This window comes from Chiroxiphia lanceolata, chromosome 8, assembly GCF_009829145.1.
Source record: "Chiroxiphia lanceolata isolate bChiLan1 chromosome 8, bChiLan1.pri, whole genome shotgun sequence".
Lineage (NCBI taxonomy): Eukaryota > Metazoa > Chordata > Aves > Passeriformes > Pipridae > Chiroxiphia > Chiroxiphia lanceolata.
In genome coordinates, this window is record NC_045644.1 from 3,263,473 (window position 1) to 3,399,155 (window position 135,683).

The 135,683-nt window shown below is 41.0% G+C and overlaps 1 protein-coding gene across 1 annotated transcript; it reads right to left on the reverse strand.

The window, feature by feature from the left end:
- Nucleotides 1–15,659: 15,659 nt before the first annotated feature.
- CPXM2 (carboxypeptidase X, M14 family member 2) lies at nt 15,660–92,215 on the reverse strand. Its single transcript, XM_032695224.1, has 13 exons — nt 91,495–92,215; nt 67,388–67,497; nt 60,751–60,890; nt 45,912–45,996; nt 45,308–45,458; nt 36,673–36,761; nt 31,064–31,187; nt 30,011–30,207; nt 28,993–29,172; nt 27,506–27,803; nt 24,392–24,531; nt 23,781–23,880; nt 15,660–18,490 (listed from the first exon to the last, which is right to left on the reverse strand). Exons 1-13 carry the CDS (start codon nt 92,024–92,026, stop codon nt 18,237–18,239), a joined length of 2,400 nt encoding a protein of 799 aa, XP_032551115.1. The 5' UTR covers nt 92,027–92,215; the 3' UTR covers nt 15,660–18,236.
- Nucleotides 92,216–135,683: the final 43,468 nt, after the last annotated feature.

The window sequence follows — 135,683 nt, forward strand, 5'->3', positions numbered from 1 at the left end:
GTTGTAATATATTTTTATTACATAGAGTTAATGGTTCATACAAAGTGACATATATAAATAAGTACATATTATAAATGTATATTGTGATTTTGTTAATTCTACTGTTAATGAAATGTGATTATGATAAATGAATTGGTGTGAGCTATTTTTTCATATAAAATCAATGTTTCAAAAAGTCTGTTTCAGTTCATTGTTGCAAAAGTCAAGGCTGGTGTGTCATTGCAATGATGTGACCTGATCAATCCTGCCCGTTTTTGGGAAACAGCTACAAAGTCAATTGTAACAAAATATAATTTCATTGCAATATGAGCAACACAAGTGAAATAGTTGGAGAATCTGAATACCTGATGCATATGTCTAGTTGTAATATATATCCTTAATCTTAGTACACATGATGCTACTTAGTTGTTCCTTAACATATTGAGCAGGATTTTGGAGTTGGTGTGAAATCAAGAGTGGAGGGGAGGGGTGGGGGATCTCTCCTGCTTCCTGTACATCCTTCCCCATTTGGAGTTCTCACAAAAAGGTCTTGGGTTGAATGAAGATTGTTCCTAAATTCCACCCAAGCGGCAAATCCTGCAGAGGGAATAACTCCTGGTCCTCACAGAGCAGAAGTCTTTTATTGTCTATGTGAAGTCCAAACTCTTGGTCCCCAAATGAGTTTTTCTGCCGACCTACAGGATTTAATCATTAGTACTAGAATCATTAATAATGAATGGTGTGGGCTGGAAGGGACCTTAAAGATCATCCAGTCCCACCCCCTGCCATGGGCAGGGACACCTCCCACTATCCCAGGTTGCTCCAAGCCCCGTCCAACCTGGCCTTGGACACTTCCAGGGATGGGGCAGCCACAGCTTCTCTGGGCAACCTGTGCCAGGGCCTCACCACCCTCACAGCCAACAATTTCTTCCCAATATCCCATCTAGCCCTACCCTCTGTTAGCTTGAAGTCATTCCCCCTCTTCCTGTCGTTGGCAACCATCAAAACTTTCATTCTCAGGTGTGGGGAAGAACTCACTGAAACCAACAGCAACATCTCCAAGTGTTCTCCCTGGGGTCTCTAGACAGAGATTTGAGTTGAAGATTAAATTCCAGTCCAGTGCACAGATGAGGCCTCTTAAGGGCTCTTCTGCTTCCCATACAGGTGTTAAATCTCCACTGTAGCAGAAAAGACCCCAGAAGAGCTCAAAATTCTCAGACATCAAATAATTTCTGATTTAGCCAACACAATTACTTTGTGCTGTATTTTTTTATTCTCATTTCCCCCTGTTATTTTAAATTGCTCAGCATAGTTATATGTATAACTACATATCTATTTTCCCCATCTTTCTCTGTGCATGCCCTCCCTCCTAGCTGGGCACACACACACAAATTAACGTGTGTCTCTCCAGATAACCACCCTGCTCTCAGAAAGCCAGGCAGTGCTGGATGAGGTAAATCATTTATTCATGTTCAGCCTGTAGCCACTTTGAATTTGTACAGAGAGCAAGGCACAAATTAGGCTCCAAATGCAAAGCTTTCACTGTTGTCTTTGAAAGAAGAAGCTGAAGACATGCTGGCTCTGCAAACCCTCAGTGCTACAAGAATGTTCCCACATGGGGGGAAGGCATTCCCCAGAATCACAGATCCATCCTGGGCTCCAGGGGCTCAAACAAATAGTTAAAGAAAACCTGCTAACACGATGTGAGAGATTCTGGGAGGCCGTTCCCTCGGAATCTGTGGGAGGTTTTATTTTGCTCTGGTCTCCATTACAACTTTTTTTCCTCCCTCAGGAAGGACCTAAATATTGTCTTTCACAGTACAAAGGCAAAGGAATATTAATTCCTGGATAGTTCTGCCTGGAGATTTAGCAGAGGCAGAATAATAATCCTGGAAAATGTAGGGAAGTGTAATTTCAAAGGACTTGCCATCCACATGGTTATATAAATTTCTTCTTTTGCCAACATCATGCTAGAACCAAGTTAAGAGCTTCATACCAACTTCTGCCACCCTGACTTTGGAAGAAAACAAGCTGCAATGCCAGTAATACAGTGGACATGTTCCCAGCATGGCATCCTCAAATAATACAATTATGTATTTAATCTTTTACACTCAGTAGCATGTACAAGGTAGAAAAGGGGCCCAGACAGAGCTGTAGGAGTCCCAACACAAAATAAATAGAGGCATGTGTGTCCCTAGAGGTGCAGCCCATCCCTGAGTCAGTCTGGTCCCTGATGCTGGAGCAGCACATGGGAAGGTAAATCTCAGCACATCACCAGGGGACCAAGAAGGCTCTGAAGGGGAAAGGCTGTGAGCCATCTGGTGGTTTCTGGGCCATCAGATAACAACAAGCTGACATTGTTATTATCCCCTTGTGTGGTTATGTGGGTTGTTTTCCAATGGGTGTGCCCAGATACGCTGTGCAAACACTGGAGAAATATCCATACCCATCAGAGGGCTGGAGCCCCTCTGCTCTGGAGCCAGGCTGGGAGAGCTGGGGGTGTCCTCCTGGAGAAGAGGAGGCTCCAGGGAGACCTGAGAGCCCCTTCCAGTGCCTAAAGGGGCTTCAGGAGATCTGGAAAGGGACTTTGGATAAGGGTCTGGAAGGACAGAACAAGGGGGAATGGCTTCAAACTGACAGAAGGCAGGGTGAGATGGGATATTGAGAAGGAATTCTTGGCTGTGAGGCTGGTGAGGCCCTGGCACAGGTTGCCCAGGGAATCTGTGGCTGCCTCACCCCTGGAAGTGTTCCAGGCCAGGTTGGATGGGGCTTGGAGCAATCTGGGATAGTGTCCCTGCCAATGGCAGAAGGGTTGGAATGAGATGAGTTTTCAGGTCCCTTTCTGAAAGGGAAAAGGCCGCACAAACCATTCTGTGATTCCACAATATCAGAATTATTAAGTCAAATTATTCATGTTGGTGTCCAGCTCAGAGTATTCCCAATGCATTTATTGACAGAAAGGTTCTAACGAAAGATAAAATTAAAGAAAACAAACCAAGCACAAATATCTGGCAGCAAAGAAGTGGCTGTTCATTTTTAGTGTTGTGTCAACAGAAAGCAAAAGCATTCCAGAGGAAGAGAAGATCAAACACCTACACTTCAATATAGGAAAAGTGCCTTTGGAAGAAGACAGAGCCCTGGAGATGCTTTTCCAGTTAAGTAAGAGAAAGCAAGCAGCAGCTCTAACCATTACTGCCCTGCCCATACCCTCTCTGAGCCACGTGTAGCACTGGAGAACTCATCCTTTTTTTTCCCTTAATTAAACATTTTCAGATCATTGCAGGACAGTATTTGCCAAGCAATTACTTTAAGCCCCATATCTGAATATGCATATGCTGAACCATTATATTTGGTGAGTTGGATCAATTAACTTTGTTGTTTTGAAAATACACAGAGACTTCAGCAGAAAAAAACACCAGGAGAAAACACTGCATGATATTCTGAGCTTAAGCAGTCTAAACTTTCCAGCTGAGCTTGGTCAGAGCTAATGCTATTTTCAGCTTGCCTTTGGGATTTGCTAAGGAGTTTTATCACTTAAAACTGCAAATATTTCTATTTAGATTTCTTCTTCTTTTCAGCACTTCCTGTAAGTGCTTTAGAGAATCTATTTCCAAGACGACAAGTGAGGTTCTGACATCTTTCCTGATGGTTTCATTATATACAACTGACTTAATTTAAAAATTAATACAGCATCTTTGCTGTCCAGATATTACATTTAATTCCCATTTTACCAACTGCAACTACATAGCATTTTCCTGCATCTGCCTATACAATATGTCACTTCTGCTTTCATTAGTTTCCAAGCTTCTTAAACTGTAAAATAAATTATTATGCACCTTTTTTACAGAGCAGTAATTGCTATTGCTATGTACTAAATATCCTGACTCTCATGATATATGTGGAGAAACAGTGTTGGATTGATTTATTCTGTTTAACTCTGCTTCTGACATAGTGTGCTTGGACTTAATATTCACAAAATCTAAAATGTACCATTTGTCCAAGTTGACCATCCAAGATCACAGAATCACAGACTGGTTTGGGTTGGAAGGGACCTCAAAGCTCATCTCATTCCAACCCCCTGCCATTGGCAGGGACACCTTTCACTAGACCAGGTTGCTCCAAGCCCTGTCCAACCTGGCCTTGGACACTTCCAGGGAATGAAATGAATTCAAGACTTCACTCGTATCTTGGAATAAACCTCTCATTCTGTTAATGTTTGAGGAAAGGACTCACGAGGGCAGAACCCTGTCAAAAATGTTTTTATTTTTTTTTATTATCCTTCCTATTTCTTTTTCTTGTAAACCTTCTACTTCCCAAAGGCAAACTGACAAAATCAGATTGTTCATTCAAGATCAGGTTCCTCTGGAATCCATACAGCTTTATACTGCTCCTAGAAATAAATGTTCAAGTGGACATGAGAAAGGACAAAGTGTGTTAAATGCATTTTCTTCTTCATATTCAGCCTAAGAGTGTCCAATAACCATAAACAGATATCTTTGGGAAGTCCAGCGCCTCAATAATTTAGGAAGCAGATTTTCCTTCTACCTTTAGAAAATGTACCTTCTACCTTTAGAAAATACTTTTCTATAAAAAGATGTAATCTGGTCTACTAATCATGAACTTGCATGACAGTCTAAACTACTGTTTGGAACAGTTTATGCTGTAAACTGGTGTTCAGCAGAGAGCTTTGCTTCTCTGACTTTGCCTCTCATCCAGGGAGATTTTCATGCCAGCTGATATGGTGATCCATCTTGCCTAGTGCCTAGAATTGCTTTTCCAATCAATTCAGACAGGCATTTCCAGAGGGTAATTCATAAACCCCATGTTGCACAGAGTAAGATGCCTAAGGAAGGTGACATGGCCTGCCATGGAAATGTCTAGCCTTTCTTCCAATAAATTTGCTGAAAATGTTTTATCTGAAATTTGTTTATAATCGCTAACTCACAAAAATCCTGCTATACAATCCTACTATACACTTCTTTTTAAATTTCTATTGTAACACTTACTAATACCAAGCAGCTAAAATCCTTATAAACCCCTAAGGAAGTATTTAAAATGCTACAGCATGTGACAGCAGGAATTTCTTAAGAGATACCCTGGAGGGACCCGATGGACAGGATGTTGTAGAGATTTTCCATGGAGTTCCGGGGGGCCTTGGAGTAAAGGCCCTGGTCTGAAAGAGTTTGATTACCAAATTCTCTATTTGCAATCAAGAAGGCATAAACACCAGATTTACAATGACAGCTACTCTGTGGTGTTTACACTGACAGAATCACTCCCAGCTGCAATGCTTTGGGGTGCAGCATAATAAAATAATTGCTAAAGAAAATATTACAGTGAGTAACTGTCCAGAGAAGTTACTGACACTCCATTCCTGGAAGTGTCCAAGGCCAGAGCTGGGGGCTTGGAGCAACCTGGGCTAGTGGAAGGTGTCCCTGCCCATGGCAGGGGGTTGGAACTGGGTGATCTTTAAGGTCCCTTCCAACCCAAACTCTTTTGTGATCCTGTGAATCTCACATTTGAGGCTCCTTGTCCCCAGGTGGGCTCAGTTATGACTAATTCCCCTCCAGCATAGGCAGACTAGTTTATAAAACTTCAGTGCTGGTTTTTCCACAAATCTTCTCTACTCTCCAAATTATTTCCAAGTCTTACTCTTCCTGCAGCTAGGTTACTGTCTAAAATGTCTAACCTTGATGCAAATTGTACATCTCTGAAGCCCTTTTATTCAAATGCATCTACAGGAGGAAACATTTTAATAAGTGAGAATTTTAAGAGTTAAAGCTCTATTGGAAAAAAAAAAAATGTAAAAGAATCTTTCAGGAAAAACCCCATAAATTTATTTGGCCTTTTTCTCCCTCAAACCACTTTGAAGTGGATAAACAGTTGCATAACAAGACTCTCCATGCAGATGTGTGGGATAATGGCACAGTTCAATTGCATCATTTCCAAGCTGCTAATGAGTCAACAGGAACAGAGTCACACAACATTTTTGAACACACTTCAGGACATTAAGGAATTGAAAAAAAAAATCCTCAACAACCAACGTCTCACATTTTCAAAATTTGGATTACAAAAGACTTAGAAAAAAATCTTAGATTTTCCTCCCTCATCGCCCTATAGATGAAAGGCTTCGATGGTATTTTAAAAATAAAATATACACAACCTAAAACATTTATGTTCTATGTAAACCCTGGTGAGACACAAACAGGGGCAGCATGTGTGGGCTCCTCCTTGTCTCCCTCTATGGTGGAATGCCTCAGTGTTTGACCTCACACACATGAACCCACTCCAAAATGAGGTAGCCAGGAGCTAAATATCCCCCCTGACACCAGCAGAGAGCTCCTCTGCAGCTCCAGAGTTCACATCCTACAGCCTGTGCAAGCTACCAGGGCTGCCAGGCTAATCCTGAAATGCTGAAGTATGTTTTTGTAATCAATACCCATTAATTTCCCTGAATGCCATGTTGCTCTGAGGTGGGCGATCTTGTCTAAGTGGAATGAATGCCCCATAAAAACATGGAATGGTTTGGGTTGGAAGGGACCTTAAAGATCATACAGCAAAGATTCTTGGCTAACTAAAGGGAACTAATTAATTTTGAAATTATAAAGCCTAAATACCGGGATTTAGTACAAGAGACACTGCAAACATTGAAGGATTCTACGTATTATTCTGGATAAACAGAAGCTTAAAGCTCAGATGGCAAAACAAATTTTTCCTTGTAGAGGGCACTGCCTGAAAAAATACTGCAAAGGAAAGCCTCCTCTGGGATATGTAACTACTGCACAGATATTTTCCCAGGGAGATGATAAGACAGATTGAAAGTCCTCTGGCATCTTTCCCCATGAGCCTTAACTCCAGAGTCCAGTGGAAGGGACACCTTCCACTAGCCCTGGTTGCTCCAAGCCCTGTCCAGCCTGGCCTTGGACACTTCCAGGGATGAGGCAGCCACAGCTTCTCTGGGCAACCTGTGCCAGGGCCTCACCACCCTCATAGCCATGAATTTCTTTCTGATATCCCATCTAACCCTGCCCTCTGGCACATATAAATATTCCCTCCCACTCCTATTTATAAGTCCCTTTAAGGTACCAAATAAACCAGAAACAAATAGCAAACCTGGCAGGACTCTGAGGCTCAGACTTGACCCAAGTTAAGCCTTTTTTGAACTTGGACAGAAGAGTAAGAGCCAGGGTGGCACCTTCCTACACTAATGCTTTCAAAAGTCTACACTTTCTCAGGATGCAAATTATTGTTTTACCACTGTGGGAAAAAAATCCCAAGAGTTAGGCTTTATATGCAAAGTCATGATATGTTACACTTAGAAGGTTGCTTTTTCCTTCCATTTTTCTGATACAAAGATTGCTCTCAGCACTTTATCATCTGTCCTCATTTAATCCACTGCAGAATTATCCTTGCAGCATGAAACATTCCCGTTGATCTCATTAAGTGACTTTTAATAATTGCAGGTTTTAAGGAAGCGAAAGACAAAAACCAACTGAAATTAAGCTTGTAATGAAAAAGAACATGAAAAAAACGAGTAGGAGTATGGTAATTACATGCTTATGACTGTGACATTAGGCAAAAGAAAACAGAGCAGCAGATGGTATCTGAATCTAAAGAAAAATGTAAATGATGCTGAACTCAGACCATTCTCTAAATAATGGTGTGTTTAGCAGCAGGTAGGTGTTCCACCTAAAGAAGTGCTGCCTGGTAATTCAAGGATATACATCCAATATAGGAGGGAAATATCAGCATTCTTTATTAGATGAGAACTCACTTTATCAGTTTCTGTGTACTGCAGGGCCTTTCCCGACCAGCTATACAATTTTGCCTGTCAATAAATTCACGTTAGTGTTGATATTTGTCATTGGTAGTTACACAAAACATCACCTTCTTCTGTGACCTTGGTACCCTTAACACAGCTATTTGCAGTGCAGCCTGAGTCAGTTGTAGCAGGTCTCTAGTTCAATGGGGAAAAAAAACCAGAAGACCAAAAGCCAACAAAAATTATCAGCAGCTCTTTAGGATGTGCTCCCAGGAAGGCTGCTCAGGATCCTAATAAAAGTTTTGGGTGAGTAACTGCAATGTAAAAATCATCTTTCCCCAATTTCCCGTGTCTGTGCCTGCAGTGAAAGGCCAAGAGGACACAGGCAGGAGGTCTGGCCAGCAAAGTGCTGACTTAAAAAAGAGGTTTTTTAAAGAAGGGTAGAAAGCAGGGCTGTCCAAAGGTTTCATCAGTAAAAATTTGTGTGTCACATCTGATAAACTGCTGGCTGGAGCATCAGGCAGCTGCCTAAAAGCCTCTTCCCAGCTAGGAGTTATTGGGGGGAGTGTAAACATAGTTAATAAGTTTCTTGGGCTTTGTTTTGCTCATGTTGTTATAATTCTGGAACCAGCAATGTATGACCACTCTGTAGAGTCAGGCACTATTTGTCTAAAGATATTTTTACTCATACTTTGTTCCTCCTTTGCAATGCAAAAGAAAGAAGAGGAGGGGAATATATATCTATGCATTTTTCACATTTATGTACTTCTATATTTATATAATCTATAAATATGTATGTGTTTTACAAGTGTATTCCTCCAAAAGAATACTACAAAGAAAATGAAATCTATTGTCAGTTAAACATTAGTCAATTATTTTTTTTAAAATATTAATATTTTGTAATTATAATTTTCACATCTTCTACGTCAAGGGGACTCAATATTTCTGCCTGCCAGCAAACAATGAATATATATAGGCAGTGAGACCATCTCAGAGGAACTTGTGGTTCCTCTACATTGTTTTCTCCTCTATTTTTTGGCCAACTTTCACAGGCTTTTTCCAGAGACTGCGATATATTCTTGTTTATGGTAAAAACAAGCAGGCCAGGTTAAGTTGATTAGGTGACAAAGATACTACCTGTGCCTTTCTAATTTTAATTTTCCTTCCTCCATATCCCAAATTCCATGTGTGTTCCAGAATCTCCATCGATTTCAAAGAGTCTGCCAAAGGAAGCCAAGAAACCAGTGTGGTCCCACATGAGAAGAGGAGACTGAGGGGAGACCTCATTGCAGATGCAACTTGGGAGGGGCAGAGGAGGGGCAGGGACTGATCTCTACTCTGTGGGGACCAGGGACAAGACCCAGGGAATGGCCTGGAGCTGTGTCAGGGCAGGGTCAGGTTGGATCTCAGGAAAAGATTCTTCCCCCCGAGGGTGGTTGGGCACTGAACAGGTTCCCCAGGGCAGTGGGCACAGCCCCAACGCTGCCAGAGCTCCAGGACATTTGGATGATCCTCTGGGGCACAGGGTGTGACTCTTGGGGATGGTCCAGTGCAGGGCCAGGAGTTGGACTTGATGATCCGTGTAGGTCCCTTCCAACTCAGCATCTTCTGTGATGACTTCCTGGTCTCATTCCCCTTGCTCAGCTCACCTGTACTACCCATGAGCTTCCATTCCATGACCAGAACCAGCAACACCCTTTTGTGTTTTGCATTATGCTCAAGAGCTGCATTACACCATCCCAGGCTCCTTACAGTGTATTTTCTCTCTCCCCTGTCCACCCCAGTTCCCACCAGTTCATGCCATGCCCTGCAGATGGGCTGACAAGTTACTGCTTGTTATTCCATATATTTTGCTTCTTTTAATGGATGCAGGTGCACACACTGCTGAAATGCTTTCCCCAGGAGCCCACAGTTCTTAATCATCCTATTAAAGTGATTCTGTGTTTGCCATCATTTTCACATTAAGATTATCTGCTTTAACTGCACACACTGAGATGTTCAAATTATTTGTTGTGAACGGCTGATTGAATCTAGCTCTGTTTGCTTACAAATTGCCTCCTGCCTGCTCACAGGGTTAGGGAGCTGCTGAGTCACTGAAGTTATTCAAGATATTTCAGATATTTTGGGCTGGAGGGGCACAAGAACTATTGCTTATAGTGAGCCGATCTGACACCCGGTGTCTGACATGCCACGGGGCAACCTGCAGGTGAGCACCTCACCTGGTGGCATTTCAGTAGGAAATCAGAGTTCTTCTCCTCATTAATGTACGTGTGCACAATCTTCCTACAGCCACAGCACAACAGAAACAGCCTCAATGCTCACCAGGCAGCTCAGGATAGAGCACAGAGACATTAAGCCATCCAGATAAATATCTGTATCCTGGATGTGCCCAGCAGGACCAGGGCAGTGACTGTTCCCCTGTGCTGGCACTGCTGAGGCACCTCCAGTCCTGGGTTTGGTTTTGGGCCCCTCATGTCAAGAAGGACATTGAGGGGCTGGAGTGTGTCCAGGGAAGGGAACGGAGCTGGGGAAGGGGCTGGAGCACCAGGAGCAGCTGAGGGAGCTGGGGGGGCTCAGCCTGGAGAAAAGGAGGCTCAGGGGGGACCTTCTGGCTCTGCAACTCCCTGACAGGAGGGGGGAGCCGGGGGGGGTGTCAGGCTCTGCTGCCAGAGAACAAGGGACAGGAGGAGAGGAAACAGCCTCAAGTTGTGACAGGAGGGAATTGGCTGTGATTTCTCCATATCCTTGCAAACTTCTGATCTTTGGCTTTCTTTTAAAACTTTAAAGGCTTTAAAAAACTACCAAAACCAGAGATTCTTCCAGGGAAAGCTGTAGAAATACAAATGTGGGCAACATCTTCCTAGAGCTCAAATGATATTTTTTTTAGTATTTTGTTTACAGCAGCACCCACAACGTGCTGGACCTTTTATAAACATTCAAGTGTGGATGGGTCATGAACTTTGATGTAGAAAACCATCGTTCTTTCCCAGTAGGAATCAGACAAAGATTAACTCTTGGCAAACCATGACCCTGGTCTTTGAGATACTGATAAGGAAGTATCTCAAAAAGGGACTGGGCAATATTATCTTGATATCAGTAGGCTTTGTATGCTACTGATATATATATAAGATATATCTATATATATATATAGATATATATAAATAAGAATGTGTTCTTGTTTCCTCTTTAAAGTCTCTTTACAACCTGACATATAAAACTGTGGCCAAATTCCTAAATATTTCAAAGTAGCATTTTCAGATAGAGAACTCACAAGACACGTCAGGGTTTTCTTCAGCAGGGTTGGGAGTTTGTTTGTTTTCTTTTTCCCCTCCTTTTTTTCTTTTCTTTTTTTTTTCAGTTGATGTTTTAACCACTGTTTTACATCATGAGTTCTTAGGATCACTGAAGCTAGATGATATATAATCAGGAAAGCTGAGGAATAGTAGAGACTCCTACATTCTGCTTGGATTGTTACTATAATAAGGCTACATTTGTACAATTTGGATTTCCTAATGTGAAACAATTGGCAGCTCTGCAGTGTGGATGCCCCCTGAGGGCTGCCTGTCCTCACAATTGCTTCTGTCTACTGAAAATAAACATATGAAGTGCACATAACATGCCCACACAAGGTATAGAAACACACATCAGTGGTGTTGTGGGTCACAGAGACTCACTTCTACTCCATCATTTTTAACATCCTTATTTGGTTCTTCTTTCCCCTTCAGAGTTGTTTTGTTTTGGGGGTTTTTTTATTCCTTCTAATAACAGACCTTTATTTTATTTTAAATTGGAAACAGATGATTTCAACATCCTCAACAGTCCATGATACTCCCATAATATCTTTTTAGAAACTCAGCACATCCATCAGGATTCTCAGTCGTGGGACTGATGATTCAGAGCTGTGCCTGTGCCTGCTGTGGGACAAATACTCTGGACAACAGAAGAGATACAGAGCCCTGGCTTGACTTGTTTCACCTGTTCTCCACTGACTGTCCATCCTCCTGCCATGAAAAGGATGTAACACCATTTCCTCCTTCACACCAAACACAAAATTGCTGTCAAATCACAAACTCGTTGATGGGATGTTTCTTCGACCAGTTCATTTCCTGAGCTTTTACCAGCCCTCTTTCAGGTCCCTCGGTGTGAAAAAATAGCCAGTCTGCTTTCTGCCAGATCCCAAATTTCAGAGTAATTTTCTGATATATGAAAAACTAGTTGTCAACAAATAGAATATGCAGCATCTGCTTCCGAACTCTCTGGCTTGGACTGGGAATTTTGAAGTGCCACCACATAGGGCGTTCTTTGTTGGTCACCTCAGTGACTCCTTCAGAAACATGGACTATCTGAAAATTCAGGAAAGGGCAAGTTCAAAGAAGGTTATCTAGGACAAAGAGGGGAGTAGAAGATTTCAACTTGAATCCTCTTTTCCATCCTTCAGTTTTTCCTCTGTAAAAATGGTTCTCTTTCTCCCACCCCAACCTCACACTTTTCCTGATCTCATTTCCCAAACACCAGACCCAAAAACCTAACAAGCTCCCTGCAGATGACAGGGATTTCTGGGGAAGTTCTTTTGATTTATATTTATCAATCATCCAGCAGTCAAGGTCCTAATAATGCATCTAAAGACTCTGATAATCTGAAAAGTATTCTCTGGAGACCCATACTGCTTTGAGAATGATAAATTGCTTCTGAAGCCAAGATGGAAATTCGTCAAGTAATTTGTGTGAATGCTTTCAATAGTGAGAAACTGATTTTATAATGCTGAATTATCTCCAAATGTATTATTTTCTGCACATAATTCTGAGGGTGACAGGGTTATTGACATCAGTACCATCAGCACTCAAATTTACAGTGACTCAGAGTCATTGGACTGGTCCCTTATGGCCTTTTTTAAGTAAAAATAATATAAAGTGTGCAAGGAAACACTGCTGTGAAATTTTAGTAAAACCTGATACATCTCTGAAAAATAACTGTCAAAGTTTTAACACTGAAAGAATATGTTTTACCATTTAAAAATGACAATATAGCAACAAACAGCAGCAAACCCATTTAGAATTAAACTGAATAGGTAGATTGAACAGTTTATGTGTTGTTTCTGGTGGAGCTGCTGATCAATAATCGTGGTCCTTCAGCGCAACCACAGGGAGTTGGAATGTTCCAGGAAACCATTATGTTCATCCAGTGGCTCCAGACACCCTTCCATGGACAAAAATAAACAAATAAGGCAGATACAGAGCAGATCATAAAAAGAGAATCAATTTTTCCATTCACTTCCCACTCCTTCAAAATTATATTTGTAAAGCTACTCCTGCTCGTGAGAACAACCTTGGAGTGAGGAGGAGCTGATCACTGAGCTCAGTCAGAGCTGGGGCCAGACCAAATTAATGATTCCCTTCACCTGTGAGTTAAAGGCCTCCTAATAAATAGGAATGTGACTTTAACACTGTGAGTTAGAGGGTTCACAAGAAAATAACAAACAGGAATGTGATTTTAACACCTTTCACACTGAGGCCATGTAATCAGATCCACACCCTTGTGGTAAGAAACAGATTTGCAAATTTACATCCCTCTGGTCTACTGAAGTGAGATCATGCTGCCATTGATCCTTATTAACCCAGGTATTGAATTTCTGTCACATCTAAACCACAAAAAGTAACTCCATTTTTCAAATTTTACTTGCTGACAACAAGGCTGGATGAATTTTTTTTTTAATCTTTAAATGACAGTTTGCTCTGAATGCTCTTTTTTATTGCCATTGGGATAGCACAGAGTTAATAAGAATGATTGTGCTGTTGACATAAGTGATATATTAAATTCTAGAAAGCAGCTGCTGCAAATTAAAGGAGAGTTAATGACTAGATAATTAGAATATCAGGTGGTTGATGTTAGTTCATTTAATAATAGGTGGGAATTGTTACTGTTTTCTCTAAACAGCACGAGTATTTCAGAATATGCAGTTCAGATCTGGAATGGAATTCAAAGGAAAAAAAAAAACTTTCTGTTCATACTGTGAACTGGTAAATAAATATTATTTCAAATATACAGAGGAGATTTTTTGGCCCTCTCTCTAGGTGTGCAACTGCTCCAGTAAGAGAAGAAAAAGGCTTTGAAAAGTTGTATCCTCTTAGTAAGTGTGAAGTAGAGCTTCCCTGGTCTCCAGCTGGAGAGATGGTAGGTGTGCACAGAGCTGTTGGTCCTGCAGTGTTCCCAGGCTGGAATAGCAGAGTCCTGCAGCAGGAGGTGGTGGTACCACGATTTACATGAATTGTTTGTGCTTTTATGTTTCCTCCCTCAGGTTTATGGCTGCTGCCTAAACTCACAGAGACTGGTTACAAAGATAAGAGGTAAAGAGCCTCCAAACTTGGGCATTTTCAGACCCATAGCAAACACATCACTTGCCAGTTTTTAAAGGTTAAACCAGTGAGAGTCATTGGTGTGAAACTTGTACTCTGTTTCAAGTTAACTCATCTCTGTTTTTGTGTTTCTCAAAAAGGTCAACCACCTACCACAGGATGATAAAAGAGACAAGAAAATCTGACTGGATCACTCAAGTCACTGCCTGCTGAAATCCACACTTTGGGGAGATGTGCCAAATTCAGGGAAAATAATGAGCTGAAGGTAGAGAAAAAAACCCCACAGCTATACATGGATAAAGGAAGGGAAAATAGTTGGTGACAGAAGCTGAAAATACGTGACAGGCTTAAAATATCCAATGAAAAAAAAGTATTTCTTAACCAGCATAGACAATGACTTCATTCACATTCATTTTTATCAGTTTTACCCCTACAGAGCTCAACCTCCTGGTAAAAGCCAGACTAAGATACCTAACAGCCTTCTGGTGCCAGTAGATTAAAATTGGATTAGAGATTACCAAGATACACTATGTTTATACCAACATGTGTTAGCAGATATAGTTCCCAAGCTGATTCACCCACTCGTGGAAGTGTCCAAGGCCAGGTTGAATGGGGTTTGGAGCAACCTGGAATGGTGGAAGGTGTCCCTGCCCATGGTAGAGGGTTGGAACGAGATGATCTTCAAGGCTCCTTCCAATCCAAACCATTCTGTGACTTGCAGATGCTGAGAGTAGTCTTTGAGAGGTTACTGCACTTATTACAAGGATGAGTGAGAAAAAACTGAGATAGAAGATGATAAAAATTATGATAATTATAGAAATAAAAAATGAATAGCTGGATAACATGACATGGATAGTTAAGGAGAAGCCAGTCAGCTCCCACTGTGTTTTATGATTGTCAGGGCTCTGCATGGGAGCAGATGAGTGATGGCTGATATTATCAAGGAGAGTGGAATATCTCCATGTTTTAACCTTTCATTTGTTTAACCTTTACTGTGTGGGTGAGGTTGTGCAGCTGAATTTCCTATTACTTGGAAGGGATTGTATTTTTCTCTTTTATAGCAGGGATGATAAAAGCTTAGCAAAGTTCTCACGTAAGTGGCTGTTAAAATGGATCTGTAATTATAAAAGGGCTGGTATCCATCCTCAAGTTTCATTTCTTTGCATTTCTGCAGGGTTTCCTGTTTTCCTACAACACTGAAAGGAAAAGAGATTAAAAGCACAGAATTCAGAAAAAAGTACCTGTTCTAAAGAGGTGGAAAAGGCAGATAAAGAGAAAGCACTGGTATCCAGATTTATTGGTTTCTTGTTTGGATCTATCTAAAGGCTAAATAACAGTGCTATGTATTTCAAAGGAAAGGAACACTTTAGCTCCCAAGTGCACAACTATATAGAAATAGAACACACACATCAGTTTGGTAATATTATTATATCCAAGGCAGGCGTAAACATCTTAGCATGAGATATTCACACATCTGAAATTCCTGGTAAAATTCCTTTGAGCTTGCGTGTTTTCCAGTGTAAAGGTGCTGGACAACCAAAAAATAATTGCACAGACAAGTACACTTGACAGCTATTAGGCCATTTATTTAGTAATGCCTGGACTAAAATGGAGTAAGGTCACCTGCATTAGTCATACTTTGCTGTGCCCAAATATGTGTCAGCACTAGTGATGGCCAGTAAAGAGCACCGAAGCCACCATCTTCAGCATCTGATGTTCATGAGGTCTTCAGCAATCAGAATCCCTCTAATTTCACCTAAGAGATGTCCAGGAATTCCCCATGAAATCCACTTCTTGCTACCAAATGAAAAATAACTTCTCGCTGCAATAAGCTCATTTCTGAGAACAAAGCATGGGAACCTCCAGGTTTGTGAAGTTAAGCTCTAACACTGTTATCTCTAGGTGGAAAAAACTGTCCTGCCAGGACTAAGAGGGTGGTTTCCACCTCCAACCTGATCATCAGAGGGATTTAAATTTGGCTGGTTTGTTCCTCGTTTGTCTGTGCATGTTAATTACCCCCAGCAAGACAACTGGGCAGCCTTTGTGGGACTGCAGAGAGAACCCACCCGAGAAACTCCATCAGTTCATAGCACAAAATATAGTGTAGGATCTTGAACTATTGTGGTGGCAACAAAACCAACACATGCCAATAAACAAGGCAAATTTAACTGCTAACAAAATGTCTGCTCTCATTGCTCCATATTCAAAAATTATGTCGCATTGCTACCGCACAAAGACATCATTAATCCCTTCTCACCTGTCAAAAAAGAATACACTTTTTGACAAATTGCTGTTATATTTGCTTTGCAAAAGTATATGGCATATAGAATGTTGTAAGGCTGGTAAATAGGGTGAAATAAGTAAAATATAATTCCAAATGACTGAATTATTTGTTTACTTCTATGAGTTAATCTAAATGATGCTGACTTGGAGCTGTTCCACAATTTAAGTCATAGAGAATTACATCTACACTCTTCTGTTTTCTTTAAGCCCTTACTGGCAAACACATTGCTTCAATTTAATGGTATCTGCACAAAAAGTATGAGCTGGAATTATCTTAAAAATTTAAAAATATGGCTATTTACTATGCAAGAGTGCATGATTATGTTATTCATTCTCTAAATCTTTTTGCCTTGTATGTGTTTCCAACATTCCTTGACAAGAAAAACAAAGGATTTAATACAGATGGCACGTGATACTTTTACAGTAAATTTTCTACTGGCACTTTATTTTTTCCTCAGCTTTGAATGATACTTTGGGGAATGTCTGTTCCAAGAATCATATCAAACAGGCAAAAACTGTAATAGCAATTAAAATGTTTAAAACAGAATTGTATTTGGAAGTGTATGCTGCAGTCTTTCTACCAAGCATATTACAAGATGTTTGTTTAGCCACAGACTTTTGGCTGGCTAAAATCATGTAGCTGGCCCATTTTTTTGGTATAATTAAGATCATAGCGTTGGACCTAACAGAGTAAAGTTACATTTTCATCCACTGACACTTTGTCCAGTGTGTATTTAGTTCACTTTCTAGATCTGCATCTTTCCTCAATCATATCCTGCTGTACAATTTTGTTACTTAGAAGCCAGTAAAAAAAGCACAAATCCTGCTCCCATAGAGGCAGCAGCTGCAGAAGCAGGATGAGCAGATCATGCAGTGGAACCCAAAATCCCTTGCATGTCACAAAAGACAGTGGCATGAGATGTGCGTGAGCACAAAAGGCACTTAAAATCAGGCCAAAAATCAATTAATTTATGAACTAAGCACCTATCAGTGGCTAAGACTCTCCTCTCATACATGACACAACTGGCTGTTCCTCAGGAAAAGCTTTGTTCTAGTCCTTGTCCCACATTAGACAAGGGCTGCAATGCCACAACAACAAAGTGGTCCTTATCCCAGGATCTTTTTATTAGGTTTAGTTCACAGAGTAAAAGTGCAGCCTTAAAAAGCCAGAGAAGAAAACACTCCTGGCATTAAACTCTGGAATCACATTACATCCTTAAATATAAACAACCCAAGCAGGAAAGCAAAGGTGGGTTATTCACTGCAGGTTTTTTTTTCTGAATGTTTTGGTGCTTGTCAGAAGAGAGACTTTCAGGGAAAGGGGGATGAAATTATGACACGTTTTAACCACATTAAACATAAGTTGTCCCCTATCAGCTTTCCTTCCATATGAGAATAAAACATAAGGAATGTCAAACTTCTTTAGAATTGCAAAAATACACCAATTTTATACTTTAGATACAACATTTTTCAATTTTTCATTCAGAACAACACTTCTCCTTTACAAATATCTTTTTTTTTTTAATCCTTCTTTCTCCTCTTTTTAAAGAAAACAGATTTACAAAGGATCAAACAACCCAACAAGCCAAACATTTCGCTCCAGGTTAACTCAAAACCACCTTCCTACGTTCTTCCTGCCTCTCCCTTCAACCCCGGGGCCGTTTTTGGTTGAGCCTGAATTTTTGCTTCCGATTTTTCCGCCAAAACCGAGAACCCCCACCGTCCATCCCGCTCCACTAACAGAAAGGCCTCTTGCAGAGAAATATGCACGAAGAGATGGGCTATGAAACTCTCACTACGACTACAGCCAGGCTGGCAGAAGCAGAGCTCGTGGGCACCGGGAGACGCCGGGCCGACGCCTATCGGTGCTGCTGCCACTGCCGCGCCCGCTGCCGGTGCCGGCGCACGGACAGGCTGATGGGCTGCTTCCCAAACTTCCTCATGATCTCCTTGATCCTCGCCAGGTTGGTTTTGGAGATGGTGAAGTCGCACTGGGTGGCCCCCATGTCGTAGCCCACCTCGCAGGTCTTGGTGGCGGCGGTGTAGCCCTCGGCCCTCACGCCCACCACGTACTCGCCCGGGTTGAGGAGGCGCCAGTAATCGCCGTCGGCTCCTGGGAGGGGAAGAAGATGGTTTTTTTAGGACACTGGTCTTTCCTCCTTGAGGAAGGTGCTGTTTATAGACTCATTAAGGTTGGAAAAAACCTCTGAGATCATCAAGCCCTACCATCAACCCACCACTGAACCACATCCTCAAGCGCCACATCCATGTGTTTTTTCAAAGAGTCACAGAATCTCCTGGGCTGGAAGGGACCCACAGGGATCATTGAGTCCAACTCCTGGCCCTACACAGGACCATCCCCAAGAGTCACACCATATGCCTGAGAGTGTTGTCCCAACACTCCTTGAGCTCTGGCAGCCTTGGTGCTGTACCCACTGCCCTGGGGAGCCTGTTCAGTGCCCAACCACCCTCTGGGGAAAGAAGCTTTCCCTAATATCCAAGCTAAACCTGCCCTGACACAACTTCAGGCCATTCTCTCAGTTGGAAAAGATCTCTGAGATCACCACCTTGAACCATCAAACCAGCACCACCACCATGTTCAACACTAAACCACGTCCTCGAGTGCCACAATCCCATGTTTTTTGAAGGCTTCCAGGGATGGTGATTTCACCACTTCCTTGGGCAGCCTGTTCTAGTGCTTGAAAACCCTTTCCATGAAGAAATCTTTCCTAATATCTAACCTAAACTACCCCTGGAGCAACTTGAGGCCATTGAATGAGGATACAGAAGTCCATGCACAGGGGTAAGATGACCCCACAACCAGGAACCCCCCATCCTCACACCAGGAGGGTGTCAAAGAGGCTGCTCCCCATCACACACCCCCCTCTCCTTGTCCTGCCAACCCTAGAGGAAAACACACTTCAGTCACATTTTCCAAATGATGAAAAAAGGACAGTGGGTTTCAATCTGGCTTAAAATTTTTGACAGGTGGAAGGTCCTGAGGCAAGGGGTACAAAAAACCTTCCCCAAATCTATTGTAACTGATGGATCCAGAGGAGCCCCAGTGGAGTAACCACACTGCACCCATGACCCTCACCAGGCTGCCTGGACACATGTTTTGGTGCTATTTGGTATGCAAAGCATGTGAATACATAATATCAACTCACTTGGAGATGTAAGTAAATATCCCCATCTATAAAACCTTACACTGAGTTTTATTACACTGATTTTCCTACAAAGTATAATTCACCAGGGTACTTAACCACTTTCTTACCTGTAAATGCACAAACAGAACTCCTGTAATCAACTAAACTACTCATGCACAAAGATATATTTTAACACCTCATTGAATCAGGACTTACTGGTTTCTTCTTTTTCCCTCACAAATGATCTCAGATGTACTCATTTTATGTACCCATATGTACATAAAGATGACTTTAGGCTTCTTTTAAATATAATTTTAACTAGCAGGTATTCTTAGATGTGAACTGAAACAGGTTAAAAACTAATATTAAAAATCAGTTTTGCACTCTATTCTGGGAAAACCCACTGTGAATAAAAGTACATATTCAAACATGTAATTCTGCATATAAATAGAAATGGAACATCTCTTGCACTAGGAGGGGTTGGAGTTTTTTAGCACTGATGAGAACTGACAGCCTTACTAGCCCTGGCCTTGGGTTGCTGGCAATGCAGGGTGTAGCAGAAACTAAAGATGATTTGCATAAAAACATTATATTTAGGAAAAAATCAGACTAGCCAGCCTCTTTTTAAAGAACCAGGATTTTAATTTAGGGTTTGGTAAAATAAAAAGAAACATGTTTGCAAACAGGAAGTGTTAACAAAACAGCAATACTGACTATACCCTGAAACTGCAGCCTCTGAGTGTGCCAGAATTGCACCCATTCCCATTCAGGTTAATTCTTACATCCCAACTTGCTCAGATTTTTCTTTTATCCAGTTTGACCACATTTGGGGTGATAATCAGGGATTCAGATATTTTTAAGAAGGGCTCTAAGAGAAGCTCTTTATTCAGTTCTCCCTTACCATTGAGTCCATTTGAGACTTAACAAAAGGACAAGACATAAATCCGCCCAAGTTCCTTGTATTTATCCCCAAGGGCTCGTTTTCAGCTGCAAATGCTCTGGCATTCCTACAGGGTAGGGAAAAAGCTACGGATCACCCTGTGAGTGGCTGTGAACACATCCCTGCTCAAAGCCCTCCTTTAGCCCCGGGAGTGCAAAACTGACCCACATTCCTCTGACACATTTAACAGTCGGTTCATCACAACCCCACACAAGGCCAGAAATAAACCTACACACACACACATCACCGGGAATTTATTACAAAGCTGGATATTAAGCCATTAGCAGGATGCACTTTGCCTCCTTTCCATTTACGAGCCAGCAGACACAAGTATTTCTGTCAGCTGTCAGTGCCCAGAATTTAATACCAGGCTAAAAGGTTGGGGGTTTTCTGAAAATCAGATTAAATCCAGTAGGTAAAAAATTTCAGAACAGATGGCAAAAAAACACAATTAAAAATCTGGATAAATTTAGTAAATAATAGGTTTGCTGATATAATAGGTTCCAGTGGGAGCAGGCTGGAGGCAGACTACATCCATTTCCACCTCCTGGATCTGGAAAAGGATAGCCATGTCTGCTTAGATAAAATAATAATGCATTAAGGCAAACATAGTATTACTACAAATTAAATGTGTCAGATTACTCCATAAATATTTCAATTAAGAGAAATACTTGGAGCCTTATAGGACAGACCTTACTTACAATTAAGTAATTGTAAAAGTACAAAAGTGATTTTTACACTAAAATTTCACCCTTTTGAAATACACTATAAAAACCTAATACTCTCTTACCTACAGAAGACTGTCCAGGAAAGCTGGCCATACTGCTGCACACCAAATGCATGTAACAACTAAAACTCAAATTTTCTCTAGTGCTCAGGCAGCCGGGAATGAGACTGGATAGTTATAATATCAGAATTATGCTTAGCTTGGACTAATTTTATTAAATATTACTAAATGCTACTTCAAAACCCTTGGGCTTTGTTACATAATATGCACTGAAATCATAAGAATCTTATCAAAATATTGATTAAAAATTTCTCTACATGTTGTGTGAAATGAAATTAATTATGCTTTGGCACAAATCACACAGAAACATGTACTGGTCTTTGGCTGCGATTCAGAAATGTTTCACCAGGAACAAACTGAATGTTTCTTCATCAATATAGACTTTGACTCTTCCAAAATGTGCAATTACAGGAAGCAACCCCAAAAGTGCCTTTGCACCATGGGGAAAACAGGTGCATTTGCTCATCCAGTTGATGAACTCTTTCCAAAGGTTGTCTCATAGACCACAGTCCATATCTAACTGTGATAACATGTAATCACTCAGATTTAATCGATAGTTACATCTGCATCAGGAGAAAATGGAATAATTTCCCACAGAGCTCTTAGTCTCGGGATCAATGTCTTCAATTAGCCTATTAATAGTGTTAGCTGAATGTCAGCATCCCTCTCTTTCCATAAGATAAATTGTACGTCAAAGAGAAATTAAAAACAATCTGCTTTTCATGCACTTTTTTTTTCTTTGTCCACAGGAAGAAGCAAAGAAATTTTCTCAAACATGTAAATGTTATTAGAGGGCTTTTACAGATAAATTTTGTCTGGCTCTACAGAGTAGTTAATAACGTTAATGTATCCATGAAACAGTAGATACCTGAGAGCTGAGCTCACTTGAAACAAAACTTATCTGAATAGAGATAGTGGCAATAATTCTTCTCCTGCTTGGCCTATTTTTATATCAAGGCAACTAAGAGGTTTAAATAGAAACATTTTTCATTTTAAAAGGTATAAATGAAAGAAGACTGCTGACAACCTGCCTTCTTTATCTGGAGTTATATGTGTCATTTTAGCTTTTTGGCTCTAACATAAATCCTCTGATTTCAGAGACTAATGAGACGTGTATTGTTATCTGTATAACATAAAACAGGAGACAACTTTTATGTTCCCATTTCAAAAGTGATTCCCAAACAGAGTGTGAGCTTAAATGTCTCATTAAAAAGAAAAATTAAAAAAAATTAAACAAACACTTTTATTTTTACCAACAAGTTCAGATGGCCTTGAGCCATAGAAGCTCAGCAATAAGATGAGATACAAATATCTGCATCATTCCCTGAGTGTTACAAGGTGGATTTTGGGATCTTGCACATTTATTGGACTTGTCAATGAGTCTCCTTCCTGTAGCACTTTTACTGTCTTTAATCTGTTGACTTCTGTTTCACATGGCAATCCAGTGTACAGAGGGCTGGAGGTTAATCACACACTGCATTAACTCAGCCTCAACCAGAGCAATACATCAATTCTGTTAACAGAGTAGCACAACCCACACTTAATGGCAGACTTTCAAGGCTGCCAAGGCTTCCAAGACAAGAAAAAACAGCTGATTACTTTAATTCCCACTATCATTTCCCAGTGGTCCCCTTTTGAAATGTTTTAAGGCAGAATCATTATTGTCTAATTAAATATCTGTCATTCAAGGTTTTCTCTTACAATGGAGACTTAGTACCACTGAAATTAATCATAAACTAAGTTAGCTATTCCAAGATTCGTTATTGGTTCAGATCATCTACTGTAGCAAACATTAAGGATTTGGAAGTCAAAAGCTCTGTGACATTCCACAGCCTGAAATCAGTTTATGTGTCTGTGTGCCATACTGTGCCTCGGTAGCAAAGCTCATGAAAGTGGCATCAAATAAAGGACCCAGAACACCAGCAAAGACATACAACCACATAAAGTTAGTGTTCAAAAAAATATGTGGATGTGGTATTAGGGACATGGTTTAGTGGTAACACGGCAGTGCTGGGTTAATGGTTGGACCCAATGACCTTAGAGGTCTTTTCCAACCTAAATGATTCTGTGTTTCTCTGATTCACAGTCCTATAACTGTTAACAGCCAGAGGAACATCCTTTACCCAACATGGGATTACCTGCACCCTTGTTTTTCAGTGCTACAATTATTCTGGGTTAGATTTGCACCACATTTACATGAGAAAAGTGACAGTAAAAGTTCTTTAGACACAGTCTTAATCTGTTGATCAGGGGCACATAAAAGCCTATTTGCTCAATACTTTGTTAGAGGTGGAAAGAAGAAGGGGAGTGGAGAGGAAAGCCATAGTTCTGTTTTTGTCTACACAGCTGCAACATAGAAAGAAGTGACTCCCTCCTCATGTGCCAATCCTTCTGCACCACTCTCCTTGGACTGTATCCTACCCGCTGGCTTTTCTCCTAAAAGAGTTCAAACCTTCCATAAAATTCTATATTTTGCTTTTAAACCACAAATCTGCCCTTTTGCACTCATGGTTTTGCTTTTTTCTTTTACCTGTGCGAATGTCATGGTTGACACCCTCTACTGAGATAACAGCATTTGGGATTCCCTTTCCATGCACATCTTTCACTATGCCTTTGATGCCACGATGGACCTATGGAGAGAATAAAAAAGCAAGTAAATATTGCACAGCAATGAACAGTTGTATTACTAAGAAGTTACAACGAATTATTAATTCCATGTGTGAATTATGTGTATTATATTCCTATTTTATGTCTCACAAAATTGTGAAATATCACTATTAAATCCATATCAGCCCTCCAGGCGTTAACTTGTGAATCAGATTATGAATTCTGTCAGGATTCCTCAGGCATCAAATTCAAGATATAGATAAAAAGAACAGATAAATCAACAGATCCAAGGGTTTTTTTAGCAGCCCTTTCTAGCAAGCTAGAATCAAATTTTGAGAAGCTTAATTCTCCTAAGTCAAACCAGCCTGGCTGAAGCGATATGTCAGTATTATTTGTAGGGAAGATTTCTACCATATATACCAATAGCCATGTAATTAGTCATGCAAGAAAAAAAAAAAAATCAGAAACCTTAAACTCTCTCTCAAACTGAAAGGAGTCACCAAGTTAGTTAGGATTTGCTCTTCTGTGGAATACCTGTTCCATGAAAACAATCAGGGACTCGCGGTTGTTTTCCCATTCTTCAGGCAACTCACTCTCGTGGGGATATTTGTCACAGCCAACGTAGATGGAGAGCTCAAAGCAGTTCGTGTGCAGGTAACTGAAGTCATTTATGCCTGTCAACAGGGGGCAAAAAGGAAACAATTTCATATCCTTTTAAATCTGTTAATCAGATCTGATCTTTTTATGCAACTTATCCATGTAACTTCAAACACGAACTGGGTATTTATCTGCCTGGCTCAGTGGGCAGACCTGACAGAGTAAAAAAAGATTTTTAGAAATGCCACAGCGTGGCCAAAACAGCAAAACAGATTGGCTGGTGTTGCAGTCACCAAAAGTGCTTCTGATTGAAAAGAGTTAAAACAAAACCCCTGCTCCTATCCAATTACCATAGAGCAGTAGTCAAGTATTTAATGAGCCCTCTGTGCCTTCTGGAAGCAGAGCAGGAGGATTATATAATACAGATGTTCAGCTTTTCACTTCTGTTGATGGGGAAAACCTAAATATCAGCCAGTGGCATATGCTACTCTGCATAAATCTGCTTCCTCTCTATTTGAGAAACAGCCACAATTATTTTCCCCTCACATACTGTATCCCATCTTGACTAATCTGCTGTGAAATGTTTAGCAATACATGGTAATTGCTCAGTTTTAATACTTGTATTTAAGAAAATGGCTTAACTTTGCCAAGAGCAACTCTTTCATAGTGTCTGAACATGCAAATCCAGCCTTGAAAACACTGGAAATAAAACTAAATCAATCTGTTCTTTGTCCTCGTGCAGTTCAGCCAGTGCAGAAACTTTATATGTAAAATTGCTGAAGAACCTGCATTCATTGCAGTCCAAAAAATGTGCAGGAAATAACATGGCTGGGTTTTAAAGGCATAAGGAGGTGCTGGATGTCTGTGCTGCACATACTTCTCTAGGGATTCTCTGGTACTGGAAATAAATTAGAAAAATTCCTTGTAAATTCTCCCATGGGATGAGCAGTGAAAAGTTTCTGTGCATGGTCACTGCAAGGCCAGGAAGAAGATGGATGAGGAGAAAAGGAATGGATAGCTTCAAGGTGGGGTACAACAAGATGCCACCCACACCGAAGGGCAGGTGGGAGAGGTTCTGCAAGCAATTTATTGGAGTGTCACCTTCAGGGCAGGCATGAAACAAGCAGGGGTTAGGACAAGAAAGTGTCAGTGTTCATTTAAAAGGTAAAGAAATAAAAAAAAAGTGGAGTGAGCTATACAGCTATATCTACATAGTCATGGAATTACAGAGTGAAAAAATATAGGAGAAATCTGGAATCATATTTGGACAACCCTTTGCAATGCAAGGTGGTTGGTTAACTGACAACTGCAAAATATATATCTATATATGCATATATATATCTGCACTACAAATCATTTTCTTGCACTTGTCTAAGTAGACACAAGAAGTCTAAAACTACTCTGTAGGCTGAAGACTGAGCTCAAATGGGAACCACATCTTTTGAGGTTTACTCTGGAATCCAAGGTGTAAAAACTGCAAGTAAAAACAATATTCTAGAGTTTGTCTCAAAGAATATCCTGGAAGTCTTACTATAATGGAACAGAACAGGGTATAGATTATAATGAAAACATTATCAAGAAATAAATCAGATGAAGTAAATCCAATATGTAACTGGTCCTAAGAATCAGGATAATATTCAGCACCTATATTGTCCATCATTATTTAATGTAGCTTAGTATGACAGCTGTTAGTGACACAGCTAAGGTCATCTTTCTGGATCAATTCATAATCATGTTTCTTATAGCACTTAGGAAAATTAGGCTCGTAAATTAGATAATTAAGTGGTCAAGTTAGTTTTCAGAGTATGCTTTTGAATTTGCAGAAATGAACAGAAATGTATTGTCAAGCATTGGCCTTGTGATCTAAAAATTCAACAATCCCCCCCTGATTTCACCCAATGCTTTTTAACTTCCTGAAAAAATATTTGAGAAGTTAATTCTTGACTGTAGCCTTTAAAGGCTGGCCAGGACTAACTTCACATGGGCCAATGTAAAAGCCACAGAAGCTGTGTCCAAAATGTAGAAATGTTTATGCAGTGGAAGTACCTGCAAGTTCCAAACACGAGCCAGTTCCAGTAAAACGTGGGCTGCACAGACACTTTCCTGCATCTGGTTGCCATTACTGCTGCCGTTGCTCCTGTTGTCAAGTGATGGCAGAAGCCAGGCTCATTTCTTAATTTCAGAGAATATGTTGTTTGACTGATATACTTATAAAAACACAAAGGTTTTGAGCAGAACTGTGGTGAATCAGTAGAGCGGCTGATTCTGAGTCTGCTCCAAGTGCACACCCATAGAGATAACTGTGCCTAATGCTGTTAGAAATGTACTTCTAATTGGGCTTTCCTGGAAATCCATGTTTTGGCTGCACCACGGGACGCAGCTTACCTCTCGTGCTCCTTAACAGGGTGACAGGCTTGGGTGTGTGGTGATTGATGCAGCCTGGATTTTATCCTGGCAGCAGAAATGTCTGTGGAGCCCATGCAAAGTTCATGCGCAAAGATTTCCAGGTCTTTTAAAAATAGGATGGTAGCAAGCAAACAGCAGCTTTTTTTGGCATATTATTACAACTCAAAGTGAATGTGATGGGGGCCTGATCTGTGACCAAGTTCAGTGAGCAGGAGGCTGAAATCAGGATTGCCTTATCTGCAGGCCACTGGAATCTCTCCCTGGATTTACTGCTTCAGCTCTGGCACTTGTTCTAATGTTCAGTAGCAGTTTTCTGTTGTCACCTTGTGAGATGGTAAAGGCTGATAGGGTCCCCCCTGCCAGTGGGTTTGGACTGGGTTGGTTTCCTCCTGACAAAGCATCTCCAATGCACAGAATTCTTAAAACTAATGTACTGGATGTGCACTTCGGGAAAACTCGGCTGTAAATTAAGTAGTCACCAGAAATTACTTCAGTGCTCTGCTAAGTGATGAAATGCAGTGAGCAGACCTTCAGATGGGGATTTACTCCTCTTGGAGCACGTAACTGACCATCACTGCCTCTGCAACGTACACCAGGCAGTGGTGGCATTATCATATCCAAGTTGGAGCTTCTACCAACACTTACTTCCAGCCACGGTGTGCCAGGAGGCTCCATTGACAGTGCCATCCTCCTTCTGGAAATCCTCCGTGTGACACGCTCTCCTTCTCGCGTCCGTCATCAGACGGTGGGTGGAGGCGTAGGAATACGCCAGCCAGCGGAACACGTGGTCGTCTGGGGTGGGGGTGTAATCCTGGGTTTTCCACAGGGACCTCACCATGTCGTAGGGATAAGCCACCACCAGCTCCCCTCCCTGCAAATTGCCACCCAGCACGAAGGGAATTTTTTCCATCCACGCTATTATTGCCCGCGTCTCCACCGCCACCTGGGAGGAAAAGGAACAGCAGCTTTGGTTCAGCCTGTGGGAATCTGAGAGTCTGGTTTCAAGGTGCAGGAGCCCTGCTGTGAGTTTCTGAGCCTGAGTAGTCAGAAGGAGAGACGTGGCCAAGGAGAAGGGCTTCTTTAAATTGTCAGCCATGCTTGGGAGGTCACAGACAACCCAGAAAAACTAACAGAACCTCCATGCTAGTAATTTCTGAGGAACATCTATGTGGAGTGAGGCCAAGAGCAGGAAGTGATAGAGATGTCACATGATGACACTGCTACCCCTGCCATGGGCTGAAATGAGTTTCCAAAACCAGGGATTTTAAACCTAATGTCCATAAACTAAAACACAAAAGGTTCCACCTTGACATGAGGAAGAACTTCTTTTGATGGAGGTTGGCAGAGCACTGGAACAGACTGCCCAGAGAGGGTGTGGAGCCTCTCCCTCTGAAAACATTCCAAACCCATCCCTGGATGTGTTCCTGTGTCACCTGCTCTGGGTGACCCTGCCTTGGCAGGGGGGTTGGAGTAGAGGATCTCCAGAAGTCCCTTCCAACCCTTATTATTCTGTGATTCTGAAGCACTAAAGAGCTGCCACAATTAATTGCCTTCCCCTCATCCACTATTAATGGTTGCCATTATATTTAAAAGGTCAGGTAAAAATAAGTTAAATTTTTGGCAATAAAATTCAATAAAAGACTTTAGCATAAGGCACTGCATTGGTTTTGCATATGCCTGAGCTGTTGCTGTGTTATTTAAGGTAAGAATATGTTTCAAATAAGAACAAATAAGAAAACCCCAGGAGAAATCTGTAAGGACACTGAGTTTACAAAGAGCTCATCTATGCCACAAAACTAGGGAGAAGCCTGAGTCACATGCCTGAGCTCCACGGTGGGCTTTTCCCTGTCTACCTGCTTCTGCCTGAAAATTGGGTATTGAGTCCTCCAGGTTCTCTCAACAGCCAAGGGAAAAGGGAATCCTCCAGGAAGCAGATCCTTCCTCAAGACCAAAACCTGGGGGTGAATGGTCCTTTTGGGGTGCATTTTTATTTCCACTGACTAACAGGGAAATCTAGACATGAAGATTAGATCAGCTGGGGAACTTCAAATTACTTATTCCTTGAGAAATGCAAATCTCCCTCTCTCAGCACATCCCAGCCTTGGTGTTCCCCTCTCTCTGGCCTTACTCACAGTGGCGTTTTCAGACAGGTACCAGTCAGGGATGGGGATGTGGTGGTTTGGAACTTTTCTTTTACTCTTCTTCTGATCTTCTGACTCCCAGAGCAAAGAGTTTAAGTCAGGGAAATTATTGTTGATGTCAATGCCGTCCTGAGTCCATCGTCCTAAAGACCAGCCCCCTAATTCTGAACCCTTAGATTGAAAAATAAAAGAAAAAAAAAAAAAGGAAGAAAAAAAAATATAAATGTTCATTCAGAATACAACAACCTGTGAGCCCTCAGCAAAATGTTTGGGAATATGCCAGAGGTAATTCTGTACAGAGAAATGAGGGACTAACCATTTAATTAACTGAAATAAATGATTGGCTTTTTTTTTTTTTTTTTATATTTTGTATGAAACCTTGAATGAGGTGAAGCAAAATCCATGAAAAATTCCTCAAGGTTAGCCAAAATATATCCCGTAAAGGAGATAACACACTTTCCCTTCCATGACTATGACTGTGACTTTTCTGTTCCAGTCTTCTGCTGACTTCCCTGGAAGATTTTCAAGTGCATTTGACCAACCCTTACAATTTTTCCTCCTGGTGTCTGTCTTCTTCCAGACAGAATTATTACGATGCCCTACACAATGTGCTCCCCTTAAAGGTGCACTATTAAATTTCAGCTGTGGAAGAATGCAAATATTCACGTGCTTAGTTTGGTTTCTCATGAGAAACAGATTGCCTGGATTTTCCACTTTCCATAACGGTGTTCCCATTAATATATACACCTCAGTATGGTTTGTTCTGGCAGTGTTTGTAACCCTTCTTTCCATATATATTTTCCTGTTAGGCAATGTCATATAAAATACTGTGTCTTTCATTTTTTTTCCTGAGTAAGATGTTTCAGTGGTTTATTTTATCTGGATGTGTTTATTGCTTAATTTTTAAATTGTAAAACATGAACTTAGAAAAAAATAGTGACAAGAGGGGCATGTTTTATTCACCTACTACAAATAAAAGAATTCCCTGAAGTGCTGATAATCACATTACCGCTTTATATGCCTTGTCATATCCATCTGGGTTGACTGAGGGCAGGAGGTGGATCCTTGTGTCCTCAATGAGATGGACAATCCGTGGGTTCCCAGCCAGGTATTCCTGGCACATAAACTGCATCAGCAAGAGGATTAGCTCACGTCCAAGCACTTCATTCCCATGAGCTCCTGCAATGTAGTGAAACTCTGGTTCCCCTGTTGAAAACACATGGAGCAGAACTGCAGTCAGAGCAGCAAATCAAATATCTATTAAATGTCATTGATGTCAATCAGCAACATTTCAGCCAAGGAAAGTTGGAGAAATGCCTTAACTGCACAAAGGATGCACAAACTTTAGAGAAACAAATTACTTTCTGTTGCTATTTCAGAAGAACAGATTTATGTGCCAGTGATATCTAAAGCCACTGTGTAAAACTTCCCAAATTAGTTCTTGGTTAAACATATTTTTAATTATACTCACAATTTCGGCATGTTAGAGGTAGATTTTAACAGTTCTGATAGTCTAAAAATAACATGAAAAATACATGGCTAGTAGTTCACTCGGATGTTAAGGCTCTTAAAAGATAAGCCAGTAACTGTACATAATTTATTTCTGACTTCACAGACTCTTTTCCTTCCCTAAAACAGGTTCACATATGTATTTCAAGGTTATCCTGAGTGCCACAATCCTTGTACTTTACAACAAATTACTTCAGGGATGATTAGGAATAATGTGCATTCACCCCATGTAAAAAAGGTAAATTTCTTCCACAGCTCCATAAATCCCCACAACTAAAATCCACTCCCCAGTACTAAAATTCACTTTTATTTTATTACTGTAAAGAATTATCATTAAGGAATTTGATCCCATGTTCAAAATGTCTTCTATTTGTGTTCACCGTCCCCTTCCCAATTTAGAAATACAGCGCTGAAGTTCCTCCCACATACATTTGAAATCTTTGCTGCCATGAATATAATTCCATCAGTGATAATTACAGCAGATACAGGAAAAGAGGAGGGGAAAAAAACCCCATTCCCAACACCCTTCAACAGATTTAGATTAAATCCTAACCAACTTCGTGCTCTCCTGGGTTGTCAGAAATCTCGACAGCATAAAGCTTCAGCCCTTGGTTGCTTTTTCCAATATTGTAAATTCTTGTGATATTTGGGCACATTTTATTCACAGTTTTCATCAACTGCCAAAAAAAAACCAAACAAAAAAACACGTAGTTAGACAATGCAGCATCAAAATAGGCTCACTATGAATTACTTCTTTCCAAATTGGCTGTGGCAAAACTCATCATTTTCTTCTCCAATTATTTCTTAGTTGTAAAAGCTTTATGTTTAGTTCATGAATTTATAGCTCTGCTATCACACTTTTAAAACATTATACAATGGAGAGGAGTTAAAATAAAGGAGATTAATTAAAATAATCACACTCTGATGTACTACAGGTAAGGGACTTGAGATGACCCAGGGTGTTGATGACAGCACCTTACAGGTCACCACAGACAAACTTTATCCATAAGGAAGATTTCCCATTCTTTTACCCTGTGCAGCAGCAATTTAATCAGAAACAAGTAAAGAGAGAAGGATATAATCCATTTAAACGGGATTTTCCCAGTGAGTTCTGATTATATCTGTCTCTGCTGAGGGAAAAACCAAACCCACCCTTCTTGCATTACAATGTCAAATCTCATATGGAAAAATTGTTAATTAAAGTAGTGATGATGTGGCCAAAATTGCAAAATAGATGTAATATGGATGAGTCCCCAAACAGAAGATATACTCCTTCAGTAAATAAAAGATTCCTCAGAATGTGCTTATCACATTTCAGAAAAAAATAGGAAAATAAAAGAAATAATAACAGCAATGTTGTCAGTGAAGACATTCTGCCCATCAAAATCTATTCAATTCACTCTTTCTGCAGATATTGCATGACAGTCAAAACATAATCAAATAATAATAATAATATAAAAATAAAATGCTTAGAGTTAAGCATATATTTCTGTTTAAACCAATGGAGTTCCACAGATGTCATCCAGATCAGCATATCTGGAGCCTAAATTGTCCCACAAACACTTTACTGTGGTATTTCAGGTGAATGTTAAAGTGTACAAACAAGACTGAAAATTTCTTTACTAATATTAAGTTATTGCAAATAGCTTTAAACAACGAGAATTTATCTGCCTTGATCTTTTTTTCTTTGGGAGGAATTAAAGAAAGAAAACAGTACTTTACTGTAAATTGGAACCCTGGGGACTGTTAATTAGACAATCATTTCATAAACAAGTATGCACACATTACTGAGGAAATATTGTGGCATAACAAAATTTCCTGCTCACACATTGTTAATTTAGAAACAATATTGGATGATCACAAGGCTGATGATTTAAAAACTGTAATAATTAGATATGTCCAATTCCCATGCCACCATTTAGCAAATCTGAGTGGAAACACAACTCACATTGGGAAGAACATCATTAAAATTCCTCCCATAAAAAGCTTCACTTCTATTTATAAACATTTTGCAAAGAGACTGAAAAGATGCTATTTCTGTACATTTGTTCATCTCACACATTGGTTTTATACGTAGGAGAAACAATTCTTGTGGCAAGTCTAAACTCATCACTTCTCTGAAAAATACAGTCAGTTGTGCTCTTTCAGTGTATTTCTTGTTTCATATCTACTTATTTTCACCACTGTCATTATCATCAGGCATGCTGGTATTATGGATACTGAGATATTCCCACAGAACTCTTTTTAATGTTCTGGGCATAGGTAAGTGTGTGTAGTTTACTGTTCCAGCTGAAACACGCAGGTGAAGCCAGAGAACACTGGTTTACATTTGCTAGCTTTTGGTTTAAATGAGTCAATTCCTAACTCTCTGAGACCTACTGCCTTAAATCTTCCTGGTTAACCTGCTCGTAATGAACCAAAAATTTTATCAACGGATATGGAATCATAGAATCATTTAGGTTAAAAAAGACCTCTAACGTCATTGAGTCCAACCATTCCATCAGCACTGCCAAGGCCACCACTGATTCATGTCCCCAGGTGCCACATCTACACAGTTTTTACATCTCTCCAGGGATGGTGACTCCTCCACTGCCCTGGGCAGCTGTGCCTGGGCTTGACCACTCTTTCTGGGAAGAAATTTTCCCTAATATCCAATCTAAATCTCCTCTGGCACAACCTAAAGCTCCTTCCTCTTGTCCTCTCCCTTGTTAGGTGGGAGAAGAGACCAATGCCCACCAGGTTCCAAACTCCTTTCATGGAGTTGTAGGGAAAGATAAGTTCCCCCTGAGCCTCCTTTTCTCCAGGCTGAGCCCTCAAAGCTCCCTCAGCCGCTCCTGGTGCTCCAGCCCCTTCCCCAGCTCCGTTCCCTTCCCTGGACACACTCCAGCCCCTCAATGTCTTCCTTGTCAAGAGGGGCCCAAAACTGAGCCCAGGACTCGAGGTGTGGCCTCAGCAGTGCCCAGCACAGGGGGACAACACAGAGATATGAGGCTCTTGTTAGAGACTCACAGACCAAAACTTATTGAGGTCTACTCTGTGGGGACTGCTCATGTCCCACTGACAAGACAATGAGGTGGATCGTGACAGGATCAGATTCCATGTTTCTCTCCAGTAGAAGTATTAGTTTATCACTCTGTCAGTGAGTAGAGATATTACATTAAAAGGAGTTCTATTTTAGGTAAAGGTTAAAACTGTACTGTGTAAATATTGTCACTGTCTCAGACCTGTGTTAACTAATTTCTCTCCTCACACCTTCTTCCAATGGGAAGCTCTGTCCTGGCTGGTGCATCACTGCATCCATGCAGCTCCAAACCTGTGAAAGAGGAAAGATAAGACTGTCCTCTCAGAGCTGCCCCTGAAACCAAACAGGGAAACTTCTGCCTCTGGAACTTCCACAGAGAAGAAGCTTTGCTAACGTGCCTGGCACTCCAGTGCTCACAGGATAGCAAGAACATCAATTTAGCAAAGTGTTTAAAAGTACGTAAATGCTCATTAACAGTGACAAAAATGCCTAGAACCAACTTCAAAGTACATTACATGCAGTGGAAATATTTGTATTGGCCTCAGTAAACCCCCCATCATTTCTTTAATTGAAAGCATATGATTATTTTCTGAGTCAAAGAACTTTTCCTGAATTAGAGCCTCTGTATCAGACTTCACTGGGACTGTTTTGGTAACAGTGGGGATTTAGTAACGTAGTTAACTGTTTCTGTAAATACAATACTGAAAATGAACATATTTCATATCTGATCTTCTCATACCCATTCCCCACGAATGGCACAGCAGGTCACCTGAAATGTCACTGTGTTTGTGCTTGTACAAACTGCCAAAGACAACTGATGATAACAGTCAGTTCAGGCTTTATTAACAACCAAGCAGGACTGTAAAACACTTCCCCAATTACATTCACTAACAGCTGTTATTGACAGTTTGTGTTTGTCACTTCCAATTATTTACCTTATCAGTGACCTGAAAAATACTTCAGGCGGTCTTTGAAGAAGCCCCACAAAACTAGTTTCTGAAGGTCTGATTCCTCCATTTTGCAGAAAAGGTGTACTAAATGTAGGTCTAAGTTCCATCTACACTTACAGGAGGCAAAAGGACTCTCAGTCAATGTCTTTCAGGTTAGGACTCCTGTTTATCCTCTATGGAGATCACAGAGTTGCTGAGGTTGGGAAAGTGGAGTCCAACTGTTAAACTAACAGTACCATGCTCTCTGGAAACTACCTCTTCCTTGGGCTTGGAGAGTAGCAGATGCAGACCACCATCCTGGCATTCCATGCAACCCAGGATGCTGAGCTGGCATGCTCTGACCTTGTACATTTGGTTGTTTCACCCTCAGATCAACCTGTTCAATGGGCAAGATGTACAGTGCTCTTCAATATTCCCCATTATCATCACACCAAGCCCATAAACAGCTGACCATGAACAGCAGCCTGAAGATTCTGGGGCACTTGGAACCTGGCTTGTCCAAAGATGAGTCAAATCCAGTTACATGGATGTCATAATTAACATTTCTCTCTCCTAAGAAAGACGTGGTGTGGGTTCATTTTTTTGAAGACAGGGTTGTACTCACGTGTCCATCTCAAACCATTTTAACAGCTTCCTGTGCTGCATGAATACCTCATATAAATATTTTGGACTGTAAAACAATCCTGACTTCTGCACAAAAGTTCCCATTCACTGGAAGAAGAATATTGAATGCTTTTTTACAAGAATAAAGAATTGGAACTATAAATTTCACCTTCCTAAAACCAGAGAGTTCTATTAAAATAATCTGACACTGAGAAAATCCCCCCCCCCCCCCCCACAAATACTTCACATATTGCATTACGTGACAAATGCAATGTTTCTAAAACATGGCCCAGGGAACACCCTCTCCTCCTCCTTCAGTATTTATAATAAATAACTTCAAAGACCAGAATTTTTCTAAGATGGTTGGTGGTGAAGCAGCTATGAAAAGTGGCATTAATTTATAGGTTACAGGGGGATTCGGGGGGATGTTTGTTTGTTTTTTTTTAAGTTGACTCTGACAGTTATTGTTCTTCTTTGCCCTGAAGTTCTAAGAATAGTTTTGGGGATATAAGACCTGTTGTAATGCAACCCACAATCTTCTGCCAACCAGCAGCAGAACCCAACTAGAATCTAATGAGCTGTAAATAAATTAAGAGGAAAACTGAAATTGTGAGAGCATAAAGACAGTTCACAACTGACCAGCTCTCAGCCACAGTCACAAATTTTCTACTTGTATGACAAGACTAAAAACATTATGTTTTAAAGCTGTAGGTTTTTCCCCCACGATGTTTCTAATCTGACCAATCTGTCTTTCTGCAATGAAAACCTAAAACGCGCTTTATTTTATTGTTCTTGACAGTAATTATGCCAATTGAGTTTCTACTTGTCTAATCTCTGTGCTCAGAAATATGGGCCATGAAATCCCTACCAAAATAAATGTGTGACTCAGTACACAATTGCTCAATAAAAACGAGTGGTGATTCATGCAGTATAAATACACCGAAAATTCAGCACACAGCAAGTGATTCACACACGTCAAGTCCAAACATATTATCATTATATTTGAAGACAAAGAGGGCAGAAATATTTCTTCAGAACAACCCACACTCGTGTCTGTGGTGATATGAAGCAAGATTAAAAACAACAACAAAAACAAGACCAGGGTTGACTGTTTGAAGCTGAAGGAAATAAAATAACAAGGCTGGTAAATTTAAAATTATACTAATGGGATTTTTTTCTAGTGCTTTTGGGTGAGCTTCTGCTGATTTTCACAGCTGTGAATATGGAATTAGACTCTGTAGTTTATTCTGATTATCCAAAACCACTGAAATACATGAGAAAATTGATGGCTAAATCAGGGTCAAATTTGAAAGGACAAACTGTGTCATTCCCCACTCAAATAAAAATGGAAGAAAAATAATGTCACCTTATGAGTAGATACGCCCTCTGTCATGTAGTCACCTGTTTAAGGTTAGTTTATGTACAAATTAAGACTTTGGGATTTTAATAAATTAAAACAGGAAAAAAATATTTTAAAAAGATATTGCAGACACTGTTTAAAAATATTTTTAAGAGGTGGAATCCAGATTCCAGAAGACCTGAAAAGCCTGCACCCTCCACCCTCCAGCCTCCAGCCTCTTTGCCTACCTGCCTCATTTCTTTGTAGTTGTGATGCTTAAAGTCCAGATTATCTGTGGTTGTCATTTCATTTCTCCTGTGGTAATAATTATTTGGGTCTGAGGAAAGAAATAAAAGAATTTTCACTTGAATTTCAAATATAGAATTCTTTTATGCCATAACGCATGTAGGAAAGAGGAAAGATTAATTCTACTGTCCTATATGTACTTAGGGAGGGTTTTCAAAAGCAAAACTCAGGCAACTAATTTAAAATATTTCTAATTACTGCACCAATCAACTCATCAAATCAAATCACAAGTCAATAGATCCAAATAGAAGCCAGGAGGCATCAGATTTCCAGGCAGTTACTCTGCACAAAAAGCTAAACTTGAACAGAAAAGCAGAAGGGCAGCCTGGGGCTGCAGAGGAGGGGAAAAGACACTGGAAAATGATGAGTCAGATGCAAGCTAAAAGAGTGGAAGAAAAATCAAATTAGAGGAAAAAGCCACAGTAAATGTTTTGTGTCCACTTGATTAATTTACTATTGAAAGGAGTTATGTATTAATTTTCTTGATGAGTATTTTCAGAGTCTTTGTGCTGCTTGCAAAATACAGAAAGGATCCACTGTGCATATTAAATATTCCTGATTATCCTCCAAAACTGTTTTTGTGAAAGTCAGAGGACTTTGTTACTTAAAAATTAACATATTCATTTCTTTATGGATATTATTTATAGTTTGTGTATTTTGAAATATCAAAGGAGAATATTTAGATAGAACAAAGTCTTTTGTCTCCTTGACATTCCAGGCCATTCACCTAGAAAAAAACCAAACAAACAGTCCAAGACTGTTAGGGCTCAGCTTTAGATTTCCTGATAGATGTGCTCCTAATCTAATCTATTATGATTTATTTCCAGAGACAAACAAGTCTATTTGGAAAACATCAAACACATTCCTTAATTTGCCATATCTGGGATGTCTGGAATTTTGAGTAATCGTTTGTCAAGCCAGTGGCTGTCAGGCTTTTATGAAAAATTGTTTCCCTGCACACAAAATCATCTTCACTGGTTTAAAATTATTGGGAAAAAAGTGAAATATGAAAGTCTAAATATCATCCTCTCTTATTGCGACACAACCAAAGAAATTGTCTCCAGAGAATAAAAATTATTTTTTTAAATAGTATCCCCCACAGTTGTGACTTTTTGTGCAGCAACACACACTTACAGAAAATTACAGAAAATACTTCAAAATACTTTATAACTTAAAATTTTGAAACTTCATATTTCTGATGTTAAAACTATTCAATATTCCCATAAAATTCTAAAAGTGTTTAGGTCTTTTGAACTATTTAAGGAATTTATGGAATGAAGCATGCAAGTTCCATTAAGCTTCACAGTAACATTACCCACCTTCTCAATCACTTATTGAGCCTTTATTCCCAAGCTTGTCTCCACTTCCATTTCCTAATCTACAGCAGAAATGCTGGAAGGTCAGTTGAAGTTGTTCTACAAATACGACTGAAAAATATCCAAAAAACCCTATTGCCCCAACAAAGTGTAGTTGTTCCGTACAGTTTGTCCTCTCCAGTGAGAACTTAATTCTGTAAAATGACCACCTGGAAATGGGCTGGAATTTGACCTTAATTATAGAATCACAGAATGGTTTGAGTTGGAAGGGACATTAAAGCTCATCTCATTCCAACCTCCCTGTAATGGGCAGGGACACCTTCCCCTATCCCAGGTCGCTCCAAGCCCTGTCCAACCTGGCCTTGGACACTTCCAGGGATGGGGCAGCCACAGCTTCTCTGGGCAACCTATGCCAGGGCCTCAGAGGGACGAATTTCCTCCTAATATTTAATCTAAACCTGCCCTCCTTCATCTAAAAGCCATTTCCCCTTGTCCTATCACTGCATGCACTTGTATTCAGGTAAGAGAACAAGATTTCTTTGCTTATTTAAAAAAAAAAAAAAGGTTTTGAAGAATCAGAGATAAGAATAAGATTCACACAACTGATCTGGGTTTTTTCCAGTCTAACTTCAGGCTAAAGTGATGCAAGTCCATGACAGCAGCAATGCAATCCTAACTCTGCAGATGCCTCTGGAAAGCCAAACCCTTAAAGGTCATCCCATGTTAATCTGTAGAAATTATTCATTAATATGTTGCTGACCGAAAAATGCAAATCGTAAAAAAAACCACTTCTTCTCACACAATGTGTCTGATGGCCCACAGAATATCTTCATAACTGAAAAAATACCCCTTTGTTGTAAAAATGTAAAAATAAACATCATAAAACTGCCAGGATGTTGAAGGTTTTCTATATCACCACGAGCCAAAATATACAGCAACTGATTTTTTTCCTAATACTTTAATCCCATTCCTTTCAAAGTCTGGCACTTTTTCCATACATCAAACACTAATATAATGGGAATGACTGTGAATGCTGTAGAGTTGGTGGAAACTCAAAATATTTGCAAAGTGAGAATGATTGTATCTCTGGCCCTTCCTCAACAACAGAGCACAATTTGACAGTTCCCTAGAGAATTAACACTCATATTTTGCCAGGCTCTTCTGTAGTCTGGATCACTGGATTTCTGCTGCAGCTAAGTTTAGAAAGCTACAATTTAGAAAGGCACATGAGGCTTGTGCACAGCTGGGTGGGCCCACTTTGGCAAAAATTATTTTCTTTAACAAAACAGAGAATAAAAAACCAGGAAACTCAAATCACACAAGAGTTATGATAGAAGTAGAGTCATTTATTCATAGGAATTCCTCAGATGGTCTCTTTTTCTTCCAAGGAGAAAAGAGCCTGCAAAACTGTGGCACTCCCATTTATACAGAGAAATATATTAGTTTTTTCTACCACTAATCTGCCTTTACATCTCCAGTAGAGTTAATGAAGTTTGCCAGTAGAGATGTCTTCTTCCCTTCATCCTTCTGTTCTTTGTAAAGACGGACAAGAGATCAGGAAGATGTAAAATCATATAGATTTGTAGAATCACAGAATGGCCTGGGTTGGAAGGGTCCTTAAGATTCATCTAGTTCCAATCTCTCCCCCTGTCACAGGCAGGGACACTTTCCACTATTCCAGGTTGCTCCAAGCCCCATCCAACCTGGTCTTGGACACTTCCAGGGATGGGGCAGCCACAGCTTCTCTGGGCAACCTGTACCAGGGCCTCCCCACCCTCACAGGGAAGAATTTCTTCCTAATAGCCAATCTAAACCTACTCTCTTTCAGTTTGAAGCCCTTACCCCTTGTCCTGTCACTCCAGACCCCTGTAAACAGTCTCTCTCCATCTTTCTGGGAGCCCTTTCAGGGCATGGAAGGCCACAGTTAGGTCACCCCGAAGCTTCTCTTCTCCAGGCTGAACAATCTCAGCCTTTCCTCACAGCAGAGGTGCTCCAGCCCTCTGATCATCTTGGTACCTCCCCTGCCCAACTCCTTTCCAGCATGAAAGCCCTGAGAATTGCCCATAAAAAGTACCAGAAAGGAGCAATTGCTCAGCAGTTTGACACAGAGAAGGGATTTTCTGTTCTGTTCTATCACAGCTCAACACCACACCTCAACCACTGGAGCCCTGATGCTTCCTTCAGGTTCCCGGTTATTTTGCTCACCACCACAACGTCTGCTGGTCTTTTTTTTTCTTTCCTACTTAAGTTTTCAGTGTTAACTGCTGCTAGAAAGGTATGAAGTGAGCTTTGTGATGTTTTGGAATCAACACTCACAAAGCAATACTATCAAAAGAGTCTCATCTACTGATTAAAATTTATGTGCATTCCCAATGCTTCATTCTCACAGAATTCCTTCTGTGAGCTTTATGGTATCATATTAAAGGAGCTCTGCAAGCTCAGAAGTCGTGTTCATATGGTGCTTCGAACGTATGAGATAATGAAGTCAACCCAAGTGATTCAGAGGCATTTTGAATAAAAAGAATATTCTGGTCTAAATCCTTTAGATCGCCTTAAAAACCTCAATGAGCTACTTTGCAAATGACTGGCTTTTTTTAATTTCTGTGTAATGTAAGTGAATTTGACTTGTCTTCACAAAATTGAACATCTCACAGCCAGCACATGTGTAATCTTGAAATAAATCTGCTGGCAGCCCTATCAAGTGATTCCAAGTTTTTTTTCCACGTGATCTGTTTCATGGCAGTCTAATGAGCATTGCTCACGAGCATTAAGACCACACATTAAATCAGCAAGGAAAAAATCAGCAAAGAAATAATACTTTTCAACTATAAATGGATTTTTTTATATACATGTGGATGTCTAGTCAAATATAAAACAACTAATTCCAGTTAAGCATAACGAGTGATGATAATGGGTAAGAGGAAAGTCAAACTCTTAATCTGCAATAGTTGCTTCTCAAAGGTTTTCTACCACCATTTTATCATTCTAATGATTTCCTACAGCCTGATTCTGACAATAATGACAATTCTGAGGATTCTTAACACTTCTTCAGGATAATACACACTTAATTTTAGGAATAAAATATGAAATAAAACCTTTTAATGACTCCCACTATATTGCTGAGGGATGTTACATAGCTGTCTTGATGAGCATGGAGAAACATAATACATTTGCCTTTCCCAGGAGAATTACCTAATTTGGTCTCATTTTATTCAGTCTTTGCTCAAACTCACAAAAAATTTTAGCTTGTCCAAGATTAAGTTTTAGCTTTGAAATGATAAAAGTAGAACCCAGAGACAGACTGTCACCCTAAAGAGGGATTTACTCTCAGAAGTAAGTCTGAGTACTGCTGTTTACATGACCACTTATAATGAATGATACTTGTAGAAATTCACATTTTTATATAAAATGAATACAGTCCTAAACTTGACTAGGTAGCCTGGCATTAAGTGAGAAGCAATGAAAATAGGACTTAATCCACTGCAAAACGCAGTACTCCATTACAGAGTTGTTAAAGTTCATTTTTTAGCATGGGTTGAAAGTGATGGCATAATCATGGCACCAATGATAGTTTTCTGTGTAAGAACTATTAAAAATTAAATTTAATCACAAATTTATACCATTAAAATAATTGCCTTGAATACTGTACCATATAAATAAATGCATGGAAGAGCTCAGCTAATTTTCTCTCCCTGATCTCTGGGTACTTTTGATCATAAGCAATTCCTTTTTGACTCTCCTTAGGTTTGAGAAAGAAAAGGCAAGGAAAGTACATCCATCCCTCCGAGGCAATTGCAAAAGATTGTGTGTGTCAATCTGCATCTGTGTAAATACCAACATTTTTGGAAAGTGGAGAGGGAATTAAATGCTCGTGTTTTTGTCCTCTTTTAGCCCAGTGAGAAATGGCAGCACTGATCATCTGCTCTAGGTAGGATTTTCTGGCGTCTTTCCTCCACAGATAAATGTCTTTCCCTTGGCGAAACAGCAAATCATTTCTGTTGCCCAAAAAATATTACTGACACAATTGGATAACACAGCTTCTTTTTATAGAGCTACTGTAACAGTCTAGAAAAGGTTGTTTGTCAAAACTAGCCTACAATACACCAAAAATGTATGTTATGGATAAGATATAAGCATTTCAATGACAAAAAATTACAATTATCTTATAAAATACAGATTAGATAACGAGTAACTTCTCTGTTCCAATTATCCAAGTAGTTTTCTCATAATTTGTCCAATTTTTAGTGCACCCAGCACATGCAGCAGGTTTTATGGCCAGAGCCTTACCCACAGGAATGGATCCTAGCTGTCTTTAACCATTTCCATCTCATTCTGAGAGTGCTAAAAAGCTTTTCCAGAACATTAATATCTCATTCAGGTTTCTTCTTTATCTTTTATCCTTTCTCCTTATTCCTTTATTACCCTCCCCTGTGAGCCAGCATGATGAAAAGCTGATACAGACTGAATGCAAATGACTTAATTTATTTAAGGATTAATAAAGACATAAACCCTAAAATCACAAGTCTAGAAGACACGGAAAGAAATTCACAGTCATGAAAAATGTCTTACTTTCCTTCCACACTTCTTTTTTTTGGAGATTATTTCCCTATGCCCCACCTGTCTGTGCATTGTCATTGCCTCAGGAGGATGTGGTGCCTTGGGATTCTAAACTGACCAAACTGCTCCTCTGACTACTTGATTTCTTGTATGTTCACACTCAGGGTGCAAAATAATCACTGCTACACACAGTGTTCGAGGAAACATAATCACATAACTTCTTTCATGGGTCTTTGGGTTCTGAAAAGGCTGGAGCTAAGTGAACTGACAGAGCTCCAAATCCTGATTTTGATTAATTTAGAAGACTTGCTCAGTTTTATGGAAAAAACTGTGTCAGGACAGAACCCTTGATTTCTGTCACACAAACAACGCAGTGTATTAGAGCAGCGCTGTCAAAGTCGCTGCTCCCACGGCCAAACCATTGGATTATCCAACTTGGAACGAGCAAGATGACACCAATAATGGGTGAGGAATCCACTTAGAGGGAACTGCAAAAAATGCCATGTCCTACAGGAAGAAAACGTGCGTGGAAAGGCCTCTTCAACCTGAGGAGCAGCTTTGTTTCGAGCGCCTCGCGTGCGATGAATAAAATGAGCGAGAAGAATGAAATGTCAGTTCTTTCTGAGCTAAAAAGATGGGTCAGCACTTATCAAAACCTATTAGTTCTTTCAGTCCAATTACATTTTGTAATGAACACACCCCATTGCCATTATGTTTCTCAATGAATGATTCTGGTATTTTCTTTCAGGAATATACTGAATCAGACACTGCGGGCAATTAACTCAATAAATGACTAGCAGGAAGATGCACTGATGCTGTTTCCATGCTAATGCAAGATCTGTGACAAGCTGTAAGAGCACTCAGCACAACAGTGGTGGAAGTGCAGGTATGTTCTCACCTTTACCCACTGACACAGCCCCAGGAAGCTGAAGGGTGACAAAGTTAACACTGCAAAGCAGAGTTTGGCCCTGAGTGGGTGTATAGCCAATAAAAATCTGGGGTAAGTAACCGCTGTGCTAACTAAAAATTACCTTCCCAAATACTGATATTTTTGCTCTTTCCTCTTTAGTTACACTTTTAGGGAATAGAAAAAAAACATGAGAATTTCCCTACCAATTGCCCTCCCAAATGGTTTGAGCATCATCTCTTTCATCCCTGTGCCCTCTCTGTCATCCCTGGAGACCTCTCTGTAAAGTCATGGTGCTGAAGAAAGCCTCACTTTTCCTTCAGCCTCACACCCTGGTTCATACAGAGTGGATCCTTTGCAAACCTGCATAGGAATTTGGGATAGATCACTGTTCTTTGAGAGTTCTTTCAAGAGCTGAGGGAGAACACTGGTTGTGGAATTGCCCATCCAGGGTAAGAGGTACAATGGGGAATGAGCAACCCACAGAGCTGGAGTGTTCTAAACCCACAGCAGAAAGAGAAAGAAATCAGAATCCTAGTGAGAACATAAAAAATTCACATGCACAGGTCACCCCTGGTCACTGCCATGAAATCCAGGGTACATTTTTTACCCATAGATAAGCAGTTGTCTATGTGCTCCTAAATTTCACACCTTTATGGTAACACAGCTACAGACAAAGTTTTATGACAGTACTTGCCCCATACTTCTCTTTGTCAGAGAATTATCCCTTCCATGCTCCAAACTGTTGTGTTTTCATTTTTTTTCCCCCCTCAAGTATTTAAACATCTAAAGGAAAAAACAATCAGGCTACCTCTGCTTAGCATGTGGAGACCCTACATCAACAGTGGAATTGGAGGCAGCAAGACTCAGAACAGAGGCAGAAATAATAAAAGCTCTGGAAAGGCAGTTCTCCTTCTGGCTCCAGTATTTTGAAAATACTATTTATAGCCCTCTGCAAAAAACTCCCCACGGTGCCAGAATTTGAGATCAAATTAAAAATAAAAGCAGATGAGAGGCATGGAATGAGCAGTGAGTGACTTAGAAAAGCTTTGAGCAAACAGGTTTTTAACTATTTATATACATGCACATACATATGAAGACATAAATCCACTACAAGACTATTTACAATGTGCTTAACAGAATCATGGCCTTGCCAGAATTTGCAGTATTGAATGTTTGTTTGGTTTTTTTTAAGTGGCCTTTCATAGCATAGGACCATTTACTTTCACTTTTGACTTGCCATGGATCATGCTGGATGTAATAACACTTGAAATTTGCTAGGAATTCCTTACACCCTCACTTCCCTCTCTTCCCCCCTATAAGATAAGCACTAGTTGAGTCAGATTATTTGCTTCAAAATATTTCAGAGAAGTCCTATGGCTTATAGAACAAAATAAAAAAAAATATTAAAAATCAGGCTATAGAATTATAATTGTTCTTTCTTGCTTTAGAAGCTTAAGACATCTGCAAGTGTCTGTCCCAATACATAATCCTATTGCCACCACAGTACCTGTGCACTCAGTAAGATTAATTACACTGTATTTAAGCTCAAACAACTAAGAAAATCTTGTTGTATCTCCCAGGCAATCTTGTTTTATTAATAAAGCCACTTACTATGGGTTTGCCTGTGAAAAGTTATCCTGATACTACTTATGATTCTGGACAGGTATTTCAGTTTCTCTTTGCATAACTCTACTCTATTTAAAGTATTATATCAAAAGAAAAGATATCCAAAGGAAATAGAATTTCTGAGTCTTGGCACAAAGCCATGTCAACATCAACTGAGAAATCTCTTACCTGGCAAAGGACAGCCCAGGATTTCCAGTCTCATGCAGATGCTTCCTTCCTCAAACCAGGACCGGGGGTTTATGCGGATGTAACGTGCAACCAGTGGCACCGGCAGCATATTGAGAACTGGGATCTCTTTCTCGCTGTTTCCTGTAAAAATCTGTGCAGGCCAAACATAAGAAAATGTCTTTTAGCAGTTTTGGTTACAGAAATAGATGAAATCACCCAGTCGAGCCCCACGCTGATGGTGGCCCAGGCCAGAACTGCTGTTCAAAGAGCACAATCCCCTCATACCCCTCGGAGCTGGAGCTCTACAGCCTCTCTCTGGAAATAGGCATGAGATGTCCTCAGGGATCAGCAAACTGATGCTAATCCCAATATGGACCAGCAACAAGAAAAACACCTTATCACAGGCAGACACAGCCTTGCCAGAAGGGGCACCCTGGGTCCCTTTCTGTGCTATGTGATTTGCTCTTAAAATCAGGGGGACCACTGGGAGATGTTGCCTTTAAGTGCTGCACTGACTAATCTGGCAAATCAAAACTCCAGATGGTCAGACCCTGCTTTTCAACCTCTGCTCTTTATCATAAAACATCTGTTTCCTCATACTCACCACATCTCCAGATTCGTTTCTGACAGCAGTCCACGCGTGGCTGTCATTGCTCACCAAGACTCTGTAAGAGGTCACCCAGTTACTCCTTGAAAAAGACAGAGAGTAACTAAGTTATTTTTCATAACTTCGAATGACTGTACATTGTTTAGCATAATCAAACTTGTAAAGCTTCTGGCAATGGAAATTCCGCTGGACAAAGACATGCCAACAGCTGGCTGAAACAGGGACATGCAAATCCAGATTCAAAAACCAATTCAAAAATCACAGCACCTAGAAGCAAAACCCCAATGTGATAATATTCTTGTATTCCAGGAGGTGAGACATTATTGTTCTCCTTCCCTTTTATATGCAGAGTTTGGGATAAATGGCTTATCTAGAACAGATTTATACAGTGTTCAAAAATCATCTTTTCAGCTGCAGAACATTTATTAGTTCTGCTGTTATTATCAGAGAGGATGGGAAAAAAAGTAATAAATCCTCCAGGATGAAATGTCTGTGAATTTCAACGAGAAAAATTTCCATTTCTTTCAATACAAGAATAACTGGAGCCTGCAGTCATTCTTGTATTTATTAGGAAGAGATAAGGACAGAGAGACAATTCTGTCTTTGAGCAGCAGAGTCCAATTGATCACAGCACCAGTTCATTCCTACAATATCCAAATCAATCCTCAGTAGGCTGATCTTTCTAATGGTCTGTTATCTGATTTACAGCAAAATCCCCTTCAAACTAAAAAAGCAAAATTTGCATTTGCACTTCAGTTATACCTTGTCTGGATCCAGCTAAAGAAGAGTATGAAGAGAAATACAACACCGGTTCCTATATTCTGGGTGGAGTAAAAGTTATGGAGTTTTTACACTGCTTGGGCATTATCCATGGAAATGCATATACAGCTATGGAAAAGGCTGGAAAAATTAATACCCAACTCTCCTCTCATATTTCTAAGGAACAACAGTAATTTTTTTTTTTCCCCTAACACCTTACTGGCTTCAGTAGGCAGGGACTGGGAGGAGACCTGTGGCTTAGGGGTGGGTTTGTACCATAAAGCCAGTCCAGGATGATTAGATTCTGTATTTATGTACATAAACTGATCATGCAAAACCAGCAGGGCTTCAGAGCTGTCATTCTTCACCATGGGTTCTTAGCTAAGCTACACTCAGATTGCTGGGAGTGAAACCAGGGTGAGGAGAGCTCTTGGGACCCCAGAGAAGAATAGAGGTCATTTGGGAAGTTATGGGAGAAGCATCAGAGCTAAAGAACTGGAGATCAGGGAGTACCTGGAAGGACACACACATCTATAAAAAACTTCCCCTTGTACTGCACCCAAACAAATACAACTTTGGTTGTTTGTGTTTTTTTTCTTTTAAAATCAGCAAATAATATTAACAAACTACTTGCAAACACACACACACAACACACACACGTTGATTCCACTGTGCTGGTGTGCAAAGGGACAACCCAGCCTTTTTGTGCTCACTGAAGAGAGTCAGACTTCTAGTGAAGACCAAAAAAGGGGCAGCTTTAAGATCAGCCCAAGTTCACTGAGCTTCCCCTTGTACAAGACAGTGACCTTCAGGTAATGCTTAAGCCAATGGATGGCAGTAGAAAATTTGCAACTTTAGATTTCCATCTGCTATTGCATTTTCTGAGTATCAGTGCTCCCACTTACATAGAAGGTTCAAACTGATGTCCAGACTTACCAAAAAAGTGCATCTTGACATCAGGGTTTTTGTGTTGCTTTTTCTTTTACACGCTGAAAACCAAAGATGAGGTAAACGTTTTGCAGGATTTGGAAAAGTACTTCTGTATGTGTATACTAATGCCTCCAAAGGCAAAAAAAAGAGATATCACGTGATTTTGACCAAAAAAAAAAAAGACTAAACAAACCCAGCTCTGTTTTAGACACTAAACCAGTCCTTTGCAAATCTTTCACCAGCCTTCTTCAATGAATAGATTTTGCCATTCATGTTAGATTAAGTGGAAAAATCTTGACTACTGCCAAGCATACTGAACTTTTTGTTATTGTAATGAAAAGAAGGATACATTTATCACTTGTAATGCACACAACTTTTGTATTTGGTAAACAACTGTAACAAAGTTAGCAGCACTCTGCAAATACTAATTGTCTGCCTGTCAGTGGAAGATCTCCTGGGACAGGAGGTTTACTGGAGATCTGTGAAGTGCCATGCTGGCATCTCTAGTACTTGGCTGTAAAATGATAAATGATATACAACAAAATAAACAGTGACTTCAACATGTTAGATAAGTTTGCTACTGACTCTCGCAAAGAACTCCACTTTCTTCCCTCCACTTCTCCGTTATGAGAAGTTAAAGAAGGGCAGATTTATTTCTTTCAAACAAAGGGGGCTACAAGAGAGGAGGAGAGTGACTTGTGACAATGGCATGGAGTGACAGGACAAGAGTGATGAAAGAAGGCAGGGTTAGATGGGGTACTGGGAAGGAATTCTTCCCTGTGAGGGTGGGGAGGCCCTGGCACAGGTTGCCCAGAGAAGCTGTGGCTGCCCCATCCCTGGAAGTGTCCAAGGCCAGGTTGGACGGGGCTTGGAGCAACCTGGGCTAGTGGGAAGTGTCCCTGTCCATGGCAGGGGGTTGGAATGAGATGTTTTTTAAGGTCCCTTCCAATGAAACCATTCTGTGGTTCTGTGAAATGGCCAACAGCAAAACTCCAGGAAAAAGAAAATAGCTTTTTCTGAATTAAAAGAAAATCTTGAGAGCAAAACTCGTGGGCTTGAATAAGGATGGTGGTGGGAGTGTACGTATTCAGTGTACATTTGGGTTTTTTTAATTTGCTTGTTTGTTTTGTTGGAGTTTTTGTCTGGATTTGAGGCTGTTGGGTGGTTTTTTTAATATTCTTGACCATTTGCAAAAATAAGATTTAATGACCAAAAGAGGCAAATAACATCATTGCTTCTGAAGTATTACAGAACTTTTTTCACTTCAACTGCACAGATCACATTAGGAGGCCAAACACAAATACATCCATAGTCATCTCTGCTCAACATCTGCAGAAGAAATTCAAACAAAATGCTGCAGTCACGTAAAACTAAGACAATAGTGACAGCCTTCATAGCTGTGACTTTTTGAGAAACTCATGGCATGTATAGAAAGTTTTTAAAAGAACAAGCTCATTTTACTGGCATGAGAAAATACTGCTGTCACAGTAACATTTCTAAGCTGGGACTTTTATTTAACGTATTTTTATTTTCTCACTCCCTACCATTGCAAAGGTTCCAGCTTCTCCCAAAGGAAAACATATACAAATCAGTCCTGTACATTTTCCATCCTGAGTGGCAACAAGTAACGTGCTTTTGAGCAGCAGCCTGCAATTAAAGTCCAAATGGGACTGCATCCAGTCCTGCACACTTGCAGCGTAGGAGGACCTCAGAGTGTCGTGGGATGAGACAAATCAGTGTAATGTGTTAGGGCACACACCATATACAGTTATCTGTGCTTGCCTGTAAGGAATAAGCATTTTGTTGAGAAGCAAAATAAAAACATCTCAGTGCCCAGATCCTTCTCCCACTGGCACTACAAAACTGCCTCCAGGGGCTTAGACTCTTCCCCTGTTTTTTTCCAATGTCATTAGAAAAACAGCTTCTGATAACAGCAAGAATCACAGAGTATGCTGAGTTGGAAGGGACCACAGGGATCATGGAGTGCAAACCTTAGCCCTGCACAGACCCATCCCCAAGAGTCACACCAAACAGGATCATCCAAATGCTCCTTGAGCTCCGGTAGCCTTGGTGCTGTGCCCACTGCCCCGGGGAGCCTGGTCAGTGCCCAACCATCCTCTGGGGGAAGAACCTTTCTCTAATATCCAACCTAAGAAGGTTCCTGTCAATTCAGATTCCCCTCAGAAATGGCACCTCCTGCCTAAAAGTCACATCTCACAGGATGGGGAAGGGGAACTCTCTGTGTATTCTTCTGTTCAGAGCATTTGGAAAATGCAAAACCTACTGCTCAGGGTTTCTGACCAGGCAGCTGAGTATCTTCAGATCCCAGATATTTCTACAGCTACAGACCAGCAGAAGAACATCCAACCCACTAAATATTCCTGAAAGCTGCAGTTTTCCCACACATGTGTGACACACGAGGTCTGCTGCTCCCAGGAAGCAGATGGAGGTGTTGCACGTCTCCAGTCTGCTTCCAGCAAGCATGATGCTTCCTGGAACTGAAGAGTTTAATACGTCCATGGTGCTCAGTTTATTCATGTAGGCACAGAAATCTAAACCTTTTTGTGGAGATCCATAGAGAAACGCAACAGCTGAAGCAAACCCTTGTGCTAGAAGAAATATTGGGGAATGTCATCTGTGTGATTACCTGATGACACCAAGATCCATCTCGTGGGGTTGGGGTTTGCAGATGTTATTTCTGCAGCACGTCACATCAAATCTTTTCAGGGCCCATCAGCACTGAACAATAAAGCTGTCTAAGGAAGGCTGAAACTAAGCTATAAAGCTTTCCAACACTCAGGATGTCCCTGCTGTGGCTTTGAGAAGCTCTTCTGGTTTCAAGCTATAAAATATTCCTGGAGCTACCATTATACTCCTCAGAGAAAAATACAGATACTTGTTTTACTGAGTCGAGGAGACACGATTCAGGGACAGTCCTATGCCAGCATTCAGAAAAGAGCGTGTTAATTACTGAGCTCTTTCTTGGCAGAAAGCAAAGCAATACAGAAGTTATTGCGTGACAATTCACAAGTGTCCAAGGTTAGCTCCAGTTCATCAGGCTCTCTCACAAAGTATCTCTGCCAGGACTGCCTCACAAATTTCACCAAGGCTAGAAAACGATCAAGAGGTACAGATTTGACAGGAACCCTTTGGATTCAGGTGCATCCCATTAATAATCCTTTTTAAAATTTATGCCAGCCTTATCTCTTCAGAAGGAACCCATCTGAAAAACCTCAATATCCATTGCCAACACTAATCAATTCCTTTCAGACAAAGTAAATGCAAAAATCAAAATATGATTCAAATTCACTTAATGTGGTGCATTTTTAGATTATTACTAATTACTTGAGTTTTATCTGTAATGCATTAGCCTTAGACAAGGCTTATTTGAATATCTTCAATTTCAATTTCAGCTTCTTGTGACACATGGAAATGTCCTGCTTTTCCATTTTCATCAAAAAAAGAGACAACCTGAGGGATAAAGCGCCTTGCCCAAGGACAGAGAGAAAACTTGAATCAAAGCAGAGATTTAAAACCAGATCTCCTACAGCCTTGTCAGGTTCCTATCCCAATAATCAACTCTTCCTTAGATCTAACAGCAGCATCAGGCTGCTGAGCACAGGGAAAGACATCCTGAGAGCACCAGAACAACAAAACATCCCCGAGACAATTCACTGACTTTTCCTGATGTGTGTTAGACACGAGGCTGAATCCCAGCTCAGCAGAACACGCAGTGGGTGTTAAATGGGAAGCAATGGAGGGATGCCAGGCTGGTTTTTGCCAGGCTCCAGCAGGCAGTGCATCAGCTGAGACTTGGCACTATCTGGGGATGAGTTTATTTGGTTTGAACAGCATCTGCTGCATGTAATGTCTTAAGGTCAAACTTCTCGCTCATGGAAAGCTGAATAAGCAACAAGTGTAAGTAAATTTGATACTCTGATCCCAGTCTCTAAGGATGCTTTTCCACATCAGTGAAACCCCACATGATTTGAGATAAAGAAGGAATGTTGAGGTCAGCAGAAGCTCAAGCCCACAGTGGTAGAGATGGGCCACAAAAATGATTAGAAGAATGGAACACCTCTCCTATGAGGAAAGGCTGAGGAAAATTGGGGTTGTTCAGCCTGAGGAAGAGAAGGCTCTGGGCTGACTTTATGGCACCTTCCAGGACCTAAGGGGGCTCCAAGAGAGCTGGAGAGGGACTTGGGACAAAGGCCTGGAGGGACAGGACAAGGGGGAATGGCTTCCCACTGACACAAGGCAGGGTTAGATGGGATATTGGGAAGGAATTCTTGGTTGTGAGGGTGGGGAGACCCTGGCACAGGTTGCCAAGAGAAGCCCCATCCTTGGAAGTGTTCCAGGCCAGGTTGGACGAGGTTTGGAGCAACTTGGGCAAGGGGAAGGTGTCCCTGCCCATGGCAAGGGGTGGAACTGGATGAGCTTTAAGGTCCCTTCCAGCCTAAACCCTTCTGAGATTCTATGAGATTCTGGGAATAAGACTGGCAAACACTGGCAAAGTTCACATTAATATCTTCTACAATGGACCTGGCTCCAGCTGAGCGTATTATTCCTCTGCTGTCATGATAATCTGATTTATCTGCAATAAAAATGCTTAAAATTATTATACAATAGAACTAGTCAGGCAAACAAATGTGTATCCTCCAATAATATATAAATTGACAAGCCCAACTACTTGAAATAGCATAATCTCTATACCAAAAAAAATGCTAGGCAAGCCTTAGATTAAATGGTACTCGTGCAACAGAATCAGCATGCTGGCAATTAAATGGCTTTCTACTTGAAAAATTAATTTGTACTCTCATGCAATTAAATGTAAAACCATTAATATTAATATTCTATAATAATATTTATGCTGATAAAATTTTAAATCACCCACTGCCAAACATTTTTCAAACATGACAAGTCAACAAATGCTCAGGTTAACCACAGGTAACCCAGCAAGTTTACAAACTGATTAAAACAAATATGATTTAAGAGACAGAGATTGACTTGCAAGTAACAGTATTTTTTTTAATAACTGAAATATTTGAATGTTTAATTTTTAAAATTGCTTCTAGCTGACTTAAATGAATGTACTGCTGTGAAACCCAGCTCTTTGGAGGCCTTATGAAGAAAAGCCCAGGGCCAGAATTTCACTTGCTGGAAATGAATTCAGCACAGATTTTTCAAAGCTTTCCTCAATGAGCAGGGGTTGGAGTTGCAGATACCTTTCCCACCCAATGTCTGCAGTTTACAGCCAGGTTTTTATGAAGATTTTCACGTCTTTCTGACCTTTCTACAAAATGTAGTGCCAGCTGTAGGTGTTTCCTTTTGCTGTTGTACATTCAGACAGGAAAACCTGAAGCCACCAGGGTCAAAGACGTCCTCTCCCCAAAGACTTTGGTCTTAACACTCTCATTTTGGGTCACTCTTTGCAAAAAGGTCTGCATGTGTTTGAAACTCTTCCTATATCAGACTTTCCTTTTTCGTATTTTCTGTATCTGTTAAGCACAACCAGGCTGTGATTCCTTTTCTTCAGAACCTCCTTTTGTGATATTTTTAATTTTCCCTTCTCTTTTGTGCCTATCAGTCATGTATTTGAGGAGAAAAATCCGGACTATGCAGGTATTGCCCCATTGCATCTTTTTGTCCCCTTCTTAACTTCCATTAATACTAAAGTGATGGAAAATAAAAAGCCTTGACAGTAACCAGCAAACACTGCCATTTGTGTGCCCAGCTGGGAGCCCATTTAAAGCAATGCTGAAGGGGCTCATTGCTACCAAGCTCACACAGAGATGTGGCCAAGTGCCACTCAGAGCATCCAGAAGGGACACTGGTTTGGGAAAGCTGCACAGGGCACAAGTGGAGGGACAGGGAGCATGATGTCCCTTCCATAATCCCCACACCATTCTCATTGCAACAAGCCACAATGCACATGCAAAACATACAAATCAAGCCTGTGATGAGTAAGTGTGAGTAACCTGCTGCAGCAGATGCCTGTTTTCATTTGATGGAGCCTTTTCTGAAAGGCTTCAGCTCACTTGATTTCAAGTCCCTTCCGTGGAGGTTAAAAAGCTTTTCTTCCTCTTCTGAGCATCCCCAGTGAGCCCCGTTGTAAAGAGTAGGTTCTCTCCACACCTCAGCATCCTTTCCCAAGGCAAAGTGGTGGCTGACCAGGCAGGAGCCCTCCCTGGGGGGGGTGGCAGTGACCTTCTCCCTCCTAGTGCTGCGCTGTGAGTCACCCAGCCTTTGACAAAAGAGCACCGTGACAAATCCTACCCACAACAGAACAGCAGCAGTGCTGACATCCTCGTCAAACAAACTTGTGGAAGTATAAATACAATTTCTGGGCGTGCTGTCAGAACTCCACCTGCACAGAATCACCCCAGCTGGTCACCAACCCAGCTGCCCCTCGCTGGGATGGTGAGTGTTCATCGGCAGCGGTGAACGCTGGGCCAAAACCTTATGTGAGGTTCAAGAATTGATCTGGAAGATTAACAGGGCACAAGGATTGAAGTATAGCAAATAATAGATGGAGAGCACTGGAAGCTACAGCTGCCAAAGTCTGGCTCAGCACTGCAACAACTGAAAGCCCGTGAGATGGATCCACCAAGACACAGTCAACAGAAAATATAATTTATAAAATAAACAAATCATAAACAATAGCATAACATATAACTAGTGATATTACTGTTATCAAGGGAGCTTATTCTACACTGTATTCAGGTTATTTTATAACTCCCATCAATACACTTGCTATGATTTCTGTGGATTTGGAACAATTCCCTCTATGAGTCTGACTTTGGGAAAGCTGTAACAATCTCTGCAGTTCTGTCACCCCGTCAGGGCAAATAACAGTTTGCACTGACTTAATGCACCAGAGCAGTTCAAGTCTGTACACAGCAGCTGCTTATTTTGTTACATGACTTGGATAAAACATCCAGGCGTTTCCATGGAACTTGTTGAAGTTTCACCAGGGTGTGTTTTCACAGCCTCTGCGTAGGGACAGGAGGTACTGCTTTCAAAGTCAGCAACAAGTTTGTCTGTAAGTTGTACTTGTGAGCTGGACAGGATTTAGAGTTTATTCTACTCTGCTCTCAAATGCAGCATTACACCGCTGTATTTTGACCCTTCACGGGTACAGTGCAAAATTCTGTTTTCATATGTTGTAGAAACGACTCAAATACCCATAAATAACCACTACACTGTCCCCAGTGCTAATGCAGTTACACTGATAGGATTATCACTGCTCTTTCTACTGCTATGATTGGAATACTAAAGATGCTCATGTGATTATCTCTTCACGAAGCCAAACTTATACTGAGACCATGGTCTTACTATCAGGAATGGCTGATAAGAGCCTGGCAGTGTTATTATTATTTTAATGGTTGGACTTGATGATCTCTGAGGTCTTTTCCAGCCTTAATGGTTCAGTGATTCAGTGACTTTTACCACCTTGCAGTCCTCACATGCAGACTGCCTAAGACCAAAATCTAGATCCTGAGGAGCAGCTAGTGGGTGTAACAATAAGTTGAAATGTGGGGCAACACATTCATTTTGTGACTAAAGAAAGAGCAGAATGCTGTACCGCCAAAATTAGAAGCAAGCAAACTGCACTGACCCAAATTTATCCTCAACTGTACCTCTGGAAGGCACCCAGCTTGTTACAGACCTACAACTCCCTAAGGACAGTTTGTCAAAAGGGATTTTGGGGGATCATGAAGTGTTGCAGTGCACAGAGAGAAGGCTGAGGATGAGGTTGCACTATAAAAATTTTGCAAAATTATTCCCCTGTTCAATCACAAGTATCTTGTCTTTAGCAAAAAGCATAATCAGACGAAATCAAATCTGCTGGATATTTATTATTTGCTGTCCCCAATGAGCAGCACAAGGAAATCAAACAAGTGACACAGTAGGGAGCATGGGCTGGTGGCTACACCAGCTTCTAGTTAAAAGGTTTCTTCAGCAGAGATGAACAAAAGCAACCAGCTGAAAAGTGTGTCAGTTTGGAACTAGGTAAGTCATTCCCTCCAGCCAGCAGTGCCACTGATTTGTTGTCTCCTCAAAGCTTTTAAGAGCTACTGCAATTTTGCAAAACCTAGAGACCCACCTCTACACAAATCAGGCTTTAAAAATTAAGATCCTCTCCCTTCCATTTTTTTCCCTAAAGACAAATATCTTGCATAAAATGTCCTCCATATTTTCAAGGAGCTGAAAGGTTTTAAAGAGAATATACTGGAAACTAAGTCTGTTTTGATTTTTTCCTAAAAACTTCAGAATTTTGCCTTGGACTTCAAGCATCCTGCACAGATTATTTCATCCATGCTTTTTCTTATTGTTGTCATTTTGTCATTCCGTGACATGCAGAGATACTGAGTAATTTAATGACTGAAAGGTTAATTATAAGAAAATGCATTGTCACACGTGTATTTTACTCACTGCAACATTACATCTTCTTCTAAAACCAAAACATCCTCTGCATTCACACAGCCTGATGCTCTATAACACTGTCAGCACACGCTGACTCTATTTAGACATGTGGGTTTTCTCTTGATACAAAAGATGATGTTGAATTATCAAGAGATAGTTTGGTTTGTGGGAAACATGTTTCCTCTGCTTTTTAGATTCTTGCCAAACTGCTAAGAGTGATTAATATTTTCTTTCCCTCTGTCAAGAGAGTGCATATTTTAAAGTATCACATCATTCCTTTAAATATGTGGCACAATTCCACAGTGATGCATCCAGCGTCCCACTCAACAGCCTTGAACAGTTGTCTAAAGATATTTAGTTTATAAAATTGAGAGTTGTATTGGCAGCAATATGAAGAATTGCATATAATATTTGTCCCCCAAATATTCAGCCATACAAAGGAACTGATATTCTGCTCATTTTCAAGGCATTGGATTTTATTCCTATTAACCAACACATGTGGCACTTCTGACTTCTGGATATTTTCAGTGAAAAAATCAAAAAGAAGTTCCGGTTCTTGCAGCTGGGCCTCACTTTTTCTGTGAAATTCAGCATCTGCCGATCTTCTGGATAATTTAAACAGATTTGCCATTTGTGGTGGTAAAAGAGCACTTTCCATGATTTCAGGTTTCCCAAGAATGACTGAGGTACCTCAGGTCCATGTGCTTGCTTTAACTGGTAAAAGGAATGACTCCTCAAATCCAGGAGTTTTTGTTGAAAGCTTGGTTTTGTTTATTACAAGCAGGAAAAAAAAAAAAAGGAAAAAAAAGATTTAATTTCATGTGACTATCCCAGAATTCACAGCCAGGCAGCTCGAGCAAAAAATTTGACTCTGAAGTGTTTTTCCTTAAAAAGGAAATGATTAAACAATTCAAGTATTCATTACAAACTAAGCTCAGTTTTCTTCTCTCCTTTCAGGTCATCTGTGTTTTCAAGAGCTGTTTCTGCAACTCTTCCTCCTCAAGGCTCTCATGTCTCAGACACGAGAGTCTGGGATGGACAAGCAGAGACACAACAGGGAGACAAAACAAGGAATAGCAGCTTTCCAAGTGAGATTGAGGTGAAGCAGCTCCAATCACCAGGCAGAAAGTGGCCACTCCATGTCTTTTTGTGTTCTTTGCACTGTGTAAAGGGTAACCTTCAGGCCATCAGAGCCTATAAAGCTCAAAAAACCCAATAAGTCAGGCAGGATGTGAATAGACTGTCACTGGTTGGGGTGGCCCATCAGCAAAGCCAGGCTACAGTTGCCAGAGCTGCTGTAAAGGAGTAAAGGGTTGCATCCACCACCAGTATAATACCTCTGGCTACAGCATCACACATAAAGCAAAGCAAAGGCCAGACTGCTAAAAACTCAAATGCTGCAGCCCTGCGGTGAAGGTCAAAGCTGTTTGATCCAGGATACAGCAGGGTGTCCTTGCCTGTCCTCTCTCATGATTTCACATGTCCTCATTTAGCCAGCAGCAAGAAAGTAAAGGGACCAGGACAGGCATAAACCTGACTCAGGCAGAAGTTCACACAGGAGTTTCAGTTAAGTACCTTTTTTTAATTTTGTTAAAGTTTCTTGTTCAATAAAAGGAGGAAAAAAACGTTGATTTTCTGGTTCTTTATCCCTGTTTCATAACAACATTGGTTAACTGAGCATATATCCCTGTGTCAGAGAATCACAGAATGGTTTGGGCTGGAAGGGACCTTAAAGCCCATCTCATTCCACCCCCTGCCATGGGCAGGGACACCTTCCACTAGCCCAGGTTGCTCCAAGCCCCGTCCAACCTGGCCTTGGACACTTCCAGGGATGGGGCAGCCACAGCTTCTCTGGGCAACCTGTGCCAGGGCCTCCCCACCCTCACAGGGAAGAATTTCTTACTAATAGCCAATCTAAACCTGCCCTCTGTCGGTGCCTTGATTTTTCATTCTTATTTTTAATATATAATGTTGGGAAAGGCTCCAAGGCTTTGGACTAAATAAAGATCTTACCTTGGCTCCCCTGCTTGGCAAGCTCTTGCTTCTAATACAACACAGATCAGAGAGGTGTTTTTTGGCTCTCTTCTCTACAATAAGATTATTCTCCAACATATGTTTCCATCAGTCAGGAAAGCACTCTATTCTTGTCACATACCCTCAAGAAGTTGAGAATGTGCCTCAGGTAACAGAATGGCATCTTTTTGTACAAACTTTCATATCATAAACAATCCTTTTTGATACCACCACAGGCAGCAGCTGAGTAAAGGGAAAGAAGCTGATGATTCTCCTTTGATTCTGGTGCCCATCAGAGAAAAGAGTCACGAAGGAACTTACCCACTCCAATAAAGTCCTGCACCACTGTTTTTCCTAGGCTGGTTTACAAGGGTCAATTCACTGCATGCAACCCCTATGGCTGCAGTCAGGTCATTGTTTCCCAAATTTACCACACATACTGAAACTTCCACCAGTGCCTCTGAACCCCCACCAAGGTAATTTCTGCTCCAAGCTCATGATCTCTACTGTTGCCTGGATTGAATTTCCCTTGGCACAGCTCTTCTTCACAACAGAATTTCACTTTTTTCCCTCCTTTCCTCTCACCTTCTTGGCTGCTGGAGGAATTGGTACAGAAAGTCCTTAGAGATCCCCTCTTTTCACATGAAGCAACAGGATTAGCTCAGAAAGCAGCATCTGTCACCTTGCTGGGTATGATGTCCCCAGGTACTGAGACTCAGGAAACCTCCAGGACACCACTCCTGGCTCAGGTGAGGGCTACAAACATCAGCCTAAACTCTTCTGAAAGCACGAGCATCCACTTTGGTACTTTGGGGAGTATCAAGCTATTTTTAAAATCTAAGGACACACAGATAAAAGAGCAAAGCACACAAACATCAACTGCACTGATTTCATCTGCTCAGTCTGAGGAGGAGAGGGAGCAAATGAGGTGGATTCCAGGGAAGCCAGTCACACTGCCAAGGCTGTATAAGGAGACACTGAGTGGGATGGAGGCATCACACCCTGACATGAAAAGCCACCACAAAAGCCATTGTTTTTTGTCCCTTGTGTGCAAGCTGGAAATAGGGAATGAGATCACCCCTTTCTGGGACTATTTCTCCCTACTTCTCTGGTCCACCCATGGGGCATATTTCAGTCTTACAGGACATGTTTTCCAGGAGACATTAACCTGCCCCACAGTGCAGCTGGTCCACTTGAAAACATCTTTGCTCCTATCAGGCAGAAATGGGCCTGGTTTTCCTCAAATAAGAGTAGAAATCCAGGTGGAGCCTGAACCTGCTCTCCCAGCATCAATCCTGCTCTTCCTGGTGATCTTCAGGGGTCTTTAAGGGGAAAAAGGGCAAAATGGGACTCCCTGCCCATGGCAGGGGAGTTGGAACTAGATGATCTTTAAGGTCCCTGCCAACCCAAACCATTCTGTGATTCTACAGCTCAACGAAAAAACCAACAGAAAACCCCCCACAAACAAACAAACAAACAAACAAAACCAAGATGACTGTGAATACCAGTTATAAATAGTGTCAATTCCTGCTGTAAACTCACAACAGAGTTGACCTAAAAATAGAAATACAACAGGATGAAGCAGTGCAGCACTGGCGTTGATAGAAACAGCAATGTTAAGAGAATGAATATAGAAGAGAATAAGAATTTGCCACAGTAATTATCTACCTGACACAGAACAATGTGGAATAAATATAGAGATCTTATTGCCCAAAAGGCTCCTACTCCCACAGCCATGTTGAAAGAAATAAAAAAAAAACCCACAGAAAATTAAACTCTAGAGAGAAAATTATTCTTTTTCTTAGATATAGTGGGATTTCTCTGGTTTGCCTCTAATTACATGTCACTCTTAAGTGAGAGGTCTGACCAGAATGAATTCCCTGCATGCTTTGTCAAAAGGTCCAGCAGCACAAGTGGGATTATTTGTTCAGATTATGCAGTGAGACTCAATGAGAAATTAAGAGACTAAGTAAACACTGTAAAGATCAAGGAAAAAAAACCCAGATCATCACCTCCAGTTCCTGTTCCTGCCCTCTGACTGCTGCATCCCTCATATACACCAGGATGAATGAGGGAAGTTTTGCTATAGGGCATCTGGGTGCAGGTCACAAAGGAGTAAATGCACACAAGTCCGCTACTAAACACTTCAATTCTGGTCAACATATACAGCATTGGTTTGTTTTTTTACTTATATTAAATTCTTCTTTAGAAGAAAAAAGTATAGCTATAAAGTTTGTTTTAACTGCTCGTTTAAAAATCTTGTTGCTTTGGAATTATACCAATTGGTGATTGCCCAGGGATTAGGAAATCTCAAAGATGAGTGGTTATTCTAAACTAAATAAAAACCCCCAAAAGCAGTACTTAAACTTATCAAGTTAAATGTTGGGAAAGAATGAGGAAGTTTGACACGAGCAAATTGGATCAGGTGAGTATAAAGGCCCCCAGCCTGAGGGAATCTTGATTCCTTTGTCAGATGTAAAGACTATACAAGTTTGCTACCCTTAAAGTTGTATTTTATGCCATATATAATGACTTTGCCTTTTACTGTTCCTCCACTCAATACATACATACATACTCAATTATTGGATGTCAGATAATTTCCACTCTTTCTTTTCTTTCCTTTAAGAACCAAACCACAACACAAGACGATTTCCTTGGTCTGAAAGCTCAGAATCTGATGGAGAAAAGCAAACCCTAATGTACTTACGACCAGAGGGAGTTTCTTCCTTGTGTGATGACTCCGGTGAATTTTGTGAGCCTTCGAGCATCTACTTCAATCCACTGATATGGGTCATTTCTTCCTGCACACCAAGCACCATCATAAAAATCATTTTCGTTAACACCTGCCTGAAAAGAAGGCAAAGCTGTCTATAAATCAGGACTGAGGAACTGAAGGTCTTTCATGGGAAAAAGAAAGGAACACATGAAGTAATCTTTCATCCCACTCGCTCCTTCGGCACCAGTTTAAGACCCTTGAGACGGTTATCATGAAAATATTTCCTTATTCAAAGCAGGGAGGGAAATTCTGTAAAGTCCCTTTAAAAACTAAGAACCCTCACATATAAATTTCAGTCAGAAGGAGCATCCTGACCTTCAGTCTGTTTGCCTGTCTGTGCTTGTGTCCTGACAGAGCCTTTACCCAGAACAAACTATCCACGGGGTCTTCAGTTTTGAAAGTCCTAAAAGTCCTAAAAAGTCCAGCTCCAACCCATGTAAATAACATTCAGGGTTTAGGTAATCTCCTTTCCCCTGGAAGCAGCAAAGGAGAGTGTAGAGCATATGGAAACAGTACTTCCCACCAATTTTTAGCACCCGAATTATTAATTTTCATCACTAGGGCGGCAAAGGTTAAAAATTCAGGAATGCCCAGCTGTACTCCAACTTGATTATTTATCTACATCCCAATTTATGTCATCAAACTCCTCACAAACAGCCTTCTCAGCATTTCCAAAGAAACAGCTGAAGGTATTTTGGGTAAGATGTATTCCAAATAAATCTGAAATAGCATTTAATGAAAAACGGAATCTGAGGTCTTCAGATATTTATTTTCTTTCTAAAGCCCAGGAAATGATTGGCACCAAGCTGGATACTGGCATAAAGAGCAAGAAGCTTTGCCATATGGTCCTCTGAGGCTACATGTATTTTTATGATTTTTCATCTGCGATTTATGTGGATTTATCATTGCCACCCATGCAATTCCAAGAATGGATATCCTTAAATATTTCCCAGATAAAACTGAAGAGTTTTACAGATTGTTTCTACCCAAATGGGCAATGGGTGGGTCTAACTCAGAGAGGATGCAGCCATTAATCCCTTTTCCCAATGTGACCCTTGTGGCATCTGAAGGAAGTTCTGCAAAGCACAGACATGGATTCAATTTCTAAAACTTCTCGTTTTCTCAGGTATTCAAATCTGAGAGAGGGCAGCTTAGAAATTATTTGTTATCCTACATCTACCAAAATAAAATTAAGCCATCTACTTCTATGCATTAGCTCTGATATTTTGAAGTGAATTTTGTATAAAAGTCGAAGTACGAGATACAAAGTCCATTAGCAGTGGAAGGTAAATTCTTCAAGGAGAACTGAACAACAGGAAAATATGAGGATACAAATCTGATCACTGACCTGAGTTATAACCCTTTTCAAGAAAAGGTTTCAACGTGTTCTAAAATAAGATGGAATTTGAAGCAGCCTTAGGCTTTAAAACCAGTGCTTGCCAGGAAGAGTTAGGATCTACAGAGCACCTTGAACAGCATCCTGCTAATTCCCTTCACACTGCTGAAATTCCACCGGTTTCTGCAGACCAAGTACCCACATCAGTTGGAATCCTTGGTCCTTGTTTCATTTGAGGATATTTCCCACTGGTGTGATGCTCATCAGGGTATAGACCTCTCCTCCACATCACAATGAGAAGAGGGAAGCAGAAAAAAGGAAAAAGTGCTCATTTGAAAGAAAAACCCCACCTAAATTACATACTCAAGTCTCCATGATTTCAACTGGATTTAAATAAAGTCAAGCCTAAATTGTATATCCAATATGGGGAGTCTTAGTTATCCACAGCTTAAAATGCTATGGTCTTAAATAGGGGAGAGGGAAGAAAGGGAGAAGGAAAAGGTGAAGGAAAGAGAGAAGGAAAGGGAGAAGGAAAGGGAGAAGGAAAGGGAGAAGGAAAGGGAGAAGGAAAGGGAGAAGGAAAGGGAGAAGGAAAGGGAGAAGGAAAGGGAGAAGGAAAGGGAGAAGGAAAGGGAGAAGGAAAGGGAGAAGGAAAGGGAGAAGGAAAGGGAGAAGGAAAGGGAGAAGGAAAGGGAGAAGGAAAGGGAGAAGGAAAGGGAGAACCATTCTGCTACTTCTTCCTACTCGCTTATTTTCTGGCATCAGCTGCTTTGAAGCTAAAATAAAGGTTTCACCAGGTAAAAAGAAGCAGATGTCTGATTAACACAGAGTACTACCTGAAAAAGGGGAGTTTAATCAATGAGAGGTTCTTTTTAGAAATGTTTCCGAAGGAAAAGAATCTCAAATTTATGTTACAACTTCTCTTTTCAAGCTTCAAATATGTCTTTTTTTCTTAATGTGTTTAATTTGCCTTATGGCCATTTCAAAAAACTATGAAAAAAACTTATAAACACAATCAAATATTTTGTAAATAGAATTCTTATTACATTTCTTCAGAAAAAAAATGTTCACTCCTGAACAATGGAAACAATTACCAAATATTCTATCAAATTATATAGATCAAGATACCTTTCCTCAATAAGATGTTTACTTGAATTTAAAAAAATCTATATTGAATTACTGAAAAGAACAGATTCAAGTTATGACACGAACAACTTTAATTATCTTCATAAACAAGAGACTGAAGGGGCTGATGAAAACTGGAAGCAAGGGCTGGGTCTTAAACAAACCCTTTTTTCCTTCACTGAATTTTCAAGAATAACACAAAGTCTAACCCAGTTTGTATTTCACCGGCAGCCAAATGCAAAAATATTTCTCAATATGCAGTGTCTTATGAAAAAATATCTTTTGGATACAGGAAAGGAGACTTTTTTTCCCCTGTCACTCAGGAATAAGTTATCTGGAAGCGTGAAAGTTGAAAATTGTAATTCAGCTAAACCAAATCAACTGTTATTATGTACCCAGAAACTGAGATGAAGGGTACAATTCCTTTACAAATAACTACTTTGTAATTTAATTAATGTTTCTCTTCCGAATTATATATGTGGAAGACAGAATAAACACTTCCTCACATTATCATCATTCTAAAAGCCTTATTCTATAATGAGGAGAAAGATACTACTGCCAAAATCTATTCAAATGAAGAAAGAAATATCAGTCTTCTGCCACAAGTCAGCTGGAGCAGCAAGTAAAAATATATCAAATATCAAACCACCTCTGCTCAGATTCTTCTCCATTCCCAGCAGGATGATCACAAAAATTATTTTACCATAGGAAGTTTGGGAAGGGAAAAAAAAGAAGGCACTGCTCATCACAGGTATTTATAGCAACCACTACCAGTAGGGAAGAACTAAAGCACACAGGCTGAAAGAAGATCTTCAATAATTTTGTCTTTTATTTGTGTTTTGATAATGAAGTTTTTCAAAGTGAACTACTGAAACAAAGAACTGGAAAGACAATGGTTTGGGCTGGAAGGGACCTTAAAGATCATCCAGTCCCACCCCCTGCCATGGGCAGGGACACCTTCCACTAGCCCAGGTTGCTCCAAGCCCCGTCCAACCTGACCTTGGACACTTCCAGGGATGGGGCAGCCACAGCTTCTCTGGGCAACCTGTGCCAGGGCCTCCCCACCCTCACAGCCAAGAATTCCTTCCCAATATCCCATCTAACCCTGCTCTCTGGCACTTTGAAGCCATTCCCCCTTGTCCTGTCCCTCCATCCCTTGTCCCAAGTCCCTCTCCAGCTCTGTTGGAACCCCTTTAGGCACTGGGAGGTAATATAAGGTCTCCCTTATACATATATGCCTGTGTTTGCATACCGATTTCATTACATGGTTAATCTTCAGTGTTGTTTGGATTTCTCCTATCAGGAAAATGAGGAAGGGGAAGAAACACAGTTTGACTTACTATTTCAGATTTTAACCACTGTTAATTATTGTACTAGTGACAAATACTAATGACTTTAATCCCTGAAGGCAGAGCACCTCAGTTAATATTATTTTATGCCATAATTTTTCCTGATTATGTTAAATTACTACTGATTGTGCCACTGTTGCAGTTGTAGGCTAGATCTCCAAAATATGGGTCTCTACTCACATTTCTCCTTCCACAAGATATCCCAGCTTATTCACCATATTCATACAGGACTGGGAGCAAAATCAGCTTCCACACAGTGCAAGGGCACAAGAGAAGCAGATCCTAGGTCTTATCCAATTCTGCTAAGCCTGTCCTTCTTTGGAATAAAGCACACATGGACTGTTTTGTTTCATATGCTTCAAATAATCTAAACAGAAAAAAAAAACCAAAACAAACCCTTCAGAAGCCTTTGAAAAACTTCATTATTCTACAAATTCCCTGTGAACTGAGGTAGTGCCAGTTACCTGGGGAGAGCCCTGAGCTTCTCAGCTGACTTCTCATCAGATGATGAGGTCGAGCAGAGAGAGGATTTTGCCTTATTTTGGGGAGGAACACAGCAGTCACATGAATATTGTGTTGAAATCCAGATCATTGAACAGGGGCATCAGCCCATAAAATTGCTCATCACCATACACAGGGATGTTCAGAGAATTTCAGGAGTACACAAGTCTCTAAGAGTCTCTCCAACTTGGGCCAAGGATTTTTCTCCATGTACAGTGCTAACCAGCATGAAAACACAGCAGCCTGAATGCCAGTGCCTTTTGCCTTTCCCCAGCATGCTGCAACCTTTTCTTCTGAGCAGCAAACAGAAATCACCAGGGACCTCATTACCCATCTGACACATCAGTCCCCTGTAGAACCTGCTCTTGGTTAGAAGCAAATACCCCTTAAATATGACTGAAAATCAGGAGCCTTCATGCAGAGCAAAATTAGGCACTGAAGGCCCAGTGACAGGGTCGCTGAAACCCCAGTGACAGGGATCTGCACATTCTAAGTGGCTTTGAAAAGTTTTAGCACTGTTCATTTTTAACTGATCCCAAAGAAAACAGTATCTAAATAAAGGCAGCCCCATACTTTTAACACTGCCAGCCATAGTAGTAACCCTAAGTGGTCAAGTGTTTAGGGAATTCCTGTATATACATTATACAGATAAGCTTTCAGTAGGGGTAAAAGCTTTGGATCAAATTTGGTCTAATCCAAGCCCTGGGAGCTTTCAGGAAGAGCTAAGTGGCCCTTTTTCTTTTTTTTTCTGCTTGCTTCCCTTGGCTTCTGCTGCAGACTCTGGACAATATTTACAGGAAACCTCATCCACTTCTCTATTTATTTTAAAGCAGTGTTACTGGCGATGATGGACCCCTGGTCTAAACAAGTATGGTCATCCTTGTATTTAAATAAATTAAACTTTAACACCAGCATGAAAAATAAGCAACCACAACCAACACGGAATTCAGAGGTTTACACCACAGTCCTTGGTCTTATGCCACTAGATAAACAAAACTGTAATAAAATAACTAAGCATTCCTCTAGAACCCGTCTGAATATCATCTGCACACCATTTTTGTGTCCATGAGGGTTTCATTTTTAGCAGAGAATATGAAGTAAAGAAGCAAACTGCCTCACTGGGAGCTCAGAAGACTTTAAGTATGAAGGCTGCAGGTGAGACCTCACACAGCACACAACCCACTGTACCTGCACAGGGGCTGGGAAAGGAAAAGCCCCTTCCCATGTCTGTGCTGGCCTCCTGCCACTCACCACCAGCTGGCTTTTCCATTCCTGCAGCTACACAGCAAAGTGCTTTACTGAGCTTTCTGATCAACCTTAGTACATCAAAACAAACAATGAAAAAATTAGGAGGGAGAGGAAGGCATTTCCCCCATAGACAAGCTCACACAAGGCACAGTGGGATTTTAACCAGTAGTGGTCCCTCTGCCAGCAGCTGCCCACCCCATAATGCACTGGCAGCATATGGAATGGCACTGCTGATTAGAGCTCATCCCTCCTAGTTGCAGTCCTAGTTCTCTAATTAGCAAACACCTTCAGCTGGAGAAAAAAAAAAAATCAAATGGAAGGTATATAGAGATTTTTCACTGTTGGCTTGGTGCTAATATTCTGTTTATGACTTTCAGTTTTAAATGCTATATTTTATTATGCAACATAACATTTTTAGTCTGGGAGAGACTGTAATTCAAGTAACAGCACTAATCAAGTGGAAAACAAAAACACAAGACATGGGAAAATGGAATTGGGTCCTGCAAGACACCTAAACACATCTTTAACATGAAATAAAAGAAACTAAACAACATTGTATGCTGGAGGCTTCTGAACTGAAGTATTTTTAGGTAGCATAATCACTGCAAAACTGCCTTAGGGAAAGGACTTCACTTCAAACCACACTTTCAATTAAGCACTGTCATTAACTACAAGCAAAAAAGCACCTTGTTGTGTGATCTTCCTTCCAGGCTGATTGTTAAGGCAGCTGGGATGATTTCCTGTAGCTGGGAAGGGAGCTGCCTCCACCTTTGCTTGCTCACAGAGGTCTGTTTGGATTTGCACAGTAAGTTTGGAGATTTTTCTGACTCGCCCACGAATTTAAAGGTTATCCATCAACCTCACTCACTCCTATAATTCCAGTGTTTCCCCTTCATTTGAATTACATGAGCTGACAAAGCAGTCAGAACCAATAACTATCCACTGGTTCTCTTTATACAGCAGAACAACCTGAAGCCATTCTCCCACTTAGGAGAAAAATGGATGTTACCTGAATATTGAGCCTTCCTCTGTGGGCCCCCAGGCCGTAGCGCTTCGCCGTGGAGGCATGGAGCTGGAAGTCAGTAATTTTTAATGTCTCTAGACCAAGTGGAGGGCAATCTACAAAACAAAAGATTGATTAAATTTTAATTAAACAGAAAAACAAAACCCAACACCAGGCAAACAAGCGTTCAAAGTTTCTGGATTTCAGCAGTGCCAAGCTGGCCGGGCTCCTCACCGGGATGGACGAGAGCAGCGGTGCCGAGGTCCATGAGAAATGGCAGCTCTCAGAAAATCCATGAGGCAAAGCAGATCTACACCATTTTGAGGGTCTCAGATAATTATTATTGCTTGCTGTGTGCTTCAGTTTTTCAGAGATACTCACAGTATTTCCTATCAAGTGCTTTTCAGTACAAAACACCACTAAAATGCGCTTTTATTTTTCTTTTTGGTATTTTCTTTTGCAACACTCAGTTTGATTTTTTTTTTTCCCCTTTCCCTGTACTCATTCCAAGCTACTGTATGAAGTTATGTTTCTAATTAAAATCTGTTCTGGGAACTTCAATCACAGTCCCTCCCGCTGCACAATAGCATCTGTTACAGAGGTCTGGGAGGCTGGAGAGCAGAGCTTGGCAGAGGTGGTGACTAAGCACAAAGAGAGCAATTTTTAAATAAGGAGACATCTCTTTAAGCCCCAAATTCTGCAAAGCCTTGAAGAAAGAAAAGCAGGTGCCAGATATCCTATCTATATGTTTTTAATCACTCACCAAAATGTCCATGAGAGTATCACAGTTCACAGAATCCTAATTTTGGAAAAGCTCTCTAAGATCATTGAGTCCAAACATTAACCCAGCACCACCACTGACCCATACCCACAAGTGCCACATCCACACAGCTTTTAAATCCCTTCAGGGATGGAGGCTCCACCACTGCCCTGGGCAGGTGTGCCAGGGCTGAAGAATGTACCTGACAACCTCATCCTAGCTGTGTCTAACTTTCAGGTGCAGTTTTACGTTATTATGCCCAAACTGGCAAGACATATGAGATTTCCCGTGCTCTTCCTTAGTTCACAACAAATTAAAAACCCTCAGGAAAAATACTATGTGCTGTCAATTCACACTGTTGTTTCTTTGTTCATCCTTAGGAAAGTTCCTGCACAAATCCAGGGTCAAATGTCTCCATTAGAGGCAGTAAAGACAAATGCTAAAAAATAATGTATTTTCTAAAGTACCAACAGTGATCTTGGTATTACATAAGAGACAAAATACAGACAGCTCCTCATTTCAAAGAGCTTTCAATTTAATTATCCAAAACAGAAAAGAGACAGGATGTATAAGGAAAGCCAGAGGAAGGAATAGCTGGGAGGATTTTGGTTTCATTGGCTGATTGTTTTAATTGCATTTCCTTATAGAGTGTTTCATCTTTCATCATATTCTGACTGGAACAAGGCTCAGGCTCTGAAAGTTCTCTGCTGGGAGTAAATAACATAGTTGGGAGCTGCCTGCCTCTCTTAAACAAGTTCAGCCCTCAAGACAGGTTTGGCAATCAATCTCATGGTGTAACCCTGAGAATGTTTTTGCACTTTGGTGTATTTTCCTCTGTGAACAGTTGACACTCAAAAGGTACCCAGAACTATCCATGCCAGGTCTGAGCTGAAAAGAAAGGCAAGCTACTTTTAGATGCTCAGTTCACAAAACATCATTTAACAGAATCTTTATGCTGCACCTAACAAAGCTAAGGGGCAATCTACAGGTGCTGCTGGGAGTTATAAAATAAAAGGCTCTTCCACATTGTGTTTCACAGCCCATTCTCTGCTCCCAAACTGCAGCAAAGGCTTATGGAGCTGCCCCAGGTGCAGCCAGCACATCCCTGCTCCGTAGGATCATGCTGTGCAGAGACCTATTTTCATGAAATCTGTAGGAAATTCACTATTTCTGAGCCTGGCAGCTGCCTGTCAGGCCTGGCTGAGGTTACCTGCACTGCCATGCACCTGCCAGTGTACGTACAAGAAGCAGGTTTGGTTTTATTCAGACTGAAATGTTATTAACTTACCGTAAAGCTGCAATATTCTAGGGCTTGCTGTGGATTTGGATGGGTATTTATAGGCTAAAAAAAAAAAAAATTCTCTGCATATTTTGATGTTTATTATCTCTGTTTCAAGAGAAACTGAAGCCTAATAATACACCCAAAAATATTCATATGGATTTCAGATAAGGGCGCTTCACTGCTCTTTAGTTTTCAAGGATGAATTACTTGTGTTGCCTGTGAAGGCATCAGATTAACAGGCCAATATTACGAAATGCTCAATTTAGCAGGAGTTGTCAATGGAAAGAAGATTAGGCTTGTATGAGCAGGCAGGGACTACAACAGGCAGGACAGATACCTCTGATGAAAACTCTGCAATAGGGTGTTCACAATCCATTGTCCTTCCCCAATGTGCTCAAGCCTTACAATATTTCATGTGAAATCTTCAGGATCTTTGCCATCAATTCAACACAGTATTTAGGAATTTATTTTTTACTGTTATCCTTATAAATTAGTAGAACACCTAACTTGCTTTCTCTGAAGGTGAACTAGACCTTAAGCTGTACCACCATTGACTTACCAAATCACATAAAGATTCTTTTTCTTTTACCTTGGTGAGAAAAACTCAGATATTTTGCTCCAATGTTTGACTGGAAATTAATGAAAATAATTTCTGCCACAGTTGGCTCCTCTTTCTCCAGGGATCATCCCAAATTCTGTTGCAGAGCAGCAGGACTCTCCTTACAAGACCACTGACCTTGAGATGTTTCCATCTGTGCAGGTCTGCACAGGGATTCTATTCTTGGAGTCATCAAGCCTGTTGTCTGCAGCAGCTTTGATGTGTGGAATTTGTGCAGTTTTCCACAAGATGAGACCTTCGATTTTGCTTTTAAATAAAATTATGTCTTCTATTTCTAACCATAATATTTGAATAGTAACACTTTAGGAATATTAATGTTTTCCAAACGCGTACGAATTCCAGCATCAATAAAGGGATGAAAAGAGGAGCATGTAGATAAAACCAGCAATCTGTCATATACACAGATGGGGGGAACAAACTTTTCAGTATGGCCTCTTCTGTTTAACTCCAATTTACTTATAAAAATACAACAAAATCCACCTAAAGTTGCCATTTCCTTACTGAAAAAGAAAAATTCCTCAGTCATACCGTGAATTAAATTTTAGATGAATTATTTTGTTGGGGTATGTGTCCCCTACTTCTTAAAGCTACTGGAGATAATCAGGACAACCTTGTTTTGAAAAACATATGGGAAAAGAAACTGATTTATGGCATTCATAAAGAACTGTGCTTTTTAAAGTATTGCTTTCATATAGTTTATTTATCTTGAAGAAATCTTCCATATAACAATGAAAATTGCCACCTGATCAATAAGACTGTCTTAATGATTTTTGTATTCTCCATGCTAGTTTGAAAAAACCTTGGGGATGCTACAGAAATTGGACAGAAAGAATAATCAGAACAGTTCAGACCTCACAGATTCAACTGGAAATGACCAAGTTATTGGGTTGCTTCTTTAACTGGCTGCAAAATTAATCATTAGAAAATGCAGGAAATTCCACTGTGGCTTTGAAAGACATTGAGATACATATAATATGAACATAACTTCTTAATAAAATAGACCTAGAGCACTGGTGTTTTAGGGAAACTGAAAAACAAGCATTAAACTAGTAGATGCAGGGAAGAGGCTGAGTTTTCTCTCTTCATGGCCCATATCCAACCATAATTTTGTGTATGATTTGCAACCATGGATAGGTATTCACTTTAGAAAGAAGCCATTAATAAGATGTCTGGATCAAAGTAATTGATTCCAAGATGTAAAAGTAAACAGGACTTGGATTCAGACTTAATAACATTTGTGTCTTGCAGTGTGTTCTTGTGAGGTTTCCATTTCAAAACAGCTTTCCTAATAGAGATGCTAAATGGCCATATCTCAGTGTCCATTATTTTCAATTATGCTTCTCCCAGTCAGCCAGATGGTTGTGCCTGAGGGGAGCAAAGCATTTCTGGTGCATTCACACCTGTTCCTTAAAATCAGCAGGAGGAAACACTTAGGAATTACTTCAGTCACAACCTCATCTCTTGAAATCTGAATTTACCACTGGTAATTTAGGCTTGTCTATAGTGAGAGCACCACCTGAAGATGCTGTTGAGCCAGTTTCAGCTCAACCTGCAACCTCAGCATGTGTGAGGGTATCTGGAAGCTGTTTCAACCTCATGATGGCTGTGTCCTACTGATGCAGCATCCTCTACTGAACCTCTGGTCAAAAAAAGCCCCTTCTGCAGAGCCAGCTTGCTTGTCTTCAGCTGCTCTGAATGATGCAACTGTATTAGCAGGCATCCTTAGAAACATGGTAGTTCCACTAGTAGGAGATATATGCACAAGCAGGACAAGGAAAGCACTTGCCTTCATCTCTATTGCCTAAATTATTCATTTATTTTATTCCCTTTTAGTCCAAATAAAGGTTACCAGATAAGCCCAGATTGCCTTTATAGCTCTTGTATCTAATAAAGGTGCATTTAGGAAATCGTTCTGTCCTCATCTTCTGGAGGCAAAGCAGACAAACGATTGTTTTATTTAAAGACTCTTTTCCACCAATTTAGGAGTACATTCAGTTTTTCAAATGGAAAGAAAGAGAGAAGCATCATGTTTCCCTTCATTTATATTTTTAAGAGCCGTACCTCTAATCCTTTTCAGTTCCTGCAGGTTTGTGCTTGTCTAACTCATCGTGCACAGTGATACTCAGATCTAGAAAGGGAGGAATATCAGCCTTGTGCAGCCTGACAGTCCTTGATGTTTGGCAGCAGAATGTTCCCTGACCATATTTATGATTTTAAATGTGGTTTAGCTCCAAGAGCTTTGTAATTTTTAAATACAAAAAATGTATTTAAAATACCCTCAAAAGAGGGGAGAAAGGATGTCACACTACAGAGGTACAGGATTTTAGAGAAGACAAGAGGAGTTCAAGTCAGTGCTGGTGGTGAGTTAACACAGAAGTTTTTCTATGCAAAGAATGGTTTCAGTGCCAGGATTTTTTTGTTGCTGCAGTTGATATCTGTAATTTTGCATTTGGGGCTTGAGCTTGCACCACCAAGCCAACAGAAGGACATCACTACGAGGGATATGAAAACCTCATCACCCTTCCAGTGTGATTTCTTTAAGTGGTGAATTTTCCATCAAAACATGCACTGCCAGTATGATTTTCAGTACTGCAGCAAGTCCCAAGTTATCACTGCAATGAGCAGCAACAACATACACTGAAGTGCTGTTCAGTTCAGAGGGTCAAAACCACACTGCACATCTTGGCCTTGGCGTGGCCAGAGTTTGCCCAAGATCAGAGGGTGACAGTGGCCAGCAGGTACCTCCAGCAATGGAGGTGATTTGTCACTGCTGGAAGTGAAGTAGGGATGGTGATGTGCTTTAGGATGTTATTTCTAATTCTAGAAGCAACAAATCACTGTAATTAATACCAGTTTTTTATTTCTGTAAACCCATTTGCCTGCCATACTTGGCTATAGACTCATCCCTTGTTCTCTGAGGACTGAACACATACCTTGTAGTCAGGTATCTCATGGCAAAATCCCATCTAATAGTTAAGTTTTGATTCCCTGTTTCTTTTTCTGGGCCATCCCAAGGTAGATACAGAATTTAAGTCTTGTTTAAGCAAAACATTTCAACATGCAGTTAAGAAAAAAGATGTAAAACTGTGAAGCTACTGATAGAGGTAAATTAAGCACACAACTAAGGGTATATTTTGTGGGAATGAAGACTTTAATGCTCATTATACTATTCTTACTATTCTTAGGTCTTTATGGCCTTGCACAAAAATTCTTAATGAGGGCAATATAATAAATTTTGCCCTAACAACTAAATATAGAGTTTTTCCTACGAAAAGTGTGGTGGATAATTCATCTTCTGTCAGCAGAAATTTTTAATGGGAACTCTGGCAGCCTAATTCCTGTGGTTAAAGTAATACTTAAGTCACAGGTATACAAAGTACTTTAATACTGCAATGAACCTGCAAGGTGAAATAACAATAAAAAGCTTATTTCTGCTAAACTTCAACTCGCTCAAAATATTTTCTGATTGCTTTTCTGTGATGGACAGCCTTTGTGGGGGCTGAGTTAAACAGAAAAAGGTTCTCTGTTGTCTAAATAATTTTTTATATTTACAGTCTAAGGACATTTGGGGGGGTAAATTTGGTCTAGCTAAATTTTGCTTTTGATAATGTGATTGTGGAAGTGTGAAATTTCCGCAGATGTTCATGAGTCACAGTCTATACTTGTTAGGGCCCAGCTTTTCCCTGGAAACAGGTCCATGGATTTCAGTCTGAGCAGTTTTCTGACTTTGTTCACATCCAAAATGTTGCCAACAGTACATATAAGTTCCTTTTTTGGCCTGAATTCAGACCACCAGCTCCCATGCACCTCAGAATATTTGAAGCAGCATCTTGAGGCAGGTGAAAGTTCCTAAAACACATATATTTTGCTTTTATTTGTGTTTGCTTTTTCTGGAAAATCCATTCCCAGAGCACTAAGAGAACAAAGCAAGCAACGTGCACTTACAACAAACCCTCTGTAGAGCAGTTAAACCATTAAATTATAGTTCCAGATCAAAGATCAAATAAAGAATTAAGGAGATAACCAAAATTTCCTGTCCTAAAACCACATTAATTATTGGCTAATGTTGTCTAATATTTTGTCTGTATATTTTTCTAGAACAAGCAACAAACACTGCCTGGTCAATTTTTTATCCCTCCACTGAAACAGTTTTCCACTGTTTGGGACTTTTCCACTGTTTGGGGGTTTAAGACACTGGGGACTTCTCTCAGAAGGGCAATATTTATCACTCTGCAACACTCACTTATGATTGCTGATGAAGTTTTTTTTTTGAAAAAAGCAAACTTTAAGTTAGGAGCCATAAAACCCAACTGTTAGAGGTCTGACCCAAAGCCTCCTTAAATCAGGAGGAACATTTTCAAGGGCTGTAGGGGAGAGCAAAGCCTGGGTGAGGCTTCCACAAATGTTACACATTTGATATCTTAGAGCTGATTTTCATGACCAGATATGCCTTTTGCCAGGGACACACAGACCTCTCCCATGGTGCAAAGACACTGAACAATTCCATCCTTTCTTTATGCCACCAAAACACTGTGGACCAGCTGGCAGGGCTGGGCACAGAAGTTACTTCAGATGTTGCAGGGCACAACAAGGGTAAAAGTGCTCCTGAGGTTGAGGGAAAATTCAGCAATCAAAAGCAAATAAAGAATAAATTAAAAAAAAAAATCTTTATCCTTTAGGGGAGGTCTGACATGAAACCAAACGTTTCTGAGATTCAGAAAGCACACTTTTTCATTTTCTTTCATTGCTTTTCATACTTTCGCTCTCTCACAAAAGGTTGTGGCTGGCTCCAGATGCAACAAAACTAGCAGGAAGAGCTTCTATTATTCCTGGCACAGCTGGGAGGAGGAATTTCCAGAGAGCCTGTTCTCTTGGAGTTTTCTGGCCAAGTCTTCAGACTGGAGGATCATCTAAACTCCAGATACCACATACATTCCCTGAGCTGCCTCCTGCTGCCACTGCACAGCCTGCCGAGGAGATGATGGGGTTTGTGACAGGGACAGACAATGCAGGAGCCTGATCCCACATGCACAAAGTCAGCTTGTGGCTCTGCTTCTGGTTGCCTGGGGTCCTCCTGTTCCAAGGGTCCCTCTGCTCCCTTACCTGCCTGCAGACTGCAGCATCCCCCAGGTGGAGAGCTGGGTAGGCATGGAAACACTACCCATAGCTATTCCATGTCTTAAACTGGTTTCATCTCTCTTTCCCAATGTCTCTTTAGGAGAAGAGAAAGGCAGGTAAAGACAAGAACCCAGATGTTCTCCCTCACTGCCCATGGAAACATCACCTTGATGCCCTGACAGGGGAAAGGACAAGGGTGGGAATCATATTGCAAACCTGGTCATGGTGTCCAGGCCCATCCCTGGAAGTGTCCAAGGCCAGGTTGGACAGGACTTGGAGCAACCTGGTCTAGTGGAAGGTGTCCCTGCTCATGGCAGTGGTGGAACTGGATGATCTTTAAGGCCCCTTCCAGACCCAACCATTCCATGATTCTATGATTCTGTGAAATGGTGGGAGGACAAGCTGCATCCATCAGCACACAGAGGCATTAAACATCACTCCAGGCATAGCCTAGGAGTGGATTCCAGTTGCTCATGGCACAAGGTACCCTCTCACACCTGAAAAGTCCTCCACTTTCTCTACAGAGGAATATGTGTATTTAGTCACCCTGAAGAAGACATATCAATACCTTTAATGGCCAAAAATATCCAGCCTGGAAAACATCATATAAATTCTTAATTTTTCATTATGAGCTTTGACTAAGGCTGAATTCTGTGCTATTAATTTTAAAATGTCTCTTCTGATGTTTTTCTGAAGCACTTACTGTAATTCCAGCTAAAGCCACAAAACTGAGTACAGCCATCAAAAATGAGAATCATCCTCTTTTTTCCAGAGCCAAACAAACAGACTTAGCCAAACAATAGAGAAAAGAACTGAGACAGACCACTTGCACAATGGCTGGGTGTAGGACTAAAATTACCATTAAAAACACATCTTCATGTTAGAAATAGCTTAAAATGTCAAATCACTGAGGTGTACAGCACGATTAAAGATTTTACACTGAACATTAAGTGTAGCCATTAAAATAAACACTGAAACTTGGAATACCATTAACAAGTACAAAACCAAGACAGAAAATAGCTACAGTCTTAAGATACAATCCCAGCTCAATAAAAGAGACATCCTAAAAATGCTGAAGTTTAACCACGTTAGCAATTCCATTTGACTATATTTTACCAAAAATAGTAAAAATATAGAAAGTCATATGGGTATAAAACTGCCTTATAGTGGAATTATTTCCCTCCCCCTCTATGAAAGGTTGTAGTAGGAATTTTATACAGCAGTAAATATATCCATAGTTGGTATAGCATGTTCACTAGGCAGTTGTACAGAGTGACACGAAATTCCTTTAACATAAATAAACTGGAAAATATCCATAACTTCTGGGCCCTGGAAATGTACATTTCCCAAGAATTCTGCCAGCTCTGAGGATTTTGCAGCACAGCCACGTTTTTGGAGCAAAGGATGGATCCCAGGTGGCACAAAGGAAGTATCCAAGTGGCAGGACATAGGAAAGGGGTGTATTTTCTCCACTGTGAGGATCAGAATTGAACACCTGGGCTTTACTAGACCTAGAGGTGAAACACACGTGAACACCTTTGTCAGTTCTCCAAAAACACCTAATTTCACTAAAATAGACATCACTACTATGATATCACCCAGTTTTCACCTTCTCACTCTCCCAGGGACACACATGAAGCCCACACACATTGAGCAGGAAAAACCTGAGAAACTGTAAAGTTCTCATTAGTAGTGATGAGCCACTACATTTTATCCCCACTACTACACTTACTTCCACTCACAAGTACTAAATTTACACTTGAGAAAGACTGAAATCAGCCACTTCTCAGTCAGTACTACTTAATGTTATTTCAGTTTTAATCAAGTTAAGTTCTAGCATAGACCAAACTATGTTTTTTCACTCCTCAATAAGGCGGAAAACACGCTGAAAATGACACTGCAACAGATGCATTATCTTCCTCTGGTGAGACAGTCCAAAGACTAACACAAGCAAGTCACTGATGGAGATACAATCACTTGGCTCTTCAGTTTTAGGTTTCATAGTAGGCTGTTTTCTACCAGTTAAGCTTTCTGACTTAGCTCCTGATGGGAGCCAGAAAACTTCAGAGCCAGGATGATGAAGTAGTGTGAGCTGTGCCTTTAGGCAGCAGAGACTCATTAGTCATCTTAGCTGAGAGTTGAAATGTCATCTTTCATTTTTTTATGGTTAAAACTAAAAATATTCAATTACCAATAGAATGTAGACTAGGAGCAGTTTGTATCTGCAGTGAGACCTGGGTGAGTTGTACAGGATCATCTTTCCCACAGTCAGCCCTCCTCTGCTGCCTTGTGAAAAACACATCCTTGACCATTTTAAATCTTCCCAAATAACGTGCTGTTCATCAGCAGCAACATTAAAATTTTCCTCCATGCACAAGCAAGAAGACCCTCAAAGATGGGCAGACCCCTTCAGCAGGGATTGCCAAGCCAACCATCCCACCCCACACCCACCTGGGGTTGTCCCCCTTGGAATAACTACCCCTCCTTCTCCAGCAGCAGCAGCAGCTGTGCTCCCAGTGTGAGGGGCATTGCTGAGGTGGTGGGAGGGACTGCTCAAGGCTCAGGGTTGGTTTCTGAGCCCTCACCCTGCACAGCCTGGTCTCAGTTGCTCCAAGCCTTCCTCCAGGTTGCACATCTGGGATAAATACTCGACCTATATAGAGAGCCTGTGACAGGAAATTCCTAAAACCAATCCAACTTGGGTTTGAAACCTTTTATAACGTGTAAGTCTGAGTTTTATGGAGACCTGGTGTGTCTGCTCCAGCAGGGAGTTTAGACATTTATACAATTTTTATTTTTTTTCCAAACATCACATCTGTTGTTATTATTTCATATGAAATGATAAGAAGAATAAACCCAAACACTTCTCATAAGGCGTAGAAGTCATCATAGTGCCTGGAGCTGTTGCTCAGACAATGATTTCAGAAGAAAGTTGTGTGGTTACAATTAACCTGAAGTCAAACTCTGTGCTCCTTCCCAACACTAAAAAAGGAATCAGTTTCTGTTTTCTAGAGCAGAGTGAAAGAAAAAGTAAGTTTGGTTGGGTTGTTTGCTTTTCACCTGATTATTCTTTTTTTATTTGACATAATTATTCATTTGATAGGCTGTCAATTCTTAGATGCACAACTCTAAGACAGTAATAAAATGTCAGAAGTGGCTTATACATTTAAAGCCCCAAACAGTGGAAAACTGTTTCAGTAGAGGGATAAAAAATTGACCAGGTGCACATAGAAAATAACCAGAAGTTCTTTAAATATATCCAGAGGAGTAGAAAAGCAAAAGATTTAGGAACTCATACAGCAGAGCTTTCTTCTTTCCATTAAAACCCACTATGTCAAAACTGTTACACCTTTGAGAAGCCCCCTGAAAGCAGAGGATTTAAGAGTTCAAAGCAACAAGAAGTGAAATTTCAAGAAACGGTTTTAGAAAGCAAAAAAAAGTTAATAAAAAGAAAAGACTACACGAGTGGGATTGTTGGGATGCAGGAGGAGGGTGTGAGGGATGTTTCCCTCGGGAAGAGGTCTGTGACTGGCATTTGGGAACATAAACTCCAGGGCAGCACAGGAATCCCACTGGCAAATATGGCATTAATGAAGAACTGTAAGGACAGAGCCCACCTTGCAAAGGCAATCAGTTACTCCCCAAAGTAATTTTAGAAACAGGTATGATTTTTAAGGGGCTCAGAAAACACACTCTGCAGCCAGGCTCCCCCTTTCCCACATTTCACCAGGTGTGCTTCCCAGGAGATTTGGCTCATCTTCTCAAGGATTTCAGCTCCCAGATGACTTTTTAGCTTTTGTGTGTCCATTGTGAAGATGGCACTTTGCATATACCAGAGTCCTTCTGTTCTTCTTCCCCCTCTCTACCTGCCTTCAAACTAATCATGGAAGAGTCAGCTGAGGGAAATAACTAAATAAATACATTAAAACGTGCCTCAAGCCCAAGCAAGCACCAGAATTCTGTGGATTAACAAGCTTAGTTATTGCCTTTTAAATTTTGAGCACTCAGCATTTTCACAAGCCTCTGAGCTTCCTGCCTGCAGAAAGAGAAATGCTGTCAATACTGTCAGCAAGACATGGCTCTTGGTACCTCTGAGTGGATGGTAGGGAAGGACTGGAGCTCCAGCAGGGAAGTCGTTGTGAGGCTCCAGCTCCATGCTACAGAGCAAAGGAGCCAAAAAGCAGTTCAAGCAAGGTTCAGACTAATATCTCTGAGGGTGGGCACCTCTCCAACCCAAATGACTGAGTGTTCAGAGCTCCTTTCTCCCTACTCCAGCTCCCTTGCAGTTTTTTGTAGTCCGCAAAAGATTCCCAAAATTCATTCTGTCTAACCATCTTTTCTGCTTTGTTTAACAATTCAGCCGTGGTCCAGCAAAGACTCACAATCACAGGCTCCACATTTAGCATGTTGGAGGCTTCACTGGTTCAAAGCAAAGTGTGTCAGAAGTTTCCAGGGAGCTGGAATGTGAGTTATTAGCGAGTTTAAAATTGTCTGCTTTCTCAAGGCTGAGAGCCCAAAAATCCAAACTGAGGGCAGTGCATTTCCCAGCCTGTGGACCCAAGGAGGAATGCTCAGGAGGGCATTCAGATAAACACTGATTTTTACCAGTTGCTCAGCGAGTTTGGCATCCTTTCCCTGGAGAAAAGTGTTGTGTTGGCAACAGCCCGTGTTGTCACCGAGAGAGTCCCCGTCTCCACTGCAAAACATCAGTGTGTTAATGTGAAAAGTGCAGGTCATGATTTGGGATTTATAACTCAAATGCTGCTTTGGAGCCCATCCTCCTTCCACCCACAGGAGCTGAAAGTATTAACTAAGCATAGGTATTCTGCACTTGAAAAGCCATGGGACAGGCAAAGCTCCAAGGGAAGCTTCCCTGAGCACGAAACTCCTCATTTTTCAACTTGCTAATTGGGAGGAAAGAAACCTGATTAAGGATTAATGAGCAGAAATATGGAACAACTTTGCAGAGGAAAAGTTATGTGCTATTTTCTCTCCACTTTTTCAAAGAGCTCTGTGGTATTTTTTTCTGCATAACTCCCTGCTAGCATTTTTTAATCGTATTTTGAGAACTTTCCCGTTCTATTCCTCTTGTAAGAATGTAGGGGCACTGCACTGACTTGCATTCAAGCACCAAAAAACCCCAAGTGCATATTTTGCAATATGAAACAATTCAGATGTGTCTGCAGCACTTTGTATTCCACATGCTACTACCTCCACCAGGATTTGGATTATTTAGGAAAGAGACCTACTCCTTTTCATTTAATAGTTTAGAAAAACACTGAATGATTTCAGCTGGTTGAGAGCTTTGCTCTTTGTACATTGTGAGGTGAAATACTGCTTACAAATAGACAACACCTTTTTAAAAAATATTTTCAGATCCTCTGCAATAAGCAGGAGTGTTGTAGAAATATTGGATCAGGAGTATATTACCAACCATATTTTCTTCTCTTTTAAGTAAAGAGTTCAATCTTTCAGGCAGAGAACAGATGTGATACCTTGTGATTTCAGTGACCAGATACCTCAACCCTCATTCCTCCTTGCAAGTTTGGCAGCTGAGGAATTCATCCTTTTTCTTCTCTGAGGCTCATGCATTTCATCCATCTCTTGGCTTCAGCAGCATCTGGGCTCACTTGGTTAACATTTACAAAGGTCTTTGAAAGAACCCTCACAGCTTTCTGCCTCTACATAGGATCCTCCAATCCTCTGTTCCACTCCAAGATGGAAAAAAGATTTTTTTGGGGCCCTTTTTTTCACAGATATCTAATGAAATACCCTATGCAAAGGAACTGAACTCAGATGTGAGACACTCATTTGAGGAGCCTGCAGGAGTTTTGGACTGCAGATCTCTGCTGGGATCTGCAAGTAAAGATAGGAACTCAAGAACAAAATAACTGCTGAAACAGCTCTCAGGTATTTTTCTCTTTGTTTTAGCTGGGGTGTGTGCTGGACCCTGGCTATGACTGGTCCTGGCTACTCCTCCTCTCCTTTCCTCTCCTCAGCCCTCTGTTTTCACCAGCAGCATCAGAGCTATTGCCTCACCTGAGGGGAAACCTCCAGCTCCAATGACATGCACTGAACACCGGGGCATGTCCCCGTGCTCCTGGGTCACCTGCATCCTGGGGCAGATCCAAATCCACTCCAAATTTACCATGGGAAACTCCAGCCCTCCCTCCAGTCATGTACATAGACCATATCACCCAGACATACTCTTGGCAGAGCTCTCGGTGGAATCTTTGTTTGGAATTTAAAGTGCGTAAAGACAGTGCAGTTTAAATACTCTGTGGGATAAAAATGGGCCTGTCCTTTGGGGCAGGGTATTTGCCATCCAGCTGGTGATGACAAATATAACTGTTTCTGAAATAACTGCTTTCTCTAACTTAGAATCCCAGAATCATTAAGAAAAGACCTCCAAGATCAAGTCCAGCTTTTGACAGTTCTCGATACATAAACAATCAAGGGGGGGAAAAAGGAGAAAAATCATGTTGTCAAAGGCTGGAGTATTAAGTTCTACTTTTAGGCAATCACGTATGAAAGACTGGTTGGAAATGAAGGTTCTGTTCTAAGTCAGTGAAAATTTTTGGGAGATTTGAGATCTGGTTCTGTGTTCAGACATCCTCTGTCTTGTTTATGGGGCAAACTCTTCACACTATTGAAAAGTATCTGGGGGAAAAAAGAATGTTAAATCCAAATCTGGCATAAGAGGTGGTTGTACCAGGAGGTAGGGAGTGTTTACATCCAGGTTTGAGACCAGCTCTTCCAAGAGACTTTGAACTTTTCCCTTCATTTGACAGATGTTTCAGGAGAACCCTGAAAATAAAGGGGAGCTATAAACCTGTCACCATAAAACACTGTGTCTCTGAAGGGAGGACATAAAAATACTCTAATTTCTGGGAAAGAGTGAGAAAGATGGTTTTCAGTTTGCTCCCACTGCAAACAATGCCGTGTCCCAGCACACCATGATGATTAATGTGGTCAGGCATCACCATAAATCTTGGATGTGTTAAAGGAAAGGGATACTCAGCCTCTCTCTGTGCTCTCTGATCAAACCCAAATCCCTTGAAATGGGAAGGTTTTGCTTCCTGAAGTTCACACGAGGAAATAGGTAATAGGCAAATCTGGGGACAACAGAGACCAGAGACCTCCTGAGCCTCTCCACAAGGCAAAGAAAATTCTGTAAGAAAACCAGGGACATCTGGGCTTCCCACTCAGCTTCCCTTCTAGGTCCCAGCTAGGACGACCAAAAATGAAGAGCCAAAAAGAAGGGAAATGACAAGAGAACTGCTAAATCTGCGATAAATGGGAGTGTGAGAAAGAAATCATCTGTAGGAAGCACAAAATCTGAGCAGGGAAGTCAGATTTAGGAAGGTCTATCAGCCATTGTCTGGATGAGCTGTTGAGGTCCCACAGTAAGGAAAACCTCAGTACAGGACTCTGGTGCTTTAGCCAACTGAGTGCCACTGTAGAACAGGTGAATCCTGTACCTGACATCTCCAGAAGTGTCTCTTTCTGGATGGTGAAGATCTGTTGCCATGTACCAGGATTCTAAAGACAGGAGCTTCTCCCTTACAAGGGAGAACAAGTCACAAGACCTTACCACTTCCAAAACTCTATATTTTTAGAAGTTTATAACTATAGAAATGCACATAACTCTTTACTATCAACTTCATGAAGATCTAAGTTGTGTTGTGAGTTGATTCTTTGGGAATCCTGTTGATTATAGGAGAACAACACTATTGGCAGGTACCTTGAATATTTCCCAAGCAGCCCCAGGCTGATGTATAGTTCATATAACAAGTCTGTCTGGCAATTCATTAAAAAAAACCCCAAAACAAAACAAAAAAACCCCACAAAAATCTGTCAGTAATTAACCACCACCACCTCCCCCCAAAAAAAATCTCAATTAATCATGCCCACTACTGATTTTGAAAGTAGTTTCTATGTCAGTAGCTAGTAACTACAAAGCAGATACACTGTGTAGCAGAAAGAAGCAAAAAGACATATAATCTGCCAGAACATGAACTAGGTTTAACTTATGTATACAACAACTTTAATTGTGTTCCTTGTTTAGCCTATTGGATGCAGCATTTTGCAAATACAGCATCCTGCTAATGCTCCTGGGAAAGCAGGAGCAGAACTCTGCCATTTGCTATTATTTACAGACCTGTACATTTACAGCTGAATAACCACAAGTAAACAGAAGATTAATGCTTTATCTGGATACTTTCACTATTAAATCAGATATTCAACTCCACCCATGAGTCACAGGTACTGAAGTCACTGTGGTCCTCTGAACCTTGCCAGTTTTTTGCAATTTTCTGCAATGTCAAATCCCAGTAATGCAGCCCCACACAGCCCAGGCAGTTCAGGTTTGGGGGTCATTCATGTGTCAGAACAGCAAACCATTCACTCTTCCTGATCCAAGTGTAAAATGAGTTTCTCCAGCTTTGACAGAGTAGTAGTATTTCATTTAATTTTTGAAAGGCATTCTTGTAAAATATACTTTGCAGTGCAAAGGGGCCGACTTTCATTTATATGGCAGCTCCTTTAAACACCCCTCCAGAATCATAAAGTCGCTTTAAAGCCTTTTTTTGTTTAGAAAAATAATGTTAATCACTGAGGTAAGGAGGAATGAATTCCTTGGCTTTCCTTCTCTCCATTTAACCTATAATCTGGTGCAAATCATTGCTTGCTAACATCAGCACGTCACCCACCAGAAGAGAAGTATTTTATGTCTGAAAGAGGACTTTGGATATCTGTCAGCAGACTCACCAGAATATCCTTTGTAACTCAATTCAAGCAGGGCCAGAGATTAACAGCTAAACACAAGTTCTCTAAAGATGCTTTAAGTGATCCCCACATACTTGCTCTGAAGCCTTCGCAGGCACCCTGACTCTCAGAGTCACCATCTGGTATCTCTTCATTCTCCCCCTTGTTTTTCTCACCTTTTTTTGTTGCCATTTGAGAAGCAGTTTTCCTTTTACACCTGTCAAGTTGATTTAGCACTGCCTGGTGACTGCACGAAGAATAAAACAGCCTGCTCCTCTCTGGCAGTGCTCCATCCCTTCCAGCACACAGCAGACACCCAGAGTACCCTGTTCTTCCACACATTAGGATGATAAAACCACAGGGGAATGGAATCATAAATATTCCTTTTGCTGTGCTACAAGGAAATCTGTTTACATCAGAAGTAATAAAGTGACACTGCAATGTATTTTACTAGTGTTTCATGTAGTGGTTTTTACTGCTTGGTTAGATATGCAAAAACCCCACGAAACACCTTTTGAGCTGACAGAGATAGAGAAAGGCTTCCAGAGGAGCAAGGCTTGCCCCTAAAGGAGATACATGTTCTCAGTGACCAGCATCGCGTGTGGTTTATGAAAAGAAGTCCTCATCAGGAAAATCACCAGCCAAAGCAGCATTAGAGACCCATCTTTGGGCTGGTCAGGGTCCTCTGAACACCCTTGTTCCACTGTCCATGCACTAAATTTAAAAGTGCATTTTAAAAGGCAAACATTTTGACTATATCAGAGCTTTGCTTGTTCCCATTTTCCTCGAGTACCCAAAAAACTGGTGTTAAAGGCACATATTTATATTTCCATAAACAAGCATTACCACAAGACAAAACCTCACCAGAGGCCTGACAAGAAGTCCAGATCTAGTGCATCTTTTGCATAACAACAAGCATAAGCAACAACTATGTGTGAATACAACACTCAAATCCCAGCTCTGTACTCAGATGACCAGTCTTTTGGTAGTCTGCTCTTTACACAGACAGTGAAATGGGCAACACTTAAAAACCCGAGGAAGAAAAGGCTCAGACGTTGAAAATTCAAGAAATTACTACTTCTGCACCACAGCTTCTACTTCCATTATTCCATCTTTTTGACAGATTCTGAGTTCACAGAGCTGACAGAAGCCTTCAGTCCAAAACCAAAAGAAATAAGCAAAATTTGGTTGTGAACCATTGGATTGACCTGCCTAGCCAGCTCACTGAACAGAGAATAACATTAAAAACCAAGACTGAATTCAGCTAATGAGTGTCTCGTAATATGCTGGCATTTCAGGAACAAGCCTAGGCTCAGGTTCATACTATTAAAATCTATTCAGTGAAACCATCCCTTTTTTAAAGAGGTGTTTTTAAAGAGGTGTTTTTCTCACCCTAAAAATTAGTTTGAATTCAGAGAAGGCGGCTAGGAGAATTCTAATGGAAAATGGTTTTCTCTAGCATAATCAAATGTGTTTATTCTGATTTTTCTTTCCTCATGTTACATTATTCATTGAAGCCATGGGTAAGGAAAGATACTAATCAAAAAGGTTTGGCCAATTTTGAGGGCATTGCTCATTATTCATTCTTAGTCATCCTTTGTCCTCTTTTGTTGTGACATTCTTTAAAGGATGGGCTCTTAAATTGAATGGCTGTGTTACATTTAATTATTCTCCTTATTTGTATAAGTGCTGAGGAGAAAATAGAAGCTGGTAGATGAAAGAAAGCTCATTAAAAGCCACATGTTTTCATCTCTGTTTGTCACATCTGGCAATTATGATCTGATAGAGGTCATATTAAAATTCATGGGATAGGCACCTAAGGCCAATAAGTTCATTCTTAAAAGTTCCTGTTATAAGAAGTTCAAGCAAAAGCTTTAAAATTAAAATACACATTCTAGGTCGTGCTCCACTTTCTCTAGGCTTTTCAGAGAGGGAAGTTACAAGGTTTAAGAGAGAAGATACCAACGGACCAGAAAACAGCAGCTGGTGATTACACACCATATGAGAAATTCTGTACTTCCTTCTTCTTAGTTCCTGTACAAGTCATTTATCACTGAATAACCTTCACTTAAGCACCAGCCTATGCACACAGCCATCTCCCAACCCTCCTTTTACCCTCTGATGCAGTTCCCTAACTCAAAAGCCTGTTTCCTGCTCCCACTGAATCTGTTTTACATTTCCAGCTCCCACCCCATTTCTATTCACACCTTTCCTCTACGCTCCCTGTCGTGCTCCTGAGCCACCACTGGCTCTGCTCCCACCCAAACCCACACCAGTCCCCTGCCCTGTCTGGCTTTCAGCCCTTCCCTTCCACTCCAAGGTACCTTGCCAGTGTTCCCAATGCCTCCCTCACAGCCAGGGCTCTGAGACATTCCATGTGCCAGCGAAGTTCAACACACTGGACTTCAAACATCTTTGGAAAAATTTGACTTGGATGACTCTCTTTGCTCCTAGACTTCCTCCTAACTCTTGACCCACACCTCCAACCTGTTTCCAGTGTTCTGCCTTTCCACCTTTTCCAATTTTGCTGAGCAATGGTGGTTCACAGGCTACCTTACCCTTCTGTTTCCTTCTGATCTAGCTGGAAACCTGGTGTATCTTGGTGACTTCTTAAGTGCTTTCAGCTGTCAGTTTAATGCCTTACATATCACTCTCTCAAATCTTCTTTCCAGTGAAAAAATTCAGGATTGAAATGTCAGTAACACCATAAACTTGTCAGTTTTTAGCTTCACACGCTCTTCAGATCTTTGCCACCATTTTGCACTAAAATATCTCCATTTTTTCCCGAATAACATCTCTATGATTCAGCTTTTCTCCCTCATTCACTTATTAATTTCTCCCAGATTGCATGATCTCATATCTTTATAAACACCTCAATTAATGTACTATCAGTCTATTGTTATACATCCAAATTCGTCCTCCAAGATAATTTTCAAGATTGCTTGCCTTGGTCATTTTATCCTCTCTTTGCCTCCCTTGGTGACTCCTCCTCACACACATGTCCCAGTGAGGTCCTGACCCATCCAAGGGGTTCTTATGCACCACATGAACAAAAAAGAAAACGAAAACCCTGCAGAATTACATTGCTAAACAGGTGGCAAATCACACAGAAATAAACAAATCTGGGGCAAGTAAACAGCAATGCATCTGAAGAGTTTCATCAAGCCTGGGGAAAGCATTAAATGAGACAAGACAAAGGAAATCACGATCACTAAACACAGATACACGTTGGATTGTGCAGAGATCAAACAATGGGAAACACTGGTGAAATACAAAACAAATGTGCACTAAAGCCCATTCTGAGCACTGCCATATAAATAGACATCACTCCTTTATTTTTCTGAATGCAATCAGAGTTGAAATATGGCCAGAACAAGAACTGCAGGTCTTGTAAATCAAATCGAAATAATTATGGATTTATTTGTGGCAGATTTGAGAGCAATAGGATTGACAGTGGGAACTGCTGAGTCATGGCCCAGAGCAATGTGCAGCACTGAGGAGTGTTCGCTGGGACCTCACCCCATAAACCTCTCAGTGATGAATTTTGGGCTGTACTCGGACCCCCAAACTCTCAAGGCATCTGCCCCACAGATGGTAGCTGAGATGCCAAGTATTAAACTCTATTAAAGGCCTCATAAAAGAAAAACACTGATGTTAACAAAGCTCTTCCCACTGATTTGAATGGGCTTTGGATAGAGGCCTGTACAAACAAGAATGGAATTGGAAAATGGAAATACATATATATACAAAAAACTGTCAATCCAACTGTTTACCTTCCAAGGATGACCTAGTACCACTTAATTTATGAGTCATTTAAAGGGTAAGGAGGCAGGTTGATATTTCTAACTGTTATCTGAATCCAGTATCTGCAAATATTGATTCTTATATTTTTTTTTTTTAAATTACATCCCATTGGAACCCTGCTGGCCTCAACAGGATTTCTTTCTCCATTAATATTTCACAGATTACAAATATCTATATTCTCACCACCTTCAGTAATTAGCTTAAATAAGTTGAGTCCATGTCATCTGTTTTGTGCTGTGTCCTTCAGACTGTTCCATTTGATTTCCACTTTGGTTCAAAGCTGGGGCTGATCAGCACCAGCTGCTCAGCCAAAGGGCAGATCACACATCCCCATTCCCCCTCTTTCTTCATCCCAGCTCCCAGCCAGACTATTGTTTGCTACAATTAATTAATCCCGCATGCCCTGGCTGCCAGTGAGCCCCACAACCCCCAAATTTTTATATTTACTGCATGTCCAATAAATTAATTCCACTTCTGGAAAGATGCATAAGCACATAGTTACAAACATATATACACAATACACATCCTTACCCAACTGGATTTATACTTATTATTCGTGGATGTCTGCTTGACAACTGCTATTATTCTTTCTTACTGGCCTCTTAACATCAAAATTTGAGAAAATACAGGTATGAATTCACATTTAGACATCTCTGTGAAGGGCCAGATTTTCAGATCTTCATTTCAGACCAATCCCTGGTGACACGGTGACATGGTAATAAGCATAAGAGTCACTGCCCTGGCAGGACCTGACCCTTGCTTGCTTTTGAGTGAGAAGAAAGGAGAAATTTCAGATATTATAGCCAGAATTTTTAACACTGCAGCTCAAATTGCCTGACAAATGCAATTTCCTGCTAAAAACCTGCTGTTTTCACTTACATCTTTAACAATTGGTGACCGTTTCCCTCACTGGGTGTTTGCCTTAGGGCTTATTATGCCTATTGCAGTTCAAATAGTTCAGCTGCTCCCAAGGAAATCCTAAGAATTTTCCCATATTTAAACAAGTCTAACAGTCAGCTTGTTGAGTTGATGTCAACTGCCCAGGAGCTGGATCAAGGAGCAGGAGTTTGATGGAGGGGGATCAGTTGTTTTTTCGTACCTCTGGCTATTTTTTTTTAAAGCTCACAGGCTTTAAAACCTCTTATTTCACACGGCTGGTGAAAGCTTGGAAGCTCAGCTGTGCCCAAAGGGCACAAGCCTGCTGTGGGAAGACGGACTAGACATTTCCAGCTGCTTCTGGTGGTGCATCAGGAGCCTCTACCCTCATCCCCTTGACCTTGTGTTTGGTCTTGCAGAGGGAGAGAAGGAGGCTGAGGAAGGACCTCACCTGACTGAATGCAGGTATGAAATGAATGAGGTAAGGTGGGAAGTGAAAACCAGCAAAACAGAAGATGAATCCTGCCCGTGTCAGTCGGTTGGCCCACAATGTAGCCTTTTTTTGGGGAAGGAGAAAGTCTCTTTTTTTAAAACTTTTCTGATTCCTTAATTTCCTATACAGAAAAATGAATGTGATTCCATTTGCAAAATCTAACATTCTTAGAAAATGACCAAATGAAGACTGTCTGCAAGACTTCACTCTGCTCCCCTAGAGGCTCAGCTCCTAGTGGGAGATAGTTTGAATTTCATAATGCTGTTACTGCAACACAAAAACCAAACCAGGTTAGGACAGGATGAGCATTCCACAGGGATGTCTGCTACCTTCTCTGTAAGGTGCTCAGTGCAGCACATGAGGAATGAGGAAGATGCCTGTCTGTAAAGATAAATTAACTTTGCCCTCGTGGATTGGGTGATATTCTCATCGCTGTCATGTTTGGTGGAGTAAGTGTGAAGCCATGGTGCTGGGAAAACTGAGAAAGAGCCAACAGGGAAGGTGAAAGCAGAGCTGAAATGCAGAACATCCCACTAGAGGATGGAGATATGTATTGACTTCACAAAGCTAAGGAAGAAAAACCCTGCTACCTAACTGGGTAGCTTTAAATTCCCCGTGTTTCCCATGGTCATGAAATCATGGAATGGTTTGCATTGGAAAGGATCTTAAAGACTATCTCATTCCACCCCCTGCCACGGGCAGGGACACCTTCCACTAGCCCAGGTTGCTGCAAGCCCTGTCCAACCTGGCCTTGGACACTTCCAGGGATGGAGCAACCACAGCTTCTCTGGGCAACCTGTGCCAGGGCCTCCCCACCCTCACAGGGAAGAATTCCTTCCCAATATCCCATCTAACCCTGCCCTCTGGCAGTGGGAAGCCATTCCCCCTTGTCCTGTCCCCTATCTTCCCTGCCCTCCTGATCCAGTCTGTGGAGGTAGAAAGCAGAATCTTTTTTTTTTTTCTTCTTAATCTAAAAAAAACCCCAAAACCCAAAAAACCAACCAACCAAACAAAAAAATCACATTAAAACAATCTCAGATGACCCAATGCAGACTAAAATGACTGCACTGATGTAACACACTTAATAAGCCAATTTTTGAGATGGTCCAAGCAGTATCATCCACTTGGGAAACTGCTGCCTGGCTACTGGCCCTGAGGGAGAGAGGGCCATGGATGCCTTGTGCCTCTCCTCCCCCAGACAAGATATTTCTGCTGTCCTCCTTGACTCTGCCTTGACTTACACTGACAAGCTGCTCTGCCTGCCCCTCAAACGGTTCTCCAGATTTTAGAAATTATATTTTCTTATCACTATTTATTAGTTTAAAAGCCCATATCTTTGCTAGTCAAATGCTAATGAATTTCTGTTGGTGCTAACATTAAATATAAAATATTTTGTTTACTACATGCGAGATGTAAGTGAGCAGAGTTAAGGCCACTCTACAACCCTTGATCCTCTGTTTTGCTGTACTAGTGGCTCTAAATCACAAAATTTGTGCCATATGCTCCAGTTGTTAACAGTAAGTTTCCATCCGAAGTAAAGGGGAGTTCAGCTGTTGGGGGGTGGGATTTGGCCCCAAAGTTTACAACTTTAAAGTTCATGGACCAAACTCACTCCTAAGTATCCCAAACCAGTAAGGGAACACAGAAAGAAATTACTCTTCTTTCAGGGTGGTGCAATTAGGTCTTGATGGGAACAACTGGGTGGTAAAAACTGATCAAGTTTCTACAAACTATAATAATTGCATACTTTCACCTAATCAAGTGCAGAAAATAGAAAATGGAATTAAGGGTGGTAATTTGATTATAAGGCATTTTTGTTGCTGTTTAATTTCTTTATTTTGCAGGTCAATAATTAAATTGAGCTTGTTGAGGCTTAGTCTTTTACAGGAAGATCTCTGTTTACATATCTTCCTCTGGAGGGCTTCAGAGTGAAATTCACAGGTTTATAAGTAAAATTAATTCAGCAGCCTCTCAGATTAAAAAGAAGGGATAAAGAGAGGTGTCACTATGTGTAATCATCTTTTACTATGGAATCTATCTCCGTTCTTTTGCTTAGAGAACAGCAGCTTTCACAATATGCCAGTTGTCAAATGTAATTAAGAATAATTAAGAAGGAAAAGTCCATATACTAGCCAGAGTACAGTAGCATAAAAATATTACAACTCCAAAATAATCTCTTTAGTTGATAAGGAAAGGGTTAAAAAGTAGTAAAAGTTCTACAGATCTATTCTGGGGGATATTAAAAATTAATGTGTTGCCATCATCACCACCACAACCACGTTTATTATTATTATTGCCGAGGCTGCCATTAGCTGGATATTCATTAATGCAAAAAGTTACAGGCAACGTGAGATTCAGCAGACTCCAAACTCTGGAGGAGGAGGTGGAAAGTTACCTGGTGGCGTTTCAAGAATCGGTTTTCCTTTTTTGCTGTTCTTCTTCGGTTTTAACTCCTTCCTGCTGGGTTTGAACCGCGGGTGCTCCTCTGTCTCTGCAGCGCGGTGAGGTCCTTCCTCTCCAGGTTGCTCCGTGAAAGGAAAAAACTCTTCCCCGGGATATGGAAAGGAATAATAATGATCCCTGTTGGTAATTTCCTGCAGGTAATAATCCTGATCGTCCATGGGTACAGCCCGGGACACATCCCCCAGCAGCGCCAGCCCAAAGGTGCAGAGAGCGAGGCAGAGTTGAGAAGAACATGAGCCTTCCTTGCTGCGGGCAATCATCGTTTGCTTTTGCAGGAATCTCCCCTGCGAGTGCTGGAACTTTATTTGGAAAGAGGGAAAGGAGAGTTTTGGCAGCTGCCAGAGCCCCTCGAGGAGAGGCAGAGGCTGCCTGTGGGAAGTGCCTCTGCTTTGGGCGAGTTTGCAGGAGTTGCGAGGAGCGCAGCGGGACGGGGCTGCGGAGGGAGGGGGCAGGACGGGATTCATGTGATCCCCGGGATCCTCAGCCAGACGGACGGACGGACAGACAGACAAACGCTCCGCTCCGCCGGCGTTTGCCAGGTGGGACCCCCAGCACCGTCAGCTTCGCTGCTTTTCCTCTCCTGCCCCGCAGTTTTTGGGTGGTTGGTGCTGCTCTCCCCCAAGCCCAGAGTTACGCGACAGTTCCCGCTTAACCCCCAAACAGTTTCTTTAGTCTTCCCACGCGCGGCTGATCCACGAGAGGGTTTATTGGAAGAAAAGTAAAGTCGGCAGCCGGCCTGCTCCTCCCAGCCCGTGTCCAGAGGGTTTCCCTGCCGCTGGAGATGCGGTGCAGAAGGGGGTGGGCACACGGAGCCTGTGGCTGGCAGGGGTCACCTGCTGGCCCTGCCACCTGGACGAGCAGGAAGATATATGGGATGTGGGTTGCCGACAAATAATCCTCACCCCATATATGTTGTGCTGTATTCCCTTTTGTGGTATGTTTTTTTTTCCTTTTGGCTTTTGCAAAGAAGAATCGCTCTCCAGCACCAATCTCGGTGTCCCCTGTTTGTATTAGTTTACATTTACATGACATCAATAATTTATATGTATATAATTTATATATATATATAATTTATATGCATATATAATTTATATATATAAATTCATTTATAAATTATATAAATTATATTTACATTTATATGACAATTTATATATAACTTAAATTAGTATATAGATATAAAAATATGTTTATGTATAACTGTGTTATTTTATAACAACTTGTGGTTTAAATAATACAGTTTAAATAACATAGTTTTATATAAGCTTATAGTTTGTAGTAGCTTATTTCATAATAACTTACAGTAAATTATCCATAACTAATATAACTTGACAAGTATCATGTGCCAAGTTATAAGAGACTTCTCCTGGGGTATATGGCAAACCCCTGGAGTCAGTCCAAATGAAAACCAGAAAGAACACTGTTCATCACTGGCCCTTTTTCTCATTCTTTATGGAATGGTCCTGATATTTGTTCTCTCTGAAACATCTTCCCAACAGCCCAGGATGTTTTGTGCTACACACGCACAACCCAGTGTCGTTAATGAAATCAATTTGTCTGAGAGTAAAATCTTATCTTTCGTCTTTTTCATACCTTTAAAATAACCTTCAGTGCTGAAGGAAATGTGCAACAGTTGGCTTGCATGAAATATGAATTCCTACTCCTGTGTTGAAAATACCAGCTTATATTTTCATCATGTATATTGTATTTCTTGCCATGGTCCAGTCAGCTGGGAGAAAGTATTGCATCTGTTGCCCAGTCTTTATTCTTCCTTTGTGCTCACATTTTTTGTGTGTTTCTCATAATTTTAGTACCATAATGAACAACATTTTATATCTCAGTACCTGTATCTTTTGGTATATTTGGTTTCCAGACTGTGGGTGATCCTGCCCATGTATACAATTATCATCCTTGCTTTCTCGGTTGCTACCCAAAAGGAATTTAGTGGTTATACTGTTGTCCTTCCTTTTAGAAAAATGTAATTTTATTTTTATCCTTAATTTTTACTTTTTTAAAATTTAAATCAAAATTATGTGGTTGTTTGTTTTTTTTTTTTTAAATTTAGGAACTTTCATATTCTAAAACTAGAATAAAATAGGAGCTGAGTCCTACTGGATGTGGTGTGTGAGAAGCAGGCTGCTTGTTCCCCGTGCTCAAGGACAGGCTGAATATCCCCTTTTAGTGATTTCACAGTTGCTCTTATTTTGTTTTCCCTTTCCAAAGTATCCAGTCCTTTCTCCCCTTGGTCCTGACTTCTGAGGGTAGAGCACAAGCTACAAAATATGTGTATAATTTTGTTACCATTTGCAGCACAGTCACTCTTGTGCAAATCATATGAACGTTCACACATCTAGAGAAGAAGTAGATAAATAAACTTTTCCATGACATCATTAAGGACTTGGTTTTTTGGTAACTAAAGGAGCTTTAGCTGCGAAATCACTATTTAATTATTGCAGTGATCATAGAAGGACACACAGAAACAGAAAATTGTAGACATTTCCAAGCATAACAAGTGATATTTTTGTAAAATATAAAGTCAAGTGTACATTAATTAAAGACCTGAGGATTGAAATTTGGGGATATTTTACATTATATGACTTTCACAGTTTTACATGTGTACATTTCAACAAGGTGTGTATGTAAAGATCATGTGTTTTCTCTTCTATATGATACCTGTTCTACAAAGAGACAACTGTGTGGGCTTTAGTTAAAATTAATCCTATATACTATAACATGATGTCTCCCTTTACTAGGTGAGAATGTAAAGTAGCTGTATATATAGAGAGATGTATGACTATAGCTGCGTAGAGTATAGCAGCAAAAATCTTCTCCTGCCAAGGGAAGACCTGAACTTAAGTCATACATATAAAAAAAGATACATTTAAGTGACAAAAATACCCCCCCCAAATGTTACCCACATCACACACCACTATCTTACCACTGTCTACAACTCCCTGGCAGGAGGCTGGAGCCTGATGGGGGTCGGGCTCTTCTCCCAGGGAACAAGTGACAGGATGAGAGGAAACAGCCTCAAGTTGTGCCAGGGGAGTTTAGGTTGGACATTAGGAAACATTTCTTCACCAAAAGGATTTTCCAGCACGGGCACAGCTGCCCAGAGCAGTGGTGGAGTCCCCATTCCCCGGGGGAATTTAAAAAACCCATAGATGTGGCTTGGAGAGCCATTTTCTGTGAGCCATGGGGATGTGCCCACCAGGAGGACACTGCAAGGCACTCAAGGACAGGCAGGTTTTCCTGCACGACTCCACTTCCACAGGCAAGAACTTTGCAGAACATCAGGCAGTGCCACACCCACTCCTCCACCTCCTGCAGTCACTGCAAATAACTCCCCCTTGTCTCTCTGTACTTGCCTTAAAGAAGATTTGTTCATCCAAACACACCTATCAATATCTACTCCTGGGTATAAAACTCTGTCAATCACCAGGTCCCCTATATTTATTTCACTTGAATTTTAATACTTTCTGTGGATGTGGATGCACATATGGATGCACTGCTGCCCCTTCCAGCCCCACCTCTGGTTTTGGGGTGTCCATGAATACAGCCAGTAAAGTCTGCCTCTAAGAAGAATTTTTTTTACTTGACCGTGAGATGTTTTTACTTTTTTTTTTTTTTTTTAATCTGTCAGCATCCTAGAAGGATACAACTTAGAGGAAAGGAGGTATTTTCTCTTTTTGGAGTGGCACAGGAGTATTAAGTTCACTGAAGGCTCAGATGTTTTGGGCCTGGGGGCTGTTCCTTTTGCCTGTGAAGTATCACAACAGCTTGTAAAAACTTGCAGTTGATGTGGAAGGAGATAAAGCAAACTCATATTTTTGTACAGCAACTGGAACCAGCCTCATCCTCCACTCCTGAACTGATGCCATGATAGTGTATAAGTCATTCTACACTTTGCTTTAAATCTTTGTCCTGCTGAAGTGAAACACAACTTGCTGTAATCTGCAAACAAGCAGCGTTTTCTCCCTCTGTTCCCAAGAAGGATTTATTTAAAAGATGATGGTTTAACCCCTCAGCTGGGGTAACATTTCTCAAGCCACATATTTTGAGCCAATTTCACAACACCCCAGAAAAAAGAGGCACTCCCAGCTCTTCTTTGCCCCTTGCAACCTCCCTCCTGGGAGAGATTTAGATTGGATATTAGAGGAAATTTCTTGATGGAAAGGGTGGTCAAGCATTGGAACAGGCTGCCCAGGGCAGTGGTGGTGTCACCAGCCTTGGAGGGATTTAAAAAACCTGTCGATCTGGCACTTGGGGACATGGTTTAGTGATGGGCTTGGCAGTGCTGGGTTAATGCTTGGGCTCAGTGATCTTAGAGATCTTTTCCAACTAAATGATTCTGTTGAGTTCAGATTCAGGAGTGCATTTTCACTTAAGAGAGTTAGAGTTGTATGTCTAAGCACAGTCCTTGTTCAAGACCTTAATTTGTATTTATACAACACAGACAAGGATCACACATTTACATTTAATTCAACTTCAAGCAACTTTGTGACTCCTGCAACTTCTCTTTGAAATATGTGCATCTTTTTTTTTATCAGAGTAAAGCTTTGTGGTTGGAAAGCAAAGACAAAGAAATAGGCATCTCTGTTCCCTTGCCATTCCACAGCAACTTTCTGAGGTAGCACATAAGGTTTCTATATGCTTTGGCAACAAAATGACTCTAAAAATAACTTTTCTCTGAAGACCAGTGAAGTTTCTGTTCCTTTGTACTTAAGATCTGTACTAAATCAGGAAGCACAGAACAGAGCAAGAAAATAGAATTACGCTTTTTAGAGTCATTTTCTTTTCCACAGAAAGCATTTTACTCCTGCTGTCAACAAGGTGAAACCTGCTCAGAGGAAATGGAAACCCAAAACTGACACTGGGAAATACAAAGTAAACGGAATTGAACATTTATATGTCTCTTTGATGCCCATTTCTTACATATGTAACAGGGACAGGTGCCAAGGTTCTGCTTACCTGTGTACCCTCCCATGTATCCCTGGGGTATCCTGGCATTTAAAAACCCATTTGCACTTGTTGAAAGAGTGGTTCTTACCACAGAAATGGAAACATAAACAAACTCTCACACGGAGATGTTTTACTCAGTTTTAAGATACATTGAATTTAAAGGGAGTATATTTTACCAGGTGAGGAATGCCAGATATACATGGAATCTTAATATTTGTCTCTGAGCATATGCAATAATGATACAAAATGTGAATTATCCTCATGAACAGGCTGCTGTTTCCTTTGGGCAAACAGACTTTTAAAATAAACTGATGACATTAATGAAGGCAATTATTTCCTTCCTCAGTTGTTTACTTTAACTGCTTAGAAATGCAGTGTGCATCCCAACTGGGGAAATTAGCCCAGTGCATTCTCCCTAACTTTTCTCCTAAGAACAACATGACCTTCAGATAATCATTCAGCATATTGCCTTTGTGCTTTTGTCTGAAGAAGGAGCTCGGATTGCCATGGAAACAAAAGTTCCTTGTTCTCCTATACTTCCCTGTGCTATGATAACACTTTCACTGTATGAGCCCTTTTCTTAGCCAGAAGGGGAATTGTGGGATTTTTGTGTTTGGAGCACCTCAAAGTGATGGCTCAGCTCATGAAAGAAATGCTCTGGATGTCAAGCAGAGACTTCACCCAGCATCCTTATTATTTGGGGATATTTAGGCCAGATCCATCTGCATCAGTCCATTTCTCTATGTATACTTACCAGAGTTTTCTTTACTTTTTCCTTCTGTGCTGAACACATGAGAAGAAATAGCATTTCAAGAAAGACAAAGTTAACTTGTGACATAAAAAAAGCCAAAAAGCATTTCTGACATTTTTGCAAAGAATGTAATAGGTTGGGTTTTGGTTTTTGTTTGGTTTTTTTTGCTTGTTTGTTTTTTGGGGTTTTTTTTTGGTTTTGGTTTTGGTTTTGGTTTTTTATGATGGGAACTACATTTCTTCATGCCCCAGAATGACTGTAGATTTTGTGTTGACAACAGATTGCCCTGGCATTTGGCAGCCACTGCTGGACCACAGCCAGCAGGATTATCACTAGGAAAGGGACTTCAGAGGCTGCCTTGTGATTAAAAATTCTGCAATACTAGCGGTACAAAAAGAGAAGTAATATTATTTTGTTTAATACTATTTAGTTTTGGTGCTTCACCAGCATTGGAAGGACTGTAGGTCTGCATTAGTCAATGGTTCAGATTTCTTTGCATCGTTTAAAAATGGGCAAACTTAACGTGCATTTTATTTTAACTGTAAAACTGAGACAGCATTAAGACAAGAGGGATGACTGGAGGACAGCAGTTATGTGGAACAGTTGGAGAAAATGGAATGAAATGCCCCTGCTGTGCACTCAGCCAGGACTGCGGGTGACGAGTGTCTGGAACGGCCTTTTTTTGGTTTTCTTGTATGAAAACAGCCACTTCCAGCAAATTCCCATGGACATCACCTACCTGCCAACATTTGAATTTCAAAAAGTAATGACTCTCACATTTCAGTCTGGTATTTCCTGGCCTAAAATTGCTGTACATGTGCCATGCAGAGTGTGAGCAGCATGTTTAACACATCCCAGGCAGCAGCAGGGAAATGCAGCTCGGGGTTTGTCTGAAACCAACTTAAAGGGCATTTTTTTCCTGGGATTTCTTCAATATTCACAGCCTGAGAAGTCATGAATGAAACTCCACTGGTGACAGAAGATTGTAGATAAATGTACCAAGTAATCCTTGTCATGTTAAATGTGATAGAGCTGGCAAAGGCAACGTCATCAAAGAGTAGTCTCTAAAATTTCTATATTTAAGGATTGTGTTTTAAATGGAGAACAGGAGGGAATTACTCCTTTCAGATACAAGCAGTATTCGTGGTTGGGATTCGTTGGGGTGAATAAATACTTAATGTGATATTTTCATATGATAACAATGTCTCTGCATAAGTCCAAATCCAAACAGATTCAATTTAATTTAGTGCAGTTTTTAGCTAATGTTTGAAGGTGGGGAGATCTGATTTTGTTTATCTTCATAATCACATATTTTTGTCAATATGCTGGAAGTACCTTTCACAGTGCATTCATTTATGAAAACAGTGAAAATGCAAGAATTAAAGGGAGAGGAAAGCAATGAAATGAGTTTTCACTTGTCATACAAAAAGCATCAGAGATTCATGTCAGACTTACACTACCAGATATGCCAATATAACTTCACACCTGTGTAATAAACTTGTTTGAACTTGACTTATAGCCATTAAAAAAGGCCTTGTGCCAACATGTTGGACACAGCTATCTGAGGTGAAGTGATAGGATTTAAAGGCACAGTGAAGTTTTAAGGCTATGCAGATGCTTACTGAGAGGTGGCCTAACATAAATTATAAAGTTCCACTATTTGAAAGGCACTAATATATTTTTCCACATAGGACTTGGCACTAATTCTGCCAAAAAAAGCAGGATACTAAAGACTACCTCGCATTTTAAAATCTATCTTAAGTATTCAGTTTCCAAAAATCATAGAATAGCTTAGGTAGAAAGGGATCTTTGGGACATCAGCATCCCCCTTTTTAACCTCCTTTGTGTGTTTAAACTAAAAGATCTCTAAGACAGAGTGTGTTTCTCATGGTGTGGTTGTATATCCCACTCATTAATGGGATCAACACTGTCAGACATATTATCGACTCCAACAGAGTTAGACCCTCAAGAGTATCATTATCACTTGGGTTACTGAATTTGTTTTTGAAAAGAGTGAAATTTAGCCAAATACACCCCACAGTGCAGCTCAGATATGGGTTTGTTTGCCTCCTACTGGTTATGGCAAACATGGTCCAAGTAAAACATTTTGGCTTCACTTGAGGCCAGATAAGCTTGTCAGCAGAGCAGGGAGCAGTTTCCAGAGGACTCTGTCAGGACTTAAGTGGCTTATCTCAGAAATAATGACAGTGACAGTAGTGATAATATTTTTGAAAGGAAATCACTTGTGACTAACAGGAAGAAGAGCTGCTGCCTCCTTTGAACAGCACCCAGACAAGGGAGTTTCTTATTTCTTTTTTATTGCCACCACCGGATTGATAAAAAAACTGGCATGAAGGAATTTCAGAGTTTTCCTGGCATTTTTAAGGATGCTGCTATTGCTTATGACCTTCTCTTTCTGTCCTTCCTGTGGTCCCCACACATTTGCCTCGGGATGGGCCTCCTCTTCTTAATCTTGCATGACTTTGATCATAGTGTGTCAGGGGAGAGGCTGAGTCCAGGGCCAGCTGAGCAAGGGTCAAGGTGCTTCTCCAGATGATGAGACCCTGTAAAGTCAAGGAGGCTCCCTGATCCTCCAGGGTCACTTTCCCAGGCTTCAGTACAAATATTGCTCCCAGGACCTGCCTCCACACTCGTGACTGTGTTCTGCTTTATCTCCCCTCTCTATTTCTCAGTGACCACAGGCTCGGGGCTCCATTTCCTGGAAGGCTTCAGAAGATTTGCAGTGGTTTTGGAATGAGATCAGTAGACCTCCTCCAAGGCTGGAAACCTGGGGAATGAGACGTCTGCAGACATGAGCCTTGAGGTCGGCCTGATATTTATGTAGGCCAACACTGTACCATAATTATCTTTCCCATCTCGTTTCACAGGTGGTTTGAAGCTACATTAAATAGGATGTGTTTTCTGAATATAAACATCTATTTTCAAATGCATTCATCATCTGTATTTTATTCACTTCAGACAGAAACTCACAAGAGGCTCCAGATCATTTGCAGGGAATGTTACCAAAGGCCTCTTTGCCAGCAAATAAGGAAAAATGAAAAAGTAGCTCCTCTCTCTTCAGAGAACCCCATCATGTACTCACATATTTTGATTATTTAATGTTCAGTGACAGCTTTAGGTTTTAAGGGTACTTTACATGTATTTTAGATGAGGTTACAGTCATATGAGGTCACAATTTTTTATAAATAGTAGAAGTCACTTGCGAACAGTCATTTGAACATCAGCTTCATCAAAAATGTCACACCCTTCCGACACATCTGGATCATCTCTAACAAATTCAAACTGTTACAGAAGCATCATTTTTCCATCCTTAGTCCCTCAAGTGCCATGGAAGACAATTTATTTAGTAGGTTGTTTGGAAATGCCTGTCCCATTGTGTTGCCCTCTCACCAAGCTGTCTGTCCGCTCGTTTTCCCAGAGGTCTGTCTGTCTGCAGTGCCCTCGTCACCAGTGATGCTGGAATTCCTGGTGGATTTCATTTTAACTGAATGGAAAAATCAAGATGGCAAATAAATTCCCTTTGTGTGGTATGAAAATTGGCTGAATAGTAAAAACATAGCCAAGTTAGTAACCCCAGGGATGGAAAACTGCGCTGGTGAATTTAATGATTTTCTGTTCTGTTTTGCTTGCTGATTTCTCAACATACACATAGCTTCAGACCAACTCAAGCACAGGAATTTTCTTGAAAAAAGGGCAATTTGGGGATGTGGGAAAGAGCTAAATGTACTCAATTAGGACAGGGGAGCAGGAGATACGAAGAAAAACTGACCTCAGTGTGATGAGCAGCCATAGGCTGATCATTAGAGAAGCCTAGAGAAATATCATTAGAAGTCATTAAAGAATCATAGAAAGGCTTGGTTTGGAAGGAACCTTAAAGTTCATCTCATTCCACCCCCTGCCATGGGCAGGGACACCTCCCACCTCCCAGGCTGCTCCAAATCCCATCCAACCTGGCCTTGAACACTTCCAGGGATGGGGTAGCCACAACTTCTCTGGGCAACCTGTGCCATCACCCCCTGAACAAAGGATTTCTTCCTAAGATCTAATCTAAACCTCTCCTGTCTTAGTTTAAAACTGTTCCCCTTTGTCCTATGATTATGTGTCCTTGTAAAAAGTCACTTTTTGTCTTTTTTATAAGCCTCTTTAAGTACTGCACCACCATCCCTGGTGTGTGATTCCCACATCCCTCACAAGGCTGACAGGCAGGGCAGGAGGGCAGACTGCTGAAAGCTCTTCCTGAGTGAGCTCCCAGACATGTAGGCAGCACATCACCAGACAGACTGGAGCTTTGTAGGCACGTTTGATTAAAATCACATATATTCACCTTAAGTGCAAAGGAAGCAGGAAACCTCCCTCGCAATACCTGTCCTACCAATGGACTGGCCAGATGTGGAATTCAGGTTGCAGCTAAGAATTTCTGGGCTTTTTAACAGCTGTGAGGGTACATTGTGATTGGTCCCATGAATTAATATGAATCCAGTCCTTGGCAGCAAATCATCTCCCCTTGATTTTTACAACGAACAGAGCTGTCAGCCACATCTTGCTTTAATTCCAGAGTTGTAATTATTTTCATTCTTGATTCAGCAGAGGCTTTGCTACAAGACCTGGGTGAGTACCCTGTGAGCAGGGTGGGAATGTTCTTCCCAGTCTGAGCTGCTTGGCATTCTGTGAACACCTTCTGTGAACACGGGCAAAGGGCTCTGAGCCATGAGGAGGAGAATGTCGAAGCAGACACGAGGCTCATCAGTGGTCATCTCCCTGTACACCCCCTCACACATCTCAGCAATTCACTGCAGGGCAGTGTCAGTTATTCAGACACTCACTAATGCACTCAGACAAACTAAGGGTTTTTCCAGCATTATATTTTCCTGTATGGAATGTTACATGTCATGAGCTTCCCCACATCCACAAATATCTGCTGCCTCCAGGGCTGCATGGAGAACTGTGCCCAAGCAACCTGAGGGCCAGCACAGTGGGGAAGAAGGATGTGATGTGCCCTAGAAAGCTTTCTTCTGCTGTACCAGAAGTATCTACACCTTGGTAGTGGAAAATTAGCTCCAAAAGTTCAGGTCAGTTGGAGGATCACTTACAGTTATTTTCTACATGGTTCTCTTCTGACTGTGATCCATCACACATACCAGACTAATGGATTTCAGTGCAGCAGCTTTAGCTTCATCTTCCTTTATCTTGGAAAATCTTGGTAATGGTATTAAGTGTATTTTTCCATAAATAATTTGTAGAAGGAGACCAATCTTGTAATTGCAATGGAAAATATTTGTTTCTCGTTATTTCACCCAATCATGTGTAAATTCCTCCTGTCTACTTGTCTAAGAGTCTCACAAAAGAGAAAAATACTTAAAAGGCAATGTTTAAAATACTCTGGAAAACACCAGAAGCTTAAAACAAGCCAGTAGAGGAGAGAAAGGCAAAACAAGACACAGTAAATTCCAGACAGACAGCCAAATTCCACAGATAAACATTAATCTGGGAAAAAAAAAAATCCTTGCAATTTCTAAGATTATTGGAAGCGGGTGTTTGTTGTCACGGATTTAAACTCTCTAGAATTTAAATACCCCCTCCTGCCTTTTAGTATTTACACACTCAGTGCTGCAGGAACAGCATTGCCAGCGCTCACCTGCCACAGCGAGCGCAGAGAGGGCAACCCTGTGCCGGGGTTCAGATGCAAACCCCAACCCCATCCCTCCTGTGACCTGCCGGGAATGTGAGGTCCGCTGGCTGCAAACACCCCTCCCAGCTCTAATTTACAGCAATTTTCTCTTCCAGGAGCTCTAATGAGGTGGTGTTTACAGAGCCCTGCTTGTGCGTGTCAGCGGTGCCGGGAGCCCGTGGCCGGCCGTGCAGCCCTGCCCTGCGGTGCCAAGGCGAGCAGCCAGCTCCGGGCTCCAGCAGCCCCAAAAGACTTTCTTCAAACCACATCAATTAATGATCCCCTGGATTTCTATCTCAACTCCCTTGCAGAAAACCCAGTTATTTTTGTAGCTTGGTCCTTCATGCCTGTGCCATCGTTTCACGTGGCTCCTTACTCCGTTTATTACGGTGTTGGTGTTCTCAGTGCCTCAAGTGTTTCCAATAGCTGGTTTTTTAATAAAATAGAATAAAACCAGAGGGTTTTATTATTAGCCCAAACAGAAATCTATTGGGACAACATTGCCTTTGCAGACAGACATTTATGCTTGCTCTGCCAGTCTCTTTCATTTCCTTGTCAGAAAATAAACGTCTGTTACTACAAAGAAAGGTTTAAAAGGCACAGTTGTGCTCATGGTCTCTTCAGAGTGGACAGTGATTGTGCTTCTATAATAAACTATCAAAAGCTATTAATTCTGGAGAACCAGAAATGCATGTTCATCTTTGTTAACAGATAAGCTGCACTCCTTAAAAATCAGACTTAGGAATCAAGAGAGAGGAAAACTTTTCTTTTTCCATACATTCTTCCATTTTCCCCAGGCACAGAAGGGCTCCTTGCATATTTTCCCTTCTTTGCACAAACAACAACACATGGTCCAACCACAAGCACAGAAAGCTGAGGAATAGCAGAGCTGAGTGTTGCTTTGAACTCTGGTGCCGGCTTGCTATGGGAACCTGATCATGTCATTTCAACTTTCTGCAACTCACTTTCTACATTTATTCTCCTTGGAAAAAGTGCATTTTTATGCAGCTGGTAAGAGCTGCCAGCATTATTCACTTGCACTTTCATGTGCATTTGCATATTGAACACAGATTCAATATTACCAGATAACTGTGTTTGGGTTTTGTGGCTTTTTTCTGATTTATATTAGGAATAATAATTAATAAGTTGCTTGTGAATGGCGCTCCACCATTCTGACAAGGAGAAGGCAGGAAACATCTTGGCATCTGTTCCAATAGTGTCACCTGCTTTCACTCTATTTTCTAAATTCTTGGAGAACCTACAAGTTGTAAACTACCCACCAGTTTTACAGGCATCTTGTTTATAAAAGAGGTTGTAAGAGCCTCCCTCCTGCTAATACAGCTTTTGAGGTCTCATCTCTGCAAATTTCCTGGCTAAAGTGGTGATAAAGCATAATCACAGCTTTCCTTTGCCACAAAAGGAAAAAAAAAAAAAAAGACCAGGTAAAATACCAGTTATATTAATAGTTGATTGAAATAAAAAGGTAATTTTCCAAACAAATGAGGCAAAAAATTTTTCCCTAATGGAGAAATTTGGCATGCAACTTTTTGAGTTATACTCAAAACATAACTTTCTGCATATGGCAAGTGTGTTTTGTGCCTACGTTTTTAAAGAAAGATATAGGATTAGTTACTTTTCCGAAAGCTTCACAGTTCCTTAATTTAGAGTTCGTACCTCAAGAGGGCCACACTTGTGGGCTTCTCCTAGTTGGCTGTGTGCTGGTGGTGCTGGCCATGAATCACTGTCATTTGGGATGTCAGATGGATTGCTCAGCATCAGGAAGAGGTGTTCAGGGAGAGCTCTGCCGGTGGGTGCAGAGCAGGCTGACCTCCTTTGCAAATGCTGCTAATGAGGGTTTAAAAATGAGGTCAGGGATGTGGTTTTGTCCAGAAAAACATGCAGCTGGTAATGATGTGTAACTTCTCCTTTTTCCACATTTATCATTAATTCAGGCTAATTCTGAAGAATAGGCTCATGATCTGAATGGTAAAAATTGTTATAATTGGTCATTTAACTCCCTTTCCAGAAGCTCAGGGGAGCTGAATACCTTGGACAAAAGAAGCAGAAACTCTTAAAAATGTCTACTGACATTCTCGGAGGATGATGTCATCAGGCAGCTTTTTCTTATACCAGGGTGATGCATGTGTGTGCCTACAATTAATTAACTCTTCTTTCTGCCTGGCTCTGGGTAGTTAATGATAACACTTCTATTTGCATGATAGCAGTCGGAACAGATTAGCTCAAATTGCTCCTGTTTCATCTCAAAATAAATGCAGATCATAATACCAAATAAACAGCAGCAAGAGCCAAGCCAACCTTTAAGTGCAACATAAAAATGAGCTCAATACAAATAACGATCCTAAAATACTAGGAGGGGGTGTGTGTCCCTCTCTGTACCAGTAAACTCTGTCCCAGGGGATTTCTTTCTTTTTGATTGTACTGATACCAATTCTAAAAGCAATTCCTCCTGTCCAGACATGTCTGAGTCCCCAGATCCCCCCAGCATGTGTCCTGTGACAAGCCCAGGGATGATGGATTAATTTAAACTGTAAATGGGATTTTTAGAAGATGCCCAGAAAAATGTTACCGTATCCCCGGGACAGGCAGTGAATCAGCCCAGAGAGCAGCTTCTCAGCCATCTCCATGTGAGAATAGCTGCAGGAGTGTGAATCCCTATCTGCTTGGATGGTTTCCAGGGAGTGCTGTCTGTCCATCACCGAGTCAGGCTCCCACCAGGACCTCGGCACGTGCCTGGGGGCAGATGTGCTGCTGCGGAGTCACTCTCGGTTATTTCAGACCACTCCACTATTCCTGACTGCTTCAACTGTGATTAATGGTGGCAGTTCAGGGTTTGTGCTGCTAAACACCAGGTTTCCATTGTTTCTGATATGCTTTGTCCTCTTTTTTTTTTTTTTCCCCCTCCCCTCTTCTATTTGTCTGTTATTGTGTACAGCCCTCTGCTCCCTGGGGCTTCACCACATGGACATGGGTGGCTGGGAGCCCCCCACATATATTAATGCCTCTAATTCTGATTTTCCCTAAAGTCCTCAGGAAAGGTTGTGCAGAGCCATGTGTAGGCAGAAGTAGCTGCATTCCAATATCAGGCTAAACACCTGTCTCAAAACCAGAACTGTAACTATCATATACACTGCATAATAACCCATTGCAATAATATTTAAAATTAATAATATTTTATGGTGACTGAGCTACTTATGAAGTATCTCCCACGTAAATTCTGTATTGTCTGTTAACAAGTCAGTTCAAGCTATCCCTTACCCAGAGCATTAATAACCTGTATTTTATAAAATTAAAAATACGAGAAAGGAAATCAGTAATAACTTTAAATCTCTGCAGCCTCTATATTCTCTGTCAAAATCCAATAAACCAGGCCAACTGGAACAAAAGTTATTAAAGAAAACATTCTCACAGTATGGATAGAAAAGCCTAATTAATTAACAAAACAGGCTAATTAGAGAATCAAACTGGGATTTGATGGCGACATCCAGGGCACTAATAAAATTAATTACATGTGTACGATTAACGTGCTGTGAAGATTTGGGCCAATAGATTATAACTTTGGAGTCTGCTTTGAGCATGAGGAGAAGGTGAGGGAGATCTTGTGACCAGGTCACTGCTCAGATCAGCTGGGCATCAATTAATGCAGAAGGCACCTCTGAAGTGGGATCCACAGAGATTTCTGCAACGCCACTGGTGACAGCAACCAAGCCAGGGTCAGCCTGGATGGCTTGAGGGGGCTTATTTGCTTTCAGCTTCTTGCATATTTCCTTGAAATTATCCCAGATGCGATGGCTCCCTTTAAATGACATAAATGGCCATTTTAATTAATAATGAAAGCATCCATGTTCATTTATCCAGCCTCCAGGATGGCTCATGCTGAGACTCAGCATTGCTACCACGGCTATGCTGGTTTGAACAGATCACACCACACTGAAGCACATGTGGTGTAAATTGCTGTAAATCTGGTGCAAGGAAAATTAGTATTTTGTCCTGTCTTTCTAGGCTTGCTGCAATAGATGACCCAGCCCTGGCTTCCACTTAAGAGAATTTACTCTCCAAGAAAGACTGTGCATAATGACGTGTCTGCAGCCAACTTGACCTGTCCACTTCTTTCTCTTCCTTGAGGTGCCCCTTAATGCTCGTGGTGGGCAGAGGGACACTTCTTGTGCCTGTCAGAAAGGGTCCTTGTTGCTTCACCACGGGTTTCTCTGCACAATTCAGCCCCTGGAAGCAGGACAGTGTTTAGCTGGGTAATGCAAGGGAAAGCTCAGGGTGATCCAGGTCCAACCATCAGCAGCCAGAATGGAAATAACTGTCATAGTTAACATTCAAAGAACATTAACCTGCAGTTTCAACCAGCAAATTGCTTTCACTTTGCAGGAGCAGAGCTTTTGTTAAAGGTCCATTCCCACACTTTTAATGAGAGACATATTTTCATGAGAGCCATGCAAATAAATCAGGAAGCTTCAGCCTTTGGACTGTTGCTGGCTTTGGTGGCATTTGCAGGCACATCTTACATTTTTTTTTGAACTTCATGTCTTTCTTCTGCTCTGAATGAAATGGCTATGCTGTGACACACAGTCCAAAACAAGATTCACTCTGCAAGAGTGAGCAGTGTCACATCCACATTTTGTGGCTGCCTGCTTCACACTAAAGACATCACCTTGAGCCATTTCTCTCAAATCTGTTTTGAAGAATAACTAGTTCAAGGTGAAATCTGAGACTCGGAAAAATTTGAGGAAGGGAGACAGGGGAGAAAGCATTTTTGAATTCCACCACAATTGAAATGCCAGTGTTTGCAATGCCAACCCACACAGAACTTGGCAATTTCAGTGATGCTTCAGAACACAGCTACAAAAAGGTTGCCAGCATAAGAAATTCTGCCTTCCAAAAAATAAAAAACCTGTTTTTCTGCACTACGCAACTGGACACTTCACTGGGGGTTAGAAGTCCCCTGGGTGGAAGTAGATTTCCAACAGCAGAGGGCTCTTTTGGTTCAGCAAATGATGGAATTATCCAGTAGCTGAAACTAACTGATAGAACAAATTAAAAGCAGAACAGAAATGAGCTGCAAAATTTTAACAGCAAGGCTAAACTTTATTGGAACAGCCTAACTGGTGACAGATGTGATAGAAGAGTGAGAATTTCTTTTAAAGTAAATTTTGGTGTAGAAATAACCTAATAAAACACCCCTTCTAACTGGTAATATGTAGTAGATCAAAATGGATATCCATAATTTTCCATCTCAAATTTACAGCTTCTCATTCCTCTATGAAAAATTTTACAAGCTGAGGATGAGGGGTTGACATGGTTTTAATTCTTACATTTTATATGGTGGTATTCTGAAAATTTGTTTTGATGCAAACGTTGTTCGCAGAATTTTTACATTTTGTTGAGTTTTAGTTATGCAAGTTCGCCAGCCTGATACATTTACAAAGTATTTGGAAATACCATTTGAGGATTGAATTTAGGATTTGGAAAGAAATCAGTTGAAAGTAGTTGAAATCAGCTAACTTGAGGTTCTTGGTCACTGGAAAATTATACTTTTTCCCCAGAGAGTTATGAAGTGGACATTATAGATCTGTAATTTAGTGACAGCAAAATTACCTTGTCATGCATCTTTCATTCCTGAGGCTTCTTCATGGAATCACAGAATCATTTAAGTTGGAAAAGACCTCTAAGATCATTGAGGCCAACCATCCCCCCAGCACTGCCAAGGCCACCACTAACCCACGTCCCCAAGTGCCACATCTACAGGTTTTTTAAATCCCTTCAGGAATGGGGTCTCCATCAATGCCCTGGGCAGCTGTGCCAGGGATGGACAACCCTAGACTTTGGATCCTAAAAGAACAGAAATGAGTAGATGTGCAGGTAGGTGCAGAAAGTTTATAGTCTTGTTGTGTTTGAGTTCATCACGACATCAACAAAATGACTGGCATCAGTATGGTATGTGTTCCATCTAAACAGTAAAAACCAGTCTTACATAGCAGGAGACTTTTAGATTGAAACCTGGTATTAATGTTTGGCGCTTAATGCCATGTCAGGATGTTTCCTACAATATATTAAATAGCATTTGTTTGGTGTATAATCCTTTTCCATGAAAAGCAATAATTTTTTTCTCAGTTCGGAATCTGTTGCTGATATTTATTGTAGAAAACATTGCTGTACCTTTCTATTCTGTGTAGAAATTGTGGTTAACCTCTCTTTAATCTGAATCTGCCAATTAGTGGTTACCATAGCACAGCATCATGAGTGAATACAGCCAAATGATTTGATTATTTGTACAGCCTATACATGGGGTCTCTTCTTGGGACCTGGGGAATATTTGAATGTAAACTGAATGCAGGCAGCTCTTTGAATTTCATAAATAAATACCATATGTCAAACCTTTTCACATGCCCTTGTGTAAATTGTTGGTTTGTTTGCACTATGTAACCAGATGTTGTTATGTAAAATATCTCCCATGCTGAGGGCTGTTACTGGAGGCTGCAGAGAGCACATGCCTGTAGCAAAAACCTTATTTTCTTTCTAGGTACAGCAGTCTGTACTATTTTGTCTCTGACTCAGAATGGATTCAGCCTTGATTTACACACCCCAGAAGGATGCAGCAGGCTGTATTTATGCAATGCCCAGTGCCAGCAACTCCATTAGCCTGGAAAACTTGCTCATTCTCCTCTTCCTTCGAGGCAATGTCACCTTTTAGCCCTCAGCCATGGGCCTGAGGTGCAACTGCACATCCCCAAAATGAACAAGTTTGTAGAACCACAGAACGATTTGGATTTAAAGGAACCATAATGATCATCTAGTTATAATCCCTCTGCCATGGGCAAGGACATCTTCCACTTGACCAGGCTGCTCCAAGACCCATCCAACCTGAACGTGGACATTTCCAGGGATGGGACACCCACAGCTTCCCTGGGCAACCTGTGCCAGGGCCTCACCATCTTCATTGTAAAAGACTTCATCCTTATATCTAATTTTAAGGCTTACATCTAATCTTAATTGACCCAAGGCCTCCTTCCTAAGCAATAAAAGACTGGGGAAAAAAAAAAAAAGACATTTGTGAGTATTTATCTCTCTTAACACCTGTAGGCATTTCAATGGCAGCAACTTTTCAGAGCTAACTCTTTCTTTTGGCAACAACAGCTTTTCACACACAGAGAGATCTGAGGCAGGACCTACATCTATGATCCTCTTCAAACTGTTAATACTGCAGAGCTTGAAGAGGAGACTTTACAGATTAAAGGGAAAGGTAGGGGGCAGCTCACAGACTTTGTTGAGTGCTCAGAGGGGTGAGAAGGACCCATTCTCCCTTTGAGAGCAAAAGGCAGATCAAGCCACGTTTATGAGTCTTCTGACAAAGGAAAGACTTTCTTCAAATAATGAATACAATATCTCACAACAATTTTCTGCTTTGATCTGATGAGCTGCCCTTGTCACTGCTCCCTGCAAAACCTTTGTGCCGTGGCTCCCGTTTGGAGAGGTTTGAAGCAATTAAAGGAAAGAGAGAAGAGCTTTTCTGCCATATTATTTTGGAGTTCATTGAAATGGCCTTTGCACAATGTAATGGACCACCAACTGCTGGGAAATTCAATCAGAACACAGAATTACAGTGAAAAATTAGCCTACTAAGGAGCAAGTTCAGTTCTATTCCGCTGAGCAAAGTATTAAAATATCTCTGAGCTTATGGCTCCCCTGTGATCCCCATTTAAAAACAATCTGAACTGACTGATGAGGGAAATTAAAGGGTGCATCTAAGCATTTTCTACAGCTGTCATAACAGAAAATTATTTCATTTTCTTCTATATAGCAACATAGAACTAAAAATTCTATAAGGCCCCCAGCTCTTATGCCCCCAGGGGCATAAGGCCTGGGTGATGTTTAGCCCCAAAATGCTGCTTTTAACCACCTACTGGCTTCACTCATGTCTATCACCATCAAATAGCAGAACCTATCTATGGAAACAAAATCATAATGTATTTGCCATCAGCAATGTGTTACTATTTTTATTCCTACAATGGATATCCCTAAACCCGAAACAAGAATTTCTGGTCATAGGTTTGAATGCACAAGTGGATCAAATCAAGGTTACTGGTTCAATAAGGAGCAGTGCTCATCTTCTGGGATTTGATATACTGTATTAGGGAATAACTCTCCCAGTTTCTGCTGCTGGTGTCTCCATATTTATGCAGCTACTTGGATCCAGGTATTCCCAGAAACTTCCATCCCACAGACTCTGCAGGGGCCAAGATGTGCTGGCTCCACAGCCACTACAGATTGTCATCGTTGTAGAAGATGACAAAGCCTTTTAATGTGCTATAGAAAGTTCTTCCAGCAAAGGGGACAATGGCCAGATGAAGAAATAATCATGTAGATCACCTGCACATGAATTTTCAGAGCTCATCTGTAGGTACCTGTATCGTTTAGTGTCCTGCTTCCTCAGAAAACCAGAAAAGAGGAGTCATGTGAAGGTAGAGAGGTTTTGGCTCTGGGTCAGTTTATCTACAGGGTGATGAAATATCTTGGTGTGGAATTATAATTAAGGGAAAAGGTTTTGCTTAGCTCCAGATATTGATATGAAAATTAAGTTCTGAAATGATGATGATAAAGTCTCCAAAATTTATTTTTTTTTTCTTGAGGCTGAACTAATATTTAAGAAAATAGGAAATGACTTCTTGCAAAATCAGCTGGTAATATGATGTATATATAAAAAGTCTTTTACTGTAAGCTCAGGGATGAACTATTCTTTTGATTCGTGACCCGTGGTCCAAGAGGAGTTGTGAAATACATTCCCTTTGGTCTTAGGTTCCTCTGGGAAGCAAAGGCTTCACATGAGCCCAGGTTTAAGGATGTGCCGTACATGGAAGGTGAGATAACTGTCATTTCTGAGCTGAGCTCAATTTAATTCTGCAATATGCCATTGATTCAGTCTGGAGATACAGCCCTGCCTGGCTTGTGCTTCTTAAAACTGATATTCATCATTAGTGCAACAGCAATGCAAGAGTTTCTGTGTCTGAAGCTCCCAATAATGCTGATGATTTGAATAGTCCTTTTGTGACCATTTCTTATCTGTGAGTCAGCACTGAGTCAGTATTTCCTTCTATGATAATGAGCAGTAAAATCTGTCCATCTTTATAAAAATGAGGAAGCTCAGTCAGCATTTTAGGGAAATTTACTGAACTGCTCCAGAACAAAAGAATGCAGCTACTTTGAATTACTGGTGGTGTAAAAGGCTCTTTGCCTTCTACACATCACTTAGAGTGTTTTAATAAGAAACACAATTACTGACAGAGCCATGGCATCAAAACCCCATAATAACCTATTGTTAAGCAGTAGCCATAAGAGTATCTGTTACACCTTTTAATAAGCTTAGCAGTCAAAATTCATTGAATCTCAGACCACGTGGCTGAGGCAGCTGGATATTATCAAATGTGAGGTGTCAGAAGATAAAGATGATTGAATAGAAATGTAACAATCACTGGTGAAACCTGCAAACTCTTAAACCAGGATCTTCAATAGTAGCCTGATGCCCTAACTTTAATGGGAGTTGGGAGTAAGATGTTCCATAGCAAAATGTAAGTTCTACAAAGAAAAGGAAATGAAGCAGAACTTTTAAAAAGTAATACATAATTCAAAGCCTAGAAGAGATACCTTATAATGAGAAACTTCACATTTTTTCTGCTTAACAATATGAAGATTGAGAGTCTCTTGTTTGCACTGAAAACATCTTTGCAAGTTACAGAGATAATCAAGTTATTTCTAATCTATTCTATGCTTTGAAAGGGGATAAGTGATCTTACTGGTCCCTTTAGCTGGCAAGCCTATGAAAAGACATACAAAGCTTTTTTTCCTGAGCCTGATGACTGTTAATAACTGTGAGAACTGTGCATATAAAATCTCCACAGAGTCGAGGTGGCACAAGCATTTTGTAACACTTGCACTAATATCTTTCATCTTCTTCCTTTTCTTATTTCCATCCAAACCACAATTTCTCTGTTCAGCGCCTCTCTTTTATGCATCTCAACTGGTTCTTTACCTTTCTCACCTGGCAATGTTTCTCTGTCCAAAGGGGCCTGATCTGTCTTAGGTGACAGATCATAGATGACCTCAAAGAGTAGATTTGCCTCCTTGACAAGGTGCACTAGGCAGTGCTGGCTCCTTAATGCTCTTTTGGCTTCTGTGGCCTGAGTATCAGGATGATTTTACCAAGCATGTCTGGGAATTTTATGGCACTGGATTGCTGTGTAGAAGAGCACAGTGTATTGTATCCATCAAAATGGTTTTTTAAAAACTCAGTAGGGTTCTTTGTTCTTAAACTAGAAATCATGTTGCAGTGCTTCTCAGTCCCAGCTTGTCCAAACATTGTCCCTGCTGCTACATCCATTGATCAGAATTGGTATCCTGATCTCCTGATTATCATCAGGAAAAAGATGAATCTTAAGATGTATTATAGCTTGAATGTAAACAGCATTTTTCCTACCAAGGTGCCTTTTTTTGCTGGCTCGTGCTGGTGATACAACTGCTCACACATTGTAATTGATTGTAAGTAGAGCTGACTTGAACCATTCATGCTGTCTGAGTGATTAAAATTCTCCAGATGGATCCTCAAAATGCAAAGGTCATATAATTAGTCTCCCTTTAAGTGAGAAATTCTTTCTTCAGGGTCTATTTGCAAAATAGAGTGCAATATATAACATGGGAATCTCTGCAGAGTTCAGTTTAGAGGGTCTTTTTGCTGTAACACTCCTCAGGCTTAGGAGAAGGGTCCCAATTTCAAAGACAGACACTTTGTACTTAATAATGAACATCATGTGAGCAGCAAAGACCTTTATTATGTAGTTGTTAAGTTAGAGCTTAATTTTTTCTTCTGTGTTTTTAATCTCAATTTGTCTGCTCCTTTAAACCTCTTCTAGATTGCCATGAAGCATTTTGTGAGGGTTTTGATCTCTATTAACTACAGATGCATTTGCTACAAGAAAATATGACTTTAAAAGGATGCCAGATGTTTATTTTCCTAATTTTAAGTAATGGAAATAAATAGTTGTTAAAATATTTCAGCAATCTCGATTAAATTACTAATTATTTAAATTCTTTTGAAAATATAGAAAAGTAATTGGCCCTTTCGTTTTCTCAAAAGCTTTCATTTAGATTAAATCAACAGATGTGAAATCTAAGTGTAAATATAATACAAAAATTTTCTCCTGTATTTTCTGCCACATTTTGCCTCTGATGCATCTAAAGATGGTTGAAAATTTTCTCATACTTAGGACAGGTACATGCACTTTAAAGAAGAACTTGAGTGCAGATTTTTTAGTAAAGCCCCTAATTTCCACTCAGAGCAGAAGACTAAGTTGCTGAAAAGGTGGAGAAGTCCTCAATTTTCCAGCAGAACTTTGGGATGATGTGTGCAGCAATGTAAATACAGGCAAAGGGATTGCAAAGGAAAGCTTCACCTCTTGCAGTCTCACAGTAGGTCTGGAGTAAGGGACCCCATGTTTATCTGTGTACAACCTCAGCATCACCCACCACATTTCTCTTTGTTTCTCTACTACTTTGCACTTTTTCCTTCTCCACCCTGTTACCTGGCAAGTGACTCTTGCACACCAAACCACTCTGTCTTTAAGTTTCCCCCTAAATAATTTTTAATTCCTTTCAAAATTGTAACTCTAGTATTTTAATTCTACTTTTAATTCAATTCCAGATGAAGTTTCCTGCGGTTTGGGATGGAAGCCTTTATTTGGATATTGAGGAATGTCAATGGCAGATGCACAGCAGTGGTTGTGCTCTAGCTTTGGCCTCCTCCAGGCAGTTTTCCTGCTATATGCCAGGGCTCTTTCTGTGGCCAGAAAGGATTTTTTTCCTCCAGGAAGACTCCATTAGGATCTGAATTCATTTAAAATACAATCTCTTTTTACAGATCTCCCATTTTATAACATGACTGATTCAATCTGACTTAAATGTAATAGTAGTCTCATCATAAAAGCGACAATCTTTCTGAAAACTGTCTTATGGTTTTAAAGGACCATATAATTTTTAGCAAGGCTGTTCCATTAATAATTTATTTCTACCGTTTCTCTCTTTTCTTTCATATTTATATTAATTGTCTTCTATAATTCTATATTTTGTTTTTCTCTTGAGTTATCTGGGTGAAGAAGGAAAACTTGTGAGGCTATTATTAAACTCCACCTAGAGTTGTCTGTCCTGGATAGACTCAAATATCAAGGCCACCTTTCTAAATGTTGTTCAGTGTGAATTGTATAAAGAACTGAGTAGAAGACATCTGACCTTTTAGTCATTGTATTTAACAAAGGGAACATTTTTGTACATTTTAAAATGCATATAATGCTTCAGAAGTTTAAAAAGTATCCTAAATATATATATATTCATTTAAAATGCAAATCAAAACAGAAACAATGGTCAGATTAATCCTTGAGAATTCAATCCTAGCATTTAATCATGGATAAACTTATATGCCACCTAATGGAGAGAAATAGGGGACTTCTGGAAAGTTGAAAAGTTTGGGGAAAGCAGTAGCTGAAGATCCTGAAAAGCAAAAAGCAAGGTTCTGATTTTTAAAGGAAAGCTTAAGTATCTTAAAGCTCTTAAGCTTTAAAAATGCGTGTAGAACATATAAGCTTCCATCAGCATTTAATTTTAGAATTCCTTCCTAAAAAAATGATGATGTTCATTTTATAATAGAAATAAGTCTGGGCCAGTGAATGAATAGTAAAATCCTAAGGGGTTTTTCTGCAAGCTGAAGGTTTTGCCTCAGCCTAATTCCTTGTTACATGGCCCTGTGAGACAGTTTATGTGCAGCTAAAGCAAACAGTGTGAGCCTGACAAAGGGGATGGCAAGAGACAATCTATGATGGACAGTTATGGAACAACACGTCCTCAGAAAGAGTTCCCTGCCACAGCTGACCAATCCATAGGGAAATGGGGACAGTTACAACAAGTCTTTGATCCTCACTAATCATTCTCATATGCTGTGTCTTCTTCAAGAGTGCAAGGAAATGAATGGGATGCTCTTTGCCCATTAATGAGGAAGAAGCTCATCCAGGTGCCACCAGGGATCAGCTTCTCTCCTTCCAGACACAAAACCAAAGAGCTGCCCAGATTCCATTTCCCAACACCACAGGCAGACCCAAAGCAAATCTCCTGTGCCAGAGCTGCTCCTCCAAGGCTGAGGGGTGATCTGCCTTCTCTATGTTTTGGAAGGAAGGATTATGTTTTCCCCCTTGTACAGCTTTACATGTACAATTTTGCACACACATCCCTCCCTGCTCAGCCCTGGGAAGCAGCTAAATGTTGTTTTCAGCCAGTTGCCTGCACTAAACAAACCCTCTGCTGCCTTTGGAATATGCTCATAAATTTAAATCAATGCTGAGCCTGGAGTCTCTGCTCCTTCATAGGAGCATATTTTTTATGTTGCAAGTGTATTCTTGAGACTCCAGAGGCTGAATCCTTGCCTGCCAGCCAACATCTGGGGCATCATTTTTTAAGGTAAACATTCTGGGTCATTATAAACTGCACTAATCTCCCTTGTTGAAATTTACATTTCTAAACCAAAGAAGGATCATGATGCATTTGTCCTGTCACATGTTATGGCATTTAACCAGGAGGTTAATTCATTGATTGACTTACTGCCTCTCTTCAGCCTGCTTTGCTACTAATCTTCCATACAAATGGGGTTAAGGAATGTAATTTAGATTTACCAGCATAAACAAAGCATGCAACCACCCTGCCAGGATGTAAAGCTTGGGGAATGCAGGGGATAAGAAGAAAACAGCACAGCTGAAGCAAAAATAAAATTAACACTAAAACCCACGTGCTGAAATTGGTGACAATTAGAAGAAACAAACTGGGGAAAGGAGAATTTCTGCTCCCAGCAGCCAGGGCTTGGCACAAAGGCAAAGTGGATTGAGAAGAGAGCAATCTCCCTCCCACCTTGTCATCTGTGTTCATGAGGCAGCCTGGATGCAGATCACGGGCTCCCCCTTCTTGTGATGTCTGAAATCAGTGCCCAGTGGGTGGGGCTGAGGGTTCTCCTGTTCCCCTAGATGACCATGGTGGGTCAGAAGACCCCTAAAGGACACCGTGAGCCCTAAGGTGTTTGTCACTGCCATGGCTGCAATGGGCTGAAATCTGGTCTGGTTGACTTAAAGCACCCAAAATGCACAGGCTAAAGGAAAGAAATTAAATGATCACATTGCTTTGAACACCTTTCAGCAAACCCCCCCAGCTGAGAGGTCTTGCTTCCTGGAAAAAACCACAAAAAATAAAAACACTCTGTTTGTTTCTAGCTTAGTTTCTCCCCCCACCTCTCATCCTGCACCAGCATGGAGGAATCCTGACCCTACAGACTCAGAGGAGATGCGAAAACCAGCACCTTTCCACATCAGTCCCTCCCTGCTGCTGTTACAGTTTCAGAGCAATTTCTACCCTGCAGGTAAATCCTGTCAGTCTGTCTGTCAGCCCAGCCACATGGAAGCAACTTCTGATTATTAGAAGTATCATGAGCTCACCAGCCTGGGGACCCAGAGGGCTCCAGGGACTCTCCAGCATCATCCAGTGGCAAAGAAAATACCAACTCCTGTCCAAGTGGCACAGGTTTTGCAATGTGCAGGAAACAGTCCTTTATGGCCACCCATGGCATCAGGGTGCTGAGCTGAGACCTGATGATTTCACCACGTGCACTCGGAGCAATTCCCAGACTTCCGACACGTTCATTTTTGCCCCTCTGAGAGTAACAAACTGCAGGAATAAATCTGAGCAGGTTGTCCCACAACTTGTCCAACCATGGGAGCTTTGTGATGGTGACGATGATGGAGGGGAGGGCTGTGTGTGTTGATGTCATTGTGACAATAGATGCTTTGGTGGGCTTTGGGAGAAAGGCTGTGATCTTGCTGAAACACGTGGCGTGAAGGTGTGAATGTGTGACGCAAGTATAGAATCACAGAATGATTTGGGTTGAAAGGGACCTTAAAGATCATCTTGTCTCACCCCCTGTCCTGCGCAGGGACACCTTCCACTAGCCCAGGTTGCTCCAAGCCCCGTCCAACCTGGCCTTGGACACTTCCAGGGATGGGGCAGCCACAGCTTCTCTGGGCAACCTGTGCCAGGGCCTCCCCACCCTCACAGCCAAGAATTCCTTCCTAATATCCCATCTAACCCTGCCCTGTGTCAGTTGGAAGCCCTTCCCCCTTGTCCTGTCCCTCCAGGCCCTTGTCCCAAGTCCCTCTCCAGCTCCATTGGAGCCCCTTTAGGCACTGGAAGGGGCTCTCAGGTCTCCCTGGAGCCTCCATCTGAGTTAATGAAAAGGCAAAGTATTTTTCCCTCTCTGCCTCCATTTTCTTCTCTGTCCCATCCTCTGGTTAAAATGCTTTAATTATGAAAATCAGGAGGTTTTTCCACTGAGTAAATAAGGGGAAAATGAGTAAATGTCATGTTCAGAAACAAAGGAAGGCATCGCTGGGTGAGGAGTTGCAGCTGCCATTTTCGGAGAGTGTAATGTTTGAACAGCAATGTCCTGCTTTCTCTCGGAAACAAAATCATCCTCTCAGTAGATGGTGGCAAAGACCACTGCTGAAAAAGGTTTAATGAGTTGCTGACTTCAATCTGCCTGCAAAACATTCCTTCTTTTTACAAAAATAACAACCAAAATGAGCGTGCTTTGAATACAAGCTGATGAATTCAAATCCTCACCAAAAAAAGCTGAGAAATCTTTCCTAATTTTAGTGTCTTCAGTCTGGACGTTGTTCTTTACCCTGAGCAAGATGTCATCCCAATTGTTTTTTTTCAGAAGAAACAAAATAAAGTCCTTTCCGCCTGTCTGTACCTTATATTGTAATAAAAGGGCTTTACTGGGATGATAAGCTGGCAGAACTCTGTCAGGTCATAGCCCATACAGCCCACAAGGACAGAGTTGTCTTTATAAGCACTGAGTCAATTGTAAAAAGAGAGGGGGAAATGGAAAATATTTAATGGATACACCTATTTTTAATATAAATCATATCTTAATTGAATAGAAGATTATTCATTATTCCATTTTCATCTAATCAGAGAACATCAAATATTTTTAAAATTACAGAATTTTCATAAAGTGTTCATTGGCTTTATATGTCACTTTTTAAAGAAATCTGTAGAAAATTACAATGTAACAAAAAGTTTTCCCCTTAGTTTAACAAGACAGTAGGTCAGGGAGTTGTCATGGATTGACTAGCAAAGTCACCTTCCCTGAGAAATATTTATTCAACATTTGGCTGCACTTCACTCTTTGTCTGATTTCAGTCACAAAATCAGAACACAAAGTTAAGGGATGTTGTTTGGGACTTGGACAAGAAAAATAAGTGCAAGAGTGTTTTCTGATCTGCTCCAGTTAGAAATGAAATGGATTGTTCTCTATTTTTTTAATTAGTGTGTCTGAACAATTTTGACTTTTTGGGAATATACCAAACCAGAAGTATTCAAAATATTCCCAGGATACAAGAGGGTAACTGAAGTTGAGAAGTCCTGTTTACTGTTCTCTTGGAGGAGCTGGAGTTTTCTGGCTGGTTTGTCTTTTCTTTACCATCACCACTAAGTGGTAAGGGATGTGCCTGAAATGTATCTGGCAGATCCCAAGGAGCACGTGAATCCAAATATTGGGAGTGGGGGGCAAGTCCGCAGGAAAATGTCACCAGGACATTCGTGAGAGTGTTTTACAATGGAACAGGTTGCCCAGAGAAGCTGTGGCTGCCCCATCCCTGGAAGTGTCCAAGGCCAGGTTGGACGGGGCTTGGAGCAACCTGGGCTAGTGGAAGGTGTCCCTGCCGGTGGCAGGGGGTGGGAACTAGACAATCTTTAGATTGCCTTCCAACCCAAACCATTCCATGATTCTATATCCAGAGCTGTCAGAACACATTTTGTGTGTGAATATCCCTTAATTCAAACACTCTTGGTGTGGATGCGGAAACACGACAGATAAATAACACCCCCAGACTCAAGAGAATAGACATTAATTAATCTTTCTTTCCTTTCTTGAATATCTGTGTCCATATTTTAGAAAGTAAAACCGTTGTGGCTTCATCACACAATATGTCCAAGGAAGGCAGAGATTTTTTTAAGTAAGGAAATGTATTTTGCTTACCCTTCTATTCTCAGGGTGAGGATTACCCTGGGTCTGTTGTGCTTTCTCACATACGGGCTGATCTCTTGTGACTTTCTGGGCATTATGTTTTCTGAAATAAAAAGCCTTTTCTTTAAACAAACTGTGACATGGCTTTTCATCCAGCTGACAAAACAAAACAGAGAACATTTTCAGTAGGATGTAGGAGTGGGTTTTGGGGTCTTCTGTTTACGTGCAAGAATTACTTGTGGCAATGAATCAAATTACTGGCATCGGTTTTGTCAGGACCCTACCATTCCTTTCTCTTTGTATAATAATATTTACTCTCAAAGCACCTCCAACTACAGCCTAAAAATGTCAGTGCAATAGATAAATTTCACTTATAAGATACAACAGACACTTCCTTTTTTCCCTTACCATGAGACTGTGATTTCTGCTTCAGATTCCTTTCCTTAGTCCTTCCCCTAAACTCATTTTTCTCCAAGAACTTCCATAAGCTTGTTCTTCATATCTATCAGCATGAAAAAATGCACACTCTGAGACAGTAATATTATTAAAAAGCTTTTGCAAATCTCAAACCCAGCTTGTTTTATTTAAATAACAACAGATTTTTCCAAATTTGCTACCATTTCTTGGTAATAACCCATGGTGCATTAATAAAATATGTTTTGTTCCTTGCAGTCACTGTATGCCTTCCAGAGGTTATTCCAGCAACAAAAGCACATTCAGATATGTTCTTTAAGCGAAATAAAGGAAAACAAATAAGGTCAGCCCAGCAGAGAGGTTTCAGTGGCACTAAATCTGTACAGCTTTGAATCCTGATCCTTGTTATCTCCCCTAGTCCAGCTGAGGAAATGCACTCTGTGCCTTTGGAGGTTTCTTCAGAAGACTTCAGTGAAGCACCCACAGAGCTCAGGTTTTGTGGGGCCAAGGTGATGTCCTAACCCAGAGCCTTCCTCTGTCTGACCCCCTGAGGTCCCCAGCAGAAGGTGCCCCTGTCTGTGAAGGAACAGGTCCATGGTGCGACCCAACATCCTTCTCTCCCTGTGCTGGGGAAAAGGATGGGGTCACCAAGGATGTGGGATTGTCACAGTCTGGTGTCCCACCTCTCAAATTACCAGCTCCTTGTGCCATAACTGTGCTGTGTTAGGTATGACACAGGTAACGTGCACTGAATTTGGTGGCTGCAGCCACTGACACATGTCCCAGTGACTTCATTTGGATTTTCATTGAGAAGAAATAAAATTAGTGCAATTTTCTGATTACTGAAAAAAAAAAAGGTTATTTACCTTAAATACTAATAAAAATTTACGTTTAAAAAACTGTAATGTTGAGTCCAGGCAAGCTAAACAAAGTCATTGTCTTGCAACCAAGAAACCATTCAATTTTAGAAATGGTAGAGCTTGTGTTGCTTTTATTCTTACTTCTGTTATCACTGAAGGAAAGAGAGAACAAAAAGTTTAAGAAATCCTATTATATTTCTTAATGTTCTAATGAGTACTGAGTCACAGCTTTTTTCTTCTTGGGCTAGAGCATTAATAAGAGGGTAATTTTCTAGTTGGCTGTGTGTCAGGAATATAAACTTTATCCTGCTTTTTAGAACAATTAACACTTAGAAGACTGTCATTATGTTATGTGCTATTCCATAGTAACTGCTGTAGGAATTCCCAAAGACAATATCCTCAAAACCCCACTGTTCTATTTAACTAACTTAAGTTCTGTTTAACTAACTTGGAGTGATATGGCCAAGTAATTATATACTGAGGCCGTTGTGGTTCTAGTAGAAAATGTCAAGCATTCTATTCGCAAATATTTGTGATTTTGCGGTGATTTAAATAAACAATTTCTCAGTAATAAGAACTCTGTCAGGCATTAGGCAGAATGGGGTCAGGCATTGAAAACGTTTTTCATTAGAAAAGATATTTCAATTAAGATTTTAGATCTGAATTTTCTTTCACTTTCCTAAAAAAAATTTATATCAGTCACTTATAGCTCAGGTAACCTTGGAAATCACTGGAACTGGTCCTGTGTTCAACAGAAACACAAACTGCTGTTTCTTTGCTTGTTTTCAGATATAAAATGCCAGCTCTGCAAAGTGAGTAGTTCCACAGCAGATCATTTTGAAGAGAGTCTTGACAGTTCAACCATGAACCAGAGCAAAGAGACAGATTTCAGAACGATGTGTTGAAATGTAGTTTCTACCTCTCGTTTCTTTTCAAATATTTGTGCTCTTTTTTGAATCAAACTTTGAAAATTTCAACCAAGCGTCCGAGTTTATTCCTTTGTATTATTTGTGTAAGCCAAGGTTTAGAAATTTATGTGGTGTTTTAGATGAAAACACATGTCAGAACGTATATTCTGGGATGTCAACGTGGATAACTAAGTATTTTCCTCTCAGACCCTCAGCATGTCACTCAGCAGCTCCACCATCCTTCAGGAGATTGCCTTGAGGGATCGGGACTGAGCCTGTGACAGCAGGAAGGGATGATAAAAGGTAAGGACTGATTTAAGATCCCTGTCCGGTGCTGCTCCCTGAGCAAAGTCATTTGATTTGAGTATTTGTCCCACTTTTCCCATCAGTGGTGCCCAACTGAACATGCTGGCAACTGGAATTGTGACAGTGTCTTCCTGTGCATTTCTCTTCGCCCACACAACTGGTACTCAGCTACTATTTTACAGAATTTTTACCTATTTCCTTCTAAACTGTCAGGATCAGCCTCATTTGGCTTCTTAGCAGAAGTAAAAAGTTCTTGGAATAATGAACCAAAACAATATCATATTTTACGAACAGAGTTCCAGCCCTGCCATCCATAAAATGATGGTTTTATGTAACTGGGCAAGGACTGGCTTTCTAACAGAAACCATAGTAAATGCATTAAATAAAACCATGTGCTGCTAATTTGTTCCAGATCTGCTCTATTTTCTTGTGTTGGCACTTCCTCCTCCTTTAGCTCAGCATAGATTTGGTATTTCCTAAAAGTTTCAGGTGTTAGAACAGAAAATGCACTTTTATTTACATAGTGTTTGTCATGGTAAAAGCACTAAAATCTACTGGTTTAAGGTCAATCTACGAACAGAATCTCTTTTGGAAATCGATGAATGCAAATACTTGACTTTTTGTGGAACATTGCCTTTCAATTAACCAACTCACCTGCAGCAATAATGAGGTAAATAATGAGACCAATCCATGGATTTGTGTTCACTGTGTGGGCTCCTTGACTTGGAAGAAGGTTGGAGATCAGCAACACACACCAAACACTCCAAGAAGCCAACCCACAAAGAACAACACTGCACACACCATGCCAGCGATGGAAGATTTTATTACAAGTTACCTGGTAATGAGTATTTTCTTTAAAGGTCCATCAGCTGAACTTATTTAATGTGTAAGTGTCAACTTTCTTTGAAAAATAAGTTCATTTCTAGCTCACATAGCTGGGAAGGCAAACATGAAAACGAAATAGGAAACCCATGGATAACAGAGAAATGCAACTTTCAGAAATCCAAATGTTTTATTTTAATTAATCTCACATTTCGTGGGTTTGGACCCACATTTTTCTATACATGGCATTAGCAGTCGTTCACGTGTTGTATGTAATATTTTTTCATTTAATTAAACCTGAATGATCTGAAGGTATAGGATTTTTTAAGTGACCAAATGGTTTTCAGAGAGTTTCTCTTGTCTTGGACCACAGTCCAAGAATGGAGTTCCCCAGCCTCACCCAGGAATGCTCCATAAAACTGACCTCTACCAGTGCCTTTACAGAATGAGATGTCCTTTAGATGCTTTGCTTGAAATACATCTTTTGTAGAAGTTAAGATGCATTCCTGGATGTTCCCAAACAGATCCAAAGCGAGATAAGATAGCAAAGATTTCTCAGAGCTGAGGATTGATCAGGAAGAGGGATTGGCCCTGCAGCTGATAACATCACTCTACCACCCTGTGTTAGTCCAACAACCAGCACTGCAGGGCCTTACTCTTCCCCAGCCCCCCTGGCTATGAGCAGTAGCAGTAGACAATAGAGAAATGTGAATAATTACAAGGATATTTTGGAAGGACGGAAAGGAATGCATAGCAATTAATGCAGTGTTTGAAAGATCTTGGAGTACTACAGCAATACCAGCCCAAAGATCTCTTATTCTTTCTTTAAAGGCTTGAAACACATTTTGTAGTTTTGGAAATTATGGCTTTTTCATAGAATCATAGAATGGTTTGGATGGGAGGGACCTTAACTCATCTAATTCCAACCCCCTATCACAGGGAAGGAAACAACCTTATATCAGGTTGCTCAGGGTCCTTGAACAATCCCAGAGATAGGAATTGTTCCATTGTACAGCTGGACTTTTTGTATAGGTGGAAACCTATACAAAAGAAACTCAGCACAAATAGTAATTTTTGTTTTGTTTTTTTTTTATTTTTCAGACAAAGAAAAACCTGCTATTTTCACTAGGGAGGTGGATGATAAGTACAAAGAGACCAAACCTTCTTTTACATTATTATGACTGAGGATAATCTTCTCTTTACTATATGAGAGCAATAAAAAAAGACTCTTAGAACAACAAACATTTCTTTCACAACTTTTCTTGAATGAGAAGCTGGAAGAGACCACCTGGGTCATCAACTACTATCCCATGTAATGCAATGCTGCTACATAAAAGGATACTTAGTTCAGAAAAGTTCTTAAAACACATCTGAGGAGACCACAAACTACACCACTTATCCCAGCAACACACTCAGGACCTCAGCTCAGAGGTTGTGTTGTGAAGTACCCCAGGGAGAAAGGAGGAATGATGTAGGAACTTCCCAGTTACTTTAGTTCCCTGCAAAAGCACCAGTATTGCTGTTGGATAAAACTCACAAATGTGTATATAAATTTCCATAGATTTCAAGTAAATTTTTAAATTTCTCCTTCTCCCTTTCCTTTTTTTCCCCTGGACAAGCAATTTCTGATATTCCAGCCTTTCCTCATTTACGCATCTGGAGATGCCTTGTTGATAAACCACCACTATAAAATTTTGATGAGCCATGTTCTGCCAGAGATAAGAAGATTCAACATTTCACCCGAAAGTACCTCTTCTACTAAAACTAGGTCACTCCAGCCTTTCCACTCAAAGGGCCAAGGCAGCAACCCATGCTTCCAGTTTGGATCTGCAGCCCGTAAGAGCAAGTTCCTGCTGGGAGCAACGCCCCTCCAGCAGCAGCCAAGCTCCTTCCCATTCCCCAGCTGGTTCCCAGCAGGAATGCTGGATGCACATCTCTTTGCTCAGGACCTGCTGAGCTGTGACCTGCCCTCGGTGGGACCACCACGGGGAAAACACCTCCCACAGCTGGGACTGGCTGCTCCTGCAAAGCTTCCCATCCCACCCTCGCACATCCGCGGAGAAGAAAGGAAGTGTCTTTTCACCAGAGGAGACACCCAGAGGAGGCCCAGTGCTTTGGAGAGTTTCCCAGGAGCTCCTGTTCTCTCCACGGATGACTTTGGCACTGCCCCACCTTATCCTGATGTCCCTGTGCAGCCACCCCGCATTCCCCACGGTGCACACCTGGGTCTGTCTGCAGGAGGGATGTCCCTGCTGATGGGAAGCAATGCAGGGTCACCACCTCTTAGGACTTGTCCATAGATGGCACCAAGGCTGAAAATCCCTGCTCCCAGTCCTTGGAAACCTGCCCTCTGGTTCTGCCTGCTGGGATTCATCCACCTGCACTCAGAAGAGACAGAGGAGGATTTTCTACCTTTCAGTGGAATTATTTCCTAAGCAGTAATTACAAGCACGAGAAGATGCATCTCCACAAAGCACATCCCAGCACGATAAATGGATCAGAGGGAAGACTCTGCAGATCCCAGCACTTCACTATTCCTTGTGCCTGTAGGGATGTTGTACAGAGGAATCTTCCTTTTCTTTATTTTATTGTGACTCCATCACATATTTTCTTTTTTTATCGCAAAATCTGCAATGTGATTTTGTGTAGTCTTTATTTTTAGGGCGGAACTTCCAGTGGTTGCAGTTGACATATTGTCTTCTGATTTTTATTGAATTTTTCTTTAATCCTTAGCCAGTAAGAAACCCTTTGAAGCAGCAGAACTGTGCTTCTCAGCAGGTTGATCTGGACACACAAGGATCAGAGACAATTGCAGGCAAACATACTGGAGCAGAAATCACAGACTTACTGCTGGGTCCCTGACAGCTCCAGACAGAATCACAGAGTATCCTAAGTTGGAAGGGACCCACAAGGATCATCCAATTCCAGCTCTTGGCCCTGCACAGCCCCAAGAATCCCACCATGTCCCTGACAGATACTCTGCTTTAGTTTTTCTTGCTTCCTCCTTGCTCAAAAGACAGGAGAGGACCTTGCTCTATTAAGTCCCCCCTACTACTGGTGTTAGACCAACAACAAAATCCTCACTACAGGGATTGCCAACCAGCTGAGCTGGTGTTTTGTCCACACAGAGCCCTGATCCAAAGCATTTCCATGGTTCACCTTCCTGTTGCTCTCCCCTTCCCCAGCAGCAGAGCTCCAGTCTGGGACCACCAGAGCTGATGTTTAGGCTTGGGAGGGGATGGTCAATGTGAAGCCCTTCAGCTCTGCTCAGTCCTCACTACTCCCAGGTCTCACTTAATTTTCATTCTGGAAGAAGAGAGAGCAATTTTTTTTCCCAAATATATTCAATAAAAAATAAAAACAAGATTGGAGATGCTGAGAATAAGCATTGCTGCCCCTTGCAGTCATATTCAAATTGACTTTAAACATGTAAAATTATTTCCAAACTGCAGTGAACATCATTGCATGTACATTTTTTGCACCTAAATTTCCTATTGTGATTCCCCTGGAGATTCTTTCCTTGAATAATATTCTCTGAGCTTTGCACCTCAGTGTATATGTTTTCCTTATCCTAAAAATGGAATAACTGGTCCCTGTCAAAGCATCCAGCCTGGCTCTCTTGCAGCTGTATTGGCACTGTGGGAATGTTCATGCTCACCTTTGGAGTCAATAAGCTTGAGTTTATGTTTACAGGCAATTTATGCTCTATTTAGGGGATATTCATCAAACTGAAGATTTCTTCAAGTAGCATCTTGAAGAAAAGCGTGATTCAAGTGGCTCAACCTATCCTGCAAACCTGAGCCCTTGTTGTTTGTGTTACGTCTGCTCATTAAAACTGGGTGAATGTTGAAATGCTTCTAGGATAACCAGGAACCAGCTCAGCTTTTTCTGGGAAATAGTTTGAACTGCAGAGCAGAAAATCTGCAGCATGTGTGTAGAAATCAGTCACACTGGGGGGAAGCAGGACAAACATATTGGGAAACCCAGGCCTGAATGGGGCTAAATAACAATGTACATGTTTCCAAGCACGTAAAATAATTATATATATTACAAAATAATCAGTATTTTCTTGGTTCTTGAATTGAGAGGCAACAAGGTTTTGGTTGCCTTCGCAAAGCTTTGTGAAAAGCTGCATGTATCCAAAAAATCTCAGGTTATTGTTCAAGCTACTTATTCTAATCAGTTACATTCCTCATATTCCCTTTTGCCTTGTCCTTCTAAAGCAACCAGAAAGCAAACACTGAGCTGGTTTCTGGCAGCAGAGGAATTTCTCCCCATACCTGTACACAAGTCCTACCAAGCTTCCTCCACTGTCCCTCATACCTGGAGCTACATGTGGTCTCCTATCCAGCCACAGGCTAAGTTTCCTAACTTTCTTTTTTAATTCCAAGTTATTTCATGAGATAAAAGAAATTTTGGTGATATTTGACTCTCAGGGGAATTTTAGTTAAAGTGTAATGCCAAACCAGTGTGGCTGTTTGCCAGCCTTGAGGGTAAGCAAGATGAGCCCAGGTCTGTCCTGTTAGAGGCTTCTGGAATTCTGATAAGAATCTGGAGATGACACTTCTAATTCCCAGGGAAGTGGGGAATAGGTACAAGATCATCCTCCTTTCCTTTAGGTTTGATGACTACAACCATCAACTGGGTATATTATTGTCTGCGGGCAAGTACTTGATACAGAATTCTTGAAAGTAAAGAAAATAAAGAAGTCATGAAAAATTAAGAACATGTAGCTCTTAAAAAAAGCAGTCCTGAGAGCAGCACCAGATTTTTGAAACACTCACAACTGAGGGCACTTCACATTTTAAAGGTTTACAGTCTAAAAGTTCTGAGATACCTGCCAAGACAGCAGTGAACAGTGAACATCTCTTGCTAGTTGGTTCACTTTACAGCTGGAGGACCAAACCATGCTGGCAAAAACCCTGTTTCTCTAAAATAAATCAACTTACCCCCACCCTCAGTAGAGCTGCACTTGGAGCCTTTCATCTCTCTCTGCTCTGAGTTCTCCAGTTCTCCAGCACATCAGTTCCTGACGTTTAGAGTGTTAAAATTCCCAATTTCTTGGCTCTGCCATCAGTTAACTTGAGCAAACTCTGCCTCCTGCAGTGCTGGACACCTACAGCTTCTGCCTCCTGAGGTTTTATCATACTCACAGTAGTAGTCCAAGTGCTTTGAACCTCCTGGCTTCAGAAGCTCAGGATTTTTATTGCCTGCCGAATTGTTCTGTTTCAAATACCTGCCTTGGCTCATGCTGTGCTGCCTTCAGCCCCCCAGCCTGTAATTCCACAGCGGGATGTACCTACCAGGGTGTTCATTAAGCAATATTCACTTCTGTAGCACATACAGAAGAAAGGGAAACTACTGAAAAGCAGCTCAATATAAATGTATAAATTCAGGACTTCTCAAATACAGCACTACAAAAGCTCAGCCACACTTAGAATGAGAGAACTGCTCTGCAGCACCACCTGCTGAAGTGATGAAATGCTCTTTTAATGCAGTTTCAGGAAGGCACATATTAACCATTGAAAAAGGCCAGACCATGCACACTTAGCTTTGGATTGGGAACAAGTGTTCCAGATTCAGCCTTGGGCCATATTACACAGCACTGTCAAGGACTGACTCATAAATACCAGCTTGGTAGGTGTTATTTAATTTTTTTTTCAGTCTAAGAAATTTGTTTTCATGTGTTGATAGTGCTACTGAAGCATAAGATGCTTTGGCAGCACCCCGTTTGGGATTATCACTGAGGTGACAGAGCACTTAATGAATATTGCTAATGATTCAATAGTGAGCTGATTGCTGAGTGTGCCACTGTCCCAGGAGGAATTTTCAGAGAGGATGAATTGTTCATATGTCCTTCTCCTGATACATCTTACAGGATAACTAAATATCGCATTGAAATTATAAACTCAGGGAAGTCAGGCTTACATTTGCTTGTCACAGTAAGGAAGTGGGATTTTTATTTGGTACTTTCAAAATTGCACCGAGGTTAGAGAAGGGGTTTGTATTCAGCAGGATGGATCAGAATGAATTTGAAGGTCCCTCAGTCCTGGTAGGCTCATGCAGGAGAGAGAATGGGCATTGGGTCATGACAGTGGGTTTATGTGAATAGAATCAATGCCATGAGGTTGGACTGGATGATCTTAAAGGTCTTTTCCAACCTAAACAATTCTATGCTGAGTGAAAATTGTACTGCTGTGCATGTTTCAGCCCTTTTGCCTGAATCTCCCAGTGCTGTTTATGTTATGTTTTGCATGAGTTATGTGTGAGTTACATTGAGTTATGTTGAGTTACAAATGAGTTATATTATGTAAGTTTTTGTGTTACACAGCACAAGAACCAATTTCTCTTCACGACTTGGAGCAATTTTGGGAAAATCTCTGCTTTTTTTTTGCCCACCTGGCTGAGGTCCCATCAGACATTTCCCTCCTTTACCCCCAGGTTTCTTTTGCCACCTCCCGACTGTCCCTCACTGCAACTGTGCTGCAGGGCAGGGAGCTGGGTCTGGCTGTTCCACTGGATTTCCAGCTGCAGCTGAATTTCCAGCTATGCCCTGCCCTCTTGTGGTATCCTGTTGGCCTCATCATGTTTCTTGCTGGTCTTACATCACTGGGAAATAGATGCCTGGTGACCCCTCACAGCTGCACTGAAGGGCTGGGGTGGCAATGTGCTGCACCCCAACTCTGTGCTCCTGCCCCACATTGCCCCTGTCAGCAGCATCACACCCCAGCACCTAAAAATCACCAACGAGGCTTCCCACGAACAGAGCCCAAAATAAAAGGCATATTATATTTTTACCATCTGTTATAGATCCTCTGAACCAGAGTCTTGCCCTTTATGGGTCCTCCCACCTAGAGTCTGCATTCAGGGACAAAGGATACCTGAGAAATCAAATGATAACCCTTTCCTCTTCTTAGCTAGAAATGCAGTATTTAGTTTCTCCTTCAGGCTCTTAATTCAGTCAAGCAGCTCTTGTTCTTATTTTAGCCCTTCCTCTCAATAATTGCTCCATTCCCTTTAATAGTTTTTGCTCCTTCCCAAGGATAAATTGAGTGCTGGACTCTTGTACGAGCCAGGCAGAGGGGTGTGAGGAACCCACATTTCTACAGATCTCATCCCTGTTCCTCCTAATTTTTCTCAGCGCTCCAGGATTTCCTTTGACTCAGCTTCAGGATTTCTTTCTTGTTTTCCCTCTTTCTCCAACCCTTTTTGCAGCTGTTTTGTCACAGCCTTTGCCTCCTTGCACTGCTGTAGGGCCCCACTGCCTGGTTTTTATCTACAGACAGCAGTTTTCATTGCTTTCTATCTCTGATTTCAATGTCATGGAGGAGGAGTTAACACGTGTAGGCCCAATTAACCACCCAGGCAGGACAGCACAGAGGGCAACCCTTGCCTTCTTCCAGTCCTGGGATTCCTTGGCTGGAGATATGAGTGTATTTCTTCTTTAATGCCTGTTTAATGTCAGCATGACTGTTCCCCAAGGAACTCTCACTCTTCTCATAGAAGATCTGAGAAAGTAAGTCACTTAAATAAAGTTTATGTATAAATCAATATACACACACCATGTGTCACCGTGAGGGTTGAGCTGGGAAGAAAGAGAGCTGGGAATGGTTTAAATCATATTGTGCACTGGTCTGACTTGCAGATGTGTTCAACAAGTCTATAAACCAAGAAAAATAAATGCTGAAGTTTTTTACCACCCTTTTTTTTCAAAATGTCGCTGTGGAAGACGACCCAAATTGGTTTACTAAACTGTGAGCAGCCTTGGGTGAATGATGTCTCAGTATATGTGTGATACAGACAATCCCAAATCTGTGGTCTCTGAGAAACTCAATGTGTTCAATAATCAGGATTCACAGATTTTAGCTTCATCAAAAGATAAACTCCAAGTTATTTACAAGTCATAGGCCTCTATAGCTCAAACTAAATAAAGTTTTAGGAGCTGCTCTGAGGCTCTTCATTCACTGCAATGTTCTGAGTTCCAGCAGAACACTTCTCTGTCCTCATTAGTAGTGGAAGAGATAATTGGCTAAGTGTGTGAGATGTTCAGACTGAAGAAAGAACTGTGAGTCATTCTGCCCTCCTTTAGACAGCACATGGTAGCAACTGCTACTTCAGCGACTAAACAGCAAATTTAAAGCTCTTAGAGTGGGATTTTCAGCATATTTCCAGTAGATCTTTCATGTCCCTGCCCCTGCCAGCCCAGCTGAGGCACCATCACACCTCCACCTGCTGTAAGGGGCAGCCTTTTCACCCAGCAAAGGGGTGCTCAGAAATAATGAGGGTAAGGGACAGAAGGTGTCTTTCGTCTGAAATGTGATGTGGTGATTACTATTTGTGTCTCTTTCAAACCTTATTTTCTGCTAATTGTGGCTTAATATGTACACAGCAGGCCTCTAATTTTTAATGGCAGCTTCCAGCCTGGCAGATCATTAAGCCCCTGCCAAGCTGGCAATCATTTTAAGGGTCTTTCTCTTGATTGAGGCGGTGCAGGGAGATGGCAGAGGTTTCACAGGAGATGGGACTTGAGAGCATGGGTCCCAGCAGGACATAGATGAAACCAGCAGAGGTGAGCATCTCCCTGGATGACATGCTGGTGACATCTTTCCCTGGATCTGCTTTTCAAAGCAGCTCTGAAAAGCGGGATTCCCAGGCACAGCCTGACAGCATTTTGGGAGCTGCTCTGAACTGACTACTTATTAATAGCTAAAAGCACTGCTACAGTGCCAACACTTAACAAATCCCCTCTGTGGTTCTCCCTGATGGTCTACACTGGTGCTGCCAAATCCAAATCCCTGTGTGAGACTGCAGCACGTGCAGGACCCCACACCAGCTCCCCAAGAGGGACTGAAAGGATGAGGTTGTGACAAGGTGAGGGTCGGTCTCTTCTACGAGTAACAAGTGACAGGACAAGAGGAAACAGCCTCAACTTGCAGCAGGGGAGGTTTAGATTGGAGATTAGGGAAAAATTCTTCACAGAAAATGCCTCAAGCACTGTTGCAGGTTGCCCAGAGAAGTGGTGGAGCCACCCTTCCCAGAGGGATTTAAAAGTTGTGTGGATGTGATCCCCGGGGACATGGTTTAGTGGTGGCCTTGGCAGTGCTGTGTTAACAGGCTGACTCAATGATCTCAGAGGGCTTTTCCAGCCTAAAGGATTCTGTGGTTCCATAATGCTGGAGCTGTGCAAAGTCAGCGTTTTTCCATAGGGTCCTTAACTCCTGATCTGCACTGGAAATTTTATTCCTGTGGGCACCTGAAATGAAGTGGAAATTGTTTTTTTCTTTTCCACCTGCCTCCTCTGTTTCCAATGTAGGCAAAAAAGTGCTTGCACGTCAAGGGCACAAAATACTGCCGGTATTGACCACAAGATGGTACTGCAAGACAAGCATTCCTGCCAGGAAAGATGTGCTCATGGAATCGTAGAATCGTTAAGGTTGGAAAAGCCCTCTAAGATCATCAGAGTCACACCTGCCTTGCCGAGCTCACCACTAATCCATGTCCCCAGGTGCCACATCTACAGGTCCTTTAAATCCCTCCCACCACTTCCCTGGACAGGCAGTTCCAGGCTTGACAACCCTTTCAGTGAAGAAATTTTTCCTAATATCCAACCTAAACCTCCCCTGGTGCAAATTGAGGCAGTGTCCTCTTGTCCTATCAAATGCCCCACTCGACGTGCCTGTGTTACAGGGATCGAGCAGGAGGGAGTTTTTATGACACTTTTGTGCCTTGTCTTTAATAAAAGGACATTTAGCTTAGCTGGAAGATGGATTAATTTCTTGGCAGAAAAAAATATATTCAGGACTGTGATTATTTCACTGTTTATGTTCAGTTTGCTAAGCTGAAGCCCACAGCCTATGCCCTGGACTGGACAGATAACAACACACCACTTTCCATGTCAACCACTGCCTGTTTTCCTCAGCAGGAGATCCTTTGTTTTTATTGTACTTCTTCCAGGCAGCAAAGATGCTTGGCCCAAACAGTCAAGGTCTTACAGACAACACATTTCACATTCTTCTGCAGTAGCAGCAGGAACATTTGGAACTGACCCTTTCCTCAGTGCCTTTGCACTCAGGAAAGCTGCATCTTTGATTACTTTTGTTCAGCAGACATAGGAGAAAAAAACACAATATGAGACACGAGTTTTCTGAGGTCTTTGCAAGGAGTCACTGCTATGCCCTGGCATAAAACATCTTGTCTTGATATTAACTCCAATTTCTTAGTAAATGGCTGTTGGGAGGATGCAGGTCAGCTCAGTGCTACAGTGGCTAATAATAATATTGATTTTTTTTTTTTTTAACAGCTATAATTGTCAACAGAAAAATAAAGGGAACTGGAAGAACTTGGTGTGAGCCCTATCCTATCTGGAGATTTGCTGTGAAGCCACTGAAGGGCAGTGATACACTGTCTGCTCTGTGGGTGAAGAAGAGGAAATGGGACACCCAGCACTGCCACATCACTTGAGAAAATATGGTTTTATTTTATTCCAAGTCACCAGATCAATAGCATCTTTACAGTCTGAACTAGAGAGTAATATCCTTACCTCTAAGGTATTAATACCTTGACTATTAATTATCTGCTTTTTGATACTTAGTCATGCCACAACCCAACAGTATAAGGCCGCAAAGGTGTTAAAATAAGGAGATCATATTTTGGAGGTCATGAAGGAGATGAAGACATAAAAGCAGCCTCACTGAAGACTTCACTTTCAGGCTCCTAAAAGAGAACCTATAGCTGTAGCCCTGTCCCATGTCACAGTGCTGCACAAACCATGATGACACCCAGCAGCACCTGCTCTCTGTTCACCTTATCTGTGCTCTGGCACGGCTGGTCCCTGCTGTCCACCAACACACAGGGAACCTTCAACCTTCTTCCTCTGACTCAGAACAGGGAAAGACCTTGACCTGGCAGGGTGCTGGGTATGATTCAGCCTAAAGCAGAAATTTTGACCACAAAGGATGTTTTGATTCGAATTCTATACAAAGGCAAAGGGCAGAGAGAATCTCCCAGAGAGAACAGGTGGACTGCAGGGATCAGAGCTCAGCACCACATCAGTGTGACACAAACCAGTGTGGGTGATCTGTTCATGGAATTAATGCTTAGGGTAAATGACAATGACATGTGCATTCATTAGCTTTTAGGGCTGGTAAAATAATGCCATTAGATCATGGTAGTAGTTGACAACTAATGGAAATCTTTGACTACGGCAGATCAGGTTACGAAGCATCTGTATAGAGTTACCCTGACCACACAGTGCTGACTCCAAATCAGAGTACAACTGGATGAAATCTTTAGTGTAAATAAGCTGTTGATTAAATTTTTTACATCTGTAAACAGTGGCAAATTTATTCTGATTTTCTGTTTCACACTCCCATGATACTTTTTGTTTGTACTGCTAAAACAGTCCATTCTCAGTTCTCTAAACATTTTTGGTCTGTGAGCGTTTCTGAACTAGAACTAATCTGTTCTGGTTGTCTAGAGTACTTCCCCAAATGACTTATTTTAGGCTTTCCAAATCCCAGACTGAATCCTTTTTAAACAGCACATTACCATTTGGCAAAGGACCTAGAAATGGTCTTCTGTTACAAAACATCTCACATGTCATCAATTGTATTCCCGTGTGAAATGTTCAGGATTCATCAAGTTTTCAGCATTAATTCTCAATTTAGAGACACATGAAGTGAATAACACATCCCCGTGGAGGAGGATGGGGAATAGTTATCCTTAGTATTTGCAAATGTTTTTGTGAATCCATCAGTAAAACTATTGTAGAGTCCAACATCAAGGTCAAAAGGATACATGAAGCCAATTAGAGAGGATTCTTTGGGGTTTTGATACCTCTTACCTAGAGAGCAGCTTCATTTGACTCACTCAGACTCAGGGAGGAAATAATGGGTTTAACCTGTGAAAGGAAATTATCAATAGGCAGCATTAATATTTATCTCTTAAAAAAAGTTCCTCAGAGGTGGGGGTCAGTTCCACCTGCAGGAAGGCTGCAGACTGCAGCTGACAGTGTGTGACAGTGTGTGACAGCTGACCAGGGGTGCTTGAAATCAAGTTTTGAATTGGTACACATCTATTTACAAATCTGGTCATTTTAGTCAAATAAAAAACTTACACAAAGTCCAAAGTTTCTCCATAACTTTCAAAATGTTTTTTTCTCAAGTCTGCATATCTCAGCCTCTTTAACTAGATGTAGACATTTTTTCGGAAGAGAGAAACAGATAATGTGCAATTAATTCCTTAGATAACACATCTTTTCTCTTGAGGATGTAAGATAC

Coding starts and splice junctions, on each gene's coding strand:
- CPXM2 (XM_032695224.1), bottom strand. CDS start 92,026: ATGAATCCCGTCCTGCCCCCTCCCTCCGCAGCCCCGTCCCGCTGCGCT. Junction 60,891..67,387: donor GAGGAAGGCTCAATATTCAG/GTAACATCCATT, acceptor CCTTCTTTTCAG/GCAGGTGTTAACGAAAATGA. Junction 27,804..28,992: donor ACCTGTCTGAAAACGCCACT/GTGAGTAAGGCC, acceptor TTTTCCTCCCAG/GTGGCGGTGGAGACGCGGGC.